The sequence below is a fragment of the Nycticebus coucang genome, chromosome 21 (assembly GCF_027406575.1).
Source record: "Nycticebus coucang isolate mNycCou1 chromosome 21, mNycCou1.pri, whole genome shotgun sequence".
In the NCBI taxonomy this organism is placed as follows: Eukaryota; Metazoa; Chordata; class Mammalia; order Primates; family Lorisidae; genus Nycticebus; species Nycticebus coucang.
Window position 1 is genome coordinate 45030498 of NC_069800.1, and position 128468 is coordinate 45158965.

Below are 128468 nucleotides of genomic sequence, written 5' to 3' on the forward strand. Positions count from 1 at the left end.
GCACCTGGGCCTGGGAATGTCACTTCACTAGGAGACAAACTCACTTGAGAAGGGAGTTCATTTAAGCAGAATGTCATGGGATTCAGAATTCATTCATTCAATAAATATTTCCTCTTACTATAAGGATGCCAAATGCTTGGCACATATGCACCTATTCACTCCTCCCCTAGCCATGAGGGGCATTACTAAACTATTATGGAACTTTCTGCCAAACCTAGAAGCAGCCTGAGTTCTCAATGCAGAGCACAGGCAGCTGCTACTCATCAGTGCATACTGGCACAGAGACATGCTTATTCTCCATCTGAGGTCCGTAATGTATAAGGCAGACTGTATTGAAGAAGAGAAAACCTCCAGAGGAAGAAGGCTTGGGTTGAATCTTGCTTTAACTCCCATCCCATGAACCCTTATGGTGATGTTTAGGTACCAAGGCAGTGTATCAGCTGTAGAGTGTGCCCCCTGAATCTGCCTTGAAGAGAGAGCCTATGAGCTGTGGATGCCTTCAGGATCTGCTTTGGCTTTTGAGGTTAGGCCACGTGTTCCTTGGGACTCTCCCAGCTGAGCACACTGTGAACAAGAACCCTCCGTTTCTGCCTAAGGTGGGACTCTTCCATGAATAATCCTTGTGCCAGACCTCCCCATTGGGCTATCTAAGACCTTCTCCAGCTGCACTACAGTCTGAAGTTTTTCTGCCCAATCCTTCTTCCTTCACCCTCTCCTTTCACAGCTGTCTGACCTATGTCTCATGGTCCGAAGTCTCCCCCTTGCTCTTCCTCGTCCCTCTCTCCTTCACCCTTCACAGGCCTTACCCCCGTGAATCTCATGTACTCCTAACTCTGGCATCGGTTTCTCAGAGGACACAGGTGATACCAGCCCCACAGAAGACTGTTGGAAAGGAGTGGTGCTCCTTTCCTCTGATGATGAGAACAGGGGTGGCACAGAGACTATTGTTAGTGCCAGGTGCAAAAAGTGACCCAGGACAGGGAGGCTTGAGGGCACAGTAGCATGACCCACAGCCTCCCTCTGCGTGAAATAGGCCTTCCCCATCAAGGACTCTTGACTGCAAGTGACAGACACTCAATTTAACTTCACTTAAGTAAAAAAGGGATTTTAAAGGTCTTATAAGTGAGAAGTGGTGTCAGAGCTCTGTCATCATTTTTCTAAAGGCTTCTTCCTTATGACTAGGGAAGATGGCCTCCAGGCTTACATGGTCTCAACTTGGCAATCCTAGGACAAAGACAACATTTTTTCCTGATATCAAGATAGTAATTCCAAGGAAGACTCTGATTGGCCTTGGATGGAACACATGTCTATTGCTGAACCAACCACTGCAGCCAGAGTAATGAGGATATTCTGATTGGCTGAATTAGCTCTATGCCCGCCCCTGGCTAGGAGCACATGATGGTGGCTCTACCTGGGCTGCATGGAGTAAGGAGAAGGTCTCCAAAGAAATAGAAGGAGGAGGGATGGGACATAGATTAAAACCAGCAAAAGCTTTAGTGATCATTTTCTGCTTCATAAACACGGGGAAGAAAAAAGACAGAAGAGATAATTTCATCCCTCAATGACCTGCTCTTTTCATGGGAAAACATGAGGTTTAAATGAGTTTCCTGATTTAAAGGACAATAGGTGCCTCAGACAGGTTCACCCTTTCCTAAAATGCCCACAGGGAGGGGTGACTCACACAGTGTCTCTCTGCCCAGCCAGGACAAGGATCTATTACCCTCGGTCTGTTCCTAAAACTACCTCCTGGTGGAGGAGTCTGTGATGTGTATGTAGAAGCCTCGAGCTGAAGTCCCTGTCTGCCCACTTATCCCGTAAGGAATCTTGGGGGCTCACCTAAATTCTGTGAACCTCAGTTTTCTAGTCTGAACAATGAAACCAATAACCTCTGCTTTGCCTTCTTCCGCTGCCTGCTGTGAAGCAATAACACAGGCATTTGTCATGCCCTGCTAGAGATGAAGGTCCTGAGAAGCATGTATTGAGTGCCCACTCAATGCCAGGGATAGCATGCTGGATACTGGGAGTATCAGGGTGAACAGGACATGCAACTCACAGTCTAGGAGGGAGTCAGATATTAATAATGAATGCATCCCTTTTGCTTAGTGGTAAGGTCTTAAAGGGGAGGGAAGCACAAATCAAAAGAACCCAATGGGGGTCCAGAAAGGCTACCCTGAGGGTTTCAGCTGAGAATTCAAAGAGAATGGAAGAGTTCATAGTGAATGAAGTCAGGGAAAAGCATTACATCCAGAGGGAACAGCAGGTGCTAAAGTCTTGTAGCAGGGGAGCATGTTGGAGGCACAAAAGATGAGAAAGTGATGGGGAGAGGGACATGAGGAGAGGATGGAGGGGTGAGCAAGGCTCTGTAGATCAGAGAGTTTGATTTTTCTCCTTAGAGCCATGGAAAGTCATGGCAGGGAATTAAGAAAGGAGTAATATCAGATTTTTGTTTTTCAAAAGATTCCTTCAACTGCTGTGGGGAGGAGACAGTGCGATGGCAGCAGGGGCTGCAGGGAGACCCAGAAGCAAGAGGATTGCCACAGTAGTTGGAGAAAGGTCAGGCTCCCAGGCTAGTGGAAGCCAAGACCCAGGAGCCTAGGGGGACTCAGAGATGGTGACACAAAGCAGAGAGCTCTGGAGACTATTTAGCTTCCACCCCGCTGGGTCCCACAGTCCTGGTGTTTCTCTTTTCCAGATCAGCCCTTTCTTGTTATTGTAGGACAGATTCCATCCATGACTCATCCCGATTTGGGTTGCTTGTTCCAGTCCTCCCCTCTCCCCTGACTACTCTGAGCTCCTGGGGCCTGCAGGCCTCGCTCCTGGCTGTCTGGGGAGACAGCCAAGAGCCCTGCCGTTTGGGTGAGTTCTAAGAGGAAAGGACTGAGGACGCTCTCTGCCTCAGGCACGGCCCACACTTTCCTGCCTCTGCTTTTGTTCATCCTCTCCCCCCCACCAGTGATCTCTTTTCTGCAAGTTCTATTCCTCTTTCTAGGACCACCTTCTCTGGGAAGCCCTGCTTAGTGGCCTGGGCAATCTTCTGTCCTCTGCCCAGCAGCCTATCTCTTCATTCACCCCTCAGGAGCTCACCTTCTGGTGAGGGAGGCAAAGGTGCATTGATGGAGCTGTGGACATGAATATTAGGGGATCCTGGAGGAGGAAACCAGTAATACCCCCCGAGGTCAGGTTAAAAGGGGTTTGCCAGGAGAAGGGACATTGCACCTGGGTTTTGAAGGAGGAATAGAAGTTCACTGTGGATAGAAAGATGTGAAGGCATTCCAAGCTAAAGAAACAGTGTGCACAAGGGGTGATTACAAGTTCTTTCTGTAATGTGTGAAAGGGGCCAAGTACATGTAAATGTTTTTTGAATGAATATATGTTTGGGGGGAACACTGAAAATTTTGGCATGGCTACATCAGAATTGTACACTCCTAAAGTGGCAGTATATAGGCCGAATCAGGCAGACAAAAGGTTAAAAAAAGAAAATCAGAGGCCAGGTGCGATGACTCATGCTATAATCCTAGCACTCTGGGAAGCTGAGGTGGGTAGATGGCTTGAGTTCAGGAGTTGGAGACCAGTCTGAGCAAGAGCGAGACCCCCATCTCTACTAAAAAAAAAAAAAAGAAAGAAAAACCAGCCAGGCATTGTGGTGGGCACCTGTAGTCCCAGCTACTTGAGATACTTAGGCAAGAGGATGGCTTGAGCCCAAGAATTTGAGGTTGCTGTGAGTTATGACAGCACAGCACTCTACCAAGGGCAACCAAGTGAGTCTGTCTCACAAAAAAAAAAAAAAATAGAATTGTCTGACAATTGGAAGGCTTTACATACATAACTCTTTGGGCTGTGTAGCAGCCTCTGCCTTCATCCAGGCACTTACTATCCAGCTTCCCAGAGTCCCCACCCAGTTTGTTTCATTCATTCTTGCTACTTCCCAGGCCCTGCCTAGTTGAATGCCTGAACATTTGAGTTCGTACCTCTATCTAGATGATATGATCCTCAAGATTCTGGATTATGGGCTGTTCACAGGGCCAGGGGCAGAGAAGTTACTTAATAAATCTAGGTGGATGGATGGTGTGATGAGTTTAAAATATGTTCACAAATTTCTTAACACTCCTGCCTTCCCAAGGTGGAGCTTGTTTCAGTGTGGGCTGAACTTAGAGGACCACCTGTAAAGAATCAAATGTGGAAGAAGTGATGGTGTTTGACATCAGAAATTAGGTCACAAAAGACATTGTGGCTTCTGCCTTACTGTTTCTTGGATCCCTTGCTATGGGGGAAGCCATCTGCCATGTTGTTGGGGCACTCAAGCAGCCCCATGCAAACACCTGCATGGTAAGGACTAAAGCCTCCTACCAATAGCCAGCACCAACTTATTGGCCATGTGAGTGTGAGCCACCCTGAAAGGTGATGTTCCAGCTCAACCCAGCTTTCAGATGTCCATAGCCCAAGCTGACAACTTGACTACAACCTCATGAGAGACCCAAGCTAGAACCACCCAGCAAAGCTGTTCCAAACACTTGATCAACAGAAATTGTATGAAATAATACATGTTTATTGTTTCATCCACTGAGTTGTAAGTTAATTTGTTGTGGATTAATAGATAACTAACATGGGTGGATAGATGGATGGTTGGTTGTATGTATGTATGGATGGTTGTCTGGCTGGATGAATGGATAGTTGGATAGATGGGTGGTTAGATGGATTGATGGATGGTGGGATGAATGGACAAATGAAACAAATGATTGAACAGACGGTTGGATGGATGGATGGTTGGATAGATGGATGAATGGATGGTTGTATGGATGGATATAGGGTACATTAGGTAGCATGGGGAGGTCCCACTGGGAATATGACGGAGGTTCAGATCCCAAATGAGTTTGTCACCCCGGAGAGCTGAGAGAAGTTTGTAATCTTGGAGTGGCATAATCATCTCTAAGTTTTAGGAGGTCACCCAGACAACCAGGGATCAGGGTAGAGGGTTGACAAGCCTTGAAGCCAAAGGCCAACAAAAGGCTGGATCAGTTATCCTGGGGAGACAGGCTGCCTTGTGTTTTTACACTAGCGTCCTAAAGCAGCAGTCCACCCTAGTCCTTCCTACCCCACAGTCCTGGCTCTGTCATTCCTCAGCCCAGCTGGGCCTCTGAATTACGGAGGAGGTCATGACTTTGACATTTCTCAGAAGCCAAGTCATCCTCCTCACTCAGAATCCTCTTTGTGTGAATGAAGCAATTTTTTTCTCAACTTGTGGTATGCTCAGGAGAGGTCCAGTGACCTTCATGAGACAGAAGGGATTAGTGACAAGCTGTGACCCTCTGAGGAGACCTGCTGTCCCCAAAGGCATGGTGGGGAGCCACAGCAACCAGTCCCTCATGGGGTTAGGTCAACCCTATGATCCTGTGTATTGGGGTTGTCTGAAATGACCCAGCACATGTCCTGGGGAAACATATACACATGAGTCTGATGCATATGAGAAGTTTTCATGTAAATCAAAACTGTGCTGAAATACCATTTTTCATCTAACACACTTTCAAAAGTCCAAAAGCTTGACAACACACATTGGTGAGGCTTTGAGCAAATAGCCACTCTTACAGAATAAGGGTGGTTGGTAATAAGCTTTAGAGAAAAGAGTGTGGCGATAGCTAACAAAACAACATATACATTTAACCCCTGACTCAGAATTTCTACTTACAGGGTTTATCCTAAAGATAGAATTTGAAACAAACAAACAAAACTTATGCACAAGACATAAGTTGTATGTGGCATTACTTGTAAGAGCAAAATGTTGAAAATACCCAAATGTCCATAGAAAACTGAATGAATTAACTATGGCACCACATGAAGGAATGTTACACAGCCATAAAATTGAGGAGGAAGATCTTGATGAACCTAGATGAAGTAATTTCCAGCATATATTGTTAAGTAAAAAACAAAATAAAAGCTAAGTAAAGGGCTATATATAGGTATAGTATGCTACCTTTCACTTAAGAAAATTAAAAAAAAAGAAAACACTTATTTACATTTATTTATTTATTCAAAAGAAATCCAGGAAGGATAGATTGGAAATTTGTCAAAAAATGGTTACTCATAGCAGTTGAAATAAAATGAAATGAAAGTAAAGAAATGGGGGTGAGATTTCTGTTCCTATATTTTTGTATGGTTTCAACTTTTTAACCATGTAAACATTTTACATTTTCAAAAATAAAATTAAATAAAAAGATAAAAAACATAAATCTTAAGCTTGAAAACAAAGAGAAAAAGATAAGCCTAACTGAATAAAAATATAATTCAAATAATTTTGGCTACAGGACTTTGGAGGAATCAGTGTTATAATTCCAAAACTATTTTTTTGTGGTTGTATGATAGAAGAAATAAGTAAATATATTAACATTTTAGGAATCAGGATTCTCATTATGGGAAAAAGAAGTAAAAAGCATGGAATGGAGGAAGGATTTATTGGAGACATTGGTATCAGCAGGACCAGGGAATAGCAACATTCCCATTGCAATGGGCTCAGCTACCCTAGAGCCCAGACCTTGGCTCCTACGTGTCACTCCCTAAAGGGGAACAGATGTCCTCAGAGAAATGGCTGATTCTGGCATTGGGGAGGGAAAGTGCAAGGTGAACCCCAAGCATCTTGCATCAGAAAGCAAGAAAACACTCAAAAAATGAATAGGCCACATCAAAAGAAGCCATCAAGGGACTCCCGCTAGTCAAGGTCCAGATGATTTGATCAACAGAAGAACAGCGTGGGCTTCTCACTGTTGGAGTGAACAATTACAAACAAGCAAGGGGCTAGAAGGAGCCAGGTGGTCATAGATTAGGGTTGTAAGAATAGCTCAATAAAGATACAGAAGTAGATAGGTGGGTTAATAGACAGACACATACAGAAACATTTATAGCTATGTGAGTATACAGAAGTTACTACAGACACATGTATTTCCTTGTCCTAGCAGGGGAGAGAACTTAGAAGCCCTAGAACCCAGGAGTGACAAGCATACCTACCACCCAGATTTTCGAATCTAATCTCATTCTCCAGTAAAAGAAAACAGGGCTTGGATGGTGTCTGTGGCTCAGTGAGTAGGGCACCCAAGGGCAGCGGGTTTGAACCCAGCTCTGGCCAAACTGCAACAAAAACAAAAATAGCCGGGTGTTGTGGCGGGTGCCTGTAGTCCCAGCCACTTGAGAGGCTGAGGCAAGAGAATCGCCTAAACCCAAGAGCTGGAGGTTGCTGTGAGCTGTGACTCCATAGCACTCTACTGAGGGCGACAAAGTGAGATTCTGTCTCAGAAAAAGAAAAAGAAAAGAAAAGAAAAAAGAAAAAACAGTGCTCTTTGAAGAAATGACTGATTCAAGGACAGGGAGAAGAAACAAAAAAGATGAGTGAGTCTGAATTACCTGGTAGTTCCAGAAGGTGAGATAGTGTTAAAATAACACCACAGTGATGGAGGTATGTGGGCTATATATTAGTAGTATAGCCTGCTGCTCCCAGGCTGCAAACCTATACAGGTTACTGTACTGAACGCTACAGGCAACTGTAACACAATGGTCAGCATTTGTATATATCAACATATCTAAACATAGAAAAGGTACAAGAGGGGCAGTGCCTGTGGCTCAGTGAGTAGGGCGCCAGCCCCATATACGGAGGGTATTGAGTTCGAACCTGGCCCCAGCCGAACTGCAACAACAACAAAAAAAATAGCCAGAGACTGGGAGAGGACTATTAAACATTTTTAGCAAAATGTTGCCTTTGTCTTGTGCAGGACATATAGAAATACCCTCTCTTTTAGTAAATATTTTTTAAAAGGTAGTGATGCTTTGTTAATTGTAGCTAAAACAATTCTTAATCATAAAATTTCTGAAATTCTTATAATTTTTCCCCATACTTATCAGAAGTTGTTTACCAACTGATTTTTGTTCAAAGTATGTTTTTTTTCCTTTTCTTCCCAACCTCTTGCAAAAAAAAAAATTGGGTTTCTGTTAATGAATTGAGCAGACATCTAATAAATATTTATATATGCTTTTTGAGCTGTGTAAATTAATATTCGGATACTTGACAATTTGTTTTATTATGTAATTGATAAAATGGTGATGTGTATTAAGGTTAGTTCAACCGTATATTTATACTGTCTGGGACCGTGTGATTATAGTTCTGTGGGAGAAATAATTTGTCAGTGTTCACCAGCTTGTAAAAACTTAGTGCAAGATGGGGCGGCGCCTGTGGTCCCAAATGCCAGAGGTGGTGGGTTCAAACTCAGCCCCGGCCAAAAACCACACACACGCACATACACACACACACACACACACACAAACTTAGTGTGAGAGCTTAAATATCTAAATAAATAATGAAATGCAAAAAAAAAAATAATAATAGCTGGGCGTTGTGGTGGGCGCCTGTAGTCGCAGCTACTTGGGAGGCTGAGGCAAGAGAATCACCTAAGCCCAGGAGTTGGAGGTTGCTGTGAGCTGTGACGCCACAGAACTCTACCAAGGGCAATAAAGTGAGACTCTGTCTCTTAAAAAAAAAAAGTACAATAAAAATAAGATATAAAAGATAAAAAATGGCACACCTAGATAGGGCACTTACCATGCATGGAGCTTCCAGCAGGCCTGGAAGTTACTCTAGGAGGGTCAGTGAGTGAGTGGTGAGTGATGGGAAGGCCTAGCACATTCCAGGACACTGCCGTGGATGTTATAAACGCTGTGTGCCTGGACTACTCTAAACGTATGACAAAATATTTTCCTCTCTTCACTAACAAAACTTTACAAACTTTAAAATAGTTTTTAACTTTTTGACTCTTTTGTCATAACATTTAGCTTAAAACACAAACACGTACAGCGGTACATACATATGTTTATATCCTTATAAGATTTTTTTATTGTTTATTCTCCTTTTTAACCTTTTTGTTAAAACCTAAGACACTAATACACATATTAGCCTAGGTCTGCACGGGGTCAGGGTCATCAGTGTCACCGTCTTTCATCCTCACAGCTCGTGCCATTGAAAGTTTATGGTGTCCCCAGGTGATAGGAATTTTTCAGCTCCATCATAGTCTTATAGAACCACTGTTATGTGAGGTCTGTCAATGAACAAAATGTCATTATGCAGCATCTGACTATAAATGGGATAGAAGAGACAAATGTCCCATGCAGAAGAATTTCAAATGATTTATGTAGATGCTTCATCCTCAAAGGGATGGAACACAACTTCCCATTCCCGAAGTGTGGACGGAGCATAGAGACTTCCTTCCAGAAATTACAGTAGGGAAAGGAGGTAAAAAGACTTTACAATGGAGAAATCTGGCAAGCCTGACCTCAGCTAGGTAATCAAGGCTTGTTGACCACACATACTCTTGATTTTCTATGTAAGGATGGGGCACTTGAGTTACATACAGGCCGCCTCAGACACCCTCCTTTGTGCCTTGCTAAGAAGTTCAGAGAAGGCAACCGTCTTCTCCAAGGCCACACAGCATCTCCATAGCAGAGTCAGGATTCAAACCCACTGTCTTGACCCCTGGCTCAGGGATCTAGACCAAAATTCTGAAGTATTGGGAATGATAGGCACCTGACTGGCCTCTTCACTGCTTCATCACTGTCATGATGGGGACATCCATTCCACAGAGAAGGTAAGCGCAGGCTTATGGCATTTGCACACATCACCCTGGAGTGTTAGGGCTGCTAAAAATAGGAGGGATCCCCAACTCACCCCCCTCCATCGGCCTCAGCCTAGCCTGGCTTCTTCCTACCCTGGGATTCTCAGAACTGAGATGTTTCCCTCCCCCCAAATCTAGCTTCCTCTCCCTCCTTTCCCCTCTGTGGCCCTACTTAAGGACTCCAGGGGCTGCCCAAGCACACCCCAGACCTCTTCTCTACAGTGTGAAAAAACTGGGCAGATGCTGCGATGGTGACCAGAGTCGTCCTGCTGTCTCACCTGCACTCCATGGCGGTGGTGCTGGGAACTTAGTAATGAAAGGGCTGAATTGTCCTGAGCAGCTGTGCTTGTTTTTCTTATCCCATCAGTCTGCAAGCCTGGTAGGGGAGGAGGAGAGTGGGAGGGAGTCACTTTTCTTCCGGCCTGTCCCCCCACCCCCAGGGAGTTCTCCTGGACTGTCCTCTAGAGGTCCTCAAAGCCTGTTTCTGCCTTCTCGTTTTCTTTCTTTCTCTCTCTTTCTTTCTTTCTTTCTCTCTTTCTCTCTCTCTCTCTCTCTCTCTTTCCTTTGAGTCAGAGTCTCACTGCCATCGTCGGTAAAGTGCAGTGAAGTCATAGCTCACAGCAACTTTAAATGGGCTCAGGAGATCCTCTTGCCTCAGCCTCCCAAGTACCTGGGACTATAGGCATCCTCCACAATGCCTGGCTATTTTTTTAGAGACAGGGTCTCACTCTTGCTTAGGCTGGTCTTGAGCTCCTGAGCTCAGGCGGTCTATCCGCCTGGGCCTCCCAGAGTGTTAGCATTACAGGCCACCACACCTGCCCCCACTTCTGGTTTCTTATAAGACAGAATCTCAGATCTGCAGAGCAGGAAGGAGCCTTAGAAGCCATTGTTCCAGCTGTTGCCATATCAGAATGACCCATGGGGTGCTTTACACACAGCGTCCTCCTCTTCCCCAACAGGATCAGAAGAACCCTAGGGCTACCACCAGAAATTGCAGTTTTAATAAACACAACTGGTTACTTAGGCCCAATTTGATTATACAAATTGAGAAAAGCTGGGGCCCAGAGAGGGCAAGGAATCTGCTCAGGGTCACAGAGTGAGACCTACAGCCGACCCAACCTAACTCATTCATTCATTCATAAAAATATTCACTCAGCACTGCTATACTGTGTAGTCCTTTTGCTAAGGATTCAGGGGGTTTGCTCACGAGATGTTCTCAATACGCGAGCAAATAACACACATAAACAGCACAATGATAAATGCTGCAATTGAGATGTGTGGAGTATGGCAGGAACTCAGGGAAGGGCACTTAACCAGGCAAGGGCCAGGGGTCAGGGAAGGCTGCCTGGAGGAGGTGATAACGCAAGCAGAATCTTAAAAGAATCATAGGAAATATCTCTGCAAAGGATAGAAGAGCCGTCCAGGCAGGCAGATCAGCGTGGTGTGTATGGACAAGCAGTCCAGTGTTCCTGGAGCCCAAATCTGTGAGGCAAGAAGCAGCAAGAAGTTCATTCATTCATTATGTCTGTTGAGTGCTTACTGTATGCAGGGCCCTTTCCAGGCACTGGGTTTGGACACAAGTGAACAAAGTGGACAAAGTCTCTGCCCTCTTGGGAAGGAGAGAGAAATACAAACTGATAAGCAAAGGCATAGCTTTTGTAAGGAGGTAAGTGTTGACGGGGAAAGGGGGCAGAATAAGGGGCTGGGGGGCTCCTATTTCATGAAAGCAGCCAAAGGCCTCCTGAAGAAAATGGCCCGGAGTGGAGACCTACAGGAAGCAAGGCAGTGGATGGTGAAGAATCTGGGTGAAGTGTGTTTGCGGAAGAGGGAGCGGCAAGTGCAAAGGTCCTGAGGCAGGACTGAGATGAAGCTGGAGAAAGGTTGGCAGGGGCCAATTCCAGAAAGCTCCTATGTGACATGTGAAGAATTCTCTTTTTTCAGCTCAGCACCTGCAGCTCAGCGGCTCAGGCACCAGCCACATACACCAGAGCTGGTGGGTTTGAATCCAGCCTGGGCCTGCCAAACAACAACGACAACTACAACGAAAAAATAGCCAGGTGTTATGGCAGGTGCCTGTAGTCCCAGCTACTTGGAAGGCTGAGGCAAGAGAATCTCTTTTTTTTTTTTTTTTTATTTTGGCCAGGGCTAGGTTTGAACCTGCCACCTCTGGCATATGGGACCGGCGCCCTACTCCTTGAGCCACAGGCGCCACCCAAGAAACCCAGTCTTTCATTTTTTTTTTGTAGAGACAGAGTCTCACTTTATGGCCCTTGGTAGAGTGCCGTGGCGTCACACAGCTCACAGCAACCTCTAACTCTTGGGCTTACGCGATTCTCTTGCCTCAGCCTCCCGAGTAGCTGGGACTACAGGCGCCCGCCACAACGCCCGGCTATTTTTTGGTTGCAGTTCAGCCGGGGCTGGGTTTGAATCTGCCACCCTCGGTATATGGGGCCGGCGCCTTACCGACTGAGCCACAGGCGCCGCCTGCAAGAGAATCTCTTAAGCCCAAGAGTTTGAGATTGCTGTGAGCTGTGATGCCACAGCACTCTACCAAGGGTGACAGTGAGACTCTGTCTCAAAAAAAAAAAAAACAGAATTCTCTTGTTTTTTCTTTTTGTAAAGTATAAGAAGCCAGCAATAGGTTTAGGCAGAAGAGGGAGCATGCTCAAGTTTAGATTTTAAAGTTCCTTTGACTTCCATGTACAGAATTGAATACCAGGGACAGCAGGAGGACCAGTGAGGGGCCCACTATGATGGTCCAGGCAGGAAAGTGGTGGTTGTCTGGACTGTGGAGCAAGGATGTGGGGGAATGAGGAGAAGGAAATGCTAAACTGACCACCAGGAGGCAAATCCACAGGGCAAGGGAGGGGGCTGCTATTGTTGGTGGCAGAAGGAGGTGTCAGGACTGTTACTGGTAGGAGGCAGGGCAGCCTCTTAGACAAGGCACACAGGGATGAGCAGGACTGGGGAAAACACGCATTTCGTTTTGAACTCCTGAGCCTGAGGCTCCTGTAGAATGTCCTTGTCCAGGGGGATGATAATCCAGGAGGGCTCTAGGGAGATCTGAGCTGGAGAAGGGGTTGAGGAGTTGCAGCAATTGGGGCTGGGGAAAGGGCCTGACCCTCTAGTCATTTGCCATAGTTCATGATTGTTAAGTGGGACAAGAAGGCGGCCCAGGACAGAACCTGGGCTTAAGGGCTAGACTGGAAACCCGCGGGGGAACCAGAGAAAGAGTTGTCTAGGTCCCAAAGAGAACAAAGAGAGTCTTTGGGGGAGGGAGGTGAAGCCAAAGGATGCTTCACTGGGAGAGAGCTAGGCAGTGTTAACACTACTCAGAGGCCTACTAAATCAAGGATTATGCCGGGTCTGGTGGCTCATGCTTATCATCCCAGCTATTTGGGAGGCTGAGGTAGAAGGACAGCTTCACTTGAGTCCAAGAGTTCAAGGCTGCAGTGAGCTATGATCGTGCCACACGCTCCAGGTTGGGTGAAAAAGTGAGACCCTGTCTCTAAATGAGAACGAAAATAGGTCCATGAAACTTTGTCAGCCAGTAAAGAGAGTGACATTGCTCTCAATGGACTTAAACAGAACTATCTTCAAAGCCGTGTTAGTTTCCTGTTGCTAGATACCAACTAAGTCCACAGTTCAGCAGCTTAAAGTAGCAATGAACGTTCGTTGTTTCTCACAGTTTCTGTGGATCAGGAATTCAGGAATGGCTTAGCTTGGTGGTTCTGGCTCAGTCTTTTTGGAGGTTGCTGTCTAGATGTTGGCCAGGGCTGTGGTCATCTGAAGGCTGGACTGGGGCTAACAGATCCACTTCTGTAATAGCTCTCCGCACAGCTGATGACGTGGTGCTGGCTGTTGGCAGAATGCCTCAGTTCCTCATCCAGTCAGCTCCACAGGACTGCTTGAAAGTCTTCACAACATGGCCACAGGCTTCCCCCAGAGCCATGATTCCGGAGAGAGCAGGTGTCCAGCCACAATGTCTTAGGACCTCAGGAGTCACACATTGTTATTATTTTCACAATATCCTATCATAGTCTGCCCTCTCCAGTGTGGGAGGGGACTATGCTTGGAGGCAGGGGTCCCAGGTCCATCTCGGAGCATCAAGTATCCAGCCGTACATTTGATACATTGTGATTTCCATAGAACTTGTCTGGGAAGATGTACTTTTCACTGTTTATATTTTTGCTTATTTTACCTTTATTCCTCTACTCTAATAAATATATTTTGCAAGAAAATAATTATCAGGGCAGCGCCTGTGGCTCAGTGAGCGGGGCGCCGGCCCCATATACCGAGGGTGGCGGGTTCAAACACAGCCCCGGCCAAACTGCAACAACAACAACAAAAAAATAGCTGGGCGTTGTGGCGGGCACCTGTAGTCCCAGCTACTCGGGAGGCTGAGGCAGGAGAATCGCCTAAGCCCAGGAGTTGGAGGTTGCTGTGAGCTGTGTGACGCCACGGCACTCTACCGAGGGCAATAAAGTGAAACTCTGTCTCTACAAAAAAAAAAAAAAAAGAAAATAATTATCAGATGATCAAAAGGAGTGTCCACTGAGTTTAGAAAGTTCTTTCCTTTATTCAAACAACAAATACTTATTCAGTCCCTACTGCGCGCCAAGTACTGTTCTTGGCACTGGAAATGGTAAAGCAATACAAAGTGTAGCCACGCTCATCTCATCAGCTGGGTTGGTGTCCTGGGGCTGCCTGAACACAATCTGCGGGTTATTACAAAAGTTTTGAGATACACAAAAACCAATGAATGTCAAATTTGCCCAGATGAAAACAACACTTCATAAGCCGAGCAAGTTGAAACTTTCACAGGTGAATCAATAAGGACGCTGTTGACTGTGTTTCTGGGAAATGAAATAAGGGACCATCGCCAGTCTATCTCAGAAATTTCCTGTGACCTATGGACCAGACTGAGTGCCTTAAACAAGAGAAATGTATTATCTCACGGTTCTGGAGGCTAGAAGTTTGAAATCAAGGTGACAGCAGGGTTGTCTTCTGAAGGATCTGAGGGTGGGATGTAGGTATTCCTGGTGCTCTCCTTGGCTTGCAGAGGGCTGTCTTGGTGTCCACGTGGAGTTCTCCCGTATATATGCATGTGTAAATTCCACCTTTTTATAAGGGCACTAGTCATATTAGACCAGGGAGGGCCCACATTACTGACCTCATTTTTGTTTGATTACCTTTGTAAAGATCACTTCTTCAAATAAGGTCATTCTCTGTGGTGCTGGAACTTAGGAATTCAACATGGGAATTTTGGAGTGGGGGAGTAGGGAACAATTCCACGTATTACATGGTCCTTACAATCTAGTGAGAGAGACAGAAGCTGAGTGAATAAGTCTACAACACCTCGGGCGGGGTGGAGCAGTGGAGAGAGAAAATCACCCAGGGGAAAGAACTGTTATTAGATGGGTTGGGAGTGGGGAGGGGTGGCCTCGAGTCAGGAAGTGGGTGGGAGCAGAGGCTGTGGAGAGTTGCCAGGGGACAAAGGAGGCTTTGGGGAGGTTTGGCTGAAGAGGGAACCCAGGGTGGTAGCTAGCTGGAGGAAGACTTGGGATCAAGAGGGAGTTTTACCTGATTTTTTGATGGAAAATCTTGTGAGCTGAGAAAAAAAAAAAAGTTATTCAAAAAAAATCAGAAAAGGAGGGCCAGGGCCCAGTTGGAGGGTCCAGGTTCTTCTGAGAACTGATGGGGGAAGGAGGGAGAAGCGGCAGATGTGCAGCATGGGGTTGGGGGGTAGGGGGGATACCTGCTGGGCTGGGAGGGAGGAAGGACTAGATTTTGGCTGAGGGACTCAGGAAGGGCAGGGCGGGGCAGTCCTCTCTCTTTCCCAGCCCTCCCTCCCTGTCCCCAACCAGCCCGGCAGCTTCTGTCCTTCCACTTCCTCCCCATCTCCCCCAGGGCCCTTCTCAGGACTCTCCCTGCCCACAGCTGCGGGTGGCCGATCACTGGAGGCTGTGTTCTCCCCACATGGCCTCACCCCTCCCTCCTGCATGCAGGGCCATGGTTGGGCAATCCCCATCTAGCCCCTGGGAAGTTCTGCCCCCACCTCTATGACAATATTTGAAATTCCTTAAAAGCTGCCTTTTGTCTTATCCACACCAATCGGGCTCTGCCCCACCTTTTGGAAACCCTTCAGTGACACCCCTCACTCACAGAACAAAACCCAGACACTTGAGAGTGACCTCTGAGGCCCTGCACTGGTTCAGCTCCTGCATTACTTTCTAAATACTTTTAGATTTCTTTTTCTTTTGAAACACTTTTAGATTTACAAAAGAGTTGCAAAGACAGTGGAAAGAATTTCAGTATCCCCGGTTCCCGTCATGTTAACATCTTCCACAACCACAGTACACTTATCAAAACTGAGAAATTAACGTTGCTACAATGATGTATTACTTTTACAGTACATGGAAACGATTATGGATTTTTTCCTTTTTATTTTGGAACATGGCCACAGATATAAAGGCATATATGTGCAGTTTGAAGAATAATGATAAATGTCCTTGAACTCACCAGTCCATTTAGAAATAGAACATTACTTTTAGCCTTGAGTCTGCGTGCCCTTTCCTGATCAAACCCCCTCTGTCTCAGTGACTGACCAGGGGATGTGAATTTACAGAGGTGACTGAGTGTCCACATGGAGAGACTAATGCCTTTGAAGGAAGAACTGATTGCTCACAGTTCTCAGGAAAAGAGGGCGTACCAAGCCACAAGGGGCCACGTGGGGAGCATCGGTTTTGGAGGCTGAAGCAGGAGTGAAGGCCAGAGCCTTTATTGAGTTTTCCATGAGAAAGGTAAAGCAAAGCAGGGCAGCATGCAACTCAAGACTTACACATTGTTTATTTCTGGAATTTTCCATATAATATCTTCTGACCACGGTGGGCCACAGGAAACTGAAACCATAGAAGGTGTGACTGCAGGGACTACTGCTGAGCATTTCACCGTCTGCGTATTTTGATGCATCTCTGTACTATTGTTAGCAGATATTTGAGTTCTCTCCGGGTGAACAATTCTTCTGTGATTATTTCTCTGCCTATTGCTAATATCTCTGGGCAAGGGCTTCTTTTGGGTTACCCCGAAGGTGAAGTGTGTGTGCGTGCTCAAATCACAGCGCAACCTCTACAGCTTTCCCAAAAACTTTTCCGAAGTTGAATGTCCACCTGCCCTCTCCAGACCCTCACCGTCCTTCGGTGCGTTCTGACTTAAAACTTTTTTCCAATCCACTGGGCGTGTAATGATAGCTCCTCTGGTCTTAATCTGTACATCCATGCTTGATCGATCATGAGGTTAAGCATCATTTCTCCTGTTTATAAATCTTTTCTGCTGCTTCTTTCATGAAATTTCTGCTCACTTTTATTTTGCTCATTTTCTGTTGTGTTACTTATTAGTCTCTTCCTAATTACAGGCAGTCCCCAAGTTACAGACACCTGACTTAATGTACAACTCTCACTTACGAGTGGGGTCTATTACAAACATATGACATACAACTTGAACTTACAAATGGAGGCTATTGCAGGTAATAGGTAAATGTACCTGTTCTAACCTGTTCTAACGTACATACAAATTCAACTTAAGGACAAAACTACAGAACCCATCTCGTTCAGAACCCAGGCATATGGGTGGGTTCTGAACAATTTTGCTATGCTGATCATGAAACAAACAACACAGGAGTTTTTCTATATTATGGAAGTTACTCTGCAGTTAGTTGTATGTGTTGCAAATATTACAGAGAATGACTTGTCTTTTCCTTGTCTTTATGGGGTCTTTTGATGAATGGACCCTTGAAATTTTAATGTAGTCAAACTTAGCACATATTTCCTTATGGTTTAAACTTTTTGGATGTCATTTCAGAAAAGTTTCATTACAGAATCTTTTTTATAGAGACATTCTCTTATATTTTACTATAAAGTTGTAAAGTTTCACCACTTACACTTAAACCCTTAATCCACCTGGAATGGAGTTTTAATGTGTGGTAGGAAATAGGGAATCCTTTCCATCTTCTTCCGTATGAAGAGCCAATTACAGCACTGTTTATGACAAGACCGTCCTCGTCTCTTGGATTTGCAATGCAGGTTGTGTTGTATATATTGGCTTCTCATATATGAAGGAGAAAAAATGTTAAGGAAAAAGCCAAATGAAGTAAAATGGCAGGTAAGCCTTTTTCTCAGCAAGTCCATGTCTAGGCATTTATCCTAAAAATCCTGTCAGGGCAAAAAAAGGATGTAGTGCAAAGATGTTGTTTATGACAGCCAAAAATTAGAGAACAATCTAATTGCATATCCAACAAGAATAAATTTTGTACATCCATACGGTGGAACATTATGCAGTCACCTAAAAAGATGTGGTAGATTTTAATGTGGTGACATGAAAGATTGACAAAAAGCGGACTGTGGACCCACAGACAAGGTCAGACAATCAAGTTCATGAACTTGTCCTAGAAAAAGTGCTATATACTTCCTTGCTGAATATCACTACGGTCACCAGATGGCCAAAGGGAGTACTTTTTTTTTTCTGAGACAGAGTCTCAAGCTATCGCCCTGGGTAGAGTACTGTGGCGTTACAGCTCACAGCAACCTCACACTCTTGGGCTTAAGTGATTCTCTTGCCTCAGCCTCCCAAGTAGCTGGGACTACAGGCACCCACCACATCGCCCAGCTATTTTTTAGTTGTAGTGGTCATTGTTGTTTGGCAGGCCCAGGCTGGATTCGAACTCGCCAGCTCTGGTGTATGTGGCTGGCACCCTAGCCGCTGAGCTACAGGTGCCGAGCCCCAAAGGGAACACTTTGAAGGTGACCATAAGGATATTCAGCAATGATACATGTAGCATTTTTTCTAGAATGAGTTTATGAACTTAATTGTCACACTTCATGCTACAACAGCTGTGATGGCCATTCCAGAGAAAGAGTTCCAAAATGACTTTGAAGGGTGCACTAAATGCTGGCCTAGGTGCATAGCTTCCCAAGGGGAGTACTTCCAAGGTGACAAACGTGATATTCAGCAATGGGGTTTATAGTACTTTTTCTAGGTTGAGTTTATAAACTTAACTGTCTGACCTCGTACTCCTGTTACTCAACAATAAAAGGAAACACTATTGATAGATGCAACCGTATGGATAAACTTCAAAGCACTATGCTAAGTGAAAGAAGCCAGACCCGAAAGGCTACATACTCCATGATTCCACTTACGCGGTATTCTGGAAACTGCAAGTTTGTAGGAAAACAGAACATCAGTGGTTGCCAAGGGCTGGGGTGATGGGAGAGGTTGATATAAAGAGAGGCGAGGGTACTTTGGGGGGTAAAGGCACGGTTCCACATCTTGATTGTGGCGATGATTACACGATTGTGGGTTTGTCAAAACTCATCGATATCTACATAGAAAACGTACCTTTTATTGCACATATACAATGCCTTGATAAAGGATGCAAACTATAAAAAGTGTTGCATATAATACCTTTATAAATTAAAATAAACCAACAGGGTGAAAGCTAAACAAAATGTATTATGTAAAAACATTAATGATATGGAAAAACAGTGACAATTTTGTCAAATGAATATCCATGTTGCATACTTACATAATATACAAGTATATACACACAAATGCACACGTGCGTGCACGTACCAGCAGAAAGAAAAACTGCTGGATGTATACAAAAAACCAGGATCCACATTTTGTTTTGCGCCTGTGTTTTCTGATTTTCCCACGATGACCACATTTTGTCCCGGCTCTTTGAAACTGCTGGAGTCCGGAGCTGGCGCAGGGAGACTGGGAGGGGGTGGCCACTCTGCAGCTGGGAAAACTGCAGCCTCCAGATGAACCCTGGACCCCATCCTGTCACTGTTTGGTTTCCTCCCTGGCCAGACAAGGCAGGAGACTGGAAGAGTGTGATGGAAATTCAAAGTCAGAAGCCCCCTTCAGACGCCATAAGGAAGCCTGGCCCTCTCTGAACCAGAGGCTCCTTCACACATGCAACCCCCACCCCCAGCTGCCTGGGCTCTTGAGGATGAACACAAAGTCAAGAGGGCATCCTCTCGTGCCCACAAGATTGGCTCCCAATTAATCACTTACCAACTGTGTGACCTTGGGCCAGTTACTCAACCTCTCTGTGTCCTCCATAATGTGGGACTAAAGATGGTACCTGCCTCCTTGGGATACATGCACACATGCACTCATGTGCAAAGAACCTTACAACTGCATCTGACATCATTTATGTGCCTGATAAATATTTAGGATTCTTGCAAAAATCCAGCTGGTAGATGTACAAGCCTACTGGTCTCATCACAGGGCAGATGGATGTCACAGGATTACAGTCCTGACACCTCCAAAATCATTTTTAAGTGACTCAAAGACTTCACTTGTGTTTTCCCACATCCTGAAGGGAATAGGCGCAGCCTACAGAAATACTTCCTAATGTTTCCCTCTGTTCAGCTGTCTGCCTCCCACATCACAATCACTATCCCGTCTTTCTCCAAACTCCCTTCATTCAGCCAACGAGTGCTTATTTTGCACCTACTATATGCCAGATGCTATTCTAGGCTCTTAGAATGGATCAGGGAATGAAACAGATGGAGAATGCCCCTGGGTGGATTCCAGGGTTAAGCCCAGACCTTTGGTCTTTCCTTCCCCTCCCTTCCTTCCTCATTCTGACACCCAGAACCCAAGAAAACCCGACAGCCCCCTCCTCAAAGGGCAGGGGAGAAGAAGAGGTTGAGCAGGCAAAGCCAGACTGGACGGGCAGGACTCCAGCAGAGGCTGGTCATCCCCAGCCCTCAGCAACCGGGTCCCATGCTCAGGGGAGAGCTCCTGCCCTAACCCGGCACACAGTGGGGACCAGCAATAGCGGGCTTATTTCACGGCGCTCGTCTTGTTTCCAGTTGGAAGGGCATCAACTTCTGGGCACACAGTCCCACCGTTGTCCACTCCTTGAGGAATTTACAGGATAGGTCAAGGTGCACAGTAGGCTCTTGGTGGTGAGCAGGGCCCTCTGGGGCACTCTGAGCTGCCTGCTGAGGCCATGGATGGACAATGTCAGAAGCCAGTGATGTGCTAGGAGGTGGGGAGGGATGGGGTGAGGAGTGGTGTCAGCGGCCCAGCCAGAAAGCCCCAAACTAGGACAGCGCTCCCACACTTCTGACGCCCTCACTTGGCCCATCTCCCACCCATGTGGTCCTCAAGGTACCTCTGTGAGCCCCGTGAGATGTGTAGCAAGTGCAATAGTGGAAGACCAGAGTGTCGACTTGTCCTCCGTTCCACCCATTAGTACCTATGAGACCTCAGCAACCACGCTGACCCTCGGCGTCTTCATCCGCAAAACATAAATGTTAGTCTCTTCCTTGGGGGAAAGGATTACATAAGATGTTGTCTGTGGAAGCGTTTTGTGAAGGCTCATCCTGCCTTTTCCCTCAGGAAGGAAACCTCCACCTTCAGACTACTGGGTGCCTGGGGACAGACTCCAGGACACTGCCTTCTGCGGCTCCTATCACCTGTGTCACCTCAGTTACTCAAGCCACATGTGCATGCTCAAGTACAGCCCCACATGCGCAGAGAAACTTATGGGCATTGTACCCACTGATAGGTAAAAACTGAAAAAAAGGAGATCAGAACATTCACGGCCAAAGTGTAAGTAAGGCGGCACTTGGGTGCAAGTGGAATAAAAATCTAAAGGATGTTAGAGGGGGATTAGGGAGGGAGGTCTGATCTTATGTAGCTGGGTGAGGGGGAGCTGGTTTCTATGAAGAACCACCAAACTCTTTCTCCTGATGGGCTCTTCTGATCAGAGTGACAGCATATTTCTCTCAGGTGGGTCTGTAACTGGGCGGGTGCCAGGATGAGCCTGCAGCACATCTCTTATCTGAGTTCTGGCCACCTGTTAAAGAGTCTCACCAATGGCTTTTCAAGACGGGGTTAGTTTAGGGCAGCACCTATGGCTCAAAGGGGTGGGGCACCAGCCCCATATGCCAGAGGTGGCAGGTTCAAACCCAGCCCCGGCCAGAAACTGCAAAAAAAAAAAAAAAAAAAAAAGATGGGGTTAGTTTGGCCACCCTAACACCAACCAGAGTTTCTACTTTCAAGCATCTGTGCCTGGTTGGAACAGAAAATTTATCATTTGACTTACAGAATTTGTTTGTTTTTTGAGACAGAGTCTCACTTTGTCGCCCTCAGTAGAGTGCTGTCGTGTCACAGCTCACAGCAAGCTCTTGGGTTTAAGCAATTCTCCTGCCTTAGCCACCCAAGTAGGTGGGACCATCGGTGCCCCCTGTAGTCCTACTGGCTATTTTTTCAGAGATGGGGTCTCGCTCTTGCTCAGGCTGGTCTCAAACCTGTGAGCTCAGACAATCCACATGCCTCAGCCTCCCAGTGTGCTAGGATTACAAATGTAAGCCACCGTGCCCAGCCCTGAATTACAGAATTAGAGGGAATTCTCCAGGTCTCTACTCAAAAGGCAGAGTGAACTTTACTCAAATTAGTTGAGATGCACACTGCGCCTTGTGCCTGGCACAGAGTAAGCACTCAGTAAACGTTATCTAATAATAATAAAAGCACATCTTACCATGGCACACTTCTACTCAATCCTTTGCTAGCTCCAACTGTCCACCAGAGAAATCTAAGTTCCCGGGTTGTGGATTCTCACGTGGGTGTGAGGAGTAGGGTGCAGGCTCTGAATTCTTTTTTTCTGAAACACCTTGTCACCCTCGGTAGAGAACTGTGGCCTCATAGCTCAAACTCTTCCTTTTTTCTGAAACACCTTGTCACCCTTGGTAGAGAACTGTGGCCTCATAGCTCAAACTCTTGGGCTCAAGCGATTCTCTTGCCTCAGCTTCCCAAGTAGCTGGGACTACAGGCAACTACCGCAATGCCTGGCTATTTTTAGAGACGAGGTCTGACTCTGGCTCAGGCTGGTCTCAAACCTGTGAGCTCAGGCAATCCACCCGCCTCGGCCTCTCAAGTGCTAGGATTACAGGTGAGAGCCACCGTGCCTGGCCCCAGGCTCTAGATTCTTTCCAAGGGTCTGTAAACCCAGGGTGCCCATGGAGCATCATCTGCAGGCCAGCACACATCCTCCACCCCTCTGCAGGCTTCCCTGCTGCCCTGGCTCCTCCCTCCTCCCCTAGGAATCTGGAATGTCTACTCTGATTGGCTGGATTCTGGTATCTCAGCTGAGCCTGGTTCTCCAGCTGGGCTGGAGTCTCTGTGGCTAAAAGGCACTGTGAATCAGCACTTCGTTTCTCTGTGTGCTTAGCTCCCCAGTACAGAGCCGGTAGAGGGCAGGGATCTGGCAAGTTTTGGGCCTTCTGTTCCAGGTCCCCTCTAGCCAGACACTATCAAATCTATCAAACATGACCCTGGCTCCTCCTATCAAATGTCTGTAAACTGGGGACTAAAATGGAGGCTTATTTAAAGAAGTTGCCTGGAAATGAGAACAATGGAACCTAAATATTATACCCTCATATTAATTTGAATAAAGTTTAAAAAAAAAAAAAGGAGTTGTCAAATTTGCAGTGGCTGTTTCTGAATCAGTGCTTTACAAAGACTTGGAGGGTCGCTGACCTCCAGGAGGAAGACCACAGCCTGACCCCCTAACCCAGTGCCACCACCTTGTCCCTCCCAACCCCACCCTGCAGCCACCTGGGAAGCTGTCCCTCCACTTGGCCTGCCCTTCCCCCACACTTGCTAGAGTCCTTCTGAGGGTACCATGTCACCCCTGGACTGTGACACCAGCCTCCTAGCAGCCTTCAGCCTTGGCGCTCCCCTCTCCCTCTCCCCAATATATCCTGCACACAGCAGTCAGAGGGACTGTTCTAGAAATGCACTCTGGTTATGCTGCTTGCTCTGGGCCCCACCATGCAGCCAGTTACCTGGAATTTTCCGATAGGCATCTGTTTGGCTTAGCTGGGCCCTCCTCCAGGACATGGCTGTTTGATGGTGACAGTCCTTTTAGCCCAGGTTCCCGGGAATGGCTGAGCAAGCAGGGGGTACACTGCAGGCCTGGGCACCTTCCCCATGGCCTGGGCACCTTCCTGGACTGGGAGACCCCCCTTAAGTTTTCCAGCCTGAACATATCCAGTCACCTGAGCCCCCAGGGGGTTCCACTTGACTCCTGTCAGTGGGAGGAACTGGAGTTCCCAGGAGGGAAGGAACCCAAGCCTCTGGAGCACCTACTCAAAGCTGGACCAGCTGCAGGTGCTGTGAACACATTGTCACACCAACTCCTGGGCAAACCCTGTAAGACTGACATTACTACCCCACTTTACAGATGAAGAAACTGAGGGTGGCTGAGGCAGTGATCCTTGCTAAGGGGTGGGAGTATAGTATTACTGGGCTGCGTGGGCAGCATTTATTCCTCCCAACAAAGAGTAATAACTGCCCATGGCCAAGGCCTGGCATGCCACAGGCTGTAAATTTTGCATGGAATAAGCATAAGATGCCATTCAAGGGAGGGAAGGCTCCTTAGAGGACACAGTGCTGCATTCCAGGAGTGTGAACTGCACCTTCAAAGGCTGGCAAGTGTGACAAGCTACATGTTCAAGGTTATTCCTCTAAGTTAACATTTCTTGAGGTGTAGCATCAACTGGGGGAGTCCAGGTTCTATCACCTACCTTCTGCATCAGAATGGGGGGTTGGAAATCTGTATATTAACAAGCTCCTGGATGAATCTACTTAGAAGCTGCAGTTTGAGAACCAACAGGGTGGGGGCATGGAAGGCCCTATGGACTTGTTAAGGAAATAGGCCTTGTCCCCTGGTGATGCTAAGCCGAGTGAGGACAGTGCTGGTGTGGGCTGCAGAGAGATCTCTTTGGGAGATGGAGATGGCAAGCCTGGAGACTGGGCACCCAAGGCTGGAGCAGCCCTTAGGAGGCCAGGTGTGGGAAGTGAGGTCTGAGGTCTGGACTTCAGAGTTATCAAGGAGATGGAAAGAACAGGGAGAGAGAAGGAGGATTTGAGGAGCAACTCCAGGGCCTGGGTCCAGGGAAGATATGGGAGCTGGGTTTTGAGAAATGGTGGTATTGGGGCGGGCCCTCCAGGCAGGGCTGACCTGAGGCAGGAGCAGCCACTGTATACCGCAGCCAATGCTGCCCTCAGACCCCAGGCAAGTCAGGCCCCACCCCTAGCCCCTTGCCCCAGGGTCCCCACACTTTAAAATATCTTCCTCAAAACTTTCTAGATCTCACCTAGTCCCTAGAACTGGCCAGGGATGACAGTGTTTTCTGTGTGGGCACCGAGGCCTAGGCCCTGACCTGCATGGGTCCCAATTCCCCATCTACCTCCTGCAGAATGCTTTCCAGCCCTCTGCCCCCAAGAGTAGGGTCTACCAGGCCCCCTGAGAGAGCTCTGGAGCTCATCCTGTAAGGTTGTCCTGAGGCCAGGTCCCCATTCCAGGAGGGTACCTGGGGACCAGATCATAACCACTGTCCCATGCAATGTCCCCCTTTTGTAGGATCATGTGAAAGTGGGCTGCCAGGATGGTCCTGACATGCCCATGGTGGGTGACTTCAAAATATTTGCCCAGTGCTCTGCATACAACAAAGACAGTCCTGGCTACAGCCACGCTAATTGCTGGTTGGTACCTAACCACACTCTCCTGTGCTCCCAGGTGCCTTCTGCTGCCCTGGCCACCCTAGACTGGGTAAATCATGTGAGTGCCATGGTGAGGGCACCCTGGCATCCACTGGCCAGTGACTCCCACTGTTGACCTCTCTTCAGGAATTACACGACCTCCTTAATCATATGGTCAAAGTCAACACCCCCAGTGATGGGACAATTTGATGTTACATTATCCAACACACGGAGAATAATACTTCCATGATCTGAATCCAGAGGAACCATCAGCAAACCAAACTGATAGAAATTCTCTAAGCACCTGGTTTGTCCTCTTCAAAACAGTCATCATGAAGGACAAGAAAACACTGAGGAACCCTTGCGGCACAAAGGACCCTAAAGAGACATGACAGGTGGCTGCAACCAGAGATCCAGGACTGGACCCTGGATCCATACAGAACATCAGTGGGGCCATGGATGAGATGTGAATGGGGTCTGGTGATAATGTATTAACGTTGTGCTATGATGGTACAGAAGAAGTATCCTTGTTTTTAGGAAGTACACACTAAAATATTGTGCCTACACGTTCACTCAAATGAGTCTAAAAAAATACTGTATATATTTTTTGTATGTACTAGATATATAGGTATATATAGTCATATATGTGTACACATGTAATGATAAGATAAATGTAGTAACATATTAATAACTTGAGCAATCGGAATGCAAGTCTATATAGGAATTTTTATGCTACTTTTGGAACTAATCTGTAAGTTTGGTATTATTTCAAAATAAAAAAATTTAGCAGCGGTGGCGCCTGTGGCTCGGTGAGTAGGGCGCCTGCCCCATATACCGAGGGTAGTGGGTTCAAACCCAGCCTCGGCCAAACTGCAACCAAAAAATAGCCAGGCATTGTGGCGGGCGCCTGTAGTCCCAGCTGCTCGGGAGGCTGAGGCAAGAGAATTTCGTAAGCCCAAGAGCTGGAGGTTGCTGTGAGCCGTGTGACGTCATGGCACTCTACCGAGGGTGGTAAAGTAAGACTCTGTCTCTACAAAAAAAAAAAAAAAAAATTTAGCAGCATTAACAAAGTTAACCACCAAAAATTACAATAAAAATGGCTACCATAGGCTCGGCGCCCATAGCTCAGAGGTTAAGGTGCCAGCCACATACACTGGAGCTGGTGGGTTCTAATCCAGCCCGGGCCTGCTAAAAACAACAGTGACAACTACAACAACAACAACAACAAAATAGGGCAGCTCCTGTGGCTCAAGGAGTAGGGCGCTGGCCCCATATACTGGAGGTGGTGGGTTCAAACCCAGCCCCAGCCAAAAAAACAACAACAACAACGACAAAATAGCTGGGTGTTGTGGCGGGCACCTGTAGTCCCAGCTACTTGGAAGGCTGAGGCAAGAGAATCGCTTAAGCCCAAGAGTTTGAGGTTGCTCTGAGCTGTGATGCCACGGCACTCTACCTAGGGTGACATAATGAGACTCTATCTCAAAAAAAAAAAAAAATGGCTACCATAGTTGAGCATCTACTATGGGCTGCAATGCATTGGCTTTTTAAATCTAACATTAACCATGCAAAGTGGGCATTATAATTTCTATTTTGCAGAAGAGGAAATAGTCTCCCAGAATTGTTAGTGACTTTCTCTCTGTCACATAGCTTGTAAGCAACAGAGGCAGGAGTTGAACAGGTTAAGCTGGCTTAACAATCTATACCAGCGATCGTCAACCACTGTGCTGTGAGAGGATATTGGGTGAATTGTGAACATTTTAAAGATCATTAATTAAATTATTTTCCAAAGAATTTCAAGGCACAGTGTTTCTTTTACACTTTTTTTTGATCGACATAATTTAAATGTGCCATGGAAGTTTAACTAAAGGTTCAAGTGTGTTATGAGATAAAAAAAAAAAAAAGGTTGAAAAACACTGGGTTAGGGTTAGGGCCCAGGTTTAGGTGAGGGGCCCTTGATGAGGGTAGGGTTAGGCTTTGGATGAGGCTTCGGATGATGGTTGGGGTCATGTGGGCCTGGGGATGAAGAGGGTTTGTGGGCTGGGCTTGGTGGCTCACACCTGTGATCCTAGCACTCTGGGAGGCCAAGGTGGGTAGATTGCTTGAGCTCAGGAGTTCGAGACCAGCCTAAGCTAGAGAGAGACCCTGTCTCTAAAAATAGGGGGGCCAGCATTTGGTGGGCGCCTTTAGTCCTAGCTCTTCAAGAGGCTGAAGCAAGAGGCTTGCTTAAGCCTAAGAGTTTGAGGTTGCTGTGAGCTGTGACGCCACAACACTCTACCAAAGGTGATGAAGCGAGACTTAGTCTCAAAAAAAAAAAAGAGGTTATGTGGCCCTTAGGTGAGTGCTGAGGGTCAGGGCCCAGCATCTGGTAATAATACAGAGTCAGGCAGGTCTGGGGGATGAAGAGGGTTTGGGGCTGTTGGGTGAGAGCAAGATTGGAGCCCAGCTTTGGGTGATGGTTGGGGTCAGGAAGCCCTAAGGGATGAACAGGATGTAGGGCCTTTGAGGGAGGACTAGTGTTAGGGCCTGGTGATCTTTGATGTCAGATATGTCTGGGAGATGAAGAGGGTTTGCAACTCTTTAGGGAGGAGTAGGGTTAGAGCCCTGCTTGAAATGTTAATTAGGGTCAGGTGGGCCTGGGAAATGACAGGGTTCTGGGACCTTGGATGAAGCCTAATGTTAGGGCCCACCTTCGGGTGATAATTAGAGTCAGTTTGGCCTACAGGTTGAAGAGTGTTTGTAGCCCTTGGGTTAGGGATAGAGTTAGGGCTTGGCTTAGGGTTATGGTTGGGGTCAGGCAGCCCTGGGAAATAGAGTTCGAGGCCCTTAGGTAAGGGCTAAGGTTACAGCCTGGCTTCTGGTAATAATTAGGCTCAGGCAGACCTGGGGGCTGAAGAGGGTTTGGGGTCCTTGGGTGAGTATTAGGGTTAGGGCCTGGCTTCATGTGATAATTAGGTTCAGAGGGCCTAGGGCAGCAGTTCTCAACCTGTGGGTCATGACCCACAGGAACTATATTAAAGGACCACGGCATTAGGAAGGTTGAGAACCACTGGCCTAGGGGATAAAGATGGTTTGCAGCCCTGGAGTGAGGGCTAAGTTTAGGGCCCATGTCCCAGGGATGACTAGGACATGGGCCACTGGTCTTGTTAGGTCAATCAGGTCCACCAGAGAATGCAGGGCCTGGAAGATAACTCAAAGACCAGCCTTAGGTTTTTATAAGGGTGATGTTATTGGAGGGAGTAATGAGGAAATCTATGAATCTTCAGGGCCATCAGCTGTGTGACTCCTGAGTAGTAAGTGATTATAGGAGAGCAAGCTAGGTCATGACGGCTGGTTGTACGTACACTTGCCTGTACCTTTGCAGAGTTTAGGCCCCTACCACAGTTCTCATCTTATGGCCTTTTATTAATTTTAAAAAGGGTGATTTCAAAACCAGGGCTCACCCCCAGGCCCTGCTCCTCACTGACCTCACTCTGGTCCCAGCCTGCCCGTGTCCCGAGCCTCGCACTCCTCTCACCACAGGGCCCAGCCAGAGCAGCCCTCCGCCAGAAGTTTTCTTCGGGATTAATTCTCGGCTTCTTGGGGCTCAGCGGAGCACACACTGATTTCCTAACATGGCTGAGGGGAAATAGGTCTCTGGATGTCAGAGGCCACTGGATATTTGGCAACTGCCAACTGCCCTTGGTAACTGCCAACTGTCAACTGCCCTTCTTCCTGTGTTGCTTTGCTTCCCAGGGCCCTCCCTCGGGCTGGAGGATGCCAGGCCTGCCGAGAGCCAGCACTGGGACACAGGTGAAGCTCTTCAGTTTCCTGAGAAAAAGAAGGGAGAGAGACGCCCCCACTTCCACCAACCCCTGGGAGAGCTGCTCTGCTTCCCGTTCTTCCTTCCCTTGACCTTCAGCTTGTCCCAGAAACTGCCCTTTGTGTAGAGCTTAGGCCTAGGCTGTCAATGTCAGAAGCCACCCTCCTTCCCTCAGCCCCAGGCACTGAGGTAGGCCACCTCCTCCATGAAGCCTTGCGGGATTGCCAGGCCGGCCTGAGCTGGGCCTATACTTAAGTCTCCAAACACTCAAAGTCTGGGATTTATGCTCTGAGCATCTGACTTCTTTCCACGTATTCACTGTTGAACGTATCTTCTGTCCCACTCTGGGACAGCAGTGGTAATGACAATAATGATGATGATGATGATGATGAGAGCATCTGCCCCCACAGCACTCCCCTTGGAGGCTGATATCCTTTGGGACAGATTACTCAAAGGAGCCCTTTCATGAGACTAGAAGTTGGGAAGAAGGCAGAAATTCTTTTTTTAGCAAAACAACGCAGAGCAGACTCTCTCCAGAGTTTATGCCACAGTATAGAACATCTGATTGTCTTTTCAATACTGTGCCTTGAGATCAGATCTCCGGGAGGACCTATTCCTCCCTCCCATTTACCCTCCTACATCTACCACGAGCCCCTCCCCAACCCAGGATCAAAGAAGAGCAACGTGTACTGGACGCCAGATGCCCCACGGAAATAGGACCCTGGTGGGTGAAGACGGGAAAGGGCTGGAGGGGAGGGAGATGTTTCCAGGGCCTCAGCTGATCTCAGGGGTGATCCCAGGTTAGACCTGAGCATCTGGATCTAAGGAAGAACGTGTGCCCGAGGAGGGAGTGTGGGGACAGTGAGGACAATGAGGTTCAGGAAGGTTAAGCTGGCAGCCCACCGTACACAGTCAGTGGCAGGGCCGGGCTTGCAGCCCAGGTGCTTGAAGTTCAAATCCATGGACAAGCTTTCTTGCCGTGCTGGCAGGGGCTTGCTGAAGGTAGCGGTGGCTGTTTGTCCTCACAGCACCTGGCCAAGTGGAAGGCTCACAGAGGCAAGGGGTACTGGGATTCTTCTCTCTCTGCGCCTGCCCTGCCCCCAAGAACTCAGTTTGCAGGGCCTATAGTGTGTTTTCCTGGAGGCCCCACTGCTCTCCAGCCAGCTGGTGAGGAAGGTTGAATGATGACTGTTTCCTGAGTGCTGGATACAGGATAGAAATGAGGTGGTAGTTCACAGAAAGAAGAGGAGGCCAGTCCAGAGACAAAAGGAAGTTTATTAAGGGAAAGAACAGAGGTGGGGTCTGAATCAGAGTCACCCCAGCCCCTCCTGGTTTCAGGCATCTTTATCAAGTTTATGGGTATTGCAAGAATGCGGGTGGTGGGTAGCCGTGAGAGGGACTACCTCCTGCAGAGGGGCTGTTAGCCGGGGTGGAAAACCCACGCTCCACACCGGTCCAGGAGTGATTGCCCTACAATATTCCAGAGACATGGGGCTTTAACTATTGTTCTGCAGTTAGACCTTTGGACTTCAGGCTTTGTCATTGTTCTGCTGTTTGACTTTTGGCTCAATTCATTTAACTACCTGGTCCTGTTTCTCTAAATGGCTTCCTCACTAAAATGGCACACTGATGCTAAGGAGGTATCTACTGTTTGAGGATTCCTTTCCCACACTGAGCACCTTCTCCAGGCAAATGGATTCATTTCATCCTCAGAACAACTCCTATGGCAGCCTTGTTTCCTTGTCTTTAATGAGGAGCCCAAATTTCAAAAGATCAAGGAACTTGACTAGATTCCCACGGAGGAAGTAGAGTGGCCAGGTTCCTAGACGTAGGTCTACCTGGCTCTAAACCAAATTAACTTTTTTCTGGAAAAAGTCAACAGCCTGAGGACAGAAGAGCATGAAAAGGATAGCAGGAAAGTTTGGGGGATGATAGAACTCTTTTTTTTTTTTTTATTGTTGGGGATTCATTGAGGGTACAATAAGCCAGGTTACACGGATTGCAATTGTTAGGCAAAGTCCCTCTTGCAATCATGTCTTGCCCCCATAAAGTGTGACACACACCTTCTTACTGTGGTCTTCTATATCCTACTTGTGGTTACACACACCTTTTTTTTGCAGTTTTTGGCGGGGGCTGGATTTGAACCTGCCACCTCTAGCATATGGGGCCAACGCCCTCCTACTTTGAGCCACAGGTTACACATGTCTTAACATGTATTTAAACTCATATAACTAAAAGAAAACTCTATGAAACAAATATGGCATAATGTTAAGATTTTATAAACCTAGGGAATCTATTCTTGTCAATATATTCGAAATAATTTATAACAATTTCAAGGAAAAAGCGCAGAAGCAAGAGGAGGAAGAGGGGTAGGATACGTGGGAAGAAGCCTGTTTACATGTGATGGCTGGAACTGCTGCAGCCATCCTGCAACCATAGAAGAAGTCAGTCTGAGGACAAATCTGAGACACTGGGATGGCAGAACAGAGAGATGGAAAGATGACCCTGTGGTTGTCTGTTAGCTACTGAATCAACCAGAATCTCAAACCTGTCTTTCCTCTGGCCTTCCTCTCTGAGATGACAAATTTGTTTATTGTTGAAGTGAACATGAGCTGGGAGTTTCTGACACTTGGTTGAAGACACTATCACTGATTCAGAATAGAAAATTAGATCTGAAACAGTGGGCCACTTCTATAGCCAGTGGCAGTGCTGAAAAGGATAAAGTCACTGATGGATTTGGCTTGGCATGAGCCCACGGGGGAAGCTATAGGTTCAGATACTTGACAGCTGTTTTAAAATTCCAATTTTATGGCAAGTTTAAGTCATCATCATGTGATTTCATCTTAATGCTCCTTTACTAACTGATGCCTTCACCAATGCGACATCTGCCTGAGCCAGGGGTTGGTGGGGGGGGGGGGACTCAGGAACTTTGTGTAGTTAAGAGCTGGAGCTGGCGCCTGTGGCTCAAAGGGGTAGGGCACCAGTCCCACATGCCAGAGGTGGTGGGTTCAAACCCAGCCCTGGCCAAAAATCACAAAAAAAAAAAAAAAAGAGCTGGAGATTTGGGGCAGCGCCCATAGCTCAGTGGGTAGGGCGCTGGCCACATACACAGAGGCTGTCGGGTTCGAACCTGGCCTGAGCCAGTTAAATAACAATGACAACTGCAGCAATAAAAATAGCCGGGCATTGTAGCAGGCACCTGTAGTCCCAGCTACTTGGGAGGCTGAGGCAAGAGAATCGCTTAAGCCCAAGAGTTTGAGGTTGCTGTGAGCTGTGACACCATGGCACTCTACCGAGGGTGACATAATGAGACTGTCTCTAAAAAAGAAAAGAGAGCTGGAGGAGTTCAAAAATGAGCAAGGTAATTTTTCAAAAATCTAACTTGACAACAAGTCATCAATCTATGCTGGCTGCTACTCAGCGCTATCTCCCATGTACAGATGCAGATGTTGGAGTCTGGGGTCTCCCGTTGCTTGGAGGAAGGTAGAGCTGGGGTGAGAGTCTAAGGTGACAAGACTTCCTGGAAGCTGCCCAGGTAGGGGGAAAAGTCTTCACTCCATAAAAGGCACAATGACCGTGACAGTGATCGCTCTGTAACTCAGTTTCCTCATCTCCACAACAGGGAAGATTCAGCTCTCCCTCTTAGGTTGTTCTTAGGCTGGGAAATGGTACCTGTAAAGCATCTGGCACATAGTAGGCACTCTATACATGGCCACTGGTTTCATTCTTAAGCAAACCAACATTCTGATTGTTTCGGTGGGGAGCAGGGAGGGAGATCCTTTTAGAACCAACTGAAAAGAGGAAGAAAATAAAACTTCAGAAGGTCCCAGTCCTCCCGCCTCAGCAGGCTTCATTAGACTTTCATAACATCAGAGTCTGAGAGACAAGGCACCAGGGGGCTGATGGGGACCCAGCAGGAGAGGAGTCCACTGCCTCGCCACAGCCCTGCCCTTCCTCTCATCACCATGGAGACCTAGCAGGCTGCCCAGCGGGGTGTCTGCCCACCCAAGGCCTGAGGCTGCTGCAGAGGGAGGGAAAGAGGCCTGAGCAGACAGAGACCTGCCTGGAAAGCTGGGCTGGGGGTTGAGATAGGAACCTGTCTGGAAAGCTGGGCTGGGGGTTGAAAATGACTCAGGCTGGTGCAGGGTGCACCTGGTGGACTGTGTTTTGATCCCAACTCTGCTAGCAACTTGCTGGATGGCTATGGGAAGAAGACTTCTCATGGAGCCCTGGGCTCTGACCGTCTTCAAGGAAGGGGTCAAAATGTATAAGAGATTCTTGGTTAAGAAGACTGTAGGATGAGGAAACAATGAAATATTTATTGCTGGGGAGAACATTGCTACATATCATTTATGAAAAAAAGGAAACTTACAAAACTGACCTGTGCGATTCCATATCCATTTGTTGAAAGACAAATACACACAGATTATCTCACTACTCTTACCAACAAAAGGCAGAGAGGGAGAGAAATACTCTAAAACAGGCATTGGCATTGTCTTGCCTCTGAAAGAGGGGATCACATGTAATTCTTATTCTTGTTTCTTTCCCAAATTTTGGCCAATGAACGTGATGGATTACTTTTGAAATAGTGTAAGCAGGGGCATTGTGCCAAACGCTTTGCATGGTTTAAAGCTCCTTCTGTCCTTACAATCATGGGGGGGGGGGGAAGAACTATTCTTTTCCCCACTCTGCAGAAGAGGAAACTGAGGTTCAGAGAGATTAGGGCCTTGTGTAAGGTCAGACCACTACAGAGGGGAAAAGCTGAGATTTAAAGACACAGTCAAAATACTAGACTCCAAAATTGTAAACATTATTGTCTCAGGACAAGAAAATGGTAAAAGGTCTGTTTTCTTTGATGTTTTACTACTATGGAAAAACTAAAGAAATCAAAAGTAGAAAAGTGTAATGAACCCACATGTACCTACCACCCAGCTTTAACTCCTCAGATGGGGGGATTTGGGTAGGGGCTCAGATGGGGGTGCTTAGGGAGGGGAACCAACACACACACTCACACTTGTGAGGCTTCCAGACTCCACTTCTGGCTGCCTTGGGGCCCCTACCAAGAAGGAGAACCACAGCTGCCCTCCCCCCTCCCCCCGACCTGGTTCCTTCCTCCTTTCCACATTCTACTGACTTGCATTTCCCCAGCTGGCTTCTTTATAGGTTCCTGGTTCCCCTCCAAGGCCTTGAGGTTTTGGCAGCTGTGGAGGACTAGGGAGGACATGGCCAGGGGCCCTGACAACACGCCGAGACGGGCACTCCTGGTGGTGCTGGCCGCCGTGGGCACAGCCATGACAGCAGCTACCAACCCTGGCGCTGTGGCCAGGATCTCCCAGAAGGGCCTGGACTACGGTAATTGGATACCTTCCTTCCCTCCTCTCCCATTCCCAAAGAGCACTTATTGAGCACTTACTGTATGCAACCCTTCAGATCCAAGACCTGGCATGCTCACAGTTCTGCAAAATAGGTCCCCTTTACCCCTGGTTTACATATGAAGATGGTGAGGTTGGAGCTGCCCAAGATCACAGGGCTGGGAAGTGGCAGAGCATGGGTCTTTCGAGGACTTCAAGCCCAGTGCTCAGACCACCAAGGGTCCTCATGGCCCCATTCTTCTCCCTACCCAATGCACACCGCAGGCTTCTAAGGCCCTTCTCTCTCCAAAGCTGACTCTCAACCTTGCCATTTGCCTCCAGGGGCTGAGGCGGCTGAGCAGAGGGAAGGAAAGTGTGGGGAAGGTCCTCCTCCATGCTGTCCCCAGTGCAGGGGCTGGTAGCCATACTGTGTGCTGTACTCCACCAGGTGACCCAGGGGTGTCCACCTAGGCCACTCATCTGGGTCCAGACAAGACAAAGTGACACAGAATAGCCTGTGGGATCTGCTGGGACCTGTGCCAAGGCACTGTGCTTTGGAGCTTTACACACAAGATCTCATTTATCCTCACTTCAACCCTGGACAGGACATACTGGGACTATCAATATTCACACATGAGAACTGGGCAGGCTGGACTTGATGCTGATGCTCAGCACAGACTGCATAATGCTGCCTCCTGGTGGCAGAGAGATGACCTGCAGGACAGCAGGTGATGCTCCAGCCCTAGAGAAAACAGACCAAGAGGAAGGCAGATCCTCACTGGCTGGTATATTCCTGGGGAACAGGACAGGACCCCTGAATTCCTAGCCTAGCCCAGGCAGAACATCTCTGAATCCTGGAGTGTGGACAGAAGGCCCCATGTGAGCTGGGAGGAAGGAGTGTGCCTTTGCTCCAAACCCAGAGCTGGGGTGGCCCTGATGATTTCCTGGGAGCAGAGGCTCAGCCAAGGGCCTTAACTCCTGCTCTGTCAGAGCAGCCTCGGTTTCCCCCTCTATTCGTGCTCCATGTTGCAATCAGAGTGAGTTTTTGAAATGCAGCAAATCTGTTCATCCCCCTCTGCTGCCCGCTAATACCACCATTGGCTCCTTAGTGCCTTCAGAAGCTGCCATTTGAGACCCTTCAAGGCCTGGCCCAACCGACTTACAGATCCTGGCCACCCCACATTGTCCTTCCCCTCCAGCAGTGACCATTGTTTACTTTTAACCCCTTAGATGGCCTACCCCAGGGCATGGGCTCTAGAGTCAGAAAGCCTGGTTTCAAATCCCACCTCCACCACTTGTCAGCTATGTGGCTTTGAGCAGGGGCCCTTGACTTCTGAGCCTCAGCTTCCTCATCTGTGAAACGGGGTAGTGACAAGACCTATTTCCTAAGGTTGTTAAGATTCAACAACTTAATTCACATATATAGCGTAGAACAGTGCCTGGCACAGAATAAGAGCTTGAACAAATTTATTATTTCATTATTGTTTTTTCCTAACTGGATTTTGGAAAACACAAAGCTGGAGCTCTGTTATCTTAGTACTAACTCCTTCTCAAGTGATGCATTTAACTTTTAATGGTCTGTTAGCCACGTAACAACTGCTGGTAGAATTCCTGCCAGGGAGGTGTTTATTTATGTATTTACCCAACAAATATTAGACAGTTTCTAAGTGCCAGGAACTATGGAAACAGTAGGGGACACATTAGTAAATAAAACTGACATTGCTGCTGACCTTGGGGTGGGTTTAGGGGGCTTCCATCTGGTAAGAGAGACATTAATCAGAGTCATGTGACTAAAAGTATAATTGCAAATGGGACTACAGGCTCCAAAGGGGACTTCTATGACATTCTGAGAATGATAACCAAGGGGCCTATCCTAGTCTGCTAGGTCAGGGGAGACTCCCAGAGGAAGTGATGATCGAGGTGACCAGAAGTTGACCAGGTGAATATGGGAGGGAAGAGTTTCCTAGGCAGCAAGAATAGCACATGCAAAGGTCCTGTGGTGCCAGTCCAAAAATCAGAGGTGAGGTGGTTTTGGGGACATAGCATAGAGCAGGCAACAAAGTGGGTATTCAATAAATACTTGCAGGACACATGTTGCAAGGGGTGTCTAGGGGATGATGGTTTAAATCAGAGATCAGAAAACTACAGCCCACAGGCCAAATCTGGCCTGCCACACATCTTTGCTTGCCTGATGAGCCAGGAGTGGTTTTTATACCTTTAAATGATTGAAAAGAATCAAAGGAAGAACAGTATCTCACATGTGAAATTTATAGGAAATTCAAACTTCAGTGTACATAAATAACATTATTATTGGAACATAGGCACATTCACCTGTTCATGTGTTGTCTGTGGCTGCTTTCGTGCAGTGACAGAAACAGTGTGACCCACCAAGCTAAAAACAGTTACTCTCTGACTCTTTTGTAGGAAACCTTAACTGACCCCTGTTTGGGACCCACCCAGTCCCACTGTCTGTGTTATGGATGGGGGCCACGTGTCCACAGCCGGCCCTGCCCTACTGGCCTGGGCTGACCAGCTCTGCCTCTGACCATCATCCCCTGTTTTCTCCCCTTCAGTCTGCCAGCAGGGAATGGCCGTGCTACAGAAGGAATTGGAAAGAATCAAGATTCCAGATTACGCAGGAAAGTTTCAAATCAAGCATTTGGGGAAAGGGCATTATAACTTCTACAGGTGAGGCCTGTCCCTTAATATACTGAACTTGCAGTGTTCTGGGGCCCCCAACATCTAGAATCACAGAGCCACAAACTCTGCCGCTTTCAGAGTTTAGGATCCCGGAGCCAGTATTTTCTCCAAACCAAGGGTATCTAAGCCCCCAAGCTAAGGACGGTGAAAGTCACAAAAAATGTCTTTCCTGCACCCACCATGACCTCCCAGGGGATACAGAAAAATTCTGCACCAGGCCCATGTATCAATTAGAATGGGGGAGGGGGGTGTTCAAGGACAGAAAATCTAGTGCAAAATGTCCTAAGCCAGAATTTAGTGGCCCACATGCCTTAAAAGTCTCTGGACTAGTCTAGATTCTCATTCAGCTTAAAATGGGCTCCGATGTCATTGGAGCCTGTTTCTCTCTTGCCACCTCTCAGCATCCTTGGACAGGCCCAATTCTCAGGCCCATTCTCCCCTCCAGAGGCAAGATGGCTCCCGGCCTTGATCTCAGCACTCCCAGTCCATGGAAGTAGAATACCTTCTCCTTGCACCTCAAGAAAAAACCTTAAGATTTACACACTCCTGAGCCAGTCACTGTGGCTGAGGGAATAGACTACATTAGCTGGCTCAGCCTAAGTCACAAGCTCCACACTCTGAAGACAGAGGGGACATCAACTTTCTTTGGAGTGGTATGGAACAGTTGTGGGGAGAGGCTCCCCCAAATGAAATAGCAGTTCTGTTACATGAAAGAGATGTGGGTGCTGGAAAGAAAACCCATAAATATCCTTTACAGAATCCATTCATTCAACAGATTATCTTGAGCACCTTCTGTGTGTCTGCCACAGCAGGTTCTGAAGCTACAATAGTGAAAAAAGACAGACACATCCCACTCGTGTGCAGAGTTTATAGTCGAGGAGATAAACTTCCTGCCACAAATCCTGGGACGTAGTGATTATTGTGCCGATTTTACAGATGAGGACACTGGGGTTCAGGGTAATTCAATGATATGCCTAGGCTAATACAATAGTGTATTGAGAAACAGGATTCAAATGCAGATTTGTCTGACTTCAAGGCCCAAGTGCCCACATATTTGCCAAACACTATAGTCATAGCTTTGGACTCCCCTTCCATTGTATGGGTGAAGGACAGGGTAGGGTGGGAGGATGAGTCTGCTTTAACCATTAACGGAGCCTTCGTGTGGACACCCAGGAGGCTGACTGAGCATTCCTCTTTTGCAGTATGGATATCCGTGGCTTCCAGCTTCCCAGTTCCCAGATAAGACTGGTGCCCAGGGTGGGCCTGAAACTCTCCATCAGCAACTCCAGTGTCAGGATGAGCGGAAAATGGAAGGCACGGAAGAGTATCGTGTACGTTTCCATGTTTGGGGTATATTGAGTGTAATCTTGCTGAATTTGGGAGAGATAAGAGCCAGGGTCTCAGAAATTTCCAGTTTTCCCCTTATCCATCGCTACATGTCATCATAGGGTTTCTATAAAATTTTGTCATATAAGAAGATTCAACATAATGCTAGTTGCTAGCTGAGCATTTGTCCACCTCTCATAGGACACGGGCAAGGCTATGTTGGTGCATGTGTTTAGGGTGGAAAGGTAACTGAACCTTTCATGTATTCTTTGTATCAGTTAGCTTTTGCTGACTAAAACAAACCATCCCAAACTCCTGTGGCTTAAATCAACAATCATGGCTCGGCACTTGTGGCTCAAGCTGCTAAGGCACTATCCACATACACCTGACCTGATGGGTTCGAATCCGGCCTGGGCCTGCCAAACAACAATGATGGCTGCAACCAAAAAATAGCTGGGCGTTGTGGCAGGCACCTATAATCTCAGCTACTTGGGAGGCGGAGGCAGGAGAATCGCTTGAGCCCAGGAGTTGGAGATTGCTGTGAGCTGTGATGCCACAGCACTCTACCCAGGGTGACAGCTTGAGGCTCTGTCTCAAAAACAAACAAACAAAAAACCCAACAATCATAAAGGCCAGGTTCCTTTCATGCTTATAATACTAGTACTATGGGAGGCCGAGGTGGGTAGATTGCCTGAACTCAGGAGTTCAGAGACCAGCCTGAGGAAGAGCAAGACTCTGTCTCTACTAAAAATAGCCAGGTGTAGTGGCACACTACACCACCACTACACTGAGAGTGTCCCAGCTACTTGGGAGGCTGGGGCAGGAGGATTGTTCAAGCCCAAGAATTTGAGGTTGCTGTGAGCTTTGACACCACAGCACTCTACTCAGGGCAACAGAGTGAGACTGTCTCAAAAAAAAAACAAAACACCAAAACAATAATCATATATATGATCACCAATGGTCACCTATGTATCTGCTTGTCAGCCGGGTTTCAGCTGATCCAGGTTGGGTTCAGCTGGCGGCTCAGGTCCTCATGTGCCTCCTCCTCCTTTGTGGACCAATGGGCTTCCCAGAGTATGTTCTTGGTGATACCAAAGTGCAAAAAGGGAAGGCAGGAGCATGCAGGTTCTCTGAAGGCCTAGGCTCAGAACTCATATGCCATTGACCAAATCATATCATGTAGCCAAGCCCAAAATCAATAGCAAGGGAACGCCCACCCCCATGATAGGTGGTAGCAAGGATATGGGTGCACAGAGAGGTGAAAATTGGGGCAACTCATCCAAACTACAACCCTGATCATCTGATCATCTGCCTCTCACTCGGTGACTTTGCAGAATAGCAACAGTGGCTTAGATTGACCAGTCCCATGAGGAAAGTCTCCTTTATGGGGAATCTAGAGAGAAAAGGGAAGAGAAGCCACCTTGGGTGAGCCTGCCCTCCCTCACAAGGGCTGCTGGGTTTGTCTGCTCCCCACAATGAGAATTGCCTAATTCTCAGGAAGCACCTGTGGCTCAAAGGAGTAGGGCACCGGCCCCATATGCCAAAGGTGGCAGGTTCAAACCCAGCCCCGGCCAAAAACTGAAAAAAAAAAAAAAAAAAAGAATGGCCTAATTCTCTACCTGGGCTCTTTGATGTTTGTCATTTTACATATTGATTGCACCATAAAAAATAATAAGACTTATAGAAGAGTTGACAAATTACATTCATGTCCACTGCCTTTTCCAAAATGCATTTCATCCCTGAGGGAGAAGTCATTAACCTTATTAATTAATTAATGGAGGCATTAATTCATTGAAGTCCTTGGCTTCAAACACTCAGCCTTTTAGTAACAAAGCTGAGATGTGCAACAACAAAACTGCCGATTCAGAGTCTCAGTGAGGAAAGAGAAGCTCAGACTTGGTAAGAAACATGCCCAAAGCCACACAGCAAGGGCAGTGCCCAAGTCAGTGGTTAAGAGCAGGGTTCTACCAGGTAGACACGGGTTCAGACTCCAGGTTGGAATCCTGCCTTTACCAGTCAGCTGCTGTGTGACCTTGGACAAGCTGCCTCCTCCCTCTACACACCACCTGCTCACTCTGTCGTGGGGATAGCAGTGAAACCTACCTTCCAGCATTGGTGTGAAGTTGGCATAGCAGCAGGGAGGAAAGGGATTGCTTTGCTCTACGCCACTGTCCTTTGTCTTCCTTTAGGAAAACCAGTGGCAATTTTGACCTGAACATAGACGGCATCTCCATTTCTGCTGATCTGAAGCTGGGCAGTGACCCTGTCTTAGGCAAACCCACCATCACCTGCTCTGGCTGCAACAACACCATCGACAGTGTCAAAGTGCACATTTCAGGCAGCAAGCTGGGGTATGACCTTCTGGGGCGGTGGTCGGGAGGAGGGACCAAAGGAAGAACTCTCCTAATCATGCTTGTGTCCAGAAAACATCCAGAGTGCCACCTCCCTGCCAGGCCTCCTGCAGAGGCCTCGGGAGTGGGACCCATAGGTGAAGCAGACACTGTCCCTGTCTCAAGGCCTAATTTGTTCATTCAATGTGTATTTGGCAGATTTTACTGGGCATTTGTATGCCCCAGGCTTGTGCTATGTACTTTATGCACTCAATTATATTCGGGCCACAAATCTGTAGGCGTCATTCATTCATCCATTTAGGAAAAATCTACTGAAAGGCAGTTATGCAACACGCAGCGATCAGTAAAAACTTAGTAATAGCTAACATTGGTGAGAGGCTTACCACGTGCCTAGTGCTGTTTTGAACACAGGCAGATCTCCTTCGAATCACATGATGAGTTTCTGAGAGTGGTGTCGTGTTACTCCGTTTTCAGGAGAAAAAAACCAAGGCACAGAGAGGACAGAAAATACTCTCAGTTTTCATAGCTAGTGAGATTTAAGCCTATCTGGCCCCAGACTCAGCCACATAGCTCTGTTCCCTTAAAGGTTCCGGTCCATTGAGTAAGACAACCATGAACCAAATCGTTGCATTAATAAAAGGCTCACACAGAATCACAAAAGGAGATGAGAACAGAGAAAAAGAGGAACAAAGTGTTAGGGACACACAGAACAGGAGGAGCTGACCCGGTCTGGGGGCAAGCCAATTATTCCTTAATGAAATGACATTTGAATTAGGATGAAAAGAATAAATGGGAGTTAATTAGGTAGATGTTGGGGACAGGGTGTTTTAAGTAGCTGGAACAGCATGTGCAAAGGCACTGTGGTGTGAGGAAGCACAGAAACAGGATGAGGCAGGCTGGCATGGCTGGTGTGCAGAGAAGGAGGAGTTGGTGAGGGATGAAACTGAGACCCAGGCAGGGGCTCAGCCAGCCCTGCAGCTAATAAGGAAATAACCTTACAAACAGGTCACTAAAGTAGGGGGAGATGTGTTTAATGGGTTGTGTGCAGCTGGAGCCCTGGGGCGAGGGTGCCAAGGTCTATTTGGAGGAGGGAGGAAGGCTTCCCAGATGAGGCCACTTCCTGAGTCCAGCCCAGGGACATCTGGAGAGCCTCATATATGTCCCTACATGTCAACTTCCAGGTGGCTGATCCAACTCTTCCACAAAAGAATTGAATCTTCAATCCGAGACATCATTAACAATGAGGTAGGAAGGGCTGGTGGAGTGGGGGGGCTCGTCCGTGGTCAGAGCAGGAGGCCTTCAGTAACCACACACAGCTCCCCTCACTGGACACTTCTGCTCTCCCACAGACCTCTCAGCAGCAGGCCTTACAGCACTTTGATTTCCTTTATTTGGTTTTGGGTTTATTTATTTATTTATTTATTTTTTGAGACAGAGTCTCACTCTGTTGCCCCAGGCTAAAGTGCTGCACTGTCAGCCTAGCTCACAGCAACCTCAAACTCCTAGATTCAAGTGATCCTCCTACCTCAGCCTCCTGAGTAACTGGGATTACAGGTGCCCGCCACCCTGCCTGGCTAATTTTTTTCTATTTTTGGTAGAGACAAGGTCTCGCTTTTGCTCAGGTTGGTCCTGAGCTCAAGAATCCACCTGCCTTGGCCTCTCAGAGTGCTAGGATTATAGGCTTGAGCCACCTCGCCTGGCCAGGCCCCTACAGGCCTTTGAAACTCAAAGGAGTCCTGCACTCAAAACCAGTTCACATCTATTTTACTGAAGAGCCCACCAAGGGATCAAGAACCGGTCGCCCCTCACGCCCCCACCAAACTTTCACCCATGCCTGCTCAGACCCCCTCTGCCCTTCCCTGACGTTCTTTCCTGCTAAGGAAGTGCCCTTCCCTCCCTCTCCTGCCACAGCTCTGGTAGCCTCAGAGCCTTGCTGGCTCCTTCCACCTCCCCAACCCACCCCAGACCCCTCCTGGTGCTCCCCTCCCAGAACAAATGCCATTGATGAAGCTGCAAGCCTGGACTCATTGTAGCCTGTTCCTTGAGACTGGAACTAGTATAAGAGACAGGCCCAAGGCAGTGCCCCCCAACCCTGCCCACACCCTGAAATCCCCAAGCCAGCTTCCTTAGCTAAGAAAAGAGGCCATTCATTTGGCTAATTCCCTTTAATAAACCATCAGTTTCCAAGAATCACCTGAACCTAGCTCAAAGGGCAAATGAGCTTGGGCATTCTCCAGAAGGCAATGGGGAGGCACTAAAGGTTTTAGGTGAGCGGTTGACCTGGCCAGATCTGTGCTTCAGGACAATTGCCCTGTTCACTATGGGCAGGATGGAAGGGGCCACGAGTCAGGGCAGGGAGGCCCACTGAGGTGGCATGTGCAGTCATCCAGGTGGGAAGGTCAAAGATTCTGAAAGTGCTGGCAGGGAGACATCCATCAAGTGAAACCATCTAGCTGAAGATACGGTGTCAAAAGTGAAAAAAGAGAAAAATCAATGCATAGTTGTCAAGATGCACTGCACACTGGATTATAGAATGGGTTTTAGGGTCAGAATCCCTAGATTTTGGTGTTGGCCTCCAGGCCTAACTAGCTGTGGAACGTTGAGCAAATTATTCCCTTTCTTTTTTTTTTTCTGAGACAGAACCTCAAGCTGTCACCCTGGGTAGAGTGCTGTGGCATCACAGCTCACAGCAACCTCCAACTCCTGGGCTCAAGCAATTCTCCTGCCTCCACCTCCCAAGTAGCTGGGACTACAGGCTCCCGCCACAATGCCCAGCTGTATTTTTTGGTTGTAGCCATCACTGTTGTTTCGTGGGCCAGGGCTAGATACAAACTCTCCAGCTCAAGGGTATGTGGCTGGTGCCTTAGCAGCTTGAGCCACAGGCACCGAGCCTATTCCTTCCTTTTTTTAAATTGAGACAGAGTCCCATTTTGTTACTCCCTTCCTCAATAGAGTGCTGTGGCGTCATAGCTCACAGCAACCTCAAACACTTGGGCTTAGGCAATTCTCTTGCCTCAGCCTCCTTAGTAGCTGGGACTACAAGTGCCTGCTACAACACCTAGCTATTTTTTTTTCTGTTTGTTTGTTTGTTTAGCAGGCCCAGGCCAGGTTGAACCCACCAGCCCTGGAGCATGTGGCTGGTGCCCTAACCACTGAGTTATGGGTCCCCAGCCTATTCCATCTTTTTTTTTTTGCAGTTTTTGGCCAGGTTTGAACTCACCACCTGCCACGTATGTGGGGCCAGCACCCTACTCCTTGAGCCACAGACACTGCCCTATTCCACCTTTTTGAACCTCAGTTTCACCATCTATAAAATGGGGGCACAAAAACTTCTTCACCAAGATGTGGAAGGACTCATGAAATAATGCAGGCAATGTGCTCACCCACAGCTCAACTGTCTGTATAACCAAGTAACAGCATGAGAGGGGGCTTAAGCTCTATTGAACAGCTGGAACAATTAGAGCGATTGTTTCTCAGTACCACCTAAAAGTGGCCCCTCTCTAGCCCCCATGAGAGTACTGGTCTAAATGAGTGAATGGATGATGTGTCGCGATGCTGGGAGGGGCAGGAAACAGTGAAGCAGCAAGCTGGGAAGGAATCCAGAGTGCAGGCTGGGTGCCTGCGGGAAGGGAGAGCCTGAGTCTGCACACAGTGTGCCGGGAGGGAAGAGCTCCCAGCCAGGCTGCCATTTGCTGTGGTCTGGAGCCATCTGTTGGCCCTCGAGGGTAAGCAAGGCTGGTGACAATGCCTTGGGCAGCCCAGGGGTCTAGCTAGCAGCTGTGCTGCCCTCTAGCCCCTGGGCCATTTGAAGAAGAGACACAGGTTCCTGGAGCATGACAGTCTGGGTCTCAGAACTTCCAGAGCCTTGTGTGAGAGAAACACCTCCAGGGAAACCAGATTTTCTCCTTCCCTTCCTCATTCTCTCCTTCTCTCCCTTCCTGCCCTTCCTGAGCCATTTCAGGTGCACACACAGCGTCCATGCCGATGCCGCACCGTCCCCTTCTGCCTCTCTTTCCTCGGGCAAAATACCTTGATTGGCAGTAGGGAAGGAGAAGAGGGACGCACGGTGGGGTGAACTGCAAGGAAGAGTGAGGACCTGAGGAGCTGGGTTCAGGATGTGTAGGACATGTGGGACATCCAGGGACAGTTGTTCAGGAGGCAGCGCGGCCCCAGGCTGGAGCTCAGAGGAGAGGGCTGCTGGGCTGCAAAGCAAGGACTAGTGCTGACCACGTGTGGGAGCAGTGGAGGTGCCTTGGCTCAGGCTCCCCAGGCAGAGGCTGACATAGGGGTACAAGGAGTTGATCAGGAGGCCCCAGGTAATGGGAGGACTGGGGAGGGGCCAGGAAAAGCAGCTGTACTGAGTGGGCACCCGGGGCTCAGTTGACAGAATCACAGGGAATGCACCTCAGAACTGTCCCAGAGGGGTGCCGAAGCTGGGGTGTGTACCCCCCTAGGCTTTTCTTGGAGCTCTGAGCAGAGAAAGTCTTCAGGCAGGGAAGAGAGCTGGGGTTTGCAGAGAACGGTTCATCCCAGGTGCAGGTGACCTCCGGGGTGGACATCAGGGACTGGGGTGGGCCCTGGCAGCATCTGCATGGGGGACACGCATGCCTGAAGTGGCTCAGAGAGGGTCCATGAGTGGAAGGGACAGGGCGCAAGAAGGAGGGAGGGGCTCCCACACTTGCAGGGGTGGGGGAAGAAGATCCCACAAAGAGTCCTGGGGAAGAGATGGGGGAAGGACAGAAGAGGGGGCGTTTCCAGGAGAAAGGGCACCCACACCAGGGGCTGCCTGGCAGAGAAGGGCAGATGCTGAAGTTAATGAGGGGAAGGCCATGCGAGGGCAACATGGGGAGGGCGAGGGAGGGGCTCATTCCAGCCCCAAATTCTTAGTTAGGGAAGATTGTAATTTCAATTCTATATTCCAGCCATCTATTTCTTTACAACAAGCAGCTCAAACTTCGGAGTCATAAAATAACCACTATACTTAATGCTCATGGGATCTGTGGATTGAGACATCAAACAGGCTTAGGAGGGATGGCAGAGCTTCCCTCTGCTCCACGACAGGCCTCATCTCAAAAGCTCATGGTTAGCATCTTCTGGAAGGTTCTTCTCTTACCTCTCTGGTGCCTGGGCTAGGAAGTCTTGGAGCCTCAGCCCAGCTGGGACTATTTCCCTGAACTGCTACTGTGGTCCTCATGGGGCTGGGGCTACTCACAGCATTTGACTGTGTGCCCAGAGGGAGAGACCAGAGAAGGAGCATTTCTAGAGACCAAAGTGGAAAATGCACAGCCTTTTATGCCTTTGCCTCTGAAGTGACAGTGTTATTTCTGCTGTGCTCCGTGGCTGAGAAGCAAGTCACCAAGCCCTATTCTAGGGGAGAGCTCACAGACTCCACCTCTTGATGGGGCGCGGCAAGACCACATTATAGAAGAGAAAGTGAAAGGGGAAATATTAGCTGCCATGTTCCATTTTACAGATGAAAAAACTGAGGTCTAGGTAAATGGTGTAACTTCCTCAGTGGCAAAGTCAGCTTGTGACCCAACCCAGGTCTTCTCAGACCAGTGCTTATTCCACTGTTGAGTCTTGGGGTTGGGGGAAGGGTCAGGAGGAAGTAGGGAATGGCTTCCCTGACCGTATACAGCAAAAGTGGGGTGCCCACCCAGACTTAAGCAGAAAGCCTACCCCTGCTCCCAGAAGCACAGATAAACAAAGGCTAACCATTGACTAACTCATCTTTGTCTGTTTAACACTTCATTCCACAAAGGGTCTCAGGTGGCAAAAAACAAACAGATAAAACAGAAGAAAGACCAACAACCAACAACAACCCCACATTATAAAATAGAAAACATAAATATCCATCAGGAAAGTTCCACACAAGGTTAAGAAATAGAATGCAGACATGTAGGTCATGCAGTCACATACAGTTATTATTTCTAAGTTACATGTTGGACTCTGAGCTTCCTGGTGGCCAAAGAGAAAAGGGAAACCTGACTGGCTACGTAATTTTCAAGAAAACATTCAAGGAAAGCAAACATATCTGGACCACTATTCCAAAAGGACATCATCTACTTTGGGAAACCCTCACTGACCACTTTTTTGGTTCTCCCCAGATCTGCAAAGTCGTGACCAATTCTGTGTCATCTATGCTGCAACCTTATTTCCAGAAACTGCCAGGTGAGGGCTGATGGGAATCAAGGATAGAAAGGGATAGAAAGGGGAGATGGGTATAGAGGCAAAGTGGGTGTGATGGAGCCTACAAGTTCCCCAGGGAGGCCTGGGTCTGAGTGGGAATGGGCAGAGCAGGTTATTTTCAAGTGTCAGGTGGCATTGGGCTAGGTCCTGTGGCATTGGGCTAGGTTCTGTGGCAGATCCAGAAGTGAGAGGGAAAACAGCCCACAACCCCTGTTCTCTCAGCTTTGTGGGGGCCAAACAGCCAAATGCCCCCAGCAGTTTGGGGCAAGAGACACATCACTGGCCTGAGATCTGATGCTGGTCACTCTTCCCTGGAACTTAATTTCCACGTGCTTAAAATGGAGACAATAATCTCTTCCCCCAAGCACTTGGTAAACTGCAAAGAGCTGCGTCAGGCAGGGGAGGTCTCCCTCTGGTCAGGTGCTCACCCTGTGCCAGGCACTCAGGAAATGGTCCCCTCTCAGCCTCTCCATACCCCGCTGAGATAGACAATATTCTCCCCATTTCACAAGGGAGAAAACTGAGCCTTGGAGGAGAGCTGAGACTTGCCCAAGGTCACAAAGCCATCAGGGGGCGTAAGCAGGATCCAAATCTGGAGTTAATGTTTTCTTAACTCCAAGCCTGTACTCTAAACTGTGATGGAGGCTGCCTCTCCACAAAGCCTGGCATGGCTGGCACAAAATTCCTCTGCCCATTTAAGAGGAATTTTCTTCCTCCAGTGCAAGGGCCCATCCTGGACATGTTCACTGCCCAAGATTTGGCTTCATGAGGCAAGGAAAGGATTTTTTTTTCTTTGAGCCCCACCTTCTCACTCCCCTCCTCTGCTATCTTAGGTAATGTGGATTTCTGAGCCTTAGTTTCTTCCCCTCTAACATGTGAAAGAAGGGCTAAAGGAGGGGCCAACATTTATGTAATTCTCATTGACCACTGGTAGGAAACAAAGTAACAGTTCAGACTGACCCCGGGAGGCTGGGCCTGGGGTATTATCACTGCTGATAACAATCCTCCTGGGATTTGATTTTCTCCTGTATCCTTGCAGCATCTGTGGGAGTTGCTAGTATCACCCCCTCTACAAATGGCAAAAAGTGGTTTGAAGAAGTACAAAGACTTTCCCAAGGTCATGCAAAGTTTGATTCAAGCCCGGGTCTGTGCCCTTGACCCTGTGCTTTAGCCACTCTTCTCAGGGCTGTTAAAAGGGAAGAGCAAGATAATATCTGTGATGTGGGGTGTGGGTTCATTTTCCCATAAGGTGAGCCAGGGAGGGCTTCCTGGAGAAGCACCACAGTTCTTGATCCAATTGTAGGAGATGCTGACCCTGCATCACAGGTCCAGGGATGCTGTCTCATGGTTCATCTCCTTTTTCTCTAGTGAAGTCCAAAATAGATGCTGTGGCTGGGATCGACTTTCGTCTGGTGGAACCCCCAATAATCACCACTGAGTACCTGGATGTACAGATGAAGGTAAGGCTTACACGAGAGTCACATAACCTCAAGCCTCTCCCTCAGACCCTCCCAGGAGTCCCTTGGTCCTTGGAAACAATCTTGTAATGACCTCTCCTTCTCTTACCTGCCCCAGCACCCTCTCGTCTCCACACTCCTCTGACTCTCCCTGCTCCAGGCACTCTGGCCTCCCGCCTTTCCCAAGGCACATTATGCCTGCCCTCCCCAGTGCCTTTGCACTTAACATTCCCTCTGCCCAGGGTGCTCTCCCCCAGATAGCCACAAAGCTCTGCTGTGCTTTCTTCAAGTCTTTGGTCGATTATCCCCTCCCTAGAGAGGTCTTCCTAACCTACTCTTGCTGACATAGCTCTCTGCCCCCACATCCTGCTTTGTTACTAAAACACACACATGCACGCACACTGTCTCAAGTCTATCTCCCTTCCTATGATGAGAGAGAAGGGGCTGTGACTACTTTGTTCACTACTATATATGCAGCACATAATAGGTGCTCAATTAATATTTGTTGGATGGATGGATGGAAGGGAAGATAAATGGATGGTTGTGTGGATGGGTGAATAGATAAACGAATGAATGGATAGGTGGGTGGATTAATGGATAGATGGATGGATGGGTGCGTGGATGAGTGGATGGGTGGATGGATGGACAGATGGATGAATGGATATATGGATGGAGTCTGATTTCATGCCACTTTCCCCCTTACTCACCACTCTCCAACCAGACACCCTGGTCTTGCACTTCCTGAAATACATGAAGCTTATTCCCGCCTCAGGGCTGTTATTCTTTCTGCCTGGAGCTCTCTTCCCTCCCAATGTCCACCTCTACCCTGCTGGCTTCTTACTCCACGTGGGTCTCTGCTCAGCTCTCTCTCCCAGAGCAGTCTTCCCACCACCCCAGCCAGAGCAGGTCCCACTTCCTGGAACCCATGCTGCCTTTCGACCTTCCGCAACTGGTGATTTATTTGCTTCTTTGCTTGTGGTTGACCGGTTTGTTCCAAAACACATTCAATGCAAAAAAGAACATTTAGAAACTACAGAGGAGTTGAGAAATAAACAGGAAGGAAGGAAAGAATAGAAAGAGAGAAATCACCCAAGTCCTGCAAGCCAGAGATAAGCATTGTCAAGACACAACACAGAGACAAATACACGCACATCCCATGGAATGGAGAAAGAAATACACCCAGAACCCCCAGTATGGACGTGGGGGAAATGTCCACGTATATCCTCATATATAGACATAGAAATACACACAGACACATTTGCATGTGACATACCACATATCCTGCTTTGCAACAGTTCAGAATAGAAATGTGTAGCATGAACATCTTTCCATGAACCGTCCTCCTGCAGGCCTCTTACTGGCCGTTGGTTCTTTCAGTGGAAAGCTTGGGATAAAATACGTGGACACTGCCCCCTCCTGGGACATTTGGTCTCTTTCCATTTTTTTTTCCTGCAAACATAACCAAAACTGCAGTGCTCATCCTTATAATTGTATCTCTACCCAAGCTCAAATATTTTCTAGAAGTAGAATTGCAGAGCTAAATGTCATGCTAAAACCATCCACATACTTCTAAGGGAGACAACAGAGTAAAAGAGAAAAACAAGGGGTAATTATCCACAGTGAAGGAGAAGGCCCCGGGCACCTCCTGGGCTCGTGCCCAGGGGTGATTGCTGAAAACTATGGAGTGTGTTCATCGCATAAATGCACAGGACAAGTCATCTAGATTTTGCTGATAATCCACAGGAATGGATAAGCACTGTTCTTGCACTTGGCTTTTCTCACTAAAAAGTACATAATGAATGTGGTTCCTGATCAGTTCACAAGTACATGTTATTTTTAAGAGTTGCATATTTTATACCCTAGGTGTCAGGTTCATTGATTTTAAACAATGAAATGATTCAAAAGTACAGAGAATGTTACACACTTCCAAGTATCCACCGCCCAGATTTAAGAAATGTTAACATTTTGTCCTATTTGCTTCTTATTTCTTTTGTAAAAATGAAACATTGTAGAAAGAAGGAGCTGAGGCCCCGTTGGGCAGTGCTCCACAAACCTGGCCCACCCCGGGTGACCATGCTGGTGATGTCATCCGAGTGTATCCTTCTTGCTTGTGTTTTTTTTTTTCTTTTACTTTTTATGGGCCTTTAAATTTTACTTAAGTGGTATCCTACCATATGTATCCATCTCTAATTTGCCTTTTTAAGCCCAACATTATTCTTTAGCTCAATAAATGATCTGCTTTTGCAACATGTTGCCAATTGCTCTTCCTACACAATATGAACAAGCCTAGAACACTCACCAAAAGTTGGATAGCATCAGTTAACACAAACAACACTTAAAGCAATTTATGTCTTCTCAAATTTTGCTAACTTTATAGATGAAACAAACAAACAGAATTTCATTGCTCTTCTGATACAATTTCTCTGCTCATTAGCAAGGTTGAAGCGGAGCCAATGGAGTGCTCAATGGATCCCCAGGTTCAGTTCCCGGCTCTGCCACTAATCAGCTGTGTGACCTTGGACAAGTCCTCTCACCTCCTGTGCCTCCTTCCTCTCCTGTAAAATGAGCATAATTACAACCTCTCCCAGGGTTGGTGTGAAAATCTCTTAGAAATTAGCACCCAGGAGGTGTGATGCTATCATTAATTTTTGATCATTGCATTTTCCTTTGTGTGTGACCGGTGTCCTCAGACCATTTATTCCTGGGATGCAGATGTTGAATTATAATTCCTGGAGGATGCCTGGGCTCACTCTATTGCCTCTACCCCCAGGGGGAGTTTTTCAGGATTTCCGACCCCATCCCACCTCCCTATGCCCCACCAGCGATGGAGTTTCCCGCTGACCACAACCGCATGGTGTACCTGGGCATCTCTGAATACTTCTTCAACACAGCAGGGCTTGTGTACCAAGAGGCTGGAGTCTTGAAACTGATCCTTACGGATAAAATGGTAAGGCCGGGCTGTGGGTAAGTGTAGGAGGAGCACTGGACTAAGAGTCCAGCAGAGCTTCTGCATTTGAAGTTTTGTTCATGGGGAAGATCGGGTGTTGACTCTGGAGTTGGCCAGACCAAAGGTCCAATGTTAGCCCCACCCCTTTCTAGTCAGATCACTTTGGGGGCACTTATTCAACCTCTCAGAACCTCAGCTTCCCCATCTGTAAAATGCCAGTAACAGTAGCTCCCTCTGAATGGTGGGAGGTGGCACAAGGATCAAAGGAAAGCATGAGAGGCGCTGAGCACGCACCTAGCCTGTGAGCGTAAGGACAATGAACAGGACAGCTAACACTGAGGCCCAGCCTTAGCAGCATGCGGCACCAGAGGTGGGCTCACTGAAGGTGGGGCACCCTATAAGATTGGTCTGAGGACATATTGGACTTTCTCACAGGCAAGAAGGAGGCAAGCCGAGTGTCACTGACTGTATATCCTGGCCACTCTGAGCCAACTGCTGCAGGAGTTGTGCTTTGGTTTCCAAGCTGGCTGCTGCAGAGGCTGTGGGTCAGTGTCCTGTGGTCACATCTGATCCGGCCTTTGCCATTTGTATATTTGGTCTCCATCTACAACCTAATGCCCCAAGAGCCTTTTCTTTTCTCTTCTCTTGCTACAGATTCCAGAGGAATCCAGATTCCGACTGACAACCAAATTCTTTGGAACCCTCCTGCCCCAGGTACGGAGGGGCTCACTCAGCCAGCTCAAGAGGTGGGCTGGGGATTCTGGGGAAGGAAGGACGGGGTTCTGCTGAGACTGAATGAGAGAACTGGATGAGACACTCCTGTACCCCATCCAGAGGCAACCCAGCATAAGAGAGAGGAAGTGGCCTTATGCAGCCTCTCCCAGTAGTGAGAAAGGCTCCAAGTGCCCAGGCCACCAGGCGTGAGGTGGATATGGACTCCTATCCATTTAGTAAATATTTTTCAGTACCCATCATGTGCCTGGAGCCCTGTGTTGGGAACCCAACAGAACAGATCATATTCCTGCCCTTCTGGAGCTCCCAGTCCACTGGAGAGAAAAATATCATTCAAGTACACAAATAATCAGTAAAACCAACAGATTGATGAGGTTACTTTAGACAAGATGGTTGAGGAAGACCACTGTCTTCGTCTGCTTAGGCTGCCATAAAAATACCACAGACTGGGTGGCTTAAACAACAGAAATTTATTTCTCATAGTTCCTTAAATCAAAAGTCCAAGGTGAAGGTGCCAGCAGATTCAGTTTCTGATGAGGGCTCTCTTCCTGGCTTGTGGATGGCCACCTTCTGGCTGTATCCTCTTCACACAGCCTTCCTTAGCGCATGCATGGGAGGTGTGGGAGAGAGCTCTCTGGTGCTCTTCTTTTTTTTTTGCAATTTTTGGCCAGAGCTGGGTTTGAACCCGCCACCTCTGGCATATGGGGCCAGCCCCATACTCCTTTGAGCCACAGGCGCCGCCCTCTGGTGCTCTTCTTAAAGGACACTAATTTTATTGTATCAGAGCCCTGTCCTTCCGACCTTGTTTAACCTCAGTTACTTCCTTGGAGGCCCCATCTCCAAATACAGCCACACTTAGGGTTAGGGCTCCAGTATATGAATTAGAGGGACACATTCTATTCAAAACAGCCTCTCCAGTGGTGGTACCCTCCAAAATTTATATACAAAGAAGTACTGGTTGAGGTATGGCTGGCAGGAGTCCCCAGGGGTATTGTCTTGAAGCTGCGTTTGTATAGAAGTCACATTATTTTCACTCAGACCAGAGTTCACCTGGGGAAGGCTCAGTGGGTAGGAAAGATGGAGGAGGGTCACCAAGTCCCTCCTTAATGTCTCCTGAATCTGCTCTCTTACGACACTGAGGCCTGAAGAAAGGGAGAGAGCCAAGCTCGGTACAAATGGGTGAACAGCTTTCAACTGGAGGGAAGAGGAAGTGCATAGGGTTTTAAATGGCAAGAAATCCTGTTGTGTTTGAGAGTTCCATGTGGCCAGAGATTGAGGACCAAAAGTAGAGGTGTGTAAAGTAAGGTTGGGAGGGTGCCAGGCTGTGCAGTCTTAGAATTTATTCTATGAGCAATGGGAACCTATTGGAGGTGTTTAAAATAGGGGCAGGGCAAAACGTTATTTGGAGACATTTTACCAAAAACTACTCTTTTTTATTGGTTATCTCCCCTGGGTGCTGTAGGTGGCCAAGATGTTCCCCAACATGAACATGAACCTTGCCCTCTCGGTCTCCTCCCCACCACACGTGTCCATGCAGCCCTCCGGCCTTGTCCTCACCCCTGTCCTGGACATCGAGGCCTTTGCTGTCCTCCCTAATGCCTCCCTGGCTTCCCTCTTCCTGCTTAGCATGGTAAGCTGTTCCTAAGTACGGGCAGAGGGGGAGTCCTGGGTAGTGCCCAGAGCACTGTCCTTGGGGTTAAGAGACTGAGTGTCAATCCTGGCCAGATTCCAATCTGGACAGTGTGATTCCAGAGCCTGAGACCAGAGCAACTCCACCGCTCTGGCCCCTACCGGCATTCACCCACCTAGCCATTCATGTGTGCATTTGTTTAGTTATTAATTCAATTATTCATTCACTCCATGTTTGCTTTAACTTGTACTGTGTCAATTCATTCACTTACATCTTCAATTGCGCACTTGTATATTTGCTCATTCATTCATTTGTTCTTTGAATTACCAGTAATCATTCATTCAAGCATTCATTAGATCATTGAAATGCTCCACACCCTTTCTGGTTCCAACATGCGTCCATTTATCCAATTCTCCATTAATTCATTTACTTATGCCCCTTTTCAATTGTACATTCATTGATTCATCCTTGCCTATTTTTGTTTATTTCTTCATTTATGTATTTTTTAATCCTTCATCCAGGTTTTCACTCTACTGTTGGTTTGTGTGACCATTCATTTGATCACCCCATCACTCTGCTAATATTTGGTATCCCCTGCTATGGCCACTGGGGATGTGGACCAGACTCTCTCCCCTCATGGAGGCATTTAGAGGCCTCTTTGGCAAGCATGTCCAGTCTGCAGATAGAATAGGGTCTGAGGGGTCACCAAAGTCACACAGACTGCACAGGATAGCTGAGGTAGAAACGTCAGTGCTTGTGAGAATAGAGCTGGCCCGGACTCCAGCCCTGAGGTCTGTCTCACACGGCTCCTCCAGGAGTGACCTGGGACTCTGGAATGGCCCCAGAAAGGGGGGGAGGCAGAGAAAATGGAAATTGGCTGATAATAGGAACGCAACAGCCACAAGGCCCAAGGAAATCTTCCCAGTCCTCGGGCTCTGTGAGTCTGACCCAGTGCTGTGGGCGACGCTTCCAAGCCTTTGTAAAGCTGACTTTCCTTGTCTTGGAGGACTGGAAAACCCCAGCCCCTGGGGTGGGGCCCTCCACCTGTGTTGTTACTTTGCAGAGCACGAACGCTTCTTTGGAGATTAGTGCCAAATACAACAGGCTTATTGGAAAGCTCAAGTTGGACAGGTAAGTTACCCTGTGGGGACAAGGGGGCTGCCATCCACTCTCAGTGTCCATGGGGTAGCAATGGTCTTACAATAAACATAGCACAGTGTTGTTGCCTTCCTGTTCCCCATCATCCCTCAGTGTACAGTGAGCACAATATCCCCGTTTTGTAGACAGTGAAACTAATGCTCAGAGACAAAGCGGCTTGCCCACAGTCACACAGTACAGGGTGACCAATCATCCCAGTTTGCACAGGAGGGTCCCAGTTTTAGCACTGAAGGTCCTGCTCACTGGGACACTGCCAGTCCCAGCACAGCCCAGGCCTGGGAAGGGATGGCTGATGGGCCACAGCGAGCCACACGGTGCCCAGCCACCCATACCCCTGGCCTTCCTTGCACTTGGAAATCCCACTTCAGCTTCTTCTCACCACACCCTGAGGACTTCAGCAACCATCCCTGTCTGGGAAATTCCGCAATCCATGTGACCTGGGCTTGAATCCAGCAGTGAAGACTGTGGTTAGGAGTGCGGGCCCTGCCATGGAGGCTGCCTGCGTTTGAAGAGCAGCTCAACTTGGCAGGCACCAGAACCCTCCAAACCCCAGTTTCCTTGGGTGTAAAACCAGCCCCCAAATTATTCTGTGCCGACAGCATCACTGTGAGGAGGAATGAGATCTTATTAAGCAATGAGGTGTATAAGGGATATAACGTTAAGGGATATAATAAATGCGCAGTAAGCAAGAGGGAAAGAGACATATACAGAAAGAAAGCAATACAGAAATGGAGGGAGAGACAGAGAGAGAGAGACAGGGAGAAACATTCAGGAGACACTCAGAGAGGCAGAGGGAAAGAGGGGGAGAGAGAGAGCTGGAGACGCACAGGGTAGATGTGACCGACCCCAGCCTGCAGGCTGGGTAATGCCTTTCCATCACGTTCAAGCTGTTTCCCAGGAGTCCCGGCCCACCTCCCTGCCTGTTTCCCCCTTCTCCTTCCTGACCTTGAGGCTGGCTCCTGAGGTTTACATGCTGCTCGTTTCTCTCGGCATCCTTGTGACAAGTGTTACTGCTTCAGAAACATGTGGGATTTCACTTTTCTGAAACACCCGTGGGCCTTTCCAGTAGAAGAGCCAGAGAGGATACAGCTGGGTGTTGGCAGAACACAGATTTTCTGAAATATAAGGAGGGTTGGGGGATGGGGAATGACAATCCGTAGGGCGGGAATCCTGGGGCTACTGTCTCTTGGGGAGCAGGAGCAAGTTTTCAAACTTGGCAGAGTGTTTGTTGGAGACAACCGTGGCTTTGGCCTCAGGGAGACCTGTCTGAAATCCTGCTTTGCTAATTACCAGCTGTGTGACCTTGAACAGTTGCTTGTCCAGTCTCCTCATCTGTAAGATGACAGTTTGGTGGCGCTTGTTTCTTGGATTATGATTAAGTGGAATAAAGCACCCAACACAGGGAATAGCAGGAGTTTAATAAATGGCCACATTTCCCCCTTTTTCTCAGAGATCACTGTTCAAATGCCATAATGCTGTAAGGGGGTGATAGATTATTGGCTCAGGCAAATGAAAAGCCCCAGGGTTTCAGGCAAGGGTGGAGCCGGGTGCTCAAATGATGTCCTTTGGAATCAGACTTTCCCTTTCTTTTGGTTTTGCTGTCCTCTGCTGGCTTTATTCCCCACCAGGCTGTCACCAAGTGGTGGGAAGATAGTCACTGGTCGCTTCCTTATTTTTCTTGAGAAGAGAGAGTACCTTATTCTCAATATTCCTAGCAGAAGTCCAGGACCCAGCAAGGTCCCAGGTCCATCCTTGCAGTGATTACTTTGGCAGGAGAGCTGGACCCTGTGCTTTGTTCAGCTCAGGCCAGACAGTCAACAGCACTAACAATGCAGGGAAGGTACAGAGTCCGCAAAGGAAAAATGGGGACTGTGACCAGAGGAAAGGGGGGTGGGCAAACCAGGCAATCTGGTAGAGTGGAGCCCTTCCCCCCAGCAGCTGGGTTCTCACTCTCCTCCTCCCCTTATCACAGGCTGCTCCTGGAACTGAGGCACTCGAATATTGACCCCTTCCCGGTAAGTCTGAAGCCCTCAGGTGGCACCTTCCTTCTAATCTGGGGGACCTTAAACAGCTCTTGGCATTACTTAGGTTCCTTTGCATATAATTTGGTTGTGAATTAATGGTTGGAGGAGCCCCCTGGGCAAAGAGACCTGAGCAGGGCCTTGGGCAAGTCACTTCCCTTCTCTGAATATCAGACATAGGGAGGTTCAAATGAGATTAAACATGCACGGGCGGTGCCTGTGGCTCAGTGGGTAGGGCAGCGGCCCCATATACCAAGGGTGGCAGGTTAAAAAATATCCAGGTGTTGTGGTGGGCGCCTGTAGTCCCAGCTAGTCGGGAGGCTGAGGCAAGAGAATTGCATAAGCCCAAGAGCTGGAGGTTGCTGTGAGCCGTGTGACGCCACAGCACTCCACCAAGGACGATAAAGTGAAACTCTGCCTCAAACAAACAAACAAAAAAAAACGTGCACAATCCTGCACAGAAAAATCTGCCCAACAAAGATTTGCTGACTGGACAAACTTTACTGAGCACCTGTGACGTGCTGGGTACTGTTCAGGTGTGGGTTTATGCTGATGAACACAGCAGGAAAGCGTCGCCTCTCAGCGCCCGCCCTACCTGGTGGTGGGGAGACAGACCAGCTGTGAAAAACAACATGGGCGTGGGCTAGAGAGCCACGGGGAGAATTAAGGGTTAGAGCAGTGATTTTCAACCAGTCTGCTGTGAGAGGATCTTAAGGTGTGCCACAAAAATTTTTAAAGATCATTAATTAAATTGTTTCCAAAGAAGTTCAAAGCACAGCAAGTACATTCTTCTTCTTTCTTTTTTTTTTTTACTCCTGTATGTTTTGATCAATAGAAGTGTGCTGTGAAAGTTTAATATAGGTTCAAGTGTGCCGTGAGATTAAAAAAAAAATGTTGAAAGACACCGGGTTGGAGGATATGACCATGAAAGGCCTCTCTGAGGAGGTGATACTTCGGGGGCTGAAGGATGACAAGGAGCTAACAGAGGGACCAGCAGGGACAAAGGCCCTGTAGTGGGAACAAGTGTGGAGAAAGCCAATATGGCGAGAGATGGAGAGGGGCTGGCTCACCCAGGGCCTCGGTGAGCAGCCAGAGTGCTGTTCCCTGTAGGGAAGGACAGGATCTGATTTCCACCTTCATAGAAGCTCCCCCTGGCTGGGGCAGGGGCAGTGGGCTACAGACCAGCAGGATCAGTGGAGAGGCTGGTGTAGTTGTCTGGGTGAGATGGTGAGCACTGGGACTCTGCCAGGAAGAGGGAGCGAGATGGTAGACTGCAGACAGGTTTTGGAAGTAGATTTGGATAGAAACTGGTGGGAGATCTGATGTGTGTGCTGAGGGAGGAGCTGCCAGGATGACTACTGGGGGCTGGAGGGAGCAGCTGAATGAAAGGCCGCTGGCTGAGAGGGAGAAAGGAAAGCCCAGTGAGAGGGGAGAAGCAGGGTCACCCCAGCCCATGTGGATGATTCCACCACCCCTTGGGAATCTCTGCCCATCCTTGAGGAGGCCTGCCCGTCTGTGGCAGCGCTGGAGGAGATGCCGGGGGAAGTAGCGAGTAGTTGCCCATGCTATTCACCACTGACCAGAGCATCCACACTTTCATCTTACATCAGAAACCACGATGTGTTAATTCTGTCCAGGGTCTTACTACACTGGCCCAAATCTTCCAGTGGTCTTCTGGTTGAAGCCCAATTTCCACTGCTCTGTAGAACATTTCCTGAGATCCATGAGATGTCCCCCAAGTTCCCCACCAAATGAATGCCTTGTAAGCCAAGCGGTCCCCTCTAAATCTGATAAAAATCCAGCCAGCCATTTCCACCTAATGAGATTACAACAAATGGGAGTATCAAATACAACCTCATTGCATTTTCATAGATTTACTGGTGCCACAGCTCTCTTGGTGATCTGCTTCTGCAGAAAATAAAAAGTTAAAGTTCCCAGAATTTGTAGGAAGGAGGGCACTACATGCGGTGAGGCCATGGAATTATAGCCCAGGGAAGGAAAATCAATTGTTCCAGAAACAAAAACATACATATTTATAAGTTGTAAGTGTCACACTACATGCAGTTGTCCTGAGAGTTTTATACTATTTCTGAATTTTTTTAATTATTACTGAAGCCAAATATATGCACTAGACCGAAATCAGAACCTACAGATTTGCAAAATAAAGACCATCCATATTTTCATTACTTATTTAATAATTTGGAGCATATACTTCCTGATTTTTTATTATACCTGTTTCATTAAAAAGATGGAATTATGTGGTTTCTATGGCCTGCTTTTTCTCACTTAAAAATCTATCATAAATATCTATGTTGATATTATATTTCTTTTTTTGAGATGGTCTCCCTTTGTCACTCAGAAGAGTACCGTGGCATCGTAGCTCACAGCAACCTCAAACTCTTGGGGTCAAGCAATCCTATTGCCTCAGCTTCCCAAGTAGCTGGGACTACAGGTGCCTATCACAACACCTGGCTATTTTTAGAAATGGGGTCTCTCTCTTGCTCAGGCTGGTCTCGAACTCCTGAGCTCAAGCAATCCACCTGCCTTGGCCTCCCAGAGTGCTGGGATTACACACTTGAGCCACCGCGCCAGGCCTACAATATCATTCCTAGCAGCTGTATAATATTTTTTAGTACCAAAGTATCATGGTTTCCCCCAAGTGATTTCCCTATTGTTCAACATGTGGGTTGCTTTTAATTTATTGTGTTGGTAAAATTTATCACCTTGGTAAGCATCCTTGTATCTAATTTTTCCCTATACCCTATGATTTCCTTAGGATAAATGTCTTGGAGGCATGTTTGCCACCCAAAAAGCACACACATTTTTAAGGCTTTTGATGAACATTGCCAAATAGCCCTCAAAAAGGTTGATTCAGTTTGCCTTCTACCCTGCAATGTCTGAGAGAATGCTTTTTTTTCTTTTAGAGGCAGGGTCTCATTCGGTCGCAAAGGCTGGAGTCCTGGTGGCATGATCACAGCTCAGTGTAGCCTCCAACTCCCAGGTTCAAGTGATCCTCCTGCCTCAGCCTCCTGAGTAGCTGGGACTACAGGCATGCACCACCATGCCCATATTTTTTATTATTAGTTTTTATAGAGACAGGGTCTCACTATGTGTCCAGGCTGGTCTCAAACTCCTGAGCTCAAGCAGTCCTCCCACCTTGCCCTCCCAAACTGCTGGGATTATAGGCATGAGCCACTATGCCCAGCTGAGGATGCATTTTTTTAACCAAGGTTTCACATTTAAATACCCTCTGGTAACCTTCCTCATCATTATCATAAGGTCTGAGGCCTTGCACCTTACAATTTACAACATGCTTTACATCTGGGACCATTAGAGCAAAAGAAATCACTTCTGTGACCTTGCCTGGGTTGCCAGATTTTCACATCATTTGTGTGTCCACCTCTCAGCAGTTTTCCCAGCTGCGAGGTCACTGAGCCCCACTGGGTGGAAGGGAGGATTCGGAGGACAGCTAATCCCAAGGTGCCCTGATGACATGGGTCTTATTCTCCTTCTGATTCTCAGGTTGAATTGCTGCAGGCTATCATGGACTATGTCATGCCCACGCTGGTGCTTCCCAAGGTTAACAGTAAGGAAATTTGGAAAAACTATTGATTTTTAATCATGGGGAAAGAGGTTGAAGTTGATTACCTAGAAGCTCCTGATACCTAGCCCTCATTGTAAGACCTGGAGTGTAGTCACCTCACGTGAACTTTAAATATCACCTAACCCGGGGGCTGAGTTCCTACCACATGCTCCTCCACCGGGTGTCCAGTCCTTACAGCAGCCCCATGAGACAAGGGCTCAGTTTTCATGGGAGGAAATGGAAGATCAGAATGGTCTAGTGACTTACCTCAGGTCACACGGCAGGCAAGAGCTAGAGCTCAGGTTTGATCTCAGCTCTGAAGCCAGAGCCTAGGGTCTTTTTCCAACTCTGGGGAAAGGACAGGGGGGTCTCCTGCTAGCCTGGGGAGCTTTAGGCAGGCTTGCCCCTAACCCCTGAGAGCCGGGGGCGCGAGTACAATAGAGGCCCATGTGACTAGGATGTTTAGAAATTCAAAATTAATCCAGCAAATTATTATATAGAATATGATCCATTTTTCTCCCTTGACAAACGTAGCTTCATAATGACCTGGGAGACTAGGTTCAAATTACGAATTCTCAGAGTCCCACATCAGAATGGGAGGGGAGCTGACCCTGGCCATCTCTGCCCTCGTCCTACATTGAGGGGGTTCGTGAACACATGCACATGGATACCCTTAATCACACGTCCATGCTCTGCCCACACCACTGCAAGCAGCTGGCCCGTGGCTATGCACAGATGTAGTGTACACTGGGAGGGCTGCACCCTCAGCAGGGCAGTCACGGGGAAGAGGTCCCGGAAGTGGGCTTGGGGCTGATGAAGAACAACAGACGGGAGGGGTGCGCTCCAGGGCAGCCTTCCTTTCAGGCACCTGCACCTCTGCCGAGTCCCCACTGCAGGCCAGCACGCAGGTCCACAGGGGCTGCCTACCCTGGCTCTCTGGCCTCCTCCCAACCCCCGGTCTCCACCGCTGTTCTCCATCACAGAGCGGCTGCAGAAAGGTTTCCCTCTCCCGATGCCTGACCAAGTCCGGCTGTACAACCTGATGTTTCAGTCTCACCAGGTGAGTGTGCAACGTCTCCTTTTTGACAAATCTCCCACAATGGTGACCTATGGCTGGAACGCTTCCTTTACGCCAAGCCATGTATCAAGTGCTTTCCGCCCTCACAATCACCCTGGGATGTGGGTGCTGTTAATGAACAGAGTAGAAAGACCACAGCTCAGAGAAGCCACACAGTATGAAATGAAGTCCAGTTTCAAAGCCGGGCTCCCGACTTTGAACCATCACTGCCTCGTTCCCACACTACACTCGACAAAAATGGAACTCATATAGTATCCAAAGAGCTTCTTATAAGGTGAGTGCATTAAAAAAAATTTTTTTTTGAGACACAGTTACGCTCTGTTGCCCTGGGTAGAGTGCTATGGCATCATAGCTCACAGCAACCTCAAACTCCTGGGCTCAAGCAATCCTCTTGCCTCAACCTCCGAGTAGCTGGGACTACACGCACCCACCACAGCACCTGGCTAGTTTTTTCTATTTTAGTACAGATGGGGTCTCACTCTTGCTCAGGCTGGTCTCGAACTCCTGAGCTCAAGCAATCCACCCATCTCAGCCTCCCAGAGTGCTAGGATTACAGGCATGAGCCACCGTGCCTGGCCATATTTAAATAGTTTGCAAATCTATGTCAAACACACGTCTTCTTTTGCACCCAGAATCATGCTAGGCACATGTAGTCAGTGTCTGGCAGGTTTAGGCCCAGCACAGAAGGCTTCCTTGTGGCTTTTGCCCAGTCTGACCTCCATCGGCACTCGACATTGACCCCTCTCCCTAGCATGCTTTCTTCTCTTAGTTTCCAGCATGTCCCAACAAAGCTGTTATCTTTGCAACAAAACCATCCCCCAGCACAGCAGACCTTACCTTGGTCAAGGGCTTTCCCAATAACTCATGAGAAGCCTCCACATCACCCTCCTCACTCTCCCTTGCCATCAATGTCATCAATCAATCCCCAGTTTTTAAAAATAGCCACAAGAGCAGAGAAAACGCATTCTCTGTGTTTCCCACATTTTACTAAGTTCATCCATTAAAAAAAAAAAATTAAGACCCCATGGCACAATTTAATTTCTTGGTTTCTGAAAATTCTGAGCGAAGGACACAAAGGAGCAAAGAGAAGTGCTTTTGCAGCCTTGATTGGAGCAAGGGCTCTCTTGAGCTGCCAGGAGACAGCGATGATAAACGCAGGCCTCCAAAACAGCCCCGGGGGGCTCCGCGCCTGGAAGGAAGCTGCTGCCAGAGACGCTGCTGACAGAGCCACTAGCATCAGCAGCTGCTGATGTGCAAACCCCAATGACCAGACCCGGAAGGCCCCCACCACCAGCCCTGGGCTTTCCCTCGGCGGGCAGCCCCCATTCTGCTCCATAGGCAGCCCCCCACCCACAAACCAGGGGTGCATGACAGCACCTCCCCTCTCTCCCTAGAATTTCCTGCTGTTCGGTGCAGATGTTCGTCATGACTGAAGTCGCGGGGGGTGTGGAAGGCTGTCACGGCACCTGTTCCTGATGGGCCTCGAGCCACAGGCCGCCTTTCTCCAGGGAATCCTCTTCACTAAGAAACCCCTCACAAACTTCTCTGAACTCATACTCAGAAATGATGTAAACGTGGAGAACTTTGCTCACTGGAAAAGTGTGTGGTGTGTATTTTAGGGATTATGAGCTTCTTACAAGGGTGAAGGCTGTGTGCACGTTTTCCCCAGAAATTGTGTTTCAGTTGTAACCAAGATATTTCCCTATATGCTTCACAAAAAAAAAAAAAAAAGAAAAGAAAAAACCAAAATTCTGTTGTTTTTTTTCCCCTTGTGCTGGTATCGTTTCTTGTTTTATGTTTGTTCATTTATTTATTCATTGGCTGTAACCAGTGCGGCCTGCAGCAGCAGAGTACAGCACAGCTACAATCACTTCTTTTTATTTCTGTAATTAATCTCTTGAAGTCCCCACATGCCTACATTAGCAGAAAGTCTCGTTGTTCAAAGCATCCTTGGGATTTTCTTAGTCCAAATTCCTAATGCCATGTAGTCTAGAGAATATATATGCCACTGGACTGCCACATGGTGGCGCTGTTGAATAGTGGTGCTGTACAGACTTTTGCCAGTACAGTCATCAATTGGCTGGGACTGTTGCTCCTGCCATCACCACACAGTGTCCCTGTTTCATAGCTGTCTGGCACAGCCTGTCTTCCCTGCCCCATATCGGGCTCCGTGATGATGACTCCCTTAGTCCAGACTCTCTTCCCAGCCATTATGCCCAAAGCAGAACACTGGGCCAGGTGACAGAGACCATTGAGGTTCTAGCTTCAATCACATCTTTGGGTGCAATTAGAACTGCCCAATGACTCTCCTGGCCCAGTGCGGAAGCAAGATCACCAGCCCAGACTGTGTTTGGATTTACGGTGAGTTTCCTTGGGAGCTTTGGTCCATTTCCTGACATGGGACATTAAGTGGACTATCTTAAACCATTAGATGCATCTTTATAGCTTTGTGCTTCAAACTGATTGAGTCCTGGAAGGCCTCTCTGAGCCTTTGGCATTTGGTCTGAGACCAGAGAATAAACAACAGTACTTCAGCAGGATTTGATGCAGATGGTAGAGTGGGGGATGACATGGCAAGATTTAGTTTTTAAAATGTTTTGTTGTGACTTCTGAAAGCATCAGAAGGGCAAGAGTGGAAAAGGGTGGGTGTAAATTAGCAATTTGTTGTTATTCAGCCTTCAACCAGGTTGGTGATGGTAAAAATGGAGAGAAGCATTTGTAGTGAGCAAAGGCATATAAAAGATATTTATCTTATTTTCTTCTTAAAGAAAAACGCACACACTTCTGCTAACATCACTGATTCTCTGTTAAATGGAGGTAGAAGCTCCAGGGCCACACAGGAAGGGAGGGCCATTGATCAAACACAGGAGCCAAGCACAGCACGTGAATCATCTCACTTGATCATCATAACACTCTCCTTACCCCAAGGTGGGAATTGTTCGATATTTTTAGATTGAATTACTCTCCCCAGATCACACAGCTGGCACGTGGCAGAGCTGAAATTCCAATCCTATCTGATATCAGAGTCTATGCTCTTTCAACTTCTCCCAGATTTTCAAATCTTATCTGTTTAGAGTCTTGGCATAGTTAAGGCAGGACGGCTGTGTTCCGTTGCATAGGTCGTGCAAAAGAGAGAGAGAAGGAGGGAGGGAGGAAGAGGGAAGGAAGGGAACTCAGCTGAGGAAACAAAAATATTTCTCTAATTTGTCCCCCAGGAGAGTACACATTTTTATATTTGGCAGAGGCCAGTGGAGGACCCAGGAGAGCCACCAGCAAGGCTAAAGAAGACAGCAAAGGGAAGCTCACATGGGTTGAGGCTGGGAGTCCATGAAGACTCTTAAGGACTCTTGAGTTTTATTCCAAAAGATAAGCAAAGCCATTGGAAAGTCCTGAGCAGGAAACTGTCACAGTCCAACTCAGATTTTAAAAGACCCCTTTGGCTGCAGTGGGGAGAATAACTGGTAGATACTGAAACACAGCCCTGCCCCCCCTTCCCCTCCTCCTCCACCCTCACTTCCTGTCCCATCTTTCTCTTGGGAGATAGTTGGCCCCTCCTACACCTGCCCCCCACTTTCTAAAACATCCTGGCAGCCCCCGCTCCACTCTCTACAGAAAAACTTATTTCTTGGACCTTAAGGTGGTAAGAGGAACACATCGTGCCTGGGACCTTCTCTCTAGTGGCTGAGAAAAGGCAGTTGCTCTTGGGCTAGGATTTGAGAAGCATTCTCCAGCTCACTCCAGATGTCCTGCCAAGCTGCCACTGGAACCACTGTTTGAGCAGCTTCTCCCTTCAGGCTAAACATTGTCTGTTCCAAATGACTGCTAATGCGAATGGGGGTTTCTTTGGTGGTGTTGCAAATGTTCCAAAATTAGAACTGTGGTAATAGTTGCACAACTCTGTGAATATACTAAAAACCATTGAACTGTATGAAAGTTATGGTCTATGAAATATATATCAATAAAGTGGCAAAAGAAATTAAAGGGGGAAAAAAAAAGAATTGTCCACTCCAAACTGCCTGAAAACTCACCATTTGAGCAGCTTCCCTTCCAGAATGAACACTGCCCTCTCGGCATACTGGAAATGCTGATTTATTAAATATGAGGGAAGGATACCCCAATAGTGGGAGAGAAAGGAGGGTCACAGGAAGATTTAATCACTGTGTTCACCCTTTCGTAATTTCTCACTATTTGACCCTGCCTTGGGTCAATCTCTTCAGGTTTACTAACCCATTTAGTCCTAACGATAACTTCCAGAGGTAGACAGCGTGGCTCACATTTTCCAGATGACTCTACAGAGAGATAATGTGGCTGACCTGCCCTAGGTGGCTCAGCTCAGTGTTCAGAGCCTAAACTCTGGAGTCGCCTGACCCTAGTTTCAGACATTAGCCCTCACTCCTCCCAGGAGCTGCGTGATGGTGCAAACCTCTCTGGTCCTCTACTTCTTCCTCTGAAAAGGAGTGACAAAGCCTTGCTATCTTCTTTGGTGTGGGGTCATTGGAGGAATCAGAGGCATAAATGGGGAGCTCATGGCACAGTGCTTAAGAGCGTCAACTGTGGTCCCAGACATCGTGGATTCAAATCTCAGCTCTGCCACTTACTCGCTATGTGACCTCGGACAGTTTACTTAATTCTTTGGTCTTCACTTTTCTCCTCTGTCTAGGGAACGTCATAATAGTACTTGCCACATAGAGTTGCTATGAGAATCAAGTGCATGTGAAACCTATGGAACAGGGGACAGGAGTATCAGAGTAACGATGATAATAAATACAATTGGTATACAATTGGCGCTAATCTCACTATACTGCAGTGACATTCTAGCCTACCACATAGTAGGTGATCAATAAACATTTATTTTATAAATGATCTGAGATTTAAACCAACATCTGCATGATCCAAAGCCCTTATGTCGATGATTCTCAAAACACGATCCAGGGCTGTCTGCCTGGGCCTGACTTGAGACGCAAAGCCTCTGGCAGGCCAGCAGTCACTGGGCTTATCCTCTGCGGTTCAGTGACAGGCTCACAGCGTGGCCTGGGCCAGTCCTTCTCCCTCTCTAGGTCACCGTTTCCTCATCTGTAAAAGCAAGAGCTCTCTGAAATTCAGGAAGAGAATTCAATCAAGTGAGCTCTGGCAAAATTAAAGAATCTCTTCTGGCTGAGAAATTGTCATTTTAACAGAAATTCCTTAGCGTCCTAAGAATGAGGCAACTCCTGGGATTTTAGATGCTGCCAATTACATAGGCAAAGGGGGGGGAGGAAAGATGGGAAGTGAGGTCCTCAAGCCCCTTAGATTCCTCCTGGGGGGCTATGTACCCACAAGGCCAGCCCTGCCCCAAGGGTAGGTGTCATACACTCTTCAAACCACACTAGATTGGCACTGACATTAGTATTTTTGTTTCATAAACGTACATGCCTCAGAACTGGTGTGCACATGTGTGTGCGTCGTGCGTTGGTGCATTGTGCGTTGTGTGGATCTGCAGGTGATGGGGCTGGGGAGGGGGCTGCCGTAAATACTAAGCACCAGACAGAGATTCAGAACTGCAGGTCTTCATAACATCATTCTCTTTCAACAAGAGCCTGTGTTCCCAGAAGTGCAGGCACAGTCACAGAAAACTATTGAAAATGAGAGTGAACAGAGTTAGAGAATCGCTGAGCTTGGAAGAAACTCCGAGCTCATTCAGTCCCTCGTTCCCCGAAGTACCATCTACTGTCAGCAGCATCCTGGTATCACCTGGGAGCTTGTTAGAAAGGCAGAGGCTCAGCTCCCTGAAGGATCCCAAAGAGTCAGAATTTGCATTTAAACAATACATCCCTGGAGATTCGCCTAAACCCCACAGTTTCTGAAATACTGTCCTGGTCCCAGCCCTCATCTCCATTTGGGGGAGTGAGGAACGGGGAGGGGTGGAGTGTGCCCCAAGTCCCACACTGCCTCAAAGACCTGTTACAGACTGGAGAAGAATTCAAAGCCGTCTGCAGGAAACAGGCATTTGCAAAAAAAAGATCAGTAAATACAGAAGGAAGGCTGGGTGTGGCTAATCACATCCATCAGGGTCCAGAAGGAAACCAGAATCCAACTCCTGCCCTCTTGGGGTTTGGTTTCTGTTTTGTTTTGTTATTTTTGAGACAGAGTCTCAAGCTGTCGCCCTAGGTAGAGTGCCATGGTGTCATCATAGCTCACAGTAACCTCAAACTCTTGGGCTCAAGCAATCCTTTTGCCTCAGTTTTTCTATTTTTAGTAGAGACAAGGTCTCGCTCTTACTCAGGCTGGTCTCAAACTTGTGAGCTCAAGCTATCCACCCACCTCCATCTCCCAGAGTGCTAGGATTACAGGCGTGAGCACCCGGCCGCTCTTGGGGTTTGAATGAAGGGACTATTTATAGAGTTGGGGGACAGGCTTGAAGAAACTAGTCATGGACTAGCATCCCCAGCCTCAAGGCAGCAAAGAAAGGTGTCTGGGTATCCCAGCCCAGAGGGAGCAGGAGCCACAGGCCGGGGACTCTCAAGGGAACACAGTCACTGCCCAACCTGTGTTCTAAGAGCAGAAGGGAGCAGGGAAAGTGTCCTGACCCCTGACCTCCTGCCATGCTCCCCTTTGGCCCAGACCAACTAGAGAGGAGGGAACTGAGTCACAGAGTGGGGGAGTCAGGATTCACACCCAGGCCATCTGGCCCCAGAGTCCATGAAGATAAACAAAGTGTGTTCATTCCTTCAGCAATTATCTACCACATGCTGTTCAGAATTCCAGACACTGTGGATTACAAATTGTGGGTTTTCCAAAATCTTTTCAATCAACACTGCCCTAGTCAGAATTCGACAAACACCCTCCTTGTTAAAAAAGAAAGTGTTTTCTCTGCAACAGGGTTGGAAGGTGGCCAGAATGGCCACAGCTGCCCCTGTTGTGGAAGTGGAGAAAAGCCCAGGGGTTCTGGTCAGCGTTGGGGTCACACTGCTTCCCGAGGCCTCTGCTGGACCCTGGATCATCAGCAGAAACCTTACCCAGGGGCGGCCCCTGTGAGGGTGGAGGCCTGGCCTGGGGCCACCTGGCAGCTCTGAGGTGCAATTATTGCTGCTGTGGGAAATTCCCACCCCTGCAAACAGCTCCCAGCTGGGGACACCCTCAAACTGCTGCCAGAGAGTGGCACCCACGACCCCATGAGGTACCCACTGTCCTCCCCACCTGCACAGGCAGGGTCCCAGGCCCCACAGGACACAGCGGTGAGCCCCTTCCTGTCCCCAGGTCTCCTGAAGTCTGGCTCCTTCCTATTCTTAGGTCTCCACTTAGCAGGTGGCCTCCCCGGAGAGCCTGCCCTGACCCTTGTTTTGGAATGACCCCAACAGTGTCGCAAGCAGGTTCCAGTTCCCGTGCCTCCTCTTCCCGCTCTCAGGAAGCACCCTCCCTCGGGAACTGCCCCCAGCCCTTGGCTTTGGCTACTTAAGGAAGCTAGGCCCAGCCACATCTGTGGCAGTCCTGGCACAACCCACTGGGAATCCAGAATGGGGGTCTTGCCCGGGACCCTGTTGTCCATACTGCTGGGGTTGCTGCTCACATTCACCCCAGGGTCTCTGAGTGCCAACCCTGGCCTGATTGCCAGGATCACCAACAAGGGCCTGGAGTATGGTAAGAAGCTGCCACTTGTGGCCCACCCCCCTCGCCTCTGAACACAGCAGGGAGCCCACAAAGTGCCCACAGCAGGGCACTTTCCCCCAGGTGGCGCAGCCTTCTGGGTTGGGCAGGTCTGGCTGGGAGTCTGGACATTGTCATCTATCAGCTGAGTGACTTGGGCACAAGAGTGACTTGGGCACAGACTTGTGTTAGCTGAGTTCCCTGCCAGCAGACATGGACAAAAGTTGGGGTGCAAGTTGTTGATGTGGGAGACGATTCTGGGGACACTGCAGGGGAGTGAGAACATGAGATGGAGATGAGAAGGTAGCCGGGAGAGGGTGTGTTATTAAACCAGCCGCCGCCCTGGGGACTAAAGCAAGTTTGCTGGGAAAATGCTTGAAGTTTGAATGCTTTAAAGTTTGTAAACACACACCTTAAAACTAGAAGTCAGAACCATGGTCACCTCTAGAGTTAGGTAGAGACTCAGGAGGGCATGAGGGAGTCTGGGGGTGCTGGAATGTGCTATATTTTGATCCAAGTTGTGGTCACAAGGGTGTATTAAAATTAAAAAATTATAGGCTGGGCATGGTGGTTCATGCCCATAATCCTAGCAATCTGGGAGGCCGAGGTAGGTGGATCACCTGAGCTCAGAAGTTCAAGACTAGCCTGAGCAAGAGCAAGACCTCATGTCTACTAAAAATAGAAAAATTAGCCAGGGGTGGTGGCAGGTGCCTGTATTCCCAGCTACTTGGGAGGCTGAGGCAAGAGGATCTCTCAAACCCAGCCTGAGCACAAGAATAAGACTCTGCCTCAAAAAAAAACAAAACAAAAAAAATTACTTAGCACTACCTTTAAATTTAGTGCCATGAGGCACTTTATTATTTTTTCTTCTTTTTTTAATTTTGTAGGGACAAGTGGTAAGACTATTACATTCATTTTCTTTTTTTTTTTTGAGACAGAGACTTAAGCTATCACCCTGGGTAGAATGCCATGGCATCATAGCTCATAGCAACCTCAAACTTCTGGGCTCAAGCGATCCTTTTGCCTCAGCCTCCCAAGTAGCTGGGACTACCTACCCCCACCATAACACCCAAATAGTTTTTCTCTTTTTAATAGAGATGGAGTCTCACTCTTGCTCAGCTGGTCTCAAACTCCTGAGCTCAAGGGATCCTCCTATCTTAGCTTCCCAGAGTGGTAGAATTACGGGAGTGAGCCACTGTGCCCAGCCCTATTAGGGACTTTCTATATGTTGTTTCTCAATTTAAAATGATGTGTTAAAGTAAGGCTATCTTTTTAAAATATGCTGAAACAAAGCCTCAAGATTACGGCATCCAAATGGCAAGGGAGCTGGGGGATTTATACCCCACCGTGACTGATTGAAGATTCCTGGGCAGGGGGAGGTCAGCTCCCCAGCACTGTGGTCCTGCTGTGTGCACCAACTTTCCATAGTTCCCAGACAAAGAGGCTCAAAGAGGCAGACATTAGCAGCCTGGAGTCAACAGTCACTGCCTGGAAGAACTCAGGGGTATGGGTGGACACCGACTGCATGTGCTCCTCAAATTGGCTTATCTGTGAAATAGAATAACCCTCCTTCAAGTAGGGTTGTCAGGAGTTCAGACTGGCCAGAGGTAGAGAGAGAGAAATCAGGGAAGGCTTCCAGGAGGAGGTGAGTTAGAAAGACAGTGGGAATTACCCAGGGACAAGGGTCAGTGTAAGAGAGCCAGTTAGAAAGAAGTGAAAGGGAGGCCTCTGGCCATCTGTGTACATATGCCTGCCTTGGGGACAGAATCCCTCTTACCCCAGGACAAACAGCAGGTCCTATTTGTATTGAACCCCTAAATGAGGAGGGCTTGTTTTTTGTTCCTTTTCCACTCTGCAAACCTTCCATGTTTATGAAACCAAGCTTCTGAAGTAGAACATTTTGGTCCTTTCCATATTTTTTATAATATAAACCCTGCTATTCTGTTCCAGGCATTTGCTGAGTGCCTACTGTGTGCCAGGCACCAAGATACAAGTGCCTGGTACCCTCCGAGCCCCTTGTTGCTTTGCAGTTATGACACGATGCCCTGTACTCTTCATGCTACCTTAGTGAGAAAGCATTGCTGTCATTCTTATCTTTTTTTCCCCCTTAAAACAGGGTCTTGCTATGTTGCCCAGGCAGGTCTAGAACTCCTGGCCTCAAGCGATCTTCTTGCCCCAGCCTCCTAAAGTACTGGGATTACAGGCATGAGCCACCATGCCCAGCCTGTCAGATTTGACAGATGAACAAAGTGAAGGTTTGTTAGTCACCCAGCTAGGAAGATGCCAAAGGCAGGATTCTAGTCCACCAAATCCTTCCAGTTTCTTCTACACAAGCCAGATGGCACAGAGACGGGAAAGAGGACCACACACCCAAGCACATGGCACTCATGGGGAGCTGTTGGAAAGGCACTCTGTTTCTTCATCTGTAAAATGGGCACAAACCTAACAAAGCCACATGAAATGCAGGGATGCTCCCAAGTGTTCCCCATGATGCTGAGGTTCAATAACCTGTAACTATAATTCATGCTAAGGATGTCGGCCTCTCTCCCTAGGACAGGTGGGAGCCACTAAAAGGTTTAGAGCAGGCGTCCTCAAACTTTTTAAACGGGGGGCCAATTCACTGTCCCTCAGACTGTTGGAGGGCCGGACTATAGCTTAAAAAAAACACTATGAACAAATTCCTATGCACACTGCACATATCTTATTTTGAAGTAAAAAACAAAATGGGAACAAATACAATTCACACTGCTTCATGTGGCCCATGGGCCACAGTTTGAGGCGCCTTAGAGCAAGAGAGAAAGGCAGATGGACCAAGCTGATTCCCAGCCTTTTCCTTTCCATAGCGGCCAGGGAAGGGCTGCTGGCTCTACAGTCATTGCTGCACAGGACCACGCTACCCGACTTCTCCGGGGACTTCAAGATCGACCATGTCGGCCGTGGGCAGTATTCATTCCACAGGTGGGAATCTCCCTCTTCTGGGAGCCCCAAGATGGGTGGAGGCTGGAGAAGAATAGAGAGAGCGCCCCAAGTCTGGATTGACAGTGTGATAGTTCCTAGAGGGATACAGAAGGAAATTAAGGGATGGACTTAAGTTCCTCCATTCATTCATTCAGCAAGTGTTAATGAAGACCTACTGGCTGTGTGACCTGAGCCTCAGTTTTCTTCTCTATAAAGTGGGGTTGATACAGCTCCCTCCTTCAGAGGGATAATCTAAGATCCAATCTTGCCAGTGGACATAGACTAGCAAGAAAGCCCTGAAACTGTAAATATAGGAGCCCCTGTTAGAGCTGAAGTTTTACCTGGCAGATTCAGGGAGGGCTTCCCAGAGGAGGTGGCATTTGAGTCGAGTCATTAAAGGATGACCAGACTTGAGCACCTGAGCTTTTTAAAAAGATGTGAAGTGCTTTTTTGAGGGTTGGGCAATGGAGGGAGGGCAATCAGGCCCATAGCTCATTACACCCCTTCCCACTTCATTCATTCCTCCCTTCTTTTATTCAGTCCATTAACAAACATTTGTTGAGCACTTACTATGTCCCAGGCAAAGAAAATGAAACTGAAACTTGACCATTTTCCTCCACTCACAGTTGCCTTGTCAACCTTTTTCGTGTCGCGTCTCAAGGTTGCCTCTGTCTTCCCTGAATCTAATTCATCTACCTGGACGTGTTAAGAGAGGGGAGCTCAGAAGAAGGGACTCTCAGTAGGCTCCATTTAGAATGCCACCAGGGTCATGAGATTCACGGGTTCTCATCCCGAGTGTGCAAATAAGTGTGGACAATCACACCTCTTCTTCAAGGTTCTATTTCTCTCTCTATGGAAAGGGGAAAAGAATGTGTGTGACTCTGTCTGTGAGGCCTAAATGGTGCAGGAAGGTAAAGTGCTCAGCCTGGTCACATAGGTATTCCACAACTGGGGGACCTCCATAAGTGACCCAGGCCAGGTCCTGCTGGTCCAGTCGCCACCATGGTGGTGAGAGGGCTACAAACCTCGAGCAGGTCCCTGGTGAGGCTGGGACAGGCCCGACTGACACCTTCCACTGTATGTCTCTCTCCAGCCTGGACATCCACAGCTGTGACCTGCGTGGCTCCGCTCTGAGGCCCCTCCCGGACCACGGCTTGAGTCTCAGCATCTCTGACTCCTCCATCCGTATCAAGGGCAGGTGGAAGGTGCGCAAGGCATTCCTGTAAGTTGATGCTGCTCCCTGACTGCCAAGCCCTTGGCCATTAGCTCTGTCTCTTCCTCCTTGGGTCCAAGTGTTTCCAGCTCATCAGAAAATCCTCATGATGGACAGATGGAGCCCAAGCCCAGAGGCAGTCTGGGGTTTGAGTTCTGGCTCTGGGATGAGTCCCTTTCTCTAAGTCTCCACTTCCTCATATCCTGAGGGGGACAGGCCTGCTTCCCTGCTGGGGTCATGGGTGAAGCAAATTCGACATATTGTGTCTCCTTGGTTTGCTTCCCACAGAAGCAGACCCCACGACAAGAATTCCAATGCAAGTACTTGATGATCTGGAAGTGAGACATTCACAGGGGCGTGGGGCATCAGGGCAGGACGTCAGCCTGATGGGCAAGAAAAGTGCAGTCTCCCTGGGGAGCTCCGAGGACAGTGGAGAGCATGCCTTTGGCTTTGCCAGCTCTGCCATTTGCCCTCTTTCCTGTTTGCCCTTGGTCAAGGACTGCTTCCAGTGTACAAACTCTGCACTCTGAACGGCTCTGACTTCAGAGGCATTTGTATGGAAGCCCACTGGCCACCTTAAGCAGAAACATATTTTCTCACAGAAACATATTTTCTCACAGGTAGAGGGCCAAGATCAACGTGTCAGTAGGCCTGGCGTCCTCTGAGGCTTCCCTCCTTGGCTTGCAGACACCCTCCCTCTTGCCATGTCCTCACATCTTTCCTCCGCTCTCTGGAAACCCTCTATGTGCTAATCTTATGTCCTAATCTCCTCTTTTATTTTATTTTATTTTTTTGAAACTATCCTACTGTGTTGCCCTGGGTAGACTGCCATGGCGTCACAGCTTACAGCAACCTCAAACTCTTAGGCTTAAGTGATTCTCTTGTCTCAGCCTTCCAAGTAGCTGGGATTACAGGTGCCCGCCACAACGCCCAGCTATTTTTTTGTTGTAGTTGTCATTGTTGTTTGGCAGGCCCGGGCAGCCCCGGGCATGTGGCTGGCGCCCTAGCCACTGAGCTACAGGTGCCGTAACCTCCCCTTCGTTTAAGGACACCAATCAGATCATTTTGGACCCACCTTAATGGTCTCATTTTAATTTAATCTTTTTTTAAAAGGCTTATCTCCAAATACAGTTACATTCTGAAATACTGGGGGTGAGGTCTTCAACATAGAATTTTGGCAGGGTGGGGGGGTGACAATTCAGCCCGTAAGAGAAGGATTGGCCAATCTCTGCCGAGTGACCTGACCATGTTCATCATGCTTTAGACCCGCACAGTCTGATGTAATAGCTGCTGACCACATGTCTTTACTGGTACTGCTACTATTGGTGAAACACCAGATTTGAAGATTTAGTACAAAAGAAGAACACAAATCTCATTAATAATTTGTACGTGTACACATATGTGTATATGTATGAGACAGAGTCTCACTCTGTTGCCCAGACTAGAGTGCCATGGTATCAACCTAGCCCTCAGCAATCTCAAACTTCTGGGCCCAAGTGATCCTCCTGTCTCAGCCTCCTGAGTAGTTGGGACTACAAGTGCCCACCATGATACCCAGCTAATTTTTCTATTTTTCGTAGAGTTGAGGTCCCACTCTTGCTCAGGCTGGTCTTGAACTCCTGAGCTCAAGGGATCCTCCCACTTTGGCCTGTCAGAGTGTGAAGATTATAACCAAACCCGCCTCTCATTAATAATTTTGATATTGAGGCTGGGTGTGGTGGCTCACACCTGTAATCCTAGCACTCTGGGAGGCTGCAGTGGGCACCTGTAGTCCCAGCTACTTGGGAGGCTGAGGCAAGAGGGTCACTTGAGCTCAGAAGTGTGAGGTTGCTGTGGTCTGTGATGCCACAGCATGCTAGCCTGTGGGCAACAGAGTGAGACTCTGTCTCAATAATAATAATAATAATTTTGATATTGATTACATATTGAAAGGATTATATGCATATTGCTAAAATTAATTTCAGGTCTTTTTGCCTTTTAATATGGCTTTGAGAAAATTTAAAATCACATACATGTGGGGGCAAGACATGATTGCAAGAGGGACTTTACCTAACAAATGCAATCAGTGTAACCTGGCTTATTGTACCCTCAATGAATCCCCAATAAAAAATAAAATAAAATAAAATCACATACATGGCTCACATTCTATTTCTACTGGACAGTGCTACCTTAGAAAGATGCCCAATACTGAAGTCCCCTGAATGTGTGCAGTCACTCTAATTTTTTTTATTTTTTTTTAAACTTACTCCTTGAACTTCTTTTTTTTTTTTTTTTTCCCTGCAGCTTTTGGCCAGGGCTGGGTTTGAACTCGCCACCTCCAGCATATGGGGCTGGCGCCTTACTCCATTGAGCCACAGGCACCACCCTACTCCTTGAACTTTAATAAGTGCATTCATTCTATTTTTATGAAAATAATCAGGCCACACTCTTTTGCCCTGGCTCTTGTCACTGAAGTACCTTAAAAATCTCTATAAAAGCTTATGAAGATTGACTTCTTTCTTTCTTTTTTTTTCTTAATAAGGCCCAGGTGAGGCTCAAACTTGCCACCCCTGGTGTGCAGGCCGGTGTGCTAACCACTGAGCATAGTGGCCAACTTTTTTTTTTTTTTTTTTAAGCCATTGAATTTGTGGTAATTTTTAACCTTTTTAAAATGTAATTTCTTTAATTGATGTGAAATTCATATAATGTAATATTGACCATTTAAAGGATATGATCCCAGGGGCGGTGCCCGTAGCTCAGTCGGTAAGGCACCGGCCCCATATACCGAGGGTGGAGGGTTCAAACCTGGCCCCTGCCAAACTGCAACAAAAAAATAGCCAGGCATTGTGGTAGGCACCTGTGGTCCCAGCTACTCGGGAGGCTGAAGCAAGAGAATCGCTTAAGCCCGGGAGCTGGAGGTTGCTGTGAGCTGTGTGACGCCACAGCACTCTACCAAGGGTCATAAAGTGAGACTCTGTCTCTACAAAAAAAATAAAAAATTAAAAAAATTAAAAAAAGGGATACGATCCCATGGCATTTAGTCATTCACAGTGTTTTGCAACAACTGCCTCTATCTAGTTGCAAAACATTTTCATCACCCCAAAAGAAAACTCCACACCCCTTAAATAGTCACTCCTTTCTCTGCCTCAGCCCCAGGCAACCACCAATCTGCATTGTATCTCTATGGATGTACCTATTCTGGAGATTGCATGTAAACAGGATCACTCAGATATGTGATATTTCGTGTCTAGCCTCTTGCACTTAGCATAATACTTTTTTTTGTCTTTGAGATAGAGTCTCACGCTGTTGCCCTGGGTAGAGTGCCATGGCATCATCATAACTCACAGCAACCTCAAACTCTTGGGCTCAAGTGATCCTCTTGCCTCAGTTTTTCTATTTTTAGTAGAGATGGGGTCTCACTGGTCCAGCGACGTTACAGCACACATTAGTGCTCCATTCCTTGTGGGGGATGGGTTCCATTTCGTCATATGGATAGACCACGTCTTCCCTCATTGTTTTCAAAGGTTGTATAGCATTGGTGCCAACTTACCCAACCCCCCACTACTAGTGGGTGTTTAGATTGTTTCTTCATTTTTTTCCTATTACCCATGATTCTTCAGTGAGCTGCCTCCCTCCTCTATCTTGGCAGGAAGAGCCACAAGATAAAATTTTAGAAGTCAAATTGTTGGGCCAAAGAGTGAGTATGTGTGTGCGTGTGTGTGTGTGTGTGTGTGTGTGTTCAAATTAGGATAAGTCCCACCAATTTGTATTTCAAAAAGATTATGTGGGTCTCCCAAACACAGTGTCTGGAACTTCCATTTACTCAAATATTCACTGGCACTCGGTATTAAAACATCAAACATCTTATCAATCTGATAGGCGAAAACTGGCATCACTGTTTCCATTTTTAGTCATTTTTATATGCTTATTTGCCACCGCACTTCCTATTCGTATCTCTGATTAATTTATTTTAGGTCGTTTTGTCCTTTTCTTGCTAACTTTAATCGGCTTGTTCTTTGTATAATAAAATTAGCCCATACATTAAGGAAAATAGCTCTTTGGGTATCCCATGATGAAATTATTTTGTTTTTCTTCATGATGGCATTTTTGTCCCCCGAAGTTTTAATTTTCTGTGCTGGCAAGTTTATCAACTGTTTCCTTTATGGCTTATGAGACTTGGCTCTTGCCTGGAAATGACTTCACCCATCCCTGACTATGAATACTGCATCTAAGCTTTCTTCTAGATCTTTTATGACCTTATTTCCTGTTCTTAAATCTTTACTCAGCTCCACTTATTTTGGAATCAGAACTGAGCTTTACTCTTTCCCCTCAAATTGTGGCAGACCCTGTTCTATGAATCAACCATGGCTTCTCTGATCTCCTATAGGAAACTACAAAACTCCTTTGACCTCAGTGTCAAGGGCATCACGATTTCCGTTGATCTCCAGTTGGGCAGTGAGCCCTCGGGGAGGCCCACGGTTACGACCTCCAGTTGCAGTGGCCACATCCGTGATGTGGACGTGGACATATCAGGAGGTTTGAGGTAAGTCGCCATAGGGACACTGCCAGCTTGACCGCTGGTTACAATCCCCAGCCCCCCTAGCCCTCTGCCTGGCCTTGATAATTGTAAGGACCCAGGTGGAAGGCACACATGATGATCATTCTTTGGGGACCATGTCGAGATGAACAGATGCAGATATTGGTATATCATTTCCACAAAAAAATAAACTTCAGAGGGCCTTTGTCTGGTAAATGAAATTTGGCTATTGGAAGAAAACAAAAGTTTTGGCTAACGGAAACTTTATGAAAAATATTCAAGTTGAAAAAAGAGAAAAAAAAAAGTCTTGGGCAGTCATTTCATCTCTTTGAGTCTCAGCTTCCTTGTTTAGAAAATGTGGATTCTCAAGCCCCTCCCCATATCTACTGCCAGTGACGGGGTGTAGCAGGTGGCTGGGAAGCCGAGGGCACAGAATAAGGATGGGTGTGCCGAGATTCTGCCTTTACTTCCCCCGCAGGATTCTGGGGCACAGCAGGGGCCAGGACGGGGTGGGGAGGACTCCCTTTGGAGCCTGGCCTGGCTGAGGGTCAGGGACTGACTTTCTGTACTGCCCCCAAGTTCAGTGGCAGACAGCTAACTGCCCTCTGTGCTCCTCTCCCCAGGTGGCTACTGAATCTCTTCCACAATCAGATTGAGTCCAAGTTCCGGGGAGTGTTGGAAAGAAAGGTAAGAAGGTCTAAGCTGCCGGGCATTCACTGAGCCTGGTGAGGGCTAGATGGAAGACCCACTGACCTCCAGCCCTGGACAGGGCTATGGCAGCTGATTTGGACATACTTGTGCCCAAGGCTGAGAGAGGATCAATCATTTCCCCAGGCCATGGAGCTTGTGTGGGGCAAAGGTGGGAGCAAATCTCAGTTGTCTGGACTCCAAGTCCATTCAGTTAACAGAAATGGTCAGGTGCCTGGCCAAGAGTCAAATGGCAGGAGCCAAACACAGACTCCAGCCCCTCCCCCTGCTCAGCCCTGCTCATTGCCCCAGATTGCCCTGCATTGCACAAAGGCTAAAAAAGTAAACCATTAGGTGGGTGCCTGCCAGAGACCAGGCAGCTAACTTCATGGGCCCCCAGCAAGCTCATGACCACTTCCCCTGCATGAGTAGGCAACCACACTTGGCCAGATTTTCCTGTTTTTAAAAATAATGTGAAATTTCCAGATTTTGCAGACTTTGCAATCTTTGGCTAAAAAAAAAAAGGAAGAAGAAGATTTATGTTAGTTTTTCAATTCCACAAAACACTCATTTCACCTCCAAACCTCATTTCTAAGATATGCTACACCCAGCTGGAGCTGTGTCTATAGCAATGACTGTGTGGGAGAAAGTGGTGAAGGAGGAGAGGGAACACACACACACACATACACACACACACAGTTCCTTGCACAATAGGTGGTAGCTGGTTAACAAAAAGAGCTATTGAAAGGCAGCCCACACATACTTACGAATGAACCCAAATATTTTAAGACACAACAAATGCAATTCAGTTTTTGTCTTTTGATGTAGGGCCTCGAACTATTTTTGGAAGACAGTTTCTTGGTTGACATTGCCTTTGGTCTTTCCTGAATAAACATTGGTCTGCTACAAGTTCTAGCTCAGGTTTCTTTAGCTACAACGAGAATTTGAAGACACCTACAAAGCCACAAAGTGCAAAATCCTTCCAGATTTTTATGATTTTTTTTCCTCCTAAGTTTTTCTTGTTTGTTTTGTCCAAACTGAAAAGGGCTTTATTAATTTAAAGCATCTCACCTTTCCAGAGTATTTATCCTAGGCTTTTGTAAAAATGACTCTTTTCTTAGTTATATGGCATTGATTTACAAATTGAATAATTTCAGTGATTATAAGAGCAAATACAGCAAACAGGATTGGAAAGGCTCATTTCCTTCTCTTGAGAAGCCAGTAACTCATCTGGTGGCTGCAGTTAACGTGTGAGTAGACCACACCCACCAGCTTTCGGTCTTCCACAGGCACCAGAGGGAAAGGGGAATATTGATCAATCCAATCAAACCTGTTAAGTGACGACCATTAGGAAGTATCTACGTCACCTATATGTTTATTTGGGTGACAATGTCTAGTTACTCTCTAGTTCTGGTATTAAACTCTAAATTCTTGGAGGCCAGGACCACCCAAAGGAAAACATCTTTAATGGTAGTTTCAAAGCAGTGTCTCCAGGCAATCAGTGAATACCTAGCTCAGATGTCCAGCTTTGGGAAAGACTTTGAAAAATCCTTTCAGACCCTATTGGGGTCCACATGGAGACCTATATTTTTTGATCATTTCTATTTCCTTGGTACCTGGCATGTGATAAGCACTTACAAATATTTGTAGAATCAGTGATTCCCAAGCAAACATGAAAACAATGTGACTGAAGTGACAAGCACAGTGCCATACCAAAGGTGAGGACTCTCTCAGGCTTTCTCTTCCCATTTTTTTTTTTTCAGATTTGTGAAATCATCCAGAAATCAGTAACCTCCGACCTACAGCCTTATCTCCAAACTTTGCCAGGTAGAGTGCACTGAACACCTTGAGACACTTTATTTCTATTATTTTTACAAGAGCATATATTACCTTATAAAATAGCAAATGAGTCAGAAGTGTAGAAAAAGTAAAAATTAAAAGTCCCAGGCTGGGCACGGTGGTTGATGCCTATAATCCTAGCACTTTGGGAGACCAATGCTAGAGGACTGCTTGAGGCCAGGAGTTTGAGACCAGCCTGAGAAACAGCAACATCTATCTCTACAAAAACATTAAAAATTTATCCAGGAGTGGTGATGCCTGTAATCCCAGTTGCTTGAGAGGCTGAGGCAGGGAGGATCACTTGGGCTAATGTGCTGGAGGTTGCAGTGAGCTATGATGGTGCTCCTGCACTCTAGCCAGGGCGAAGGAGTGAGACTCTGTCTCAGGAAAAAAAAAAAAAAAGGGTGGGGGAGCCCTTTTTTTCTCCAACTTTTCTCCCAAGAGGTGATCTCTGCTGTGAGGAGAGTATCTTTTCAAATATTTTCTTTGCTTATACAACAATAAATATATAGAAGCAGATGAATATAAATAGATAACTATGCATTCATATGCTTCTTTGCTTCTAGCAGCGAAGATTAGTTTTGCACTTCGTACATGAATGGAATCAGACAGTATTTTGAGTCTTTTTTTCAAAAGTCCAAGGCTTTCTTTGTTCAACATCAAGTTAGGAGGTCGATCCATATTCCTGTATACATATGTATAGTGTAGTTGATTCCTTCTTGCTGTGCATTCCATGATGGAGCTGTCCCCGCATTGTCCCTTCTACTGTTTTGTTTAGTGTTGTTTTTTTGAGACAGAGTTTCACTTTGTCACCCTTGGTAGAGTGCCATGGCATCATAGCTCATAGCAACCTCAAACTCTTGGGTCCGTTACATTTGGAGGGACAGTCCCTGACAAATTGTCTGAGATGCTCTCTGGTACCCTGGCTCGCAAGCCCCGTGTGGTTACTATTGACACCCCTTTGCCTGAGATCAAGGCTGGTACAGCCGGCCCAATACACAGGACGTAGAACACTTGTTCACCCAGGGCTTTGGAGGGGAGTGTCTTAGACGCCTGGCCTTACTTGTTACTTGGTTCAGCATGCAGCTCTAGGTGTGACTAGAGGCATGAAGACCCAGGGCTGACCCGAGCCCCTCCTGGTGTGCATCACCCTGACAACTGCTTAGGCCCTAGGCTGAGCTTAACAATAGTGATTGTTAACTCACCAGGTTCCAATAAGGGACTACCCACATAGTCTCTTTTATAAAGAATTAGTTCTTTGACCCAGAGCTGTGCTAGGTAGAAAGAATGTTTAGGCAGAGGGATAGGGGCCTCTGGTGAAAGTCATAGCAAGTGCAAGTCAGCCAGAGCCCTCACCCCTTCTCCATCACCCAAAGGCTGCACCCATCTCCTAATTCTTCCCGTCTCTTCTTCACAGTCACAGTAGAGATTGACAATTCCATTGGCATTGACTACAGTTTAGTGGATGCACCTCGGGCCACATCCCAGATGCTGGATGTGTCATTTAAGGTAAGTATCCCGGAGCAGAGGCCCAGGTCGGCCCCACCCCAGTAAGCCATTCCCTCAGGGTCAGCTCATTCCTGGAGCCACCTGTCCCTCTACCTTCAGATCTGTTCTCATCTCCCAGTGCTTCCTTCTGTGTTGAGAACAGGACCATATGGAGTGCTGGGAACCGTTCCCAGAGCTGGGCTTTTCCCACAGGCGTCTCACGACCCGTAGGAATTAAACACTTGCCCTCCAATCCCCTTTCCTCCTCTGCCTTGCTCCTTATGAAGGAGCGATCAACCAGAGCTGGCCCTTGGTGCTGTAGAGGGGTCGGCCAGTTTTTCCTGTGGCTACTCTGTGTATTCTAAAGCTTCTGGGAAACTTTTCATTAGGACACACAACTCTTTGATGGAAAAGAAAATGTATTTAATGGTGGAGTTTCAGGCAGTGTCCCCAACCAGTGTCTTTCACCAGGCTGAGTAGGTGACTACCTAGCTCAGAAGTCCAGCCACAGGATAGACTGAAAAGTCCAATCGGACCCTGTTTCTTTCTCCAGGGTGAAATTTTTCATCTTGATCACCCTTCCTCAGCTGCCTTCCTTGCTCCAGCCATGAGCCCTCCCAAGGACCACGACAAAATGGTCTACTTTGCCATCTCGGATTGCGTCTTCAATACCGCCAGCCTGGTTTATCACGAGGCAGGGGAGCTGAGCTTCTCCATCACAAAGGACATGGTGAGGATGGTGGCAAATGACAGCATAACCCATCCTTCCCTATTTCTTTCCTTTCCACTCCCATTTACACCTGTAAAATAGTAAGTTATCAACTAAGAAAAAAATCAAAATCAGAAAAAATATGTTAGCACAGTCTGCCTTTTTGTTTTGGCTAACGGGAAGCTCCAACCCAAAGTTCTTTCTCCCCTATAACAACTGTGGAAGACTTTGAAGCTTGCTCGTCTATATTGCGCTTTTTTCCTAGTATAGACTTGTTATTCTAATTCACATTTTCTTTCATGCTGATGATTTATGGAGGTTTATTTAAAAATATTTTAGTGAATGAGGCAGAATAACAGATATACTGATAAATGCAGAAAGGTACATAGGAAAAGAAATAAAGACTAAGTGAAAAGTCATGATTATGAAGACACTGGGCTCACAAATCAATTTTTTATTAATCTTAAACCCGTCTAGGAACTCCCTTGAGCCTAAGTGAAAAGGGTATATGATTAAGTGATTTATGGTTAAGAAAAAAAAAGGAGGGATAAAGTCTTCCTAACACTTATCTCAACTGTTTCAAATGGGGATTTGTGAAAGGGAGACTGAATTTTATAGTGGATCATATCTTTAATATTTCCCCAGTTTCTTTAGTAGAGTTCTCATGAATGATGACAGGATGATGGGAAAAACACAGTGAGGTCCAACTTGGATGGTTTGGCTTACCCTAGTTTAAACTGGGTGCCAGCCATATCATAGATGGAGGAAGTGACCTTAAAAGAGGTCCCACACCTGCACAGGTGTTATCATGTTCAATTTACCCACCCACCTGTAGCACGGGCCTCCTTGTCAGTGGCTGGGATGATAACAGCATGTTTCATGAAGCACTCACATGCCAGGCTGTGCTAGATGCTCGTTAGCCCTCACAATGGCCTGAAGGCGGGAACTATTGTTATCCCCATTTAACAATAGCTATTGTTATTCCTCATTTATAGATGAGGAAGTTGAGACTCAGGGGAATAAAAGGACTGGCCTGAGATCACACAGTGACACAGCCAGGACCCAAACCTAGGGTCCTGCAAACCTCATCCTTGCAGACCCTCTCTATGGGGTCTACACATCACCTCTACCCAAAGAGCACAGCCAGGACCCCGGGGACTCATGAACTCTGCTCATGGTGAATGAAGGACATGCATCTCATCACTGCTAAGGTCACCAGGCAGCTGAGAAGTCACAGTCTTGAACATTCCCCCAGCTCCCCAGTTTCTCTTCAGCTCTGGTGGGAGCACTTTAAAATTACTTTGTGTCTCTTTGCTGCAGATTCCACCTGACTCTCCCATCCAGCTGACCACCAAGTCCTTCCGAGTCTTTACTTCTCGGGTAAGGAGACTCTCAGCCCTCCGGGGATGCAGACCAAGCCCATTGAATTTCAGAAGTTTCTGTTTAAGTTCATTACATTCAGGCAGGGTGTGGTGGCCCACGCCTACAATTCTAGCGCTCCTAGTTCAAACAGGTGGATTGCTTGAGCTCAGCAGTTGAGACCAGCCTGAGCATGAGTGAGATCGCATCTCTACTAAAAATAGAAAAACTAGCCAGGCATTGTGGTGGGTGCCTATAGTCCCAGCTACTCAGGAGGCTGAAGCAGGAGGATCGCTTGGGCCCAAGAGTTTGAAGTTGCTGTGAGCTATGATGGTGCCACGGCACTCTGCCTAGGGCAACAGAGTGAGACTGTCTCAAAAAAAAAAGAAACAAACAAACAAAACAAAAAAACTTTTGCATTCCTCTCAGAATCAGAACTGCAAGAATGAGACCCTCAGTGAAGGCAAAGGTCCTTCAGGCTTTGGGGCTGATTTCAAACTCCTGAATGACAGAAGCCAGAGCCCATGTCTCCTGGGACCACAATGCGTCCTGTCTTTTATTGGTGCTGTCTAAGGATCCCAAGGAATGCTGTCATGTGGCATAAAGTGCACCCTAATTCATAACATGTTACAATTACACAGGGTTTACTAGGGGCCGGGCCTATTTTTGGTGTTTTATAAAAATTATTTTTTGAATGGGTAATGAATTCTCATGGTTCAACATTTAAAAGACATAAGATGTTATAGAATGGAAAGTCCCCCGTTCACTCCTGAGCCCTATCAACCCAGCCCCCCTACTACGATTTGTGCATATCCTTCTGGTGATACTTGTGTGTACACAGAGTGTGCATTTCTTATCCAAAATGCTTGGGACCAGAAGAGTTTTGGATTTCAAATTGTTTCAGATTTCAGATATTTGTATTAGGGATACTCAACTTCTACAGCAAATGTTGTACCTCTTTCTCCATTTTTCGGTCTTAGTGTTTTGGGTGTTTTTATTTGTTTGTTTTTTAAGAGATAGGATCTCATTCTGTTGCCCAGGCTGGAATGCAATGGCAGCATCATAGCTCACTGTAACCTCAAACTCCGGTTTCAAGAGGTCCTCCCACCTCAGCCTCCTGAGTAGCTGGGAGTAGAGGCGCCCACTGCCATGCCAGCTAATTTTTAAAATTTTTTGGTAGAGATTATATTGCCCAGGATGACCTCAAGCAATCCTCCCACCTCGGCCTCCCAAAGTGCCAGGTATTTTTATACAAATATTATTTGGCATTTTATGCCTTCTCCCCACTCTTACTGTACCTGAGAGATCATTCCATATGGATAGATAAAGAACTTCCTCAGTCTTTCTCCCCTGGGTGTCCCATCTGCTGTTGTAGGGATTTACCACAGCTTGTTTCACCAGGTCCCTATGGAAAAACATGTAGGTTGTTCCTAATCTTTTGCACCCTCAGTGTTGCAGTGAGTAACCTGGTGAGCTCCATCATGCTGGGCTAACCTCTTCATGTGCACCTTCTCATGTATCCTACAGAAATTCACAGTCCTCTCCCCAAACCTCTGAGTCCCCCAAGATGCAGCTCAGATAGGCGATAGTATGTAACATACCTTGCAGAAGGCTTACAGAAGGCTGAGGGGGGATTGCAATGGTGGGGAAAATTTTAAACTATTACTCTGTAGTGTCTGGGTCATGCCCTTCCATGAGGCGACCCCTACAAGCCCTTTCTCTCCCTAGAGCCCCACTCTCAGCTGGCCCTGCCACCGCCATGTTGTCCCAGCCAACCTTGGAGCACCTTGGTCACACCCTGGCTCCAGCAATGCTTTCCCACCTCACCCCCTCAAGAAAAGGAAACTCCTCTTCCCCCTTCTTGCCTGCAGAATAATCAACCTGGCAGAAAAGCAACTCTGTCCACCTTCTTAGTAAAGCAGTTTTCCTCCTCAACCTTCCAAACTTCTTCCTTCTAGAATAGGATGTAGATTTTACAGAACCAAAAGGCTCATGGGAGTCTTGTTCTTCTGCCAATTCCTCCCCTCAAAAAAGAATATTCTTGCTCCAAATTAAATTCTGTACCTACCTCTAGTTAAACAGAAAATTTCTAGCATTTTTGAAATAGTAGGATCTAATTGTGTCATGTTTCAAAAACCTCTGGTGTCTGATCTCAGCATGCATGGTTACCAGCATGAGGGCATGGAAAAACAATAGCTCTCACCCCTTGCCTAAGGAGGGGTGGGGAGTGAAAATATTGGCCTGACCTTTCTGGAGGAGAATTTGGCCATGCCTGCCAAAAGCTTTATACGCAATACTACCCTTTGACTCAGCAATGCCACCTCTAGGAGCGTTTTCCTGGAAATAATACCAAAGGTACTCAGGGGTGTGGTTATTCTAATGACAAAACCTTGGAGCAACTTAATACCCAGTAGGGTCAGACCAATAGCAACACCTGTGCACAGCCAATACAATGCAGCCATGAAACAGATGCCGCAGACTCTGCGTGTCAGATGTAGAAAGATGTCCAGTTGTGCTGTTAACAGAAAAGGCACAGAACATTCTGTGAGAAACAAAATCAACCAAAAGCCTTCCGAGTTTTATCTGACTCCCTCAGGACTCTCCTGGCAAGACCTGCATATTTTCTTCTCTTGATGTTATCTCCTAATTCTGTTCCCAGTTAGCCAGGCTGTACCCCAACATGGACATGGAGGTCCAGGGAGCAGTGACCTCTGCGCCACTCCTGAACTTCAGCCCTGGGAATCTGTCCTTGGCCCCCCATATGGAGATTGAGGGCTTCGTGCTCCTGCCCAGCTCCACCAGGGAGTCTGTTTTCCGGCTCAGTGTGGTAAGGTTCAGAGTGTTTGCAAATGCTGTTCCCTTTTTCTACATGCTTTTCTCCCCACTTACTACCTGACTTATCTACCTTATGCCTCTTGCCATTCTTTTTTCTTAAAGGACCCCATTATCTTTCTTCATAGTGTTTACTACAAAGATACTTACTTAGCTGCTTGCAAAATCATGTTTAATGTATGTATCTCCAACTACATAAGTCTGGGCTATTGTGGGCGTGGAGGAGGCAGGTATAGACCTCTTGGTCTTGTTTGCTCTGCTCTGAGCTATATTCCCTGAAGACTGCATTTCCATAGCCTATGGGAGGTACTATCAGGAGAATGAAGGACAGGAGGAAGGATGAAGCCAGAGTATCTTTACCTCTCCCTTTGCCATGGGCAGAGGCTCCAGCAGTGACTGTGTCTCTCTGTGGTGACTCCCATAATCCCAACTCCACTCTGTTTCTCTAGTCCTGGGCTGAAAGCAGCCTTCCATCTCTGCCAATCTCTGAGTGGCCTCACCAACTCTTTTCTGGCTTCTCAGCAGTTTCATCACTTGTGTTATTCCCTGTATTAAATTCCCTCTGCATTAAATGTTGAGTGTGGATTTTTCTTTCTTGATAGAGCCTGTCTAATAGAGAAGGGATTTGGGGTCCTTTGAGGGCCCTGCTCACAGGATGGAGAACATTGCTCTCTTGTTTCTTGACTTTTGAAACTCAGCAAGTCACATCTCTAGAAGAACAATTCCTCCTAGATGCTATATCTGTAATTTAAAATGGTTGTTACTGTTAACTAAAATTGTTTTTTTGTATTAATATGTTTTAAATTAAAATATTATTGTTATTATTTCTAGAGCCCTGAGGCCTAGAAATCTTGGCCCTGAGATAGCTAAAAATGATCCATTTTAGAGTTCACCAGGGATAGGTACTCTAGACGTTCTCTTGGTAGTCTTTTCAAAATTTAACTGCCATTGTAGGCAGAAATTTGAAGTAAGAGTGTTCAAGTCCAAGTTCAAACATTTAGTGAGCACTTACAATGAGCCTCCTGAGAGCCTAGTGGGCAAATTTCCTGCTTTAACTGTTCAGAGGAGACAGCTGGTCCTCCTCACTGTCCTTCCTGTACATGACAACTTCCATCATTTAGACCTGTTTCCTTCTATGGGCATTTCTAGGTCACTAACGTGTCCATCGAATTGACCTTCAACACCAGCAAGATCAGTGGGGTCCTGAAGCCAGGAAAGTAAGTTGGCCTCCTGCATACATGGGGGTGCTCAGCTGGGCTATGTCTGCACCCCACAGCCAGGGGTGGGGGCATGATGAGATCCTCCTGTCCATGTGGGGGTCCCCCCATTTGGAAAGGATGCTTAAATTTCACCCCAGTTGGCTCAATTCATTTTCCTCACTGGTCCTGTCCCCCAAATTTTCAAGTTTCTAAAGAACATACTAATGCTGTGTTTTCTTAATCTATGAATGTCAAACATAGCTACTTTAACTTCCTGAAATGATAAATATTGAGATCTTCTACACTGCCTCACCTGCTCTCTGATAGTCTTCCCAGTATCATTGCATCATTGGTTTTAGTTACTCAATCCCATCTCTCTCACTCCCACCTTCTAAAGCCAGTGCCACCTAATTTTTGCTGATTCCTACATTGGTTAAGACTTCCCATGGGTCCAATGCCCACATCACTGAATCTTCTCTGATCCATTATAGGGTACAAGTGGAGCTGAAGGAATCCAAAGTTGGAGGATTCAATGTAAGTTATTGTTTTTATTTATGACATGATTAGAATGATTAGAATATCAATTTAAGGTGTGTCTTAAGCAATTGCTATGGCTCCTATAACAGGAAACATAAAAGGTGACAAGCTGATTGCTGACCTATGGACGTGCAGAAGCTCTCAAGAGCTTAAGACATGGGACTAAGGAGCAGTTATATCCTAATATGAGACAACATATAATTAAGTCATTTATTGAACAGAATTCTTTTAGCTGCAAGGAACAAAAAGGCTACCTCGAATTGTCTTAAGCCAAGAGGAGGAATGTATAGGATTATATAACTAAAAAATAAAAAGTAACCAGAAAACTAAGACTGGAGGTTTCAGGCAGAGCTATGTCCAAGGGCTCAAATTAGTGTACCAAAAGTGTCCACCTCTCTGCTCTACCTTCAGGAGGCTCTTCAATTGGCTGGCAAACTTAAGAGTTTCCTATAGTCTCATTAAAAAGAAACGAAAAAACAACAAAACCCTCTGTGCTATCTGTGCCAGCTCTCATTGAACTAATCGTAGTCACGTGCCCATTCTTAAGCCAATCCCTGTGGCCAGATGTTGGACAAGCCCCATCCACCAAGCATGGATGTCATCTACACTCCTGAAGCCAGGATCTGCATTCAGCTATATCCAAAGATAGGAACGCTGCTATTAAAACAAGATAAATTGAATGCTGGGCAGTCAAAACCAAGAGGTGATTTCAACAAGGAGGAAAAAAGTGAAATGATGCAAAAGGAGAAAAGAGAATGGGAAGATCAGTGTGGGCCGAAGCAATAAAGAAGAGCTTTCTGAAAAGAGAGAATAGGAAGACAGCCTTTAGTTGGCAATAGCTGTCTTTTCTCTTACCATCCAATGACACTGGCCTCCTCTGCCCTGATTCCCAGACTTTTCCTAAGTACTTATGAAGTGGGAACAAGCACATAAACTGTGGGGAGAGACACTGCCCACAGGGACCTCAAGGATGCCCCCTTCCAGGGAATAAAGGATGAAGCAAATGATGACACAATTGTATTGTATCTGTGTACAGCATGAAAAAAAATACTCTATAAAACAAAACATTCCAATGTAAAGCTCACAAAAATTCATCCTATTGGGTTTTCAGAACCTGAAATATAAAAAGCAAGAACTGAGGAGGGCAGAAGGGACTGGAGCCAGCTTTCCACAGAGGCTCCCATCCAGAAGGAGAGTTAAAGGACAGAAATTTAGCAAGGAACCTGGTGGATTAGAGCTGCACCAAGAGAAAAGATTGAAGAATGCACATCAACCCTGCTGAGGCGAGCTGCAACCCCAAGGATACAAACAAAAGGTACAAAATCCATCACCAAGCAGATGGGAGTCCTCTGCCCCATGAGAACAGCTCAGAGTGCCCCACAAACAAACAAGCAGAGTTCAAAGGTCCTCCCACTACACTCCACGGGAGAGAACCCCTAAAAACTGGACCTACCTCCCCTACTAGGGTGCCACAGCATTCTCCTGCCAGGCATAAAACTGTATAAAACTATATATTGTCTACCTGCAATTCTGAGCTCCCAGCACTCCCCTGTGCTCTCACTCTGAGGTCTGGAGGCCTGTCCCCCAGGAGTCCAGATTCTTGGGTGATTTCTCAAGGGGTGTGGACAAGGCCTAGATTGCAGCTGGTCAGTGCTGATTCTGTGGCATGGGAGTGAGGAGAGGATGGTCAGCTGAGAGGGAACCACACCGGAACGGCGGTGCCCTGAGACGCAGAGCAGCAGCCGTTTTTGGCAACAATAGGGCTCATTCCTGGATATTCTGAAGCCACACCCCCGTCTCCCTGGGCAACCAGAGGAGGCCGGGCATCTTCTCAGGTGGCAACCACTGCGGAACAGATCTGGGACAGAAATGCAGGCCCTGTGATGCCTGAGGCAGTACCAGCCTGGATGGAGCGCGGGGACTAGAAATGCACCCGCAGAGCCGGGAAGTTCCCAGTGCGGGGCTGACCCAGAGGACCACTTTACTGAGCCTAAGATGCACCCGGCCCTCAGGGGATCATCAACCTATAGACAAAGGAAGGCAGGAGGCTAGAACTGACAGCTAACCGAATACAAACCTGCAGAAGCAAAGACAGGGCCTGAGGTGCAGGCTCTGGGAACTCAAAACAACTTCTCTTCTGCAGGGGAATTTAGCAGGGTCAGAAACAAATTCCCACAAAGTTGTTCTGTTCTGTTCTGTCAGTAACATCAATCGGGGCAGAGCTGAAACTGAGTGAACACCCCCCAGCCTCCATCAAGCACCCAGGTTGTCAGGCCTCATCTTCCCCTGCTGGCTATAGGCAGAGTGCAATGGCCTGGCTGAGCAGAAATAGATTTCCTTGTGATTCAGGCAGGTGCAAATACCTGGAGTATCTGTTCACTAGAGGCAACTGGGTCACAGCCCTGCGGGGCGATCAGTGACTGGGTGTGACAGAGGTACAAGGTGGGGAAGGAGGCATCAGCCTTCCAGACTAATCTATTTTCTGAGTGGGTCCTCCTGACTCCATGGAGCACCGGGGCAAGCCATATCTGAGTTGTCACCAGACCCCTGTGATCTGGTTGCCGGAAACCTTTTAAACTCTCCCACCTGAGACAGGTGCTGACTGAGACGATTGATTTGGACCTTTTGAACTGAGCCAATCACCTGAGGACTATTCAGGTGGTGCCCTGGGTGTGTGGTTGTAGGAAGGTTTGATTTTCCTTTTCTAATTGTTGCCTGTGGGGGGCGGGGTGACTTAATTGCTGGTATTTCTCCACAGCCGAGACTTCAACACAGAGTAACTGTTTCACTAGGGTTGAACAGAGACCAGCTGAAAACAAGACAGAACCACTTAGCCCCATCACACCAAACAGGTCCCCAGTTTCTCAGGCCATAGCACTGTATAGGTCCTCGACAAAGCTCCAGGGGAAAAATCAAACGGTGTAAAACAATCATGGGACGGAATCAGTGGAAAAACTCTGGTAACATGAGTAACTAGAATAGATCAACGCCCCCCCCCACCACCACCAAGGAAAGATATGGCAGATGTAACTGAAGATCCCATTCATAAACAGCTGGCCGAGATGTCAGAAATCGAATTCAGAATTTGGATTGCAAACAAGATTAATAGAATGGAGGAAAATTTGGAATTAGAAATTCGAGGAGCAATTCAAAAGTTGTCTCAAGAATTTAACGAATTTAAAGACAAAACCACCAAAAATTTTGACGCACTGAAGTAAGAATTTGCAGCCCTCAAAGATCTGAAAAATACAGAAGAATCCCTCAGTAACAGCGTGGAGCAAGCAGAAGAAAGGATTTCTGACATTGAAGACAAAGCCTTTGAACGCTCCCAAACTCTCAAAGAGGAAGAGAAATGGAGAGCAAAAACGGATCATTCTCTCAGAGAGCTCTGGGATAATTTGAAGAAGGCGAATATCTGCCTCATTGGAATCCCTGAAAGTGATGAAGTGGTCTCACAAGGCACAGAGGCCATTCTCCATGAAATTATGAAAGAAAATTTTCCAGACATGCCAAGAGATTCTGAAATTCAGATAGCAGACAGTTTCAGAACCCCAGCACAACTCAATCCAAATAAGACATCCCCCAGGCATATCATAATTAGAAAAAAGCAGGTGTTGTAATTCTATTTGCAGACACAATAGGCTTTAAACCAACAAAAGTAAGGAAGGATAAGAATGGTCACTTCATATTTGTTACAATTCATATTGTAATACTCAATATGATGAGATTTCAATTATTAATATTTATGCACCCAACCAGAATGCACCTCAATTTATAAGAGAAACTCTAACAGATATGAGCAACTTGATTTCCTCCAGCTCCATAATAGTTGGAGATTTCAACACTCCTTTGGCAGTGTTGGATTGATTCTCCAATAAGAAGCTGAGCAAAGAAATTTTAGATTTAAACCTAACCATCCAACGTTTGGATTTAGCAAACATCTACAAAACATTTCATCCCAACAAAACTGAATACACATACTTCTCATCAGCCCATAGAACATACTCCAAAATCGATTACATCTTAGGTCACAAGTCTAACCTCAGTAAATTTAAAGGAATAGAAATTATTCCTTGCATCTTCTCGGACCACCTGGAATAAAAGTTGAATTCAGTTAACAACAGGAATCTGCATACTCGTACAAAAACATGGAAGTTAAATAACCTTATGCTGAATGATAGCTGGGTAAGAAATGAGATTAAGAAGGAAATTGCCAAATTTTTGGAACAAAACGACAATGAAGACACAAATTATCAGAACCTCTGGGATACCGCAAAGGCAGTCCTAAGAGGGAAATTTATAGCACTGCAAGCCTTCCTCAAGAGAATGGAAAGAGAGGAATTAACAACTTAATGGGACATCTCAAGCAACTGGAAAAGGAAGAACATTCCAACCCCAAACCCAGTAGAAGAAAAGAAATAACCAAAATTAGAGCAGAATTAAATGAAATTGAAAACAAAAGAATTATACAACAGATCAATAAATCAAAAAGTTGGTTTTTTGAAAAGGTCAATAAAATAGATAAACCTTTGGCTAACCTAACCAGGAAAAAAAGAGTAAAATCTCTAATCTCACCAATCAGAAATGACAAAGACGAAAAAACAACAGACTCCTCAGAAATTAAAAAAATCCTTAATGAATATTATGAGAATATTATTCTCAGAAATATGAAAATCTGAAGGAAATTGAACAATACTAGGAAGCATGTCACCTTCCAAGACTTAGCCAGAATGAAGTGGAAATATTGAACAGGCCCATATCAAGTTCGGAAATAGCATCAACCATACAAAACCTCCCTAAAAAGAAAAGCCCAGGACCAGATGGCTTCATGTCAGAATTCTACCAAACCTTTAAAGAGGAACTAGTACCTATATTACTCAACCTGTTCCAAAATGTAGAAAAAGAAGGAAGACTACCCAACACGTTCTATGAAGCAAACATCACTCTGATCCCCAAACCAGAAAAAGATCCAACAAGAAAAGAAAATTATAAACCAAAATCACTAATGATTATTGATGCAAAAATATTCAACAAGATCCTAACAAACAGAATCCAGCAACACATCAAACAAGTTATACATCATGACCAAGTCAGTTTTATTCCAGGGTCTCAAGGCTGGTTCAATATACGTAAATCTGTAAGTATAATTTAGCACATAAACAAATTAAAAAACAAAGACCATATGATTCTCTCAATTGATGCAGAAAAAGCTTTTTTTTTTTTTTGGAGAGACAGAGTCTCACTGTACCGCCCTCGGGTAGAGTGCCATGGCGTCACACAGCTCACAGCAACCTCTAACTCTTGGGTTTACGTGATTCTCTTGCCTCAGCCTCCCGAGCAGCTGGGACTACAGGCGCCGCGCCACAACGCCTGGCTATTTTTTTGTTGCAGTTTGGCCGGGGCTGGGTTTGAACCCGCCACCCACGGCATATGGGGCCGGCGCCCTGCTCACTGAGCCATGGGTGCAGAAAAAGCTTTTGATAATATCCAGCATCCCTTCATGATCAGAACACTTAAGAAAATTGGTATGGAAGGGACATTTCTCAAACTGATAGAGGCCATCTACAGCAAATGCACAGCCAATATCATATTGAATGGAGTTAAATTGGAATCATTTCCACCCAGATCAGGAACCAGACAAGGCTACCCATTGTCTCCACTGCTCTTTAACATTGTAATGGAAGTTTTAGCCATCGCAATTAGGGAAGAAAATGTGATCAAGGGTGTCCATATAGGGTCAGAAGAGATCAAACTTTTGCTCTTCACAGATGATTTGATTGTATATCTGGAAAACACCAGGGATTCTACTACAAAACTCTTAGAAGTGATCAAGGAATACAGCAGCGTCTCAGGTTACAAAATCAACATTCATAAATTAGTAGCCTTTATATATACCAACAATAGTCAAGCTGAAAAAAGAGTTCAGGACTCTATTCCATTCACAGTAGTGCCAAAGAAGATGAAATATTTGGGAGTTTATCTAACAAAGGATGTGAAAGATCTCTATAAAGAGAACTATGAAACTCTAAGAAAAGAAATAGCTGAAAATGTTAACAAATGGAAAAACATAACCATGCTCATGGCTGGGAAGAATCAACATTGTTAAAATGTGCATACTACCCAAAGCAATGTACAATTTTAATGCAATCCCTATTAAATCTCCACTGTCACACTTTAAAGATCTTGAAAAAATAATACTTCATTTTATATGGAATCAGAAAAAAACTCGAATAGCCAAAACATTACTCAGAAATAAAAACAAAGCAGGAGGAATCACGCTACCAGACCTCAGACTATACTATAAATCAAAAGTGATCAAAACAGCATGGTACTGGCACAAAAACAGAGAATTAGATGTCTGGAACAGAATAGAGAACCAAGAGATGAATCCAGCTACTTACTGTTATTTGATCCTTGACAAGCCAATTAAAAACATTCAGTGGGGAAAAGATTCCCTATTTAACAAATGGTGCTGGGCGAACTGGCTGGCAACCTGTAGAAGACTGAAACTGGACCCACACCATTCACCATTAACTAAGATAGACTCTCACAGGATTAAAGATTTAAACTTAAGACATGAAACTATAAAAATACTAGAAGAGAGTGGAGGGGAAACCCTGGAAGAAATCGGTCTGGGCGAGTATTTTATGAGGAGGACCCCCCCAGGCAATTGAAGCAGCTTCAAAAATACACTACTGGGACCTGATCAAACTAAAAAGCTTCTGCACAGCCAAGAACACAGTAAGTAAAGCAAGCAGACAGCCCTCAGAATGGGAGAAGATATTTGCAGGTTATGTCTCCGACAAAGGTTTAATAACCAGAATCCACAGAGAACTCAAACGTATAAGCAAGAAAAGAACAAGTGATCCCATCGCAGGCTGGCCAAGGGACTTGAAGAGAAACTTCTCTGAAGAAGACAGGTGCACGGCCTACAGACATATGAAAAAATGCTCATCATCTTTAATCATCAGAGAAATGCAAATCAAAACTACTTTGATATATCATCTAACTCCAGTAAGATTAGCCCATATCACAAAATCCCAAGACCAGAGATGTTGGCCTGGATGTGGAGAAAAGGGAACATTTCTACACTGCTGGTGGGAATGCAAATTAATACATTCCTTCTGGAAAGTTGTTTGGAGAACACTTAAAGATCTAAAAATAGATCTGCCATTCAATCTTATAATTCCTCTACTAGGTATATACCCAGAAGACCAAATATCACATCATAACAAAGATATTTGTACCAGAATGTATATTGCAGCCCAATTCATAATTGCTAAGTCATGGGAAAAGCCCAAGTGCTCATCAATCCACGAATGGATCAATAAATTGTGGTATATGTACACCATGGAATATTATGCAGCCTTAAAGAAAGATGGAGACTTTACCTCTTTCATGTTTACATATTTACATGGAGCTGGAACATATTCTTCTTAGTAAAGTATCTCAAGAATGGAAGAAAAAGTATCCAATGTACTCAGACCTACTATGAAACTAATTTATGGCTTTCACATGAAAGCTATAACCCAGTTATAACCTAAGAATAGGGGGAAGGGGGAGAGGGAGGTGATGGAGGGGGGAGGATGGGTGGAGGGAGGGTGATTGGTGGGACTACACCTGCGGTGCATCTTACATGGGTACATGTGAAACTTAGTAAATGTAGAATTTAACTGTCTTAACACAATAAGAAAATGCCAGGAAGGCTATGTTAACCAGTGTGACGAAAATGTGTCAAATGGTCTATAAAACCAGCGTATGGTGCCCCATGATCGCATTAATGTACACAGCTATGATTTAACAATAAAAAAAAAAGAAAGGAAAAAAATTTTAAAAAAAATAAAAAGCTAGAACTGTAGACCCAGATAAATTTAGATTCAGCCAGGTACGGTGGCTCAGCCCTGTAATCCTAGCACTCTGGGAGGCCAAGGTGGGTGGATTACCTGAGCTCATGGGTTCGAGACCAGCCTGAGCAAGGGCAAGACCCCCGTCTTTAAAAATAGCCAGGCAGTGTTGCCGGCACCTGTAGTTCCAGCTACTCAGGAGGCTGTGGCAAGAGAATCGCTTGAGCCCAGGAGTTAGAGGTTGCTGTGAGCTGTGATGCCAGAGCACTCTACCAAGGGCAATGAAGTGAGACTCTGTCTCAAAAAAAAAAAAATTTAGATTCAAATCTTGAGCCCTCTGTCTGGCATATAGTGGGTGTTAAAAGTTGTGTTTCATAATTTTTGTAGGGAAACCCATTTTATTTTTACTTAACCTTTTAAAAAATTACACAGGTAGTTTAGGAAAACATTCTCGCTGCAAAAATGTTATGTACTAAAGGTAAGGCTCAAGACAAAGTCAAACCTTGCTATTTTTCCTAGAGGAAAGATATTAGGGCTTGCAGCCTATTAAAATTGTTCTATCATTTGCATATATATAAATGTGCATCTGAAAATAGTTTTATCTTATAAAATAGTAGCATGATGTAGGTATCCATCTGTAACATGCTTTTTTCAAGCCTTTTGCTATGTCAACACATACAGACCCACGGTACCCACAGGGTGGCTGTGTGGCTATTTGCTGGTGGGCAAGATGGCCCAGGTGGTCATAATGAACCTCTCCTGTTTCCCACCAGATGGAGCTGTTAGAAGCATTCCTCAACTACTACTTTCTCAATACCCTCTACCGCGAGGTCAACGGTAAGAATCGTTACGGATTTTTTCAAGTCAAGAGTAGACAACTGCTCTTTGGTGGAAAGAGAGTTGGACTTGGAGTTGGGAAACAAGGCTCTGCTGGGACTTGTGTGACTGTGGGCAAGTCCTTTCTCTAGGAGTGTCTGTAGCCTGTCTGTGAGGTAGAATCATTGAGGTTCCTTTATCTCCCTCCAGGACTCTAATTCCTGGGTTTGAATCCCACTTCTGCCACTTTTTAGTTGCATGACCTAGGACAAGTCTCTTGGCCACACTGTTCCTCGGTTTCCTTATCTGTAAAATGGGAATAATAATTACACCTACCTGATAGTCTTTGGTGATCATTAAATGGGAATACACTACGTATAGAATTTGCAGAAGGCAAAAAAATTTCTCTATAATTATTGTTTATTAACAAATCTCTCTCAACATTATGCTTCAACTTCCAGATAAACTGATCATAGGCTTGCCCCTCCCTCTGCTGAAGCGTGTCCACCTCTATGACCTTGCTCTCCAGATCTATCAGGTCAGTAGGTTTGAGGAGTGGGGTCTTAGAGGATTTGAGGCGTGGGTATTGGTTAGCTTGGCAGGTTTGCAGGCCATAAGTCATGGGTGGGAACCAGCCCAGCCCAGCCCTGCAGCTGGCAAAGCCTGGCTGGGGCAGGAAGCTCCCAGGCATCGCTATATGCTACAAAGTCACCTGCATATCCTTCAGAAATGGCACCTCTGTTGGGGCAGGGGGCATTTGACACAGCCCTGTGCCAACACTGCCTTCCACCCTTGGGGGGCACCTGAGGGAACCTCAAGATGAGCTCATTTTGAAAATACTGCAAGCCCATGTTGGTCAGGTTCTAAAAGCCATTTGTAAGTTCCAAAATGTTCTTCTAAATTTCTATTTTGGTATGCCCTCCTCATTTAAAATAAATATTATAATGATATTTACATTTAAAAAATTATTCATAAACCCTTTGCTCCGCCGCAGCCACAGTTTAAATTTTGGTGTACTTCCTTCCAGTGCATTTTTTTGAAGCTTAAAAAAAAAAAAAGTTTTTTTTGTTGCGCACGCTTGTTTGTTCTTTTTTTTTGGTTTAACTTAGCATCACCCTTAGTCTTGTTCCCTTGCTGCAAACTAATTTCCTCCCCCCAACATTAATAGCTGTGTACAGGCCCCTCCAGCAGATGGATGATAATTTACTTGACTGTGTTAACACCAAGAAATATGTCTGATTTTTCACTATCCTTACTACTATTCTGACCAAGTAGACTACACTTATTACTATACCAAAGCGGTCCTTTGTTGCACACCAAGTTTCAGTTATCTTTTCAGGTGAGATGCCTGGGTAGGCAGACTCATGAGGATCAGGAGATGCTGCGTTATGCCTGGGACACCGTCAACATCCATAAAATAATAGCTATTAAAAGGAATGAAGGGCAAAGTGGTTAGGAATGTTAAACACTGATCAACTGTTATATTTAAGAAACAAAGGTCCAAAGCTTTTTTGGCCCCTGAGATACACAATACTTAACTACTGTTGCGTGTTTACAATTGGAGTCAGACAGATCATGTTCAAAGCAAAGACCGAATGACAATTCACTCAGTTGGTCTCTGGCCTCGGTTTTCTCCTCTGTAAAATGGAGTGTAGCCCAAACCTTATCGGGCTTTTGTAAAGATTAGAGGCCAAGTAGGATAGCTTCTAGCTCAATGTTTGCACATAGAAAGTGATTAACAAATTTATTATATATTAGCGGAGCATGGTGGTTCCCCATGTAATCTGTACTAAAAATAGAAAAATTAGCTGGGTGTCATGACAGGCACCTGCAGTCCCAGCTACTTGGGAGGCTGAGGCAGGAGCATCACTTTAACCCAGGAGTTTGAGGTTGCTGTGAATTAGGCTGATACCCCAGCACTCTAGCCTGGGGCAACACAGTGAGACTCTGTCTCAAAAAAAAAAGAGAGAGGGAAAAAAAAACCTATTGTATATTATCATATTTATTAGAATTTTGCGGTCAACTTTGTCCATCAATTTCTCTGACCACCAAAGGCATTGGATTGATCACTGTGAGAAAGAATTAGACTTGGTCTTGAGTTCAGAATTCCTGCCTCTCTGGATGCTGGAGATGTAAAAAAGAGCAGGAGGTAAACTCCAGCAACTCAGGATTTTACATTACTCAGCAGGGAGAGAAAATTTAGGTGATATAAAGGACATTTAGAGGCCTGCCAGGAAGCAGCGGCTTTGGAAATGACAGATAAATCGCTGCCTTGGAGAAGGCATCTGGCAAAAGCTGTGCTTTATGGAGACCTTGGGGACCAAGGCACATTGGTGATTTATGCACTGACCTAGGTATCTGTCAGAGCTTGCGTTTCTCAAGACATGGGTTCCCTTGAAATCGCAGATGTATCTTTTTGAAGTAGATGATGCTCTTGACCATGCTGTCCCATCCTGTTTCTTTTAGGACTTCCTGTTTGTGGGTGCCAATGTCAAGTACATGCGAGTCTGAGGACGAGAAGAAAGACGGGGCTTGGAGTTAGATCAACATGTTGTATTCCAGATTTGCAGCGTTTCTCCAGAGTTTCTCTCAAAGGATGAAGACATTTCTGTTCTCAGCTCTGAAGGCAAAGTTTGCCTGGCCTCTGCCCCTACCTGCCTCCTCTTCCCCAGGAGCACGCATGCCCTCTCTGACTCTGAACCTCACTTTCTCTTCCAGGAAGGCCCAGCATCCCGCACTGGCCTGGAATGTCTTTAAGAGCAGGCATTGTATTTTTTTTGTCATCTGATCCTTGTGCCTAGCAGGGTGCTGGCATTTAGTAGGTCCTCAATAAATATTTATTGAATGATGTAATGAAGGAATCATGGTATTCTGGCTGAACCTCCTCTGCCCACCCTTTTCTGACCAGAGCAGTCTTTATATGGTCAATTCCGTCTGTGATCTCCAAGGTTAGATGTTGGTCACCCTCCACTTTCTCCTCGAGGAGCCTAAATGAGAGACCGGGGATTCTGCACACACTCGGCCCTGGACCTGGCACTGATGTTCGTCTCTGAGGCCCTTGCCCTGTCTCAGGCAGAAGCCGGCTTTGATATTGTTCCTTCTCTCACTCTTTGCTGCAAGCAGGGGAACCAGTGAGTCTCCCAGAGAAAAAACAGCCTCCTGCTGCTTTCCCCATTGAAGCAGGAAAATAAGAGCGAATGGCTCCGCCTAGGTTTTGGGTCCAACCCAAGTGAAATTCTTGTCCAACTGTTGTTTATGAGCCAAAAGCCTGAAGGGAGAGGCCATGATTTCTAATTACTGAACAATGAGCCTTTGATCAGACGTAATAAAGAGTCATTTCCAAGTTATGTAGTTGGGTTCCTGGAGACAGGAGTCAGAGGCTTCTTTGATACTTTTCTAATTGTGTTAATGAGCAGGCAGTCGAAGCTGCTGGCTAGCAAATAATTCACAGGGAATAGACCCATTTACCCTGTGTGTGACAGAAATATTTTCCAAGATGGGACAATGTGTTGTCACCCAGCTGGTGGTGGGAAAAGCCACAGCTCTGCCTCCTTCCTCCTCTCTGCTTTTGTTCACTCCTTCACCACCGTCATCCATCCCTATGGTTGGCTGGTGAACAGCTCAGGCTTCATCCAATGGCCATGTGCTCTTGGGCAGGTCACTTTTCCCCTTGGGGTCCTCTTCTATAAAATAATGATGATGGGCCCGGTGTGGTGGCTCACACCTGTAATCCTAGCACCTTGGGAGGTCAAGGCGGGTGGATCGCCTGAACTCAGGAGTTCGAGATCAGCCTGAGCAAGATAGAGACCCCATCTCTAAAAGATAACCAGGCATTGTGGCAGGTGTCTATAGCCCAGCTGTTTGGGAGGCTGAGGCAAGAGGATCTCTTCAGCCCCAGAGTTTGAGATTGCTACGAGCTATGAGGCCACAGCACTTTACCAAGGGCAACAAAGTGAGACTCTGTCTCAAAAATAATAGTAATAACATGAAGTAAATTAATGAGGATGATAATAGTCAATTTCTGGAGCTATTATAATGCCTGTCTTAGATGATACATGTAGAAAGATTCATTTAGCATCACTGTGCACTTCAGTATTTATTGGCTGGGTGCCTCTTCCTGTTTACCAGGCACTGGGCCCTCAGCCTGGGGAGAAACAGAGGCAACACAGACCCCAGTTCCTGCTTTTTTTTGAAACAGAGTCTCACTATCTCACCATGGGTAGAGTGCCGTGGCATCACAGCTCACAGCAACCTCAAACGCTCAGGCTTAAGTGATTCTCTTTCCTCGGCCTCCCAAGTAGCTGGGACTACAGGCATCTCTCACAACGCCTGGCTGTTTTGTTGTTGTTGTTGTTGTTGTCATTGTTGTTTTAGCTGGTCCAGGCTGGGTTCAAACCTGCCAGTTCTGGTGTATGTGGCTGGCGCCCTAGCAGCTAAACTACAAGCACTGAGCCCCAGTTCCTGCTATTAAGAGCGTTGCCTCAGGTATAGTGAGAAGAGCCAGTTTTAATCCAACCTACCTGCTATGGGACCCTGGGCAGGGCCACTCTAACCCTTAGTGTTCTCACCTATCAAATGGAGGTGGCTCCTGACAGGGTGACATGGGGTTCATGTCAAATGTCTAAGGGTACCCGGGGGATAGACAGATTCTGGTAAATAAGTGGCTGATATGATTATCACCTGTTTAACTTTAGTTTCAGGAAATAAAACTTTGGTTTGGTTTGAACTTTATTTTGAAGAAGGTCTCAAAAAGTACTAAATGGGGATGGAAAAGGAATGGTGGAGAGGAGGCAGCCGGTAAACAGAGCATGATCACACCAGGTACTACTAGAGGAGCCTGGAGCTTAATCCTATTAGGGAAACTCTGAGCGTCAACATAGAACATACCTTGGAGGATCCCACTGAGGGCCAAGGGAGCTGAGATATTTACACACCATCTCTCATCAGTCCTTGGTTGAGGGGAGCTCCTAAGGGTCGTTAGTTTTCTGCTTCTTGTAGTCTGGGCAGAGAAGGCTCTAGAAGCCATAGAAATCTCTTAGGTAAAGAAACGCAAGCACTGGAAATCAAAAGTCAGGTTGGTGTGCACTGATGCGGTGATGGCTGGAGATATACATGTAGGGGGCTGACATGGTCTATGCACGATTCTATAGTAGGGTGAGAATCACCAACTCAAAACCTGGATGTGCAATGAAGCTGCCACATTGCCTAGAAAAGCTGTGGGTTGTTCACCTGTGCGGATTTTAAGAAACTCAGGCAAATTTGCAAGCATGTTTGTATTCTAGAACATTCTGGGACATTCCAGGACATTCTAGGGGATAGCTTCAAGAAAAGGCTTAGGGAATCCCAGGGAAGTCCTTGATGGGTATGAGGCAACAAGGCTTTCTATGAGACAGGGGGAAAACACTTATTTGTGACAAGGACAAAATGTTTGTTATTCATGAATCAGAGAAAGACCATTCTCATCCAGTGAGGACCAAACATTCATTTTGTAATAGCCTCAAGTTAGAGCAGTGATTTTCAATCAGTATGCCGCACACACTGCTATGCCATGGAAGTTTCTAAAGATCATTAATTAAATTATTTTCAAAAGAAGTTCAAAGCACAGTGAATATATTCTTTTTTTTTTTTACTCGTTTTTCTTTTCGATCAACATAATTTAAGTGTGTCATAGAAGTTTAACTGTAGGTCCAAGTGTACTATGAGATAAAAAGATTGAAAAACACTGAGTTGGGGTGGCGCCTGTGGCTCAGTTGGTAGGGCGCCGGCCCCATATACCAACGGTTACAGGTTCAAGCCCGGCCCCGGCCAAACTGCAACCGAAAAATAGCCGGGCATTGTGGCGGGCGCCTGTAGTCCCAGCTACTTGAGAGGCTGAGGCAAGAGAATCGCTTAAGCCCAGGAGTTGGAGGTTGCTGTGAGCTGTGTGAGGCCACGGCACTCTACCGAGGGCCATAAAGTGAGACTCTGTCTCTACAAAAAACAAAAACAAAAACAAAAAAAAAACACTGAGTTGGAGTGTGGTAGGGGCCAAGGGAAAGCTTCACCTTTGCCCTCTGAAGGTTCCCCAAGAATGAATTAACAATAGATGGATGAATAAAAGAAAAAGGCATACAGAATTTATTTAACAGGCTTGGCACAGTGGCTCACGCCTATAATCCCAACACTTTGGGAGGCCAAAGCAAGAGGATCACTTGAGACCAGGACTTTGAGAACAGCCTAGGAAACCAAGTTTGCCCCTCCCCCCACCTCTACAAAAAATAGAAAGATTAGCAGGTTGTGGTGGTACACACCTGTAGTCGCAGCTACTCTGGAGTCTGAGACAGGAGGATCACTTGAGCCTGGAGCTCAAGGCTGCAGTGAGCTGTGATTGTACCACTGTTTTCCAGCCTGGTGACAGAGCACGATCCTGTCTCAAAAAACAAAACAAAACAAGAACAATATGCGAAACTGGTACAACCCAGGGAGCCTAAGGAGACATAAGGACTAAATTTTATAAGGTATCCTGGGTGGGTCCCTGGAAAATATAAGGACATTAGGAAGAAAAGTAACAAAATCTGAATAAAGTATGGAGTTAATAATCATGTATCAGGTGGCACCTGTGGCTCAAGGAGTAGGGCGCCAGTCCCATATGCCGGAGGTGGCAGGTTCAAACCCAGCCCCGGCCAAAAAAAAAAAATAATCATGTATCAATATTTATTCATTAGCTGTAATAAATATATTAATATGAGAGTCTAATAAGAGGGAGAGCGAGGACAAAATATGTGGGAACTCTATTTACAATCTTTATAAATCTAAAATTATTTGTAAAGAAATCTAAAACTATTAATTTTTTTACAAATCTAATACCATTTAAAAATAAAAAGTTTATTTAAATTAAAAAAGAACTTGAGCAGCACCGATAGTTTAGAGGGTAGGACTCTGGCCAAATACACTGAGGCTTGGGGGTTCAAACCCAGCCTGGGCCAGCTAAACAAAAATGACAACAGCAATAAAAAATAGCCAGGCATCATGGCAGGTGCCTGTAGGTCCACCTACTTGGGAGGCTGAGGCAAGAGAATTGCTTAAGCCCAAGAGATTGAGGTTGCTGTGAGCTGTGACTTCACAGCACTCTACCAAGGGCGACATTGTAAGACTCTTGTCTCAAAAAAAAGAACTTGAAAAAAATTTCCAAGTGGCAGAAGGTGTGAAGTCAGAAGTCACCGATCACAGACTCAGGAAATTACAGGCAGCGCAGGTTATCAGCTCAGTCCACCAATAGATCATTAGTTGAGGCTACTTTGAAGTTGAGAATCTACAGAATAGGGTTTCAAAGGCCTTAGAGAACTGATCTTGCACCACAGATACAGGAAGAGGGTTAGGTGTTCCACCTGTCTCTTCCATAGGAATGAGGTCCTCTTTGTGTGCCCGACACGTTAGTGGGTGGCTAGTTCTCTTAGTAATTTTTTTGTTGTTGAGAGAGTCTCACTTTGTCGCCCTTGGCAGAGTGCCGTGGCATCATAGCTCACAGCAATCTCAAACTCTGGGGACCCAAGAGATCCTCTTGCCTCAGCCTCCCAAGTAGCTGGGACTACAGGCCCCCACCACAACGAATGGCTGTTTTTTAGAGACTGGGTCTTACTCTTGCTCAATCTAGTCTCAAACTCCTGAGCTCAAGCTATCCACCAGCCTTGACCTCACTGACTGCGAGGATTACTTGTGTGAGTCACCATCCCCGGCCTTGGTTCTCTTATGAGAAGCAGCAGTGATTGGAGAATTAAAATTCCCCATCAGGGAAATACATGCCCAACAGACTCCTAACACTTATAATAAAAATAACACTTGGGCTGCTCCCCAGACTCCTCCGATTACTCCCTAGGGCTGCTTCCTGGCTGCCTTCCCAACTTCTCCCTGCTCCAGGACACAGGGCTCCATGTTGGGCAGGTCCCTTGTACTTGGACCTGAACCCTCTTCATTTCCTAGGGGATGTTAGCCTCCAAGACTCTGAAGATTATCCCTGGTTGCAATGTGTTTCCAGTCCAGCCTTCTCTCCTGAGATGGCGGCCTGTCCCCTGACTACAGGCTCGGTGTTCCCCTCAGGCTACATGGATCTGGGGAGGCTGCAGCTTGCTGGAGTGCCAGGGAAAAGGTAAGGCATCCTGAGGAATTCTCCTGGAGTCTGTGCATAAATCCTTCACAACACATCCACCTAGGTCTGCTTCTCCCAGGCCACAGGGGAACGCTGGTAGTAAAACACAGCGGAACAGACGGCTGCTTTATGGGCCAGAAGAAAACAATTTCCCACCCGGGGCCATTAAAGAATCCAGTGCTCAATTCTCCACTTTCCCTTAGAGAAGGCTTTTCTCCTGTCTTGAGTGATCTCATGGGGCCATTAGTATAGACAGAGTGGCAGAAATCCTAGGGCTGGGTGAGCTGTTTTTAAAAGGATGTTCTTACCTACAGCCATCTCACCTTGAGTTGGAGGAGTATTCTGAGGCCTATTATCTGCATCCCCCAGACCCAATTAAACCCAACTCTTTCATTCCCACCCCTCCATTCCCAGTCAGATTTCTAAGATTGGCAGATCGATCAAGAATAGTTCTTGGCTGGGCACAGTGGCTCATGCCTGTAATCCTAGCACTCTGGGAGGCCTATCCCTTAAACTCAGGAGTTCAAGACCAGCCTGAGCAATGGTGAGACCCTGTCTCTACTAAAACTGGAAAAATTAGCCAGGTGTCCTGTTAATTGAGAGGCTGAGGCAGAAAGATTGCTTGAACTGGTTGCTTGAAGTTGCTGTGAGCTAGCCCAAAGCCACAGGCCTCCAGCCTAGGGAATGAGACTTTGTCTTAAAAAAAAAAAAAAAAAAAAGAGAGAGAGAGAATTAATGTAAAGTGGCTGAAATAAAAATACACTTGAAATCAAATTGTTGTCAAGAATGTGGAGTAAATGGAAAACATACCCCCTTGTAGTGGGAGTGTGTCTCAATCAGTTTGGGCTGATATAACAAATTACTATAGAGTAAGTGGCTTAAACAACATTTATTTCTCACAGTTCTAGAACCTGGGAACTCTAAGATCAAGATGCCAGAAGAAATGGTGAGGGCCTTCTTCCTGGTTTGTAGATGACATTTTTCTCATTGGTTATTCACATGGCAGAGAGCAGAGAGAGAGGAAGCAAGTTCTCTCATATCTTTCTTATAAGGGCTCTAATACCATGTGGCCTAATCACCCCCCAGAGTCCCCATCTCCAAATTCCATCACATTGGGGGTTAGAGTTTCAACATATGAATTGGGAGGGGACATAAACATCCAGTCGTGAGTAGACTGCAAACTGGTACAGCCACTGGAAGATGGCTTAGCAGTATCTGCTTAAGATGAACGCGCATAATCCCCACAACCCACCAATTCCACTCCTGGGTCTATCCTCAACAGGAATGTCTACACATGTTCAATGGAAGAACACATACGTGTGCCAGTATGTCCATAAAGCTCGTTTCGCAGTAACCCCAAACTGGAAGTAACCCAAACACCCATTCCAGTAGGTGGATAAATTGTGGAATATTCACATGATGGAACATTAAACAGCAACAAGCATAAATGGACCACCACAGCACACACCATCAGGGATGAATCTGCAAATGGTATGCTGAGTGAAAGAAGGCTGGCATGATTCCCTTGACACAAAACTCAAAAGCAGGCAAAACTAATTCCTGGGGGCAAAAGTCAGGAGAGCTCTCAGGCCTTGATCAGGGGGATAGTGAGTAGAAAAACACATGAGAGGGCTCCTCAGGTTTTGGAAACATTCTGCTTCCTGATCCATGTGCTAGTTACATGGATGAGCTCACTTCGGAAACATCTGTCTGTATACATTTCTGTATATTTGTTATACTTCCAAAAAAGTATCAGAGGAGTGTGTCTGTATTTATGAGACTTCTTAGAGTGTCTTTTATTACTTAGGCTCACAATAAAGAAAGCTCCATTTTTCATATTTGTTCATCCAAATATATTAAGATATACACCTTGTATAGAATGCTTTTTATGCCTTTACTTGTGATAGCAAAATAATAAGAGAACTCAATAAAATAAGAACTGAAGACAACCTGTGTACTGATAGATAAATGATGGTACAGCTACACTGGAATACTATGTGGCCATTAAAAAGAATGAGACCAGCCTGGCGCCTGTGGCTCAAGTGGCTAAGGCACCAGCCACATACACCTGAGCTGGCGGGTTCAAATCCAGCCCAGGCCCGCCAAACAACAATGACAGCTGCAACCAAAAAATAGCTGGGCGTTGTGGCGGGTGCCTGTGGTCCCAGCTACTTGGGAGGTGGAGGCAGGAGAATCACTTGAGCCCAGGAGTTGGAGGTTGCTGTGAGCCGTGATGCCACAGCACTCTACCCAGGGCCACAACTTGAGGCTCTGTCAACCCCCCCCCCAAAGAAAGAAAAGAATGAGGCCAATCTACAATGTATCGACATATTAGAACATCAAGGTATTATTAGGTGAAAATAGTAGGTACAGTAGGTGTACAATTATCAGAATAGTAGATACTATATAATCTCCTTTTATTTAAAAGGATGTATAAGTGTCCCATGTGTCACCATGAGTAGGAAAAATTAACAAACTCATATTTTTAATTTTTATATCAACACATAAATATTTTGTAAATATTTTATAATGAATATTTTATAAATACAGGTATATTTATCTATAATTTTCCATTTTCCCTGTGTATGTGTGTTTGGCAACCTTTGGGACACCCTTTAGACACATACATGTATGCGTACATGTGTACAGATATGGCACTGGAAATAGAGATTCCCTCTGGAAAATAGGAATGAAGGTTGATAAAGTTGGGAAATTCTTGTTTTCCTTCTTGTATCATTGTGTACTATTTGGATTTTTTTTTTTTTTTGAGACAGAGTCTCAATATGTTGCCCTCTGTAGAGTGCTTGGCATCACAGCTCACAGCACTCTCCAACTCCTGGGCTCAAGCGATTCTCCTGCCTTCGCCTCCCAAGTAGCTGGGACTATAGATGCCTGCCACAACGCCTGGCTATTTTTTGGTTGCAGCCATCGTTGTTTTGGTGGGCCTGGGCTGGATTCGAACCTGCCAGCTCAGGTGTATGTGGCTAGCGCCTTAGCAGCTTGAGCCACAGGCGCTGAGCCAAGTTGGGAAATTTTTCTTTCCTTCTTGTACCATTGTGTACTATTTGGATTTTGTTTTTTTTTTTTTTGAGAAAGAGTCTCAATATGTTGCCCTCCATAGAGTGCTGTGGCATCACAGCTCACAGCACCCTCCAACTCTCAGGCTTAAGCGATTCTCTTGCCTTAGCCTCCCAAGTAGCTGGGACTACAGGCACCCGCCACAACTCCTGGCTATTTTTTTGTTGCAGTTGTACATTGCTGCCTAGCTGGCCTGGGCCAGGTTCGAACCCATCAGCCTTGGTGTATGTGGCTATTACCGTAACCACTGTGCTATGAGTGGATTTTTTTTATACAAGAAAATATATTTGGATAGTTTTTATACAAGAAAATTCTACTTTTTAAAAATAAACATTTATAATGTATGAGTTTCTTATTGCTGCTGTAACAAATTACCACTAACTTAGTAACATAAAGCAAAAATGAACATACTGTCTATACTGGAGGTCAATAAGGCTGAATTCCTTCTGAAAGTTCTAGGGGAGAATCTGCTCCCTTGCTTGGTCCAGATTCGAGAGGCTGCTTACACTTGTTGGCTTGTGACTACTTCCCTTATCTTTAAAGCCAGCATCTAGCATCTTCTCCCTGACCTCTACTGCTAGCCTTCCATCTTCTTTAACACTGATCCTCCTGCTTTTCTCTCATAAGGACCCTTGTGATTACACTGGGCCCACTGAAATCCCCCCAAATAATCTCCCCATCTCAAAACCCCTAACTTAATCACACCTAAAAAGTCTCTTTGCCATATAAGGTAACATATTCCTAAATTCCAAGGATTAGAACATGGACCTCTTTGGTAAGGTCATTATTCTACTGACCCTAGATGTATATCAAAGCAATTTGGGGCCGGGCGCAGTGGCTCACACCTGTTATCCTAGCATCTGGGAAGCTGAGGCTGGTGGATTGCCTGAGCTCACAAGTTCGAGACCAGCATGAGCCAGAGTGAGACTGCATCTGTAAAAATAGCAGAGAATTGTGGTGGTCACCCAGCTACTTGGGAGGCTGAAGAAAGAAAACCACATAAGCCCAAGACTTCAGTGACTTCACAGCACTCTACTGAGAGTGACAAAGTGAGACTCTGTCTCCAAAAAAAAAAAAAAATTAGGTAATGTATTTATATACTCTTTTTATTGATCTATCAGCTATACATATATGACTTCCTTTTACTCACTGTGTGACCTTGGTAAATTCTCTCCGACGCTAAGTTTCCCCATCTGAAAAAGAGGCACATGTGTAGGAGTCTCACTAGCTAGCCGTCCCCCAAGCCATTTCTTTTCTCCTGTGCATATAGCCAAACTACATTTCTCAGACTCCCTTGCAGCTGGGTGTGATCAAATGATTAAGCTCAAATGTAATGTGAGCAGAAGTGATTGAGCCCCTTCCAGATGTGACCCACAACCACCACTGGTATGATTCTCTCTCTCAATGTCTGCCTGCCAACTGGATGTTGACACATAAGGTGACTTGGGATAAATGTGCTGAAGATGGCAGAGCCTCTGGCAGCAGCCTGGGGCCCTGAATGATTGCATGGAGCAGAGCTCCCACCACAACCATCATTTGGACTTTACAAGAGCAGAAATAAACCTCTGTCATAGCCACTGAGATTTGGGTATTTATCTATTACAGAAGCTACTGTTGGTTTTAATTGGTACAGAAGGTATACCAACCCATGAGACTGTTGAAAGACTTAAAACATAATGTAAGTATATTAAGGTATGTAAATTGCTGAGTCGGTAGTAAATGTTCAATAAATGGAAGCTATTATTATTCCTGACACAGTCCTGGACATCAGGTTTCTCCCCTGCCTCCCCTCCCAGAGCTTCCATAGTATGTCCTGTTCGGTTAACTCTTCCTTTCCCACAGCAAGAAAATAGGCATCTATCTACATCATAAATAAGCAAATGATCTCTCCTTGTTCAAAACTCCACTAAAGCTTGTGATCAGCCCTACAGTTCATTGGCAACTGAACATGTGGTATTTTGAATTGCTATTTATTTATTTATTTATTTATTTATTTTGAGACAGAGCCTCAAGCTGTTGCTCTGGGTAGAGTGCTGTGGCGTCACAGCTCACAGCAACCTCCAATTCCTGGGCTTAAGCGATTCTCTTGCCTCAGCCTCCCAAGTAGCTGGGACTACAGGCGCCCACCACAACACCCGGCTATTTTTTGGTTGTAGTTGTAATTGTTGTTTGACAGGCCCAGGCTGGATTCGAACCCTCCAGCTCTGGTGTATGTGGCTGGCGCCTTAGCTGCTTGAGCTACAGGCGCTGAGCCATGAATTGCTATTTAAATATTGTCTTACCTAACTTCTCCTGAGTTTTATGTCTAACCTCCCTAAGTAGATTATGATTACCTTGAGGGCAGGAACCAGATATTATTTGTCTTTGTATCACCCACAGTTTCTTGCAATACTGAGTCAGGCACTTAATAAGTTATCTGGTGATTTGATTTGAAGTCTCTTGTCACTTAACCTAATGCTCCAATCTTTTCTCCAGTTAATGGGCTGCTCCGGGCCCTTATCACATGGCCCCTCCAATTTACAGCCAACTGTTAGTTATCCATGTCTTTGCCTCTGATGGTGGTACACCTGCTCAGCATCCCCTGCTTCCCACTTTCGTCTCTCTCCTGTTCAGATCACAGAGCCCCCCGCCAGAGGATATCTCCCCCTGTTCTCTTTCTGATGCTTCTACGCCGTCTACTGGAGCTTCGAAAGTACTTGGGAGGTAGATGAGTCATGAAATGTTAAGTCAGGAGGGGGAAACCTATAGGCTGCAAGAAACAAGACCTGAAGGGCCTACATGTCGGAGGGTAATCAAGGCCACCGAGAAGGGAGACCTGGCAGTCTGAGGTGACCTGGTGACCTTTATCACAGTTAATATTTTGGTGAATGTCCTTGGCAACTTCCCAATCCAGGAAAGCCTGGGCATGGTTGAGGTCAGACAGACAGCAAATAGAGAGTGGGGTGTCAACTGAAAAAGTCCCTTTTAGTCTAACATTCCATGATTTTTGTAGTAACTTACTATTATAGATTCAATTGTGTCCCTGCAAAAAAATAGTCCTAGTACCCAGGAACTCAGAATGTGACCTTATTTGGAAATACGGTCTTGAGAGAGGAAGTCATTAGGGTAGGTCCTAATGCAAAATGACCGGTGTCATTATAAAAAGGGGAAATTTGGACACAGATATGAACAGAGGGGAGAAGATCTGAAGACAGTCACCTGGTGACCGAGGCAGAGACTGGACTGATGCTGCTGCCAGCCAAGAGCTGCATGAGCTAGCGGAAGCTAGGAAGAGGCAAGGAAGGATTCTACCCAGAGTCTCAGAGGGAAGGTCACCTATGGACACTTTGATTTCCACCTTCTAGCTTCCAAAGCTGTGAAAAAATAAATTTCTACTGTCTTAAGTAACCAACCCACTTTGTGAATTTTTTACAGCAGCCCTAGAATATTAATTCACTTACCTTCTCCACGCTTCCTTTTCCTTACTCATGAATGGGCACCTAATGTCAGCCTCACACGTGTGGGAGGGTCTCACCTGAGATAAAGACCCAGTGGGTTTTAAGTTAGCCACACAAAAGTTAGCTTCTTGGGGCGGCGCCTGTGGCTCAAAGGAGTAGAGCATTGGCCCCATATGCTGGAGGTGGTGGGTTCAAACCCGGCCCTTGCCAAAAACTGCAAAAAAAAACAAAAAAAGTTAGCTTCCTACTGAGTTTCCAGAGTAACTGCAGCTGTGCCAAGCGTCCTTTTGAGAGAAAAAACCGTTAGACTCAATCCCTGGGGGATGGGTTCCCAGGTTGCCAAGCACTTTTCTTGGGGGAATGTTCCAGACTGCTTAGCCCCCTCCAGACTGTCCCTGCCTGCTTAGATGAGTCTCAGATGTGCTGAGGCAGAGTTAGACAATCATGGCTGCTGATGTTTGGTGTTCAACAGTCTGGATAAATTCTCTTGATTTCCATTAGAATATTCAATTTCCCAAGTCTCTGTGCCATGAGGGAGGGGGAAGGAGAGAAAATTTGCTCATTCCACAAATATTTATTGAGGACATACTATATGCCATGTGTTGTTAATGGCACTTGGAATATATCAGTAAACAAAATAGGCCCCCCCCAAATCCCCACCTTGGTAAACCTTACATTCTAGTTGGGGGAGAGATAGACAGTAAACAAAAATGTAAGTTAATTAGATAACAAGTTACAAGTTGATAATGGTTCTTGGTAACAATGGAACAGGGTTATAATCCAGTCTTTACTGAGTTGCTGCAATAGGCCCAGCTTTCGTTTGAACGACTGCAGATGGCTCCTGTGTCCTTGGCTGTGGCCTCATCATTTTCGGAGCACTTCCTTGCTCTCCAGCACCATAATACATGCCAGGCCCATTTTTTACTTTCTCTACCTAATCCTTGGAATCTACCATTTCTCCAAGGAAGAAAATTCTGTTGAAAATTGGTATTTAGGAACCAGGATCTAGGTGCTAGATATCTAGATATGCTCATTGCTACTGGGGTCATTACCTCTAGGTATTCTGAGATGACAGACTAGGTAATTCACAGGGGAAGACTAACACACACGCACACACACACACAGAGCCGTATTTATTTCTATATCCATCTGTACGTTTACTGAAGACCATGGGTTCATACCGCTATTTGCAATTGATGAAGTCCAATTTATTATTTTTCTCTGGTGGCTTGTACTATGGCTGTAATGGTTAAGAAATTTTCACCAAGCCCTAGCTCATGAAGATTTTTTCCTATATTTTCTTCTAAAAGTTTTTTTTTTTTTTTTTTGAGACAGAGTCTCACTCCGTCGCCCTCGATAGAGTTCTGTGGCATCACTGTGGCATCACAGCTCATGGCAACCTCCAACTCTTGGGCTTAGGCAATTCTCTTGCCTCAGCCTCCCAAGTAGCTGGGATTACAGGCACCTGCCACAACACCCGGCTATTTTTTGTTGCAGTTGTCACTGCTGTTTTTAGCTGGCTGGGGCCGGGTTCAAACCCGCTACCCTTAGTATATGGGGCCGGCGCCCTACCCACTGAGCCACAGGCACCACCCTCTTCTTAAAGTTTTATAGTTTTATAGTTTATATTTAGATCTTTGATTAGTTTTGAGTTTACTTTTACATGCAATGTATAGTTTTAGTCAAGCTTCATTTTTTGGCCTATGTATGTCCAACTGCACCCATTGTAAAGATGGGCCTTCCATTATTGAGGTTCTTTTATATCTTTGTCAAGAATCACTTGGCCACATTTCTGTAGGTCTATTTCTAGACTCTCTAGTCTGTTCCCTTGATTTACATGTCTATCCCTATACCCATACCAGAGAGAGCCGAGGCCTTCTTCTAGATGAGGATTATGTGGCTGAGACCCTAAAATTCCTTCCACGGCATGTGAGGGGCTCACTCCAGCTGTGTCCTCTTGAGGATACAGTACCCCACTCTCATGACCACTGCTAGGTCCAACCATTAACCAAAGGGTGGCTGAGGAGGGTGTGGAAGAACTTGGATATGCAGGTTGGAGGCTCCATACAGGGGCACATGAGGTTCTCATGGTGTAGATAGAGCCAGGCATGGGAAAGGGAGAGAAGCCTCACTGTCACGTTCTGGCAAGGAGCTCCGGAGAGTCCAAGAATTATAAACCCAGATCTGGTTTTCCAGGTCATTTTGAAGTTGTGTTTGTTGAATCAAGGACAGAACATTTTATTCAACTGTTTGTTAGCTGGGTTTACAAGAAGCAGGTAGACACGATATGTAGAAATTATGTTAAACCTACCTGGCCTCAGTTTGACTCATTGTAGGTCCCATCAATATCACCAGCAGGCCTGTGAATCATGTGACATCTGGGGAGATGCTGGGTCTTAAAGAGAAGTAGATGGAAAAGGGTGTTTGGGCTGAATTTGTCCTTCATCCTTAAATTTGTATGTCAAAGCCCTAAATCCCAGTAGCTCAGAATGTGACTGTATTTGGAGACAGGGCCTTTAAATATGTGATTGAGTTAAAATGAGGTCATTGGAGTGTGTCCTAATTCAATTTGATGTCTGTATAAGAAGAGGACACTTGGGCCAGACATGGTGGCTCACCCCTGGAGTCCTCGTGTTGCAGGAAGATAAGGCCCGATGGATGGAAAGAAAGAAAGAACCTCCAAACACCCATGTTTAACAGAGAAAAGGCTTTATTTCAGTCAGCAGAGCAGATTAGACTCCAAAAATGGCCAAGCTCCCCGACTGGCTCTGTCTTTTCCCTTTTATCTCCAGTCAAGGGTTCCTCGTCCACGGGTACCCTTCTCTTTGGTCAGTTTGAATTGAGCTAGAGAAGGCAGGTGCAGGCTTTTACAGAAGCAGAAGCAAGCATTAGTTTCAAGGTCCTAGGAAGTTAAAATTCCTAACAGCCAAGTCACTATGGAGAGAACTTTGTAGGTGTGTCTTTGGGGCTTTTGTGAGAAGACTTTTGTTTTCTCAAACCTTACTTTTCTTGGGTATCCTTTCTCACTAGCACTCTGGGAGGCCAAGGCAGGAGGATCACTTGAGCTCAGGAGTTTGAGACCTGCCTGAGCAAAAGTGAGACCCCATCTCTACTAAAAATAGAAAAACTAGCTGGGTGTTGTAGTGGGCACCATAGTCCCAGCTACTTGGGAGACTGAGACAGGGGGATTGCTTGAACTCAGGAGTTGAGGTTGCTGTGAACTATGACACCACTCTAGTCTAGGCAACAGAAGGGGACTCTGTCTCAAAAAGAAAAAGGAAAAAAAAAAAAAGAAGAGGAAATCTGGACACCCAGCAGGACACGTGAGGACTCATGCACCCTCATGAAGAGGCAGCAGGAGCACAGCCATCTGGACGTCAAGGAGAGGTGTGAAGAAACCCAGCCAACCAAGACCTTGATCATGGACTTCTAGTCTCCAGACATCTGAGAAAATAAATTTCCTGTTGAAGCCACCCAGCCTGTGATATTTTGTTATGCCTGTCCTAGCAAACTAATCACAAGACTTTAACTTTTTGCTCTATTTTTCTTCTTATTTGACTTTTATTTCTAATGCATATGTATTCATGAATTATTTATGCAATTAAGAAATTCATATTAAAATGTCCTCTTATCACGCTTATTTTTCTGTTCTCATCCCTAATTGTGCCTTCTCTGTCTGTGTTTTTTCCCCCTTGATTAGGCTAGTTTGTGGGCTAATCTATTTCACTGTGTGGGTTTTTTCCACAATGCATCAGCTCTTCAATTTATCAATTCTACCTTTGTTTGGTTTTCTGATTCATTAATTTCTACATGTCTTCATTCCGTTCTTTTCTTGGATTTATTTTATTGCTCATTTTATATCTTCCTGAGTTGAATGCTTGACACCTTTATCTTTTCACAAATAAGTGTTTAACTGTCGAATTTTTCCCAAGATTTTCCACTCCTTTTTGAAACTCTGCTTCAGGCCAGAAGTGGTGGCTCACACCAATAATCTTAGCACTCTGGGAGGCGAAGGTGGGTGAATTGTTTGAGCTCAGAAGTTTGAGACCAGCCTGAGCAAGAGCAAGACCTGAGTAAGAGCAAGACCCTATCTCTACAAAAAATAAAAAAACTAGCTGGGTGTGGTGGTGGGCACCTGTAGTCCCAGCTACTCAGGAGGCTGAGGCAAAAGGATCTCTTGAGCCCAAGAGTTGAAGGTTGCTGTGAGCTGTGATGACTCCATGGCACTTTACCTAGGGTGACAGAGTGAGGCTCTGTCTCAAAAAGAAAGAAACATTGCTTCCTTGGACATATCAGGCAATAGCTTTGTAAGTGATGTGGATGTAATCACCTATAATAATGAAAACCTTCAGCAGTTTATTTTGTCATTTTTCCCTTAGGCATATTTAATGTTCTTCCCCAGGCCGATCATTTTGCATGTGTGTGTGTGTGTACATGTTGCAAAGACAACTACTTTGTTAATAAAATATTTAATTTTAAGGAAAAAGAGAAATATAAGTATTTAAGCCTAAATGTTCCTTTCAATATGATTTTAGCTGTATTGATACACGGTTCCCCCATGCAAGGCTGGACAGGGAGCTCCCAGTTTCCTAGGCCTGAGCAATTTCATGTAAACTGGTTGGGGTTGTTCAGAAGAGGTCTCCCTGCCTTTTGCCCTGAGCTGGAGGGACTGCATTCATTTGTGAATATACTCATTAACATTGAAAAGGTGTCTTCTATCTATCAAGTCCTGGTCAAATGCAATTCTCAATACCTTATACCCCCAAACAAAAGACCTACCTGGAGACTTCCCACTTGGGTCTTTCCCTCTGCCAGAAGCTCTGGTGATTTTTGTTCCTTCTGTATTCCCTTTGATCTAATAAATCCTATCTTGCCACTGATCTGTGGTCTGTGGGTTCATTCTTCAAATTCCCAAGACCAAGGACCTACTGCAGAAAGAAATTCCATCAACAGTACCACATCACTTTTGATACACAGTAATTTCATTTCTTTCCTCAATCTGGTTTGAACTTGCAATTTTAACATTTTCTTCTCAAATGGAGTTGAAGAAGGGATTTTAAACTTTTCATGTGGTTAAGTTTTTGCCCCATTTCTACTTTTATTTTAATTTCTGGTTTTATTGCTTGGTGGTCAAAGAGGTCTCTATTATTTCTATCATGGGAAAAGCTGCTAATACTTTCTTTAGAAGTATGGCCAATTTTTGTAAATGTTTTCATATGTGTCCCTTTAGGAGGTATGTTTTCTTTTTGCAGGACATACAATGCAATATTATTTGTTATGTCAACATCAACCTGATTAGTTATTTCATTCAGATCCTCTGTAACAGTTTGTGATCTGTGACTCACGATGAAGCCTTCGGCTACCCTTCATACGGAGTGATTCAGTTTATTTATCTTTTCTCAACCAAGCTTGTGCAAAGGTGATGTCAGAGTGTCAGTGTCATTCCCATCTCTTTTCTCCCAACTTGCCTTCAGGTTGTGTTGGTTTGGGTTAGCCAAGCTCAGAGAAAATAAAGTGGCAAGGTCACTGGGTCCTCCTGACAGACCAAGTTCCCCCATCCCAGGGCTTAAAGACAGGCCCAAGGAATGACCTTCTCTAATTCCCGTGAATCCACCTCTACCCTGATCTGATTCCTTCTATTTCTAAGTAAGGATGTTGGCCAGACTCTTCAGGACCACGTCATTCACACTTAAGGAATCTGTGTTCCACTTGAGATCTGGGGAAAAATAAGGGTTATTGAGATCTTCTTTAAATTTTTGAAAATATCTCTGTGTGTCTGAAAAGATACATTTGCCAATTTGCTCAAATGTGCCAAGTTTATTATGGATGGAGTGTTCTTCTGTAATTTGCTCTGTCGTTTTGTTGCTGGAGCTACTTCTGTTGTTCACCTAAGGAGTATTGGGAGGACCACAAGGGGCTCTCACTCTGCCATCTTTTCCTCCGCATACCGGTCTATGCCGATTGCTTCTGTCTATTGCCACATTCTATGAAACCCGACAGCTGGGTCCTCACCAAACTGGGAGACTGTGTTGAATTGTCTGACTCAAAAGCCATTGACTTTGTGGATAGCTGGGTCACCTCAAAGGTCATTCTGAAACTGGATTTCCATAGGACCCCTGTGTGCCTGGAGAGGAGGACAGATGAGGGGTATGTGTATGACAATGTGGTTGGTAGACAACAGAGTGGCTTCAGATCATAACTCCCAAGGATAGATAGATGCTCCCAGCTGTACTCATATGGGCAACTCTACTTGACTTCAGGGTGAGCAGCAACCACAAGGCTCTATTGTTTGGGGGTTTTTTTGAGACAGAGTCTTATGTCACCCTCAGTCGAGTGCCATGGCATCACAGCTCACAGCAACCTGAAACTCTTGGGCTTAAGCGATTCTCTTGCCTCAGCCTCCCAAGTAGCTGGGACTGCAGGTGCCAACCACAATGCCCGGCTATTTTTCTGTTGCAGTTGTCATTGTTGCTTAGCTGGCCTGGGCTGGGTTCAAACCCGCCAGCCTTGGTGTATATGGCTGGTGCCATAACCACTGTGCTATGGGCACCAAACCAGCTTTATTGGTTTAATAGTGTTACATCAAGGAGTCTGTTGAATTGTAGGTAAACACAATATTCTCAAATTTTCTTTGCTTTTCCTTTAACATTTTACCTTTCTCTTCCTTCTTTCTATTTTATTCTTTTTTTTTCCTTCTTATCCTGTAACCAATTTTTAAATACCAACATTTCCAGTGTCCAGGAGGTACACTTATGACTCCCTTTTCCTTGCAATTTTTTTTTTTTTTTTGAGACAGAGCCTCAAGCTGTCACCCTGGGTAGAGTGCCGTAGCATCACAGCTCACAGCAACCTCCAACTCCTGGGCTCGAGCAAATCTCCTGCCTCCACCTCCCAAGTAGCTGGGACTACAGGTGCCCGCCACAACACTCAGCTATTTTTTTTGGTTGCAGCCGTCATTGTTGTTTGGTGGCCAGACTGGATTCGAACCCGCCAGCTCAGGTGTATGTGGCTGGCCCCTCAGCCACTTGAGCCACAGGCACCGAGCCTCCCTTTTCCTTTCAATAAGACATTATTTATTTTTTTATTTTTTTATTTTTTTGTAGAGACAGAGTTTCACTTTATGGCCCTCCGTAGAGTGCCATGGCATCACACAGCTCACAGCAACCTCCAACTCCTGGACTTAAGTAATTCTCTTGCCTCAGCCTCCCGACTAGCTGGGACTACAGGCGCCCACCACAACACCCGGCTATTTTTTTGTTGCAGTTCGGCCAGGGCCAGGTTTGAACCCACCACCCTCGGTATATGGGGCCGGCGCCTTACCGACTGAGCCACAGGTGCTGCCCAAGACATTATTAACTCTTTCTTTGTAATTCTTCCTCTTCATAGTCTTTCTTTTACAAAACACATATTTTTAAAAATATTCTCTTAGGGTGGCATGTGTGGCTCAAGGCGTATGGCGCTGGCCCCATATACCAGGGCTGGTGGGTTCGAACCCGACCCCGGCCAAAACTGTAAAAAAAAAAAAAAATTATTCTCATAAAAAAGGCTAGAGAGCTTTAAATTGATCTCGCACTTAGCCATTCAAAAAGTCTATTCATTCTCTCTCTCTCTCTCTCTTTTTGAGACAGAGTCTTACTCTGTTGCCCTGGGGTAGAGTGTCATGGTGTCATCATAGCTCACAGCAACCTCAAACTCTTGGAGATCCTCTTGCCTCAGCTTTCCAAGAAGCTGAGACTATAGGCGCCTGCCACAACACCTAGCTAGTTTTTCTATTTTTTTTTTTTTTTTTTTTTTTTTAGCTGAGACGGGGTTTTGCTCTTGTTCACGTCTCACTCTGGCTCAGGTTGATCTCAAACTTCTGAGCTCAGGCAATGCACCTATCTCAGCCTCCCAGAGTGCTAGGGTTACAGGTGTGAGGCACCATGCCTGGCTTATAAACATAATGTCAAGAGAAATAAGCCACACACAAAAGACCACAGGTGGGAGACACCCAAAAAGAAACACGTTGGTAATAAGGATATGGGGAAGGGATTGGTCTCTCATTAAAAAGCACAAGAGCACGTAAAACACACATCATTGCTTGGCAGTCTCCACACCTGTGGTATAAACAGCCACAGGATCACTTCTAAAAAACCACGGGAGAAGTTAGTTGGGGCTCCTACTAAGAATGACTGCTGCACCTTTGAGGCGCTCCGGCACCTCCTGATGGGGAGCCTTCCCTGACTGAGACAATGGGCTCCCCAGCACCTATGGGGAGCCATACCCCGAGCGAGCTTGTACAGCGGTCCACGTCCTGGCAGTTTCATGGGCAACGTAGCATCCTGGCTCAACAACCACATGCTATATGGTTCCATTTGTGTTATGTTGAAAATAGACAAAATTAATCTATGTCATTAAAAGTTGGGATGGTGGTTTCCTTTGTGGGAGTGGTGACTGAATGAGAGGATCTTACAGGGGGCAGGTAATGTCGTTTCTCAATCTCAGTGGTTTTAGGGTCAACCTTGTGAAAATGTTTTGAGCGGCATGACATACAATTTCTGCATTTTTGTATGTGTTAGAATTCAATTAGAAGTTTTTAAAAAATTCTGTGCCAATAAATGCTCAAAAACACTCATAGTTCTTATAGTCACTAATCACCTGTCAACGTAGGAAGTCAATGTGTGTAAATTGTAAAAAGTGACTTCACATGATTTCTGTTCACTGTCTAAAGTGATTTCATGACAATCATACCCACCTGAGCTTTTGCGCTAACCATAGTTAATCAGGAATAAAATTCAACTGCAGGGAATTAAAACATACACGTAAAAATGTCTCAGTCAAGATAGGATTTGTTTTTCCCTCTCGTAATGAAGAGTCTTCAGAAAGGCAGTCAGGGGTTTATAGGGCAACACCAGTAGGACCTCAGGTTCCCAGCCTTCGAGCTTTCCTCTCCATCATCTGAGAATGTGGCTTCTTCCTCATCCTTAACATATGGATGCTGTGCTCCTGCCATCATAGCTATGTTTCAGGTAGAAAGAAAGGAAAGATAAAAGGGCAAAAGGAACAAGTTAGAGAAACCTAATCCCTTTTAAAGTGTTTTCCCAGGAGTCCACCCTTCCCTGGCTCAGATGGGGTTGCCTAGCAGCCTCCTACAGTGCAGGCGGCTACTCCAGGACTCAGTTCCTACAGGACTCGGAAGCTGGCAAGAGGCCAGCAGCTCCCCCGAGTAGCCCCTCTTTGGAGATTTCGTAGCAGAGCACCTCTAGTAAGACACCTCCCTGTAGATAGCTTTCCTTGACACCATAGAGGGCATTTTTTGGTCTAGTTCCAGAGGACAGATTTCTAGAAGGTTCTATCAACACAGACCCCACTGACTTCTCTGCCATCCAGTGAGCCACAACTAGATCTCTGCCTTAAGAGAATGGGGGAAGAAGGGACTTTATGTTAACCCTGAGGGTAGTTAGTGGCAGCTCTTATGTCTGTTTGTCCTGGATTCTTCAGAGCTCTCCTCTTTCTAACTAATTCCTCCTCACCTCATCCTCTGTTAGTTAATAATCCTTTATATTAAACTTTCCTTATTCAAATTACCATGTGGTTTTTCTCTTCTGATGGGACCCAAACCAACACTCCCACAGAGCATTGTTGCCTCACATTTTATCAGCCAGGATTAGCTGCAAATGCAGGAAAATGCAGGATTTAGCTGCGCATGTGGCCGCTGCAACTAAAGCAGGATTCTGTTAATAAGGGAGACAAGGTCTTGCAATAGGCAACCCGCAGTGTCTGTCTCCACAGCAACAAATCTGGATCAGGATGGCTTCCAGAGCTCCAGGCAAGCGTCTCCCTGTTTTCCAGGACCCCTCTCTTGGCCACGCCCATAGGTAAAAATGGCCACCTGTCCATTTCCCCAGGCTCATCCTCCCAGACACTCTGGATACCCTCCCTTGAAAACCCCTTCAGTGCAACTTATTAGAAAAGGATCGAATAAGTGGAAACAAATTCAATAAGTATGATTCTCTCTACAGCGGACAATACAAAGACTGAATGTTGCACAGTATCCCCTTGTCCCCAATCTTTCAAAGCCCTGCAGGCCCTCTCGCCTCCTAGAGTCTGCCCTCCACGTTCTGTGCCTCCCTGACCATCTCAGCCTGCCCTTTACAGGGGACTGGTCCTGTGCCTTGCAGCTCCCTGCCCAGCCACCCTGGCCACCACCAGAAGGAAAGAATGTGTCCCCTCCTTTCTCCGGATGCCCAGAGTGCTCAGAGCACAGGCCTGCAGGGCTGACATCACTCCCCACTCTTCCTCTAACTCGACCAAGTTCCAGCCAGGATGGAACCAGGGGGTGGTGACAGTGACGTGCTGTGTGACCTTGGGAAGGTTACTTCTCTAGTCTAGAACAATCGTCTTCTCAGGTGTCACAGAGAGTGTTAAGTAAGAAAGTAAATGGGAACCCCCAGTGAACGGGAGTTGGGGGTATTACTGCCATTATTATTTTTATAGGTCGAGGCTTCGTTTTCAGAAAACTTAGGAGTGAATCATTTCTGACTTGGGAACACCAAAGTGGAGTTCTAACGCCTATGAAGTCGTGGGGCATCCAGGGAGTCTTTCTGAACGGACGGGGTCGGGGTGAGAAGCCCCGTTCCAGGGACAGGAGAGGAGGAGGCAGAAAGCCTAAGCAGCTGCAGGCAGGTGCTAGCTTGAATTCAACTGAAGCCGGGCTCTTAGCGTCTCCACAAAGCCAACCACGTTGAAAGCGCAGGCTGCAGCGCCATCTTCTGGCTGCGTCTTGGAGTTCGCTGCTGGGAGGAATATTCGCCCCCACTGGGTCACCCTGCAGTTTCCTAGGTGTGCTCTTAGAGGCCTACTGGCTCAGGGGGGTGGGGGAACCCACGTGTTTTGCAGATCCCTCAGAGTATTCTCATGCAATGGTCCAGTGATTCCCCCCTCCTTCTCCAGTCTGAGAATCCTATTTTAGCGTTATCAACTCAAATGTTCACAAGGTTATGATGCCCCGAATAGGTCACCGTGGTACTCTTGCTCAAAACTCCTAACATGATTCTAGTCGCGAGAAAACATCAGTCAAACCCACAGAGAGGAATACTCCAGGATGTGACCAGCCTATTCACTCTTCAAAAATGTCAAGGTAATGAGAGACAGACTGGGGAACTGTCACAGACTGGAGGAGACTTAAAAAACAGGACAAATGAATGCAACAGATGACCAGAGATTTTCTTTTGTTGTATAGGACTCTGTGGGACAATTGTGGAAATCTGACCACAGTCTGCTAACTAGATAATAGTATTGTATCAATGTGAATTTCATGATTTTGATTACTTTACTGTGTGTAAATAGAATGTCCCTCTCTTTGGGAAAGCAATGATGTATTTAGGGTAAAAGGCCAACAGATTTGTATTTGACTCACAAATGGTTCAGGGTCAGGGGAATACTTGTATATGTATATATCTCTATATATGTATGTATATATCTCTGTAATCTTGGTGAAGTGTATTCAGAAATTCTTTGTACTATTTTGGCAACTTTTTTAAAGTCTGAATTTGTACAAAAATGAAAAGCCAGTTCTTTTTCACAAGCCTCCAGAAAAAAAAATAATAAAATGTTAAAATGCCACCATCAATTCAGTTATACAAGAAAACAGTAATATCTCATCTTTTTATGAAGCTCTTAGCCTTTTATGAAGCCCTTAGTAGGTGTGTACTAAATTTTTTTTTTTTTTTTTTTGAGACAGAGTCTCATTATGTCACCCTCGGTAGAGTGCTATGGCGTCACAGCTCACAGCAATCTCAAACTCTTGGGCCTAAGCGATTCTCTTGCCTCAGCCTCCCAAGTAGCTGGGACTACAGGCGCCCACCACAACACCCACTCTTTTTGTTGTTGTTGTTGTTGCAGTTGTCATTGTTGTTTAGCAGGCCCAGGCCAGGTTCAAACCCACCTGCCTCGGTGTATGTGGTTGGCACCCTAACCACTGAGCTGCAGGCGCCAAGCCAGGTGTATGCTAATAACTTTTCAAGGTTTACCTTATTGAGTCCTTACAGCAATCTTATAAGAAAGATGCTATTGTTACTCCCAATTTTCTGATGAGCAAATCTTCACCTCAGAGAGGTGAAGTGATTTGCCAAGGTCACACAGCTAATAGGTGATGGAACTGGATAGGCTTTCTGAATAACAAATCTAACTAGTAGTAGGGATAGTCCACAACACCAGGAGAGGGGATTCTCACTATTGCAAGGATGCTCCCCTCGCAGATGGGGCTCTACGTGCTCCTCCACACAGGCCTTGGTTCTGCCTCTGCCCACACCGTTGCTCCCCTGGCATCCCTGCTCACTGTCTCACCTGTCCTCCCCTCCCACCTCTTCTGGGAAAGGCCATTTGTTCCCCCATGGCCCCTTCACGGGTCCTCTACCTGGGAGGACCCTTTCCTCTTCTGCAGTCCCACAGTCCTATACCACCCCTCTCTCGGGGACTATCCCACTCTCCATCTCCCACTAGGATTCCTATGGCAAAGAGAGGAGATGATAGCCCCAGCTCAGGACTCAGACAGGCTTGGATTCAAAATCTGGCTCTACCACGTCCCAGCTGTGTGATCTTGGGCAAGTCATTGCGGTTCTCTGAGCAACTTATACATAAAATAGAGCTGTTATAACCCAATACTATAAAGAGTTGGTCAATAGTTAACAAAACTGGCAAGCAGCAAAGACTTCATAAAGCCTTAGCTACTATCTTTATGTTTTTTCTCCATAATGACTGTTTTAAGTTTTTTTCACATAAATGAGTTATAAGCATGTGCGGAAGTTTAACTCCAAGCTTGCCGCAAAGCGAAGTCAACAATTCCCTTTTGTTAAGGACATTTCACAGGAAAAGAGAATGGCTGGATAATCATTATTAAACAGAATACAAGACAAAGAATGTCTGTTAATCAGCCAAGTGTTTAGGTAGCTGATTTCCCTAAAGGGGTTTTAATCTTGTTAAAGTTTATCAGAAAATTGCTTAAGCATTTATCAGGAATGCTAATGTCCTCCCAGAAGGAGGTTGTGAATTGCATCATGAAAGAGAGTTATGTCATGGACTGTGATCGGGACACTCTTTTCTTAATCACACCCATAATAGTCATGACTGACAATTCTTTTTTTTTTTTTTTTTTTTTGAGACAGAGCCTCAAGCTGTTGCCCTAGGTAGAGTGCTGTGGCATCACAGCTCACAGCAACCTCCAACTCCTGGGCTCAAGCGATTCTCTTGCCTCAGCCTCCGAGGTAGCTGGGACTACAGTTGCCCACCACACCACCTGGCTATTTTTTGGTTGCAGCTGTCATTGTTGATTGGCAGGCCCAGGCTGGATTCGAACCCATCAGCTCAAGTGTATGTGGCTGGTGCCTTAGCCGCTTGAGCCACCCAAGCCGAGCCATGGCTGACAATTCTTGAGTCCTCACTATCAACCCAGTTTGGAGCCATGTCACAGGCTTAGCTCAGAAGCAGGTCCTGACCCCACTCCGCCCCCATTCCCACTCAGTTCAGGGTAAGACTATGCAGGTGGCTACTAACAGCTGATGGGATGGATGAATGGGAGTAGTGACCACCATGCCCCAGGCCTTGTCCACCTGCTCCCCCCAATTTAGTGGCATATAAGTATGAGCGATTTGGGAGAATGTGACTTAGTTAGGCTTTCTGTCCAATATCATAAAGTAAGGTCCTTACCAGTTAGATGACAAAGTGCTTTCCTCTGGCCACAGAGCCTGATAGAGTAGACCAACGCTCATTATCAAGTATGGATGCCTTTCCTCTGACAAATGATAAAGAAATGGATCCAAGTTGCTCAAGAACTTCCTGAGGGATCTGTTGGACATCCTGCTACTGTATGAACAAACAGATGGACTTGGCTGCTGGCTGCAAGGATATTTTGGAAAAAGCACATCTGCCTACAGATGGGAAAGAACAAACTGCTACATTGGGATGCGCCGCCTCCAAGCTGCTTTGGGGTGAGGTCAACAGATCTCCAAGTTGGGCCTCTGGCCTGCAGCATCGGCATCACCTGGGAATTTGTTAGAAATGGAATTCTTGGTTCCCACTTCAAACGTACTGAATCAGAAACCCTGCGATGGGTGTTTTACTAAGCCTTGTATGTGATTTAGATGCACTCTGGAGGTTGAGTTAGGTTGGGTTACGTCGTAATATCTTTTCCCCTTCCCTTATTTCACTTCCTAGCATCTTCTCTTTACCTCTCTATTCTCTCCCTTCTTTCTCCCCCCACAAACTAGCCACACTTTCTCAGAAGCCCCAGGAATTCAATCTAAGTGCCCCAGCTGGGTTGTGAAACCTTTTGATGGATAACCAAGCAAGAAGGAAGATTATCAAGCTCAAGAAAATTGTTGCATTCTCCCAGCTGAATATCTAAGACCTGCCTGGACAAGTTAGAAGCCTCCTTGGCCACGGCCACCTCAGACCATGATTCCACAGGCTGATGAGGCAGAAACAAGACCAGGCCAGAGTGTGGAGCCTGTGCTGTCCCGGAGCAAGACTGAGCCAATTATAAGGATGTTGGGAGCAAAATGGCATAGGAAAAGAACCTGGGAGAAGAGGTTAAGAAGTAGCAAGACATGACCACAAGGAGGCCTGAAGCAATGGAGTTATCAGAGAAAAACACAACAAAGAGCCAGCAGATGGGGTGTGTTAAGACACATCAGCATTTATGGGGACTCTAAATGGATCTCCTATAGAGGTAGGGCTGATCGCGTCAGTGAATGTTTGAAGAAAGGGTGACTTCTGAAGGCCAGAGAACAAAGGACACTCATGTTACACACACATAAAGAAGCCCAACTGATGCTTTCAATAAATATCTGCCAAGGGCCAGCAATTCACCATGGCACATGTAGGATCTTAACCACAGTACCTCACTCTGATACTGTGGTCCCTTCTAGGAAGCTCATTGGCAACATTCTCAGCTGCCTCTAGGTTGCCAGAGCAGCTCAGGGATGCTAAATTTCAAGGCCTCCTACTATAAACTGAATTGTGTCCCTGAAATTCACGTGTCAAAGCCTAACCCCCAGGGGGACTATTTACAGATAGAGCCTTTAAGGAGGTAATTGCAGTTAAACAAAGTCATAAGGGTAGAGCCTTAATCTGATAGAATTAGTGTTGTTACAGGAAGAGACACCAAGAAGCCATACTCTCCACCCTATGAGGACACAACTACCTGCAACCCAGGAAGAGAATCCTCATCAGAAACTCAATCAGCTAGTTAGTGCTGCAATCTTGGACTTCCCAGCCTCCAGAACTGTGAGAAAATGAATTGCTGTTGTTTAAACTACCAGTCTAAGGTATTTTGTTATGGTAACCCAATCTGTCTAAGACACCTCCCTTTGCCCAACCACATTAACCTGTTAAGTTGTCATTGCTATGCTCCAGTTAGGGAAGGGGACAGTCCAAGAGGTGGCCTCTTGAAAAATATTAAATGGGAAGCAAACTCAGTGATTCCCCTTTTTGTCTTCAGCGTTCTAATGCACATGTACCCTCTTCTAGCCAAAGTCCAGAGAAGAAAATTGGGATGCCCATTTTATCTTTTTACTTCCTGCTTCTCTGGTCCCCCTTGGGACACCCACCTTAGTCTTTTGCCTATTTCTCTGTTCTCCTTCTTCTTTCTTAATCCCTCAAGGTCAAAAAAGCAGCAAGCTTTTCTTTTGTGACTCCTAATTATATCTTTATTTTTCCTGACTTAGCTAAACCTTAATGGTGAACAGAAACGTCTATTTCACATCCTTGAAAAATCGTATGGGAATAGATTCTTCAAGTTTATTTATTGACATAAAAGAGCAACAAACTAATTTGAGGAGGACTTTATCTAAAAAATGCAAGAAGTATAACCTAATTCCTTGTACCCTCCATGAATCCCAAACAATAGAAAAAATTAAAATTAAAAATAATAATTTGAGGAATCTTGCCTTGCAAGGCTGTTATCCTGTTTAATACACCTATTTTTGAATGACAAAAGCTGGCACTGGTTTTTCTTCTCCCAGCTAAAAGGATATCCAAGATTTATTAGAGAAAAGATTATGTTCTGGGGAAGACAAAAAGGAAAAGTACATTAAAATAAAAACACATCGCCCCATTTTGTATATAAACATACATATCTTTTAACAAAAAAATGGTATCATCCTGCCCAATGTAGCCCTCTATATCTGTCACACAGGCTGTGAGTGCTTGTCAGGTCATAATTAATTGGATGTATGTATGAAGGGAAAAGGTAACCATGATAATGGCACATTTGCATACCTAGAGACACACCAGTCCAGTGTTCCCATAGATTCCAGGCCTTGCCAAATTCCTCTATTAGAACATTTAAGAGGAAAGAGAAAGAAAAGAGGTGGAAAGGTTACTAGAAATGTTGGAGAATTTTCTGGCCACCCCTAAAAGAGCAATTAAATAGGAGAGTGATTACAAAAAAAGCTTTAAAAAATGGTACAACTACTGGCTTGGCGCCTGTAGCTCAGTGGTTAGGGCGCAGCCTACATACACCAAAGCTGGCAGGTTTGAGCCTGGCCCAGGCCTGCTAAACAACAATGACAACTGCAACCAAAAAATAGCCAGGCATTGTGGCAGGTGCCTGTAGTCCCAGCTACTTGGGAGGCTGAGGCAAGAGAATTGCTTAAGCCCAAGAGTTTGAGGTTGCTGTGAGCTGTGATGCCAAAGTACTCTA

At 46.3% G+C, this 128468-nt stretch overlaps 2 protein-coding genes across 3 annotated transcripts; both read left to right on the top strand.

The window, feature by feature from the left end:
• The first annotated feature begins 34190 nt into the window (after nt 1–34190).
• BPI (bactericidal permeability increasing protein) lies at nt 34191–63262 on the top strand. 2 transcript variants are annotated; one of them, XM_053574835.1, is made up of 15 exons: nt 34191–34356; nt 36929–37043; nt 38258–38386; nt 40571–40732; nt 41914–41977; nt 46840–46903; nt 48290–48381; nt 51149–51325; nt 51980–52039; nt 53520–53687; nt 54751–54818; nt 56818–56860; nt 60389–60452; nt 61433–61509; nt 62922–63262. In XM_053574835.1, the coding sequence occupies exons 1-15, from the start codon at nt 34227–34229 to the stop codon at nt 62958–62960; spliced, it is 1452 nt and encodes a 483-aa protein (XP_053430810.1). In that variant the 5' UTR covers nt 34191–34226; the 3' UTR covers nt 62961–63262. The 2 variants fall into 2 exon arrangements, with proteins under 2 accessions (XP_053430810.1, XP_053430811.1); XM_053574836.1 differs by having other exon boundaries at nt 60389–60445.
• A 5712-nt stretch (nt 63263–68974) lies between these two features.
• Nucleotides 68975–101586, top strand: LBP (lipopolysaccharide binding protein). The gene is made up of 15 exons (XM_053574292.1): nt 68975–69144; nt 71994–72108; nt 73202–73330; nt 77688–77843; nt 78461–78524; nt 80288–80351; nt 81781–81872; nt 82405–82581; nt 83881–83940; nt 86579–86746; nt 87901–87968; nt 88442–88484; nt 97105–97168; nt 97609–97685; nt 99614–101586. Exons 1-15 carry the CDS (start codon nt 69021–69023, stop codon nt 99656–99658), a joined length of 1446 nt encoding a protein of 481 aa, XP_053430267.1. The 5' UTR covers nt 68975–69020; the 3' UTR covers nt 99659–101586.
• The last annotated feature ends 26882 nt before the right edge of the window (nt 101587–128468 follow it).

Coding starts and splice junctions, on each gene's coding strand:
- BPI (XM_053574835.1), top strand. CDS start 34,227: ATGGCCAGGGGCCCTGACAACACGCCGAGACGGGCACTCCTGGTGGTG. Junction 34,357..36,928: donor CCAGAAGGGCCTGGACTACG/GTAATTGGATAC, acceptor TCTCCCCTTCAG/TCTGCCAGCAGGGAATGGCC. Junction 48,382..51,148: donor ACCTGGATGTACAGATGAAG/GTAAGGCTTACA, acceptor CTCTACCCCCAG/GGGGAGTTTTTCAGGATTTC.
- LBP (XM_053574292.1), top strand. CDS start 69,021: ATGGGGGTCTTGCCCGGGACCCTGTTGTCCATACTGCTGGGGTTGCTG. Junction 69,145..71,993: donor CAACAAGGGCCTGGAGTATG/GTAAGAAGCTGC, acceptor TCCTTTCCATAG/CGGCCAGGGAAGGGCTGCTG. Junction 97,686..99,613: donor TTGCTCTCCAGATCTATCAG/GTCAGTAGGTTT, acceptor TGTTTCTTTTAG/GACTTCCTGTTTGTGGGTGC.